At 38.1% G+C, this 108,299-nt stretch overlaps 4 protein-coding genes and 1 long non-coding RNA gene across 9 annotated transcripts; 3 read left to right on the top strand and 2 right to left on the bottom strand.

Moving 5' to 3' along the window:
- The first annotated feature begins 652 nt into the window (after window positions 1-652).
- Window positions 653-3,055, top strand: naa20 (N-alpha-acetyltransferase 20, NatB catalytic subunit). The gene is made up of 6 exons (XM_079376405.1): window positions 653-726; window positions 1,090-1,114; window positions 1,196-1,286; window positions 1,654-1,789; window positions 1,975-2,120; window positions 2,921-3,055. Exons 1-6 carry the CDS (start codon window positions 674-676, stop codon window positions 3,004-3,006), a joined length of 537 nt encoding a protein of 178 aa, XP_079232531.1. The 5' UTR covers window positions 653-673; the 3' UTR covers window positions 3,007-3,055.
- crnkl1 (crooked neck pre-mRNA splicing factor 1) lies at window positions 2,877-12,225 on the bottom strand. Its single transcript, XM_079376404.1, has 14 exons — window positions 12,051-12,225; window positions 11,738-11,890; window positions 9,540-9,631; window positions 9,310-9,468; window positions 9,044-9,210; window positions 8,455-8,633; window positions 8,192-8,362; window positions 7,741-7,932; window positions 6,907-6,966; window positions 6,580-6,660; window positions 5,746-5,985; window positions 5,360-5,461; window positions 5,021-5,269; window positions 2,877-4,073 (listed from the first exon to the last, which is right to left on the bottom strand). Exons 1-14 carry the CDS (start codon window positions 12,096-12,098, stop codon window positions 3,696-3,698), a joined length of 2,271 nt encoding a protein of 756 aa, XP_079232530.1. The 5' UTR covers window positions 12,099-12,225; the 3' UTR covers window positions 2,877-3,695.
- A 32-nt stretch (window positions 12,226-12,257) lies between these two features.
- On the top strand, window positions 12,258-47,183 carry cfap61 (cilia and flagella associated protein 61). Its single transcript, XM_079374977.1, has 26 exons — window positions 12,258-12,368; window positions 12,579-12,728; window positions 13,456-13,606; window positions 13,695-13,771; window positions 14,088-14,155; window positions 14,253-14,370; window positions 15,224-15,356; window positions 16,915-17,112; window positions 17,208-17,261; window positions 17,413-17,534; window positions 18,050-18,089; window positions 18,972-19,111; window positions 19,272-19,398; window positions 19,480-19,557; window positions 19,638-19,844; window positions 21,192-21,320; window positions 31,267-31,394; window positions 34,785-34,877; window positions 36,264-36,432; window positions 39,719-39,893; window positions 41,894-42,186; window positions 42,495-42,822; window positions 43,998-44,077; window positions 44,204-44,409; window positions 45,784-45,880; window positions 46,536-47,183. Exons 2-26 carry the CDS (start codon window positions 12,586-12,588, stop codon window positions 46,731-46,733), a joined length of 3,552 nt encoding a protein of 1,183 aa, XP_079231103.1. The 5' UTR covers window positions 12,258-12,368; window positions 12,579-12,585; the 3' UTR covers window positions 46,734-47,183.
- LOC306843456 lies at window positions 42,723-81,391 on the bottom strand. Of its 5 annotated transcripts, none has more exons than XR_013781845.1 (13): window positions 81,285-81,391; window positions 80,332-80,454; window positions 73,926-77,674; window positions 65,032-65,205; window positions 58,275-58,605; window positions 57,379-57,503; window positions 56,963-57,142; window positions 54,846-54,887; window positions 53,711-53,819; window positions 53,479-53,538; window positions 52,634-52,735; window positions 45,532-45,629; window positions 42,723-42,858 (listed from the first exon to the last, which is right to left on the bottom strand). It is a non-coding gene; the product is annotated as an uncharacterized lncRNA (long non-coding RNA). The 5 variants fall into 5 exon arrangements; XR_013781846.1 differs by having other exon boundaries at window positions 57,379-58,605; window positions 73,926-74,094; window positions 74,899-77,674; XR_013781847.1 differs by having other exon boundaries at window positions 57,379-58,605; window positions 73,926-74,094; window positions 74,990-77,674.
- Window positions 47,714-49,924, top strand: LOC306843892 (insulinoma-associated protein 1a-like). Its single transcript, XM_079375597.1, has one exon. The coding sequence runs from the start codon at window positions 48,672-48,674 to the stop codon at window positions 49,866-49,868; it is 1,197 nt and encodes a 398-aa protein (XP_079231723.1). The 5' UTR covers window positions 47,714-48,671; the 3' UTR covers window positions 49,869-49,924.
- Window positions 81,392-108,299: the final 26,908 nt, after the last annotated feature.

Below are 108,299 nucleotides of genomic sequence, written 5' to 3'. Positions count from 1 at the left end.
TTAATGTTAACAAACACAACTTGTGATTTTAATAATACTGAGATTAACATTAGCTAAGATTAATAAATGCTGTAGAAGTATTGTTCATTTTTAGTTCATGTTTACTAACGTTGTTAACTAATGAGACCCTGGAGCACAAAACCAGTCATTAGTGTCAATTTTTTTTTTTTATTGAGATTTATGCATCATCTGAAAGCTGAATAAATAATATTTCCATTGATGTATGGTTTATTAGGATCAGACAATATTTGGCTGAGATACAACTATTTGAAAATCTGGCATCTGAGGGTGCAAAAAAAATCAAAATATTGAGAAAATCACCTTTAAAGTTGTCCAAATGAAGTTCTTAGCAATGCATATTACCAACTAAAAATTATGTTTTGATATATTTACGGTAAGAAATTTACAAAATATCTTCATGGAACATGATCTTTACTTAATATCCTAATGATTTTTGGCATAAAAGAAAAATCAATCATTTTGACCCATGCAATGTATTTTTGTCTATTGCTACAAACATACCCCAGCGACTTAAGACTGCTTTTGTGTTAAATATTATTGGTTAAATAATTGTAATAAAAGTAAACGCCGGCAGATGTCGCTGTTTAAAAGAACAATGAAACGTCGCACGTGTGACGTAGAGGTCAGAGCGTCGTCCTGCACACACGAGAGAATGACAACATTACGAGCTTTCACGTGCGATGATCTGTTTAAATTCAACAACATGTGAGTAATAGTGATATAATAGCGTTGAGAACAATCATTACATAAAGAAAGTACTGTAACCGCACCATAATGTGCCTGAGTGATGATAATGCCATGGTCTTATTACAGTCAGCCAGCTTCACTGTTAACTCATAAATAATGCAGCATACTAACCATAATAAAGTTCTATGTTTTTGACCATGGTACTTTCTGGAAGTATGCTTATCCTTATTTACATGTTCTGAATCGGAGCTGTACCTGTATACTAAATGTTAATGATCATTCTATTAGTATTGTGTTATTCCACTGTAATGTTTTTATATGCTGCTCATCATTTGAGATTGTGATAATATTTACATTAATTTCTGTATTTTTATCCCACAGTAATCTGGACCCCTTGACAGAAACTGTATCCTTTCAAACACATCTCAAAATGTTAATCAGTCTTTAGTATTCATATACTTTTTTTTAACTTTCATTTGTTGTACAGTATGGAATTCCCTTCTATCTTCAGTATTTGGCTCACTGGCCGGAGTATTTCATAGTAGCAGAAGCTCCAGGCGGTGAACTGATGGGCTACAGTGAGTCAAATCCATCTCTTTCTGATCTTCATCACATTGTAATTGAGAGTAATAATTAATCACCTTTATGTTGCTCCAAATCCATATGACTTACTCTCTTCTGTGGAATATAGAAAGACATTTTACTTGTCAAATCTGACATGTTCCTGTGTTAAAAATGAATGCTACGCACCAGAATGTATCCAAAGGGCTCAATAATAGCAGGGACTGAAGATGTCATCTGAAAAGAAAAGTTGTTACATTTTGATGCAAGTAGAAAAACATGAATCATTAAGATTAGGAACATGTATTAAAACTGTAATTAGGATACATTTTGATTTCATGTACAGCGGTTAGACCAGAGTAATTCTAACCTGTCATCTTGTAGTCATGGGAAAGGCAGAGGGGTCCGTCGCGAGAGAGGAATGGCACGGGCACGTCACCGCTCTCTCTGTGGCCCCGGAGTTCAGACGGCTGGGTCTGGCTGCCAAACTCATGGAGATGTTAGAGGAGATCTCAGAAAGGTAGCTCTTTTTGTAATTTCCTTTAGACAAAAGCATTTGGTAAATAAATGCATGTGAAAATAAAAACAGTATAAACTGAAATCAGATTGGTTATAAGTAATAGCATGACATTAAATATTGGTATTTGCACAGTATCTGTGTATCCAGACTCGAAATGAGTTGTTCTGTGTTTCTCTTTCATTTAGGAAGGGCGGATTCTTTGTGGATCTCTTTGTGCGAGTTTCTAATCAAGTGGCTGTGAATATGTACAAACAGCTCGGCTACAGCGTGTACAGAACCGTTATAGAGTATTACTCGGCCAGTAACGGTGAACCTGACGAAGATGCTTATGGTGGGTTATTCACTTGTTTGATTATTACACTACTGTTCCAAAAAATTTGGGGTCGGTACAATTTTAATTTGAAAGAAACTGATTAGATTTCAAAGTTCAATTTCAAATAAAATGGTGTTATTTTGAACTTTCTATCCATCAAAGAATCCTGAAAATAAATGCATTATGGTTTACACAAAAATATTTTGAAGCAACTTTTTTCAACATTGATCATAATCACCATAAATGTTTCTTGAGCAGCGAATCAGCATATTATACTGATTTCTGAAGGATCATGTGATGCTGAAGCCTGGAGTAATGAAGCTGAAAATTCAGCTTTGATCACAAATAAATTACATTTTAAAATAGTCAATTAGAAAACAGTTGTTTTAAATTGCAATATTTCACAATATTACTGTATTATCTGATCAAATAAATGTAGCCTTGGTGAGCAAGAGACTTCTTACTGACCCCAAATGTTTGTACATCATATTCAGGTTATTATTGGTGTTTCTAAGGTGAGCATCAATAATATTGGTGCTCATATTTAAGGATAGGGCTTTTAAGATAACTTAATCTTAAATATTGAAATTATCGATAATGCATAACATGTCTTGAAACATTTGTGCCACTTGTTAACTTAACCCTGCAATCAGACTTACATTTTTCACCCGCAAACAATAAAATGGACAACAAAAATAGAGACTTTCAACATTACCAGTGCAGTAAAATCATCAGCATCACAGAAGACTTTTGCCAGCTAAACACACATTTCTTCAGAAAATGTACAAATTTTATTTTACTGTTCTTTCATTTGACAGATATGAGGAAAGCTTTATCCAGAGACACAGAGAAGAAATCCATAATCCCGCTTCCGCATCCAGTCCGGCCAGAAGATATCGAATAACACTAATATGTGGCTCTCTGAAATCCTCAACATTCACCTGGGAAAACAGACATTTGCTTTTTTTGATCACAATATTGATTTGAAATATCAGAGAGCCACTGATTTGAATGAATTGTTTTCTTTTGGGTTAATAAAGCTGAAAATAAAGGACTTTGAGACTGTAGTTACATGAAGTAAAAAGGTTAAAGCAAACACTGGGTGTATTTGTCTTTTTAAATAAAACACTCTTGTGAGAGTTGATAATTAATTAGCGTACTGGAGACAGTAATGGTCGGGGTCATCCTCTGACAGTTCTCTTATTTTCCCTGTAATATTGAAACCGCTGTCAAAATAAGACAGGGAACACTGTATGGACAAACAATTATAATAAACTTCTTCCTTAAATATGTCAAAACAGATCTCCATGCACAGCTTCGGTAAATGAATTCAAACACAGACTACTCTGCATTCTTACTCTATCAGAAAACATTGTTTTTGCTCAATCATCATTAATAACATGACAACGGTGCAAAGGTTTGAAATATGATTCCCTCAGATTCTTCAACTACAGTGTATGGGACGATCGGTTTGGGGATGCCATATTGAATAACAGTAAGTGATTTGGTTCACACCTTTATTTTGTTACAAAAGAAAAGAGACAGACAGAAAGAAAGAGAGACAGACGACGTGTTAAGTTGCACCACACCAGGTCAGTGATTTTCTGTGTCCGCTTTTGTTTCTTCAGTCTTGTCTTTGTCATCACCGTGGTCGCCACCATCACTCTCGTGGTCACTGCTGCTGCTGCTGCTGCCGCTCTCATCGTCATTGTCACGATCATCATACTCATTTTCAGGCTGTTCTCTTTGGGCTGCAGCTCCCTGCTCCTCTGGTTCTGGGCTCTCCTGTGTTTCCTTCCCTTGAGGAACCTGCTGTCCATCTTCTTCTTCCTGCTCTCTCTCATCCTCATCATCCTCATCCTGCTGCTGTTTCTTCCACATCTTGGCCATGGCCAGCAGTTTGAGGTTGGGCTGGTTTGCAGCGTCCTCAGGGAAGATGTAGTCATAATATTCTTCCCAACCTGCATCCGACTGATAAAGACAATGTGTTAGGGGCGACTAGTTGATAGGGGTGTGAATCTTTGAATCGATCCAATTAATGATTCAATCCCAATTAAAAAGTATTCGATTCTCATCGAGACTTGATTAGAGCTCAATTAATGACTCAGTATTTTAAAGTGCGTTAATAGGATTATGTAAATGCTTCTCCTGTCTTTGGTAAGAAAAGGAAGAACTGCTTAAGATTGTTTATTCCAAGCAAATATTACATTTTTAATAAAAAAAAATAAAAAAAATTGAAAATAATTTTAAATGTGTCGGCAGCTTTATAAATAGTTTGTGTGTGCATACAAGTAATATAATTGAATGTTTATGTATTTTAAAATATTGAATGATACGTTACTAAATCTTGATTCATTCTTGACCAAATCAAACGATTCCCATGTTATAAGATAGGATTTGCATGCAAGTAATTTAATATTTAGACATTTTTAAACATTCACTTCAAAATAATGACTGATTTGATTTTTAGCATTTTATGTTGATTCTTGACCGAAACAAACATTTCACAATCGCAAAATCTGTTTCAAGGCTGATGCATATGCATCAGAAGAATTTATAATTGATATAGTGAGAAAACCAGTCAAAATGTCTCCAATAATTTGCACATGCAAGTAATTAAATGGTTGTAATTTTTTTTTTATATACTCAATGATACTTTACAAATCTCGATTCATTTCATTTTTCGAATTGATATAGATTCTTGACTGAAACTATTTACATTTCAAATCTTCACGTCTGAAGATTAAAGCACAGCATCGGCAGGATTTCAAAGTGTCACTATGATGTCAAAAATTTGTGCATGCAAGTACTTTAATTTAATTTTCAATATTTATGATGACCCAATGTAAGAAAAAAACCTACAACCACAATCTCAGAACAATCTAGCCAACAGGACACAAGAAGGCATAAACTCTCACCCCGTCCTCTGCTGTGATCTTCCTCCTCTTCTTCACCTTCTCCGGCAGGAGTTTCTGGACTCTCTCCTTGTTGGCGAACGATCCAAACTCGTCCTCAAAGTCTCTCCAGGACTCCAGGAGCATCAGACGTTCCTCCTTCTCCTCACAGCCCTGCATACTCTTATTGGCCTCCTCGTATGTCTGTCTGCATCGCTGTATGCGGTCGTCACTGTCGATGGACAGCTCAAACTGGCCATAGCTGATCCAGACCTACAATACAACCAGATTGGAAACAAATGCATCATTAGGATCATTCATTTAGGATGAGCATGTTGTGTTGCCTTCATTCTGATGGCTTACTTTGACATGTTGAGTACGCTGTAACAGTCTCTTATAAAGTCCTCGTGTGTTGTCGTATTCTTCTTGCTCGATCTCAAAGTCGATGTATGACTTCCACAGCACCTGATGTAAACAATATAATGGAGAAACAGTTAAGAATTACCTTTAACCTTTTAAAGCCTGGCATGAAACTACAGTCTGACATGTTTGTCGAAATGAAAATTTAAAATTTGAAAATTTAAAAGTTAACAAGTGCTTTTTAAGTATCATATTTTAAACATCAGGCATACACATACATTTACATACAAACTTACGGCTCATATAGTATGACACAGTGAGAATATGGAGGGAAAAAAAACTTGGAAGGAACCAATAACTGTTAAGAGAGAGAAATGTGAAGTTCTGACCTCTGGCATGTCGAGTCGCGGTTGTCCAATGGCCAGTTCAAATATTGCTCTGGCCCGTTCTGTGTCTCCCAGGATGGTCTCCAGCTCGGAAAACTTGATCCAGGTGGTGCAGTTTTCTGGACTGAACTCCAGATACTTCTCATAGAGCTTCCTGCAGCGGTCAAACTCTCTCAGCTGTAGCTCCAGCTCGATGTAGCCTTTGAACAGTTTGTTTTTGGGACACTTTCCGATGGCTGTGCCCTGACAGGGGAGAGGTCAGGTCAAACTCTGCGCTGTATAGGAAGTACACTAAAAGCGTGGGGTCATTTTTTTGTTTGTTTTTGAAAGAAGTCTCCTATGTCCCCAAGGCTGCATTTATTTAATCAAAAATATAGTACAAACAGTAATATTGTAACAATAATTATTAGTATTTCACTGTTTTCTGTAAATATATTTTAAAATGTATTCCTGTGATCAAAGCTGAATTTTCAGTATCATTGCTCCAGTCTTCAGAGTCACATAAACCTTCAGAAAACATTGTAATATGCTGATTTGCTGCCCATGAAACATTTCTGATTATTATCAATGTTGAAAACAGTTGTGCGGTTTCATATTTTTGAGGAAGCCGTGATTTTTTTCCAGGAATATTTTATTGATAGGAAGTTCAAAAGAACAGCATTAATTTGAAATAGAAATCTTTTGCAACATTATGTCTTTACTGTCACTTTTGATCAATTTAATGCATCCTTGTTAAATAAATGTATTAATTTCTTTAAAAGAAAAAATCTTACTAATCCCAAACTTTTGAACAGTAGTCTAAAAGTACATAAATCTGTTTTAGAGTGAAACACTTACCAGGCCTCGTCTGGCATTCTGGAGGTTTTTTTGTCGGATTTCAAATTGTCCGTATAAGAGCCAAATCTTGGCAAATGTAAACTGAGTATACAAAAAGTATAGGCTATAGTTAGAAAACAATTCATAAAAATTAAGCTTAGAATAGAAATGTTACCTTCATAGGATTTCACAGTTAAAATACAGTGCTAAACACAACATTTTCTATTTTCAGCTGTTAAAATTGTTGCAAACTGTACAAAAGGGTACAGAAATAACATTTTAAGGACTGGTTGACAAGAGACAAGTGTAAATAGTGTTTTTAACCACCATTAAGACTGATAGTTTTACCTTTTTGTGTGGTATAAGCTCCAGACACGCTTGATACACCTGCCTCGTTCTCTCAGGGTCCTAAACAAACCAGAAAAAATGCATAACATCAAACTCTGACTCTAAAGGCCTTTCCACACTGATGCGATGCGAAAAAGCGAGGCGAAACACCGACAAACAGTGCTTTCACACTGAGCGCGAAACGAATGTTCGCCTTCTGCTAATTCACGCCTGCACGCTAGGTGGCGCCGACCAACAATGCACTTCATATGGATTTAACATCTAAATTAAGATAAACAAAGTTTGGTTCTACACCAGAAACACAAGCTATCTATAATGCTTACAAGCATAGGCTACATCCTAAAATATAATTAGAAGTACAATTAGCATCGAGCTACACTTGAAAATGTATGTTATGTATTTGCTTACTCACTTTAAACCATCTTCGAGTGCTTGTAATAACTTCTGATTGTGTATATACATATGATAATAACTCTTCTTCTATGTTTTACACTGGTCTTCAAAACAGCGCCACCCTTCTCACCCTTTTGCGCAACAGCAGCTGCTCCGGTCACGTGATCCTAGCTCAAATCTTATTGGACGGCCCGTGTTTTCGCTTTGTGAAACTGAAGAGATTCGTCGGATTGGACAGAAAAAAAAACATTCGCATTTTCGGTGCGCGAATGTTCGCGGTCTATGTGGAAGCATCCATAGGAAGCTGTTGTTTTATTCCGAAATTCGTTTCGCTTTTTCACGCTCAGTGTGGAAAAGCCTTAAATGTGTAAATGTAATTCCAGTTTTACTGAGAGATGCAAATGAATGCTGAATACATCAGCTCACTGCCATCTATCATACCTTGACCTCCAGCTCCTCATAGAGAGCGTAGTTAATCCACAGGTAGATGTAGCGTCTCCAGTGTCTCTTCTCTTGGATGGGGGGTATGTTAGCTATGGCTCTCTCGTACACTTCTCTAACCGTGTCCGCATTGGCGTCACTCTCCACCAGCCGCAGGTAATCAAACCAGGCATCGTAGTTGTGTGGGTTTGCCTATACAGCAGAAAATTATGTAAATAAGTGTGTAAATATGTGATATATATATAAATTAGTAATGTAGATATTTTAATATAAAATATTAATATATTTAAAAAATGTAATGTATATAAACACAATATGAATATAAAAATGATAATAGTAACAAAACATTTTGTTGAATAATAATAAACATGAAATTTCAGGGTATTTGGACATTCACTTAAAATTTGAATCTTGAAGTTTATATTAATACTTATAAGCATGCTTTACTCACCTTGACTTCCTCTTCATACTGAAACCTCCTTTTGTTGACGATCACATCCTCGATTCCTCTCCTGTCTCCAAACCGCTTCTCAAACACAGTGTAGTTCTTAAAAAGCTCCTGGGCCTGTTGCTTGGGGATTCGGTCCAAAGCATATTTATAGATGATGCGAACTCTCTCAAACTAAAAGACACAAAGCGAACGGTCAGGTCTGAACAGGAAAACACCAGAAGGCTCTCGGGTTTACTGGATGAGATGAACACAGGACATCATACCTCTTTCTGCTTCTCCTCGAATCTGGCAAAAGCCACATAGAGGCTCTCACTGATATGCTCCTCACCAAAAAACTCCACGGCTCTCTCGAACACCTTCCTCGACCGAGCGATATAACCGTGCTTCTCTTCGAAGTGAGCGTACTTGATCCAGTTCTTCACTTCAGGATGGACCATCACGAGTGCTTTACTGTTAAGGATAACAACTCAATTTTTTACGCAAGTCATCCATTCTAAAATGAAACGTCCAAGTCCAATTCATTTGTAGGGCACGTTTCACAATACACATTATTTCAAAATAAGCTTTATAGAAATTCATGTTAATGTTTATAATATCTTCATGCTTTATGCATTTAGCAATGTCTCAGTGTATATCGCCCTGTGCAAGTACACCGTATATACACAGATGAAGTTGGACATACATACTGTATCTATCCAACTTTATATTAAGAGTTAGGTGATAATATAGTTTCATTTTGCAATGAAATCAATAAGGCAGCTGAGATTAGCTATACAGTATACATCGCTTTATATGAGTGTACTGTATGTATCCGGATACTGCTGATGAAACAGGCTATTTACGAAAGGATATAGTTCTCATAGATGCTGCGGGACTTGTCCACTTCCTTATAGCGCAGCTCAAAGTTGATGTACGAATGCCAGGCCTGTTCCTCCGGCTCCCACTCCATCCAGCGCTCAAACACCTGCCTGCAGCCGGCAACGTTTCCCAGCATCTCCTCCATATAGGTGTACTTGTACCTGGTGCACAAACATATGAATAAGAAAATTAATCAGGAAAAAAATATATATATAGTATCTTTGTCTGAATGTCTGTATGATCACGAGGAGGAAGCATACCAGAACTGATTGACACGGGGCAGGATGGTGATGGCTCGGTCCCAGATGTTGCGAGCGTGATTCACCTGCCGGTTCTTCATCTCCATCTCTGCATACTTCAGCCACAGTGCGATGTTGCGGTGATCCACGTCGAGCGCTCGCTCGTAGATAGAGCGAGCTCTGAAGGCAATAAAAAGAGTTACAGAAATCACCTCCAGTCTACGATTCAGTCATTGGACACTGAAACTCACCTCTGGACCTCCTTCAGGCTCTCCTCCCATTGTGCGTACTTGATCCAGTTACTGATGACAGTTCTGTTCTTCCTGATGTTGTCTTCAAACCCCTGTATTGAGAGAAAAACGTTGGATGTGTTTAGATATGTACCATAGCAATGCAATTTTAGAGCACGGACCATGGCAAATTCATGTTTTTCTATATGATAATACCATGTTTTCTGGAGTTGCACCACGGTAGCGTCATGTTTTAAAGCAGGAACACTGTTAATACTATACCTTTGGGTCAGATACCATGAAAATGCAATGTTTTCTGGACAAGCACTATGGTAATTCCATATATATTATATTGCCAAGTACCATGGCAATATAATATATTTAAAGCATGTACTATGGCAATGCAATATTTTATGATGTGCCTTGGTAATACTACTATGATTTTGTGGAACATAACATGACAATAGTAATACCATGTTTACTGGACATGTGTTATGGTAATACCATGTTTTACCTATGGTAACAAAATGTTTTTATAGCATATGGTAATGCCATGTTTCATGGCACTGTAATAATATATTTTTTGGGGAACATACAACAACACTATGTTTTCTGGACATGCACTATGGTAATGTCATGTTTTCTGGAGATGGAGATTATTCACAACTATTTGAAAATCTGAAATCTGAGGATGCAAAAAAATCAAAATGTTGAGAAAATTGCCTTGAAAAGTTGTCCAAATGAAGTTCTTAGCAATGCATATTACTAATCAAAAAGTAAGTTTTGATATATTTACAGTAAGAAATTTACAAGATATCTTCATGGAACACTTTACTTAATATGCTAATGATTTTTGGCATAAAAGAAAAATCAATAATTTTGAGCCATACAATATATTTGGGCTATTGCTACAAATATACTCCAGCGACTTAAGACTGGTTTTGTGGTCCAGGGTCACATATTACCATGGTAACATAATATTTTTAAGCCTGTACCAGGGCAATACCATGTTTTATCCTGGCCAAATTGCCACCACAGGCCCTTGTCAATCATGGCCTCCTAATAATCCCCATCCACTTGATTGGCTCTATGACTCTCTCTCCTCTCCACCTGTAGCTGGTGTGTGGTGAGCACACTGTACTGTGGCTGCACACTGGTGGTGGTTAAGAAGAGACCCCCCACATGATTGTAAAGCACTTTGGGTGTACAGCAATACACAATAAAACGCCATATAAATGCATCATTCCTTCATTTATGGCATGTCTATTTGTAATACTATGCTTTTGGGGGCACATACCATGACAATATCGTACTCTCTCGTCTTTTACTATAGTAATACCATGTCTTTTGGGGCATATACCATGACAATACCAACTTTAATGGACATATGCTATGGTAGTGCATATTCAAAAAACATGGAGATGCATGTTTTTAAAGCATGAACTATGTACATATACACTACATTTTTATGGCACGTACCATGATAATATTGAATTTGTTCCATAACTCATGACCTTTTGCTACACTGACACCGATATTAATTCGAATTAAATTAACACTGAACTAAGCTGAATTGAATATCGGCACTATTGTCTTTAGAATTTGTTTCATAACTGATTGCATTGCATTCTATTCTTTAAAAAACTTGCCCCTTTTAGACTTGCACTCTATTCATTTACTAACTTAAAAAACCCTAACACTAGCTTCTCCATTCTTTTTGTATTCTATCAATTTGTTTTCTTTTATTTATTATACAATTAACAAAAAGCAAAAAAGACCTCTAACCCTAGCTTGCTCTATTCTTTTTCTCTTCTATCAGTTTTCTTTTTATTTAGTACATTAAAAAAAACCTTGCTGCTGTACTGCATTAGGCTAACTGAGACTTGCATATGATTGCGTCCATTGTCCTCATTTGTAAGTCACTTTAGATAAAAGCTTCTGCTAAATGACTAAATGTAAATGTAATGATTGACATTTTCCAGTTTATTAATGTGAAGCTGCTTTAAAACAATCTGTGTTGTATAAAGCACTATATAAATAAATGTGCAACTTGACAATACCATGTTTTCTGTACATGTACTGTGGTAATACAGTGTTTTCTAGACATTATGGAAACACCATGGTAAGTAACCACGGCATGCATCAAAGTAGCATGGTGCTACCATTATGCATTTTGCCAAATATGTCGTGGTCATGTACAGAACATATAGCACTCATACCTTCCTCTTCTTGAGTTTATAGTCGTTGAGCTCTTCTGCATCAGTGATCTTCTGTTTGGGTGGAGGAGGCAGCAGCTCTAGCTCTCTCTCCTTCGCCTCTCTGAGCAGCTGCTCTGCGGTGATCTGCACCTCCGCTGGGGCTTTATTCTTCACCTGAACACATAACACAATATAAATACAAGCAAAAACAACTCAATTAACTACATCCATAACTATTGTATAATAGCTGTTTGCAGTAAAACACAACCGCTTCACGTTGTTTACATGCTAATGCTAATGCTAACTCACTAAACATTATTTTTTTTTTTTTTACCTTCGCCACTTTCGGGATTCTCTGTTTACCCGCCGCGGTGGACGCCATGATTACTGCGCTCCTGTCACTTTATTATAAGGCAACTTGGCGTATTTCTTTAGGGTTTTTAACTCTGATAAGCCGCCAAAACTTTAGCGACGTTTCGATGCCGTGCGTCGCGCGTCGCGTTTGACGTGACGCGCGGTAACCTTTGACTCAAGTTACGTCACGGAGCCCCGTCACCATGGTTACAGAACGCTCGCTAACGGTTAGCGGTAACTTCAGATGAACGTTTAAGTGAAATATACTTCTTTAAAAACAAGTATTCTCAAACGAAAGGTCTGTTTTATAGTACTTTTATATTGTATTTTTCTTAAATGTAAATGAACGAACATTGTTCGAAGCTGAAATTAAAGATATGTTATTGTTTAGCAATTCTATGTGTGCGTCTAAAACGTGAAAAATTAAAACACATGGCAAATCTTTACAGCTATAGCACAATTTATGTCTGTATCTAATCATATTTGTATATTTTCTTAATTGTGTTAGATTTGCAATGAGCAGCATCACCTCCTCCGCTGGTAAAGCTGAAAGTGTGACTGTGAGGAGAACTGAATGGTCCGATGCTGAAGAGATCAATAATCTGATCAGTCCTGCAGCTGTTGCTGTGTTTGGGAGAATCAATGTCATTCATCTACTGTAAGTTATGAAAATTATTATGCCAAAAATTCATTAAATAAATTATGCACATTTTATAATTACATTTTAATTACTGTAATGCCAAAATAAATACAGGTATATTTAACTGTATATTTTATTTTTAATTAGATAAATATACATATTAATACAATTTTAATTACTTTAATATAGAAGTCATTTTAAATATTTCAATTAAAATATTTATTTACATTTTTAATATTTAAATGTATTTATATATATATATATATATATATATATATGCTTTCATTTGAAAATGTGAAAATTCTCATGAACATAATGTCACAATACATGTTACACTGATTGGCTTCATCACTCTGTCTCCTCTCCACCAGTAAGCTGGTGTGTGGTGGGCGTTCTGGCGCACTATGGCTGCCGTCGCATCATCCAGGTGGATGCTGCACATTGGTGGTGGACGAGGAGACACCACCCCTCATAATGTAGAGCGCTTTGAGTGCTTAGAGAAGCAGAAAAGCGCTATATAAATGTAATGAATTATTATGTAAATTATTTATATATTTTGTTTGTTTGTTTGTTTTTTTGTAAGACTAACTAAGGGAAAAGCTGTCAAAAGCCTAGATGGTACAAAAGTGTATCTTTTGAAAAGTGACAGCTTTTTTTACCTTTGTTTTCGGGGAGAAATAGCTTTTTGCTTAGTCTAGTTTGATTGACAGTTATAAAAGGATTTTTTTTCTATTTCTCATTGCAGTGAGAAAGCAAATTTAGCCGTGACCCTGAGCGCCGCTACGAATGAAGTTTTGGCCCATGCATCCTTCTCAGATCACCCCATTGAAGAGCTGGTGGATCAGGCATGCTGGAAGAATTTACTTCAGAATCACATCAATGGCGAGAAATTCACTGTAGGCAAAGCAAATAAACCACGATGTCCATTAATATTTAACATATCCATTTTACAGCCCCTTGACAGACTGTTTGTCTTTCCTCCAGCCCATGAACACTCTCTTCCTGCGTTTATTTGTGGCTCAGCCTGGCTTCTCCATAGGGGGCACTAAAGAGATAATGAGGTAAAGGAGACTGCTTTGTATTTTCTTTTATCAGTGTGAACATGAAAAGGTGAATCTAAAAAAAAAAACATTTTTTCTTTGGTTTTGAGGTGAAATGTGACCTGGATGTGTTCTTGGCAGGTTTTGTGAGGCCAAAGAATGCAGAGTCTGTTCACTGGTTTATATATAATTTAATAAAACAAGATTTGTCTGTTGTTATTTGGTTAGGGTGGATATGAATCTTGTTTTGTATCGACTGTATAGCAATGCCTTCCTGTATCCATTCAATCAAATTTAATGATCAAAGGTTTTTATTTCCTTCCGATGCAAATTCTAGAGCAGTTTTCAATGCCGTTGTGGAGCTGGAATACATCTGCCTTCTGACTCCCTACAGAGGCTCACTTGGTAGGAAATAAATGAGTATAATATTACTTTGATCTTTTTTGTGTGCTGGCATTGACAGTAACATTAAAACATTATTCTGTCATTCTCTTCATATCAGAAGCAGCACTGGAGACGATCTTTGAACCCGTGATGCCTGTTAAGGAGGAGTTTCAGCATTCGGCCTACGTTTGTCATCGACACAATTACTGCCCTCGACTTCACATCCGCAGAGCCAGGTTTGTAAACCTCTCATTTGCTTATGGACGGGTGAATCGCATGAAAACTGACAAGTGCATGGCTGGGGCATATTTGACTGTATTGTGACATTATGTTCATGAGAATTAAGCACATTTTCTAAATATACATTTGCAATACATTACTGTAAAGCAAAAATATATTTTGTTATATATTGTTCAAATAGTACTATACATATTAATTAGATTAATTTGACTGTAATTATTTTAATATAGAAGCCATTTATTCAGATTCGACATTGAAACGATTAAAATGCTTCAAAGCCTTAAAGTCATTCAAATACTGTATGAGTAATAGGAAATATATGTACTGTATATATATATATATATATTTCAATTGCAAAGTATTCGCATATTATGGTAGTATTAGTTGTACTACCTTTAATTTATGCTGATTTTAATGTAAAATTGTTCATTTTTACTGTTTATACTTGTCTTGCAATAATGATAACGTTAATGAGAATCATCAATGAGAAAGATAAATTACTGTAATGGGCATAAAATATGCTTAATTTTAATAAAAAAAAAAGAATTAAAAGAATTTAAACTGAAGAAATCTAAAATAGGTTTCCTTTTCTCTATGCAAAATATAATTTCTTATTTTTCTCTTGTATTTTGGGTGAAATGTGTCATAGCCATGTTTCTGTGAAATTCACTCATTTGTTTCAATCAAATTGACTCCTTCAGACAGTCGTGCAGTTTCATCTAGTGTAAAGCCGATCATAATCCATGTCTAGACTGTTTTTGTCCTGCTGTACACAATTTATATCAATACAGGGCATGTGCAGCACAATGATGTATTAAAATCCTGGTGCAATAACTTTATATTCCCCAGAGTGGAAGATCACGATGACCTCATACACATATTTGCAGAGCAGATCACGCCACTGGTGGAGTCCCACGGGCCGTACTTCCTGTCTGAGCTCATCGAGGCTCAAGATGAGGAGAACCATGCAGCTGTCTGTGAAGTTAGTCAGGTTTTGTTTACAATTGAGAGATTAAAAATGAATGTGGATAATAAAGCTCAGAACATTGTGGGGCACCTCTTTAAATACACTGCCCTGCATCATATTTGAGAAATGATATTCTATACTTGTTTCTTGCTAATTTTATGGGTGCTGATTTCAAAAATAGTGCCTGTTTTGCACGAGCATGTCACACTTTCTCACAAAATGATGCATTTGTTTTCTTATTTTGTGAAAAAACTGTACGTAATGGAAAGTTTTAGCATTATCAGCATGATCAAATTACCTAATATTAGGCCCTTTTTTGTAAATCAGCATATTTTTTTTTTCAAGATGCAAAGTTGTTTTTCTCTTCAACAACAAAATGGAAAGCAAGTTTTTTAAGCTTTTTTGCTTCTCAGATTTATCTCTTGAGAAAAAGAGCCCAGTAACCTCTCAAGTTCACAGACGCTTTATGCAAAGTGGGGCAGAAATTGTGTTAGTTTGTGTTTTCGCAGGAATGACAGGACGGCAGATCGCCCCACTCTCTCCCCTGCGGCGCATGCTGACATGTGTTCATGCGACATATGGCAGATGAGAGCTCATGCCCTGCCAAGACATACTCACACTGAACATATTGTGTCCAGACATCTGTAGCGGTTTTGCCTTTTGTCTGAATGTCCCGTCCATTCAGCGGGACAACTGTACTACACTGCCAGGAGGATTACAAAAAATACAAAAAAAATTCCAGAGAAAATTCATAAATTATTACAGAGGTGTTGTTTTTCTAGGTCTCTAACTCAGTTTTTATGAGAGTTTTAAATTATATATGGGCGACTCTCATGAAATCTGTCAAGAGCATGTCCAGGACATATTTCACCCTAAAATCAAAGAGAAATAGGAATGAATTATATTCATTTGAAGAAAAAGAAGCTTATTTTTAGCACCATTAACATTTAAAAAAAATTTATCATCACAATTTTACACAAATTATGGTTGGACAGCCCTGCATCTTGGGGAAAAAAACTTAAAAATACCTAATTTGATGATGCTAAGTTCAAAAATACCATTAAAACCTTCCATCACGTACAGTTTTTTACAAAATAAGAATTCAGAATTTTTCAATTTTTGTATCAAAAAATGTATCCGCTTTAATGCACTTAAAGTAGCAAAAGTAGTCAAATGTCAAAAGTTTCCATTTTAATGACAAAAACAAGTATTCATAAACTTACTCATTAACTTTGGATTGGAAAAAGTGGAAATCAGAATTAGGCTTATACTGAAATTTTGAGATTCATTCATACATGTCTTTTTGGCACGTTTCTCATTAAGGTATAATACAAGACAACTTCATTTTACAAATGTTTGTGCAATGCAAAAATGCTACGAAATGTATCATATTTTGTGAGGAAATGTAATGAAGCAGACACTATTTTTGGAATCAGCACCCCAAAATGAGTAATAAAGAAGTAGTGGATTTCATTCAACAAATATGATGCAGGGTGGTGTTACCATATGATTGTAAATATCTCAATAAAAATGTGTCAGTTAAACTGTTAGTAAAGTGTCTGTACTTACACAGAGTGAAGGAGCTGTCGTTGGTTTTGTCAGTGTGAGCGGTCACATGAATTTGAAGCTATTCAGTAAGTGCTTTGAACTTGAAGAATTTGAAGGATTGAGAAAGACAAATCCAGCACATCATGAGGAACCACAATCACTGGGGGAGGAAAACAATGGCACTGATGCCCAGCAATCTGATGAAGCCAAAGAACCTGTGGAAGTGAGCTTCAAAAGACACATTCAGAATATTTAATGCTACTCATTAGCGTAATTTATGCATTTCTAATAACTAACTAACACAAATGACCTTCACAGGGTGAACTGACAACAGAGCAGGAGAGTGGAGATGAGCCTACTGACATATCTCAGGTCAGTGCTAAACATCATCTTTGAGATGTTTCTTCCTTCTTTTGCATTTTAATACCAGTGACTATATTTGCGAATCCTTCCAAATGTGATTCATGCCAAGTATCTTATGTGAATAGCTTATTTTTGTTTCTCTATTTACTTCTCTTACTAGCCAGAGTATATTAAGTCATGCATCAAAGACACTGTGGACTCTGGTGAGGACTCTGAACCAGACGGGCCATCTAATGCATTCTGCATCCAGCTCTTCACTATGGAAAAGAAGTTCGAAATGAGGTAAGGACCTCTTGGACCAGTAAGTAACCATCTAGCAACCATCAGAACAGCCTGTTTAGTTCAAAGGGTCAGAGACTGGGTGGATAATTATCATGAAAATCTAAATTTTTTGGTGCAAGAAACCATGACTTTAGTGGGATAGTGCTATGAAAGTGTAAAATATTTATGTAAAATATAGTAGAACTTGGTTAAAGGAAAACCATCTGTCCTCATCTGGCCGAGCTCCAGTGGCTTTCAGTGAGGAGCTGTTGTAAAAATCAGTCTGAGTGTTATTTGGCTCCTGCTGAGCTGGTCTGTGTGCCACCTTATTGGCCAGCTGTTGTGGAATATGGAGGCCTGTCGCTCCCCACAGAGCATGAACATGTAATTAATGAGTAGAATGCTTAAAGTGACAGCGAGACCAACTAGACCACACTCTCTTTCTACTGCCCAACATGGCAGCCTTTCTCATTGCTCCTACAGGACAGATGATGCTCATAAGTTTTCATTTCTGTTGTCATCTTCTTTCCTCAAAGATCAGCAGATTTCCTGCAGTACCTGTTTAAACTGTTCCCGGTAAGTACATCAACTGGCTTGTTAAAGGTTTCACCCAAAGTATTAGTTCACCCAAAAATGATCATTATGATAATTCACCCTCATGTTGCTCTGTGGCTCTCTCTCTCTGTCTCACTCTTTTTTTTTTTTTACAAAAATTACAATTAAAAATCCTAACAGTAGTCCATTTGTGTGCTATTTTTAAAGTCTTATGATGGCTGTGTATCAGAAGCAAGCAAACATTATTATTATGAATATTTTTGTCACATTTTGAAAACAGCAGATTCTTCAAAATATATCCTTTTGTGTACTGTAAACGAAAAAAGTCATATACATGTTTAAGACAAGAGTTCAGTACCATTGAAAAGTTTGGGGTCAGTCAGTTTTTTTTGGGGATTTTTTAAGGAAAGAGAAATTAATACTTTTTCCCCTGAAAATCAGATTTAAATTGATCAAAAGTGACATTTTTTTTTTTCTTTCTAAGCATCAAATAAAAAATAAACAAAATCACAGTTTCCACAAAAATATAAAGCAGCACAACTGTTTTCAACATTGCTAATGTTAAGAAATGTTTCTTGAGCAGCAAATCAGCATATTAAATTATTTCTGATCATGTGACACTTAAGACTGGAGTAATGATGTTGAAAATTCTGCTTTAACTCACAGGGATGAATTACATCTTAAAATATATTCAAATAGAAAAACAATTATTATAAATTGTAATAATATTTGTACTGTACATTTGATCAAATACATTCAGCCTTGTTAAGCATAAGAGAAAACATACCGCCACTAAATCTTTAAACGGTAATGTAATGTAAATGACCAGCATTTTGTGTCCTGTTTTACATGTAACATAATAAATCTGATAAATGTGACATAAACTGTTATGACGTTCCACAGGATCGGGATTTCTGTGTGATCTCTGTACCTAAACTGACTCCAGAGTTCCCGCTGCTGCAGTCCTTCATCAGAGTCGCTCCTCGTGACATCAGCACCTGCTCGCAGGAACTCTACCTGTGTCACCGGTGGGGATTGACCAGGTACACACACACTCTGAATCATCTAAATGAGCCGATAAAGAAATCTCTAAATCAGTAATTCCTTAGAAGATGAATTGTACAATATTTTTACATTTATTACAAAATATATTCATTAATTGCAAATGAAAAATTCAGTCTTAGATATTTGTTTGTCCATCAGGACATTGGAGGTGCGAGTGGCGGTGTCGTCTGATATCCCAGCAGTCCAGAGTTTGGCTGAGAGTCTCAGCCAGCGGGAGTCAATCGGTGAAGATCTGGATCTGTTCCTACAGGCCCGAAAAGACCAGGTCTGTCACAAACCACTCACTAGATCGTCTCAGACCGTCGACAGAGCAGTGTGATGTCTGAACATTGTCTCTCCTTCTCAGGATGGAACTGCTCTTCAGGCATTTGTGGCTCAGGTCGAGGGGCGAGTTGTTGGTTTGATAATCATTAGAGATGAAGAGGTACATTTTTAATGACGTGTCATGGTGTGTCATTACTGTTTCTTACCATAAATCATTTGCAAGGCATGTCGTGCTTCCAGGACATCGAGTTCATCAGAGCCAACTTTGACGTCGAGAGGTTCATGTACTTCAGCCATCACCAGCGAGAGGAACACGGTCGACTGTGTCACGTTTTTCTCAATCCCGTTTTCCAGCATCACACCAAATATATCTTTAGGGAGGTGCTGCGCTTGGCACACAAGTCCTGCATCTATTACCTCCTCCATCCACCTCATTACAGTCAGAAGGTGGGCAAAAGTCCATTTTCTCCTGTAAAAAAAAAAGAACACAGTAATCTCAGACTGCAAAAAATTATTATCTTGTCTTGTTTTCCAGTATAAATATCCAAACATTTTTAAATCAAGACACGTCTACTTGAGATGTAAAACATCATTAGATTTAGTCTTGTTTTTAAAAAAAAATAAAAATATCAAAATTAAGTGAGTTTTTTGCTTAAAGCAAGAATAAGCATCTGCCAATGGGGTAACAAAAATAATCATGTTTTTCTTTTGAATTAAATGTATTTTTCTGACCCCATTGGCAGATATTTGTTTTTGTTTTAAGCATAAACTCACTTAACTTTAAGAAAACAAGAATTGTGGCATTTTGTGGCAAGAAAATGTCTCTTGATTTAAGAATGTTTAGATATTTTTACTGGAAATCAAGACAAAAATACTGAGTAAGAAAATCCTTTTCTGCTGTGGACACACGTGTCAGTTGATGAAAATGTTATTTTATATACTACCGTTCAAAGGTTTGGAATAATTAAGGTTTTTTAATGTTTTAGAAAGACGTCTCTTATGCTCGGCAAGGCTGCATCTAATTTTACGAAAATAGTCAAAATAGTAATATTGTGAAATATTATTACAAATATTATTAAAGTAGTTTGACAAATATTAATGGCTGCTTAAAATTAAACTTTGTCATCACATGAATAAATTACATTAAAAATAAATCCTTGTTATTTTAAATTGTAATAATATTTAACAATATTAATGATTTGACCGTATTTTTTTTTAAATACATGCATAATTAGTAAGCAACTTCTTTCAAAACCACAATTATTCTTTTATTAATTGTTCTATTAAACTTTAGTCTGGTGTTATTTGCAACATTTTTAGTGGACAGACGTTTTCCAGTATTTCGCCAAAATAAAAGTCTGAGGATTTGAATGTTTGAAAGTGAAGAATTTAAGATAAAAAATATTAGTATTGTAACTAGAAGTGTAAAATCAAATTATTATAAATATTTTGAAATTTCCTTTTTTTCCCAAGGCAACTGTAATTTACAACAATTATATATTTATATCTTAATTTTTATAATTACAATTTAATAATAATAATAAGTCCTATATATGGACAGCCCTGTATATAAATCATTTTAAAATAAAACACTTACTGAAAAGTTAAATATTTTATCTGTCATGTGACTATTAAGCAACATCAGACAACAATTAATGCAAATGTCTCATAATATTACTAAAATATTAACTTAACATCTCAGGGGTTCTTCAAGCAAATGTTTTACATAAGAAGTATTGATTTCTGGTTCAGGGCTTGACAAACATTTCTTCCTTTGTCCTTCTTTGCTCTCAGAATGTCAGTCTTCACTCTCTGGCAGCGGTGTTGAACTTTATGGTGCCGGTGAGCCCGAGACGACAGATCATCTACCCTCTGGAGGAGCTGGGCATCAACGCACCGTCCCAGCAGATCACCAAACAACAGGTCAGACCAAAGCCAGCTTCCTGAAATATGAGCATAAGCCAGCATTTAAATCAGTATGACAAACAAAAACTGAAACAATGAAAGCAATCGTAACGTTATTTAAAGCCACAACACTACTTGAGACTATTCTATAGGGGTTTGTTTAAATCGTTAACTAAGTATGAGCACCGAGGAGGAAATTACATGCCACAAGAGGGTGCTGTGCAGTAAATGAATGAATCACACTAGTAATGACACACTTGCAACTCTCCATCCCTAAACTGTCAATGGACAACATGACATCTTTGTTTCTCCCACTTGCGTTTATCAATAATTAACGCTGTAACTGTCTGCATTATTCTACTCGTAATGCGTTCTGAAGCAGAATCGTTAGCCGTACGTGGTGCAGATCACAGGGCTGTTATTGCCTGAGGTTATGGATGGATGGTGGCAGATGGCGGAGAATGTTTACGCTGGTTTCTAACAGGTAAAGCAGCAGTGTTCTTATCCAGCCATCATCAGAACAACCAACATCTGCTGTAGACGTGTGTGTGTGTGTGTGTGTGTGTTTACTCCTGAGTGAGATACCACACACACCCACTAGCCAGAGGGTGGATTTCACGTCACACAATGTTTCTTCATCAATACAATCTAAACGAGCTAAATTAAAAGCACATTCAGCCCACATGATTTCTGTTTTCTTCAATAAACCCAATAGAGTTTATTATAAAAGCTTATCTATAAAAGCTTGAAGGTGGTTACAAACCCTAAGTAGGTAGCATTTTAAGGTGCATTCACAAAATAATTGGCTCCTCTAGACTGTACAATAATTTGTACTGTACAATAATTTGGACTGTAATTTAAAAAGTTTTTAAAAAGTAATATAAAATTATATGTACTTTTATAGAAAAAAAATACTGTCAAATATGTTTTTTGCAAGAAGGAACTAAGAATTACAATATATATAGGTGGGTAAATTAATGGTGAATTTCTGATAACCACAGCTGCCAGTTTTCAACAGGATATTTTTACAGTGGATATATGACAATTCATTCTCCACTTGAAATCCTGTGTAAAGTCTGGTTCCTGAAGCAAAATCAGTTAAAGCCACAGCCCAAGTTAGGCAGTAGGGTGCTCATTAGGTTTTGGAAAAGAGCTGCTGTGTCATATGCAGCTTTGAGTGAGTGTGTGTGTGTGTGTGTGTGTGTGTGTGTGTGGTGCATTAGCAAGAAACACAAGCTGTCACCCTTCAGTCCACATTAGAAAGCTCCATTTGGTAGCGCAGCAACGCCGGTGTCCAGGCAGCGCTGCAGATAAGAGCGCAATGACTGTGCTAATCCTCCGTCCGGTTCAGATGAATTAATCACAGTTAAAGCACCTGCCCAGTCTTTGTCAATAGAGTGTTGTGTTACGAAGGGCATTATGTCTGACAGAAGTCCTGCATGTTTGAGACGGAGCAGAGAGGACAGGGTCAGCTCCCGTTTGACATCCCGTCACCGTCATATCATTTCAGGAGCAGATGAACAACATCCGAGAACTTTTTGTAGTTTAGAAGAAATCACAAAAAAAAAGGTTTCCTTAACACTTTCACAGTCTGCCATTGGTAGCCACACATCTTTTTGCAAACTTCACAGCAGCTATAGGGTAAATAAATCTAAGATCAATCACCATCCAGTATGCAAACTATTATAATAACATAATATTTTACATTTTAAATATGATGAAGCATAATTATTTAAATTTTGAATGCACCATATCAGTGTCAAAGGGAGATTTTAAAATATTAGTCTTTCATTTCTTTAAAAAAATACAAAAACAAAAATAGATTGCAAGATCAATACATATTCAAAAGTTTGGGTAAAAGATTTCCGTTTCAATTAAACGTTGTTCTTTTGAACTTTTTATTAATTAAAAGTAAATCAGTATATTAGAATGATTTCCAAAGAATCATGTGACACTAAAGACTATAGTAACGATGCTGAAAATTCAGCTTACATCACAAGAATAAATTACATTTTACACTATATTCAAATACAAAACAGTTATTTTAAATTATAATAATATTTCACAATTTTTCAATTTTTACTGTATTTTTGATTAAATAAATGCAGCTTTGGTGAGCAGAAGTCCAAACTTTGTTAAAAATATTAATAGAATTATGCAGTTGTTTATATCATTTTTGTGCTTTTCTCTATATGACCTTCAAAACTTTTGAGGGCACTAGAAAATGATGTCTGTGTGATTTTGTGAACATGATTCCTGTTGTGCCTTATCTGATTTGTGTCTTCTAGTGGCCCCACATGTCCAGAATTAAACCTCCTTCAATCTCTGACATTGATTACAGCATTTAATGAATGACTTTGAAGAGCCAGTCATTGATGGTCATGTAATCAGCTACGTTTCCTTATATTACAGTAACAAATGGCATAGTTTTGGGCTTCTCCCTTCCCAAAATCCACTGCAACTCTGTTCTTCCAGCTTAAATCAGATAAGGTGTACCACAGAACAAATCCTTCAAATTATTCATGCTCAAGGGCCAATTAGAGAACGTCTCGGTTACGTATGTAACCCTCGTTCCCTGAAGAAGGGAACGGAGACGTCACGTCGGTGACCGACGAATTGGGATCTCGCTTAGAGAGACCAATCCCCTACGAGAGTATCTAAACAAGCCAATGGATATTGGCATGCGATTATTGCATCCAGCTGCCGCTAATCACAGCGTGAGTATAATTAGGCAGCGGGTGCAGCGCATATTCAGGTTTTCGCTGAGGAGCCGAGCCGGTGACCCGGCCGCTCAGCGGTGGTACAGCAGCCGTGGCGACGGGACGTGACGTCTCCGTTCCCTTCTTCAGGGAACGAGGGTTACATACGTAACCGAGACGTTCCCTATCAGTCGGTCACTCCGAGTCACGTCGGTGACCGACGAATTGGGATCCCTACCAAAAGGCCACGGGTACTGCCCCTTCCAGTGTCCTGTGGAAGCCTCCTGAGCCCCTATTTTTTGGCGCAGGTCAGGGCTACCGCAGAAGACCAGCTACTGCTGCCATGGCACTACCCACTCAGTAAGACTGGATAACACTGGGAAAACGTACCCGTTCTAGTTGGAACCGGACGCTACGGAAGCTCGCCCTTCCCGTAGGAGGTTCGGAGCAATTACGCATATGATCAACCTTAGGCGCATATGGAGAATTAGAGGAAATTGTACCTCATGGAGATTGGCAGAAGACCTGCCGGGGAAACACGGGCTCTCAGGCTATACCGTGGACTATACACATATGGGGTCCAAAAGGCCTTTCATATGGAACCCAGCCCTCTACCGGTTCTCATGGATTCAGCGAGTGAGGGCCTGGCGTCAGATGCTCCGCCACATCTGACTGCCGAGGGGACGGAGGAACTCGACAGGGTCTACAGTACGGACTCTCTGGAGCAGTTTTAGCAAGCCGACCCGAAAACGGAACCTCTCAGTGCTTCTACCCGTTTGAGGTGAGAACACAGGAGGAAACCGGTTCCACACGAAGGCTATAGAACCTAGCGAACGTGTTAGGGGTCGCCCAGCCCGCAGCTCTACAAATATCTGCCAGCGAGGCGCCACGAGCCAACGCCCAGGAGGATGCAACAGCTCTAGTAGAGTGAGCTCTCAACCTGAACGGGCAGGGCACACCCTGTACCTGATAAGCCAGGGTGATGGCGTCCACTATCCAGTGGGCCATCCTCTGCTTGGAGACGGCCTTCCCCTTCTGCCGGCCTCCGTGACAGACAAAGAGCTGGTCTGAGGTCCTGAAGCTTTGTGTCCTGTCAACGTAGCATCTTAGCGCTCGGATGGGACAAAGCAAAGCAAGGGCTGGGTCTGCCTCCTCCGAGGGCAGCGCCTGCAGGCTCACCACCTGGTCCCTGAAGGGAGTAGTGGGAACCTTGGGCACGTAGCCAGGCCGGGGCCTCAGGATTACCTGGGAGTCAGCCGGCCCGAACTCTAGGCACGAATCGTCGACCGAAAATGCGTGCAGGTCCCCTACCCTCTTGATGGAGGCCAATGCAAGCAGGAGCAGAGTCTTCATTGAAAGAAACTGCAGCTCAACTGACTGCAAAGGCTCAAATGGGGCCTGCTGTAGTGCTTTGAGCACCAGAGACAGGTCCCAAGAGGGTATAGAGGGGGGCCGTGGAGGATTTAACCTTCTCGCCCCCCTAAGGAACCTGATGACCAAGTCATGCTTACCCACCGACTTCCCTTCCACGGGGTCATGGTTGGCAGCAATCGCAGCCACATAGACTTTAAGGGTGGAGGGAGACAGCCTTCGCTCCAACCCCTGCTGCAAAAAGGAAAGCACGACTCTGATCGGGCAGTTTCGGGGGTCTTCTCGGTGAGAAGAACACCACTCGACGAACAGGTTCCATTTCAAGGCGTAGGCCTGTCTCGTGGACGGCGCTCTAGCCGAAGTGATGGTGTCAACTACCCCTTGGGGTAGGTCACCTAGAACCTCCGCGTCCCGTCCAGGGACCAGACATGTAGCTTCCAGAGGTCTGGACGCGGGTGCCATAAGGTGCCCCGTCTCTGAGTCAGTAGATCCTTCCTCAGAGGAATCTGCCAAGGAGGGGCTGTCACGAGGAGCATTAGTTCTGAGAACCAAGTCCGAGTGGGCCAGTACGGCGCCACGAGCAGGACCTGCTCCTCGTCCTCCCTGATCTTGCATATTGTTTGTGCGAGAAGGCTCACTGGGGGAAATGCATACTTGCGAAGGCCCCGCGGCCAGCTGTGTGCCAGTGCATCCGTGCCGAGTGTTCCCTCGGTCAGGGAGTAAAACATCTGGCAATGAGAGGTTTCTAGAGAAGCAAACAGGTCTACCTGAGCGGGTCCGAAACGTCTCCAAATCAGCTGGACCGTCTGGGGATGGAGTCTCCACTCTCCGGGGAGCGCAGCTCGTGACAGCTCGTCGGCTGCCCGGTTGAGCAAGCCCGGAATATGAATGGCACGAAGCGACCTCAGATGCTTCTGACTCCAGAGGAGGAGGTGGCGGGCGAGTTGCGACATGCGACGGGAGCGCAGACCACCTTGTCGGTTGATGTACGCAACGGTCGCAGTGTTGTCCGTGCGGACCAGTACGTGTTTGCCTCGTAAGCGCCTTCTGAGACGGATCAAGGCCAGACGTACCGCTAGCAACTCTAGGCAATTGATGTGCCAGTGCAGTTGGGGGCCCGTCCAAACCCCCGACACTGCAAGCCCGTCGAACGTGGCACCCCAGCCGGTGGTGGAGGCATCCGTGAAAACCACAGCATGCCTGGAGACCTGTTCCAGGGGCACTCCTGCCCGCAGAAACGAAAGGTCTGACCACGGGGTGAGGGTTTGGCGACAGGCCGGTGTGACTTGGACCCGGTGAGTGCCGCGTTGCCACGCCCACCTCGGGACTCGGCCATGGAGCCAGTGTTGAAGCGGCCTCATATGAAGCAGCCCCAGCGGCGTGACTGCCGCTGCAGCTGCCATATGCCCCAGGAGCCTCTGAAATTGTTTCAGTGGGGCCGCTGTCCTGCTCTTGAACGCATTCAAGCAGTTCAACACCGACTGAGCACGTTCCTGCGTGAGGCGTGCTGTCTGACTGACCGAATCCAACTCCATACCGAGAAAAGAGATCCTCTGCGTCGGGGAGAGTTTGCTCTTTTCCCAGTTGACCCGAAGGCCCAACTGGCTGAGGTGTGAGAGCACCAAATCCCTGTGTTCGCACAACTGGTCCTGAGACTGAGCCAGTATGAGCCAGTCGTCCAGGTAGTTGAGAATACGAACGCCCTGTTCTCTCATGGGAACTAGGGCTGCCTCCGCAACTTTCGTGAAGACACGGGGCGACAGGGACAGCCCGAAGGGCAGGACCTTGTACTGATATGCCCGTCCTTCGAACGCAAACCGCAGGAATGGCCTGTGGCGCGGAAGGATCGACACATGGAAGTACGCGTCCTTCAGGTCGATCGCTGCAAACCAATCTCGGGGACGGACGCACCCGAAGATGCGTTTCTGCGTGAGCATCTTGAACGGAAGCTTGTGAAGAGCCCGGTTCAAGAGACGCAGATCCAAGATCGGTCTCAACCCACCGCCTTTCTTGGGTACAATGAAGTAGGGGCTGTAAAACCCCGACCTCATATCGGCTGGAGGGACCGGCTCTATCGCATCCTTCGCCAGTAGGACTGCGATCTCCGCGCGCAAGACAGGAGCATCTAACGCTTTCACTGACGTGAAGTGGACGCCCCTGAACTTGGGAGGACGCCGGGCGAACTGAATCGCATAGCCGAGTCTGATGGTCTGGCGGAGCCAACGAGACAGACTGGGAAGCCCTAACCAGGCCCCCAGAAACCGTACAAGTGGCACCAGCGGGACCACTGACGTACCCGCGGCGGGGCAGCGAGGAGAAACGCAGGGACCGTGCTCGGGCGTCTCTTTGCCGGTCCGAAGCAGGGTCAGCGTGTGTGGAACACCAACCTGCGTTTTGGCAGAGGGTGCGTGGGTAGTACGGTTGACCGCACTCCCGAACCGCCCACAGCTGCTCACTGGCGAGAGAGGCGGGATAGTGTGGATCAAGACTGACTCGTCCACAACTTCCCGTCCCCTCGGGGGACCCAGAGATAGAGGAAACTGCTCTTTTGTCGAGTTTTTGGGTGCCACTGACCGAGAGGTCAGTGGCGGGGAAAAAAGAAACAAAAGATTCTCCGCCCGGCCCTCCTCCGGGGGAGGGAGTGGTGCGTTCACCATCTCCCGAAGAGCATCCCCCCCCATCTCCGGGTCGCCCGTCTCAGGGCCGCTTGCTCTTACGCTTACCACCAGGTTTGGCGGGGGCCTGGACGGGCGGGGCGGCTGCCCTGCGGCCGGCTCCACGGCGCTGCTTTGCTGGAGGCTGCTGCGTTTGCAGCGCGGGAGCGGGGGCGGCGGCAGGCGGCCGCCCTCGGCGACGAGCAGGCTGAGGCGCTGCCACCGGCGGCCGGGTGGAGGCAGCAGCTGCACGCCGGGGCAGGATGTGCCTGATGGCCTCAGTCTGTCTCTGTGCAGCGGAGAACTGCTGGGCAAAGTTCTCCACTGTGTCGCCGAAAAGGCCGGCCTGGGACAGAGGGGCGTTCAAGAACTGTCTCTTTTCTGCCTCCCTCATGTCCGCCAGACACAGCCAGAGATGGCGCTCCTGGACCACCATAGTGGACATCGCACGGCCCAGAGACCGCGCCGTAACCTTCGTCGCCCGTAGCGCGAGGTCCGTGGCGGTACGAAGTTCTCTGAGAACTTCCGGGTCGTGACCACCCTCGTGCAGGTCTCTCAGTGCCTTAGCCTGATGGACCTGCAACAACGCCATAGCGTGTAAGGCGGAAGCAGCTTCGCCACAAGCCGTATACGCACTGCCGGTCAGGGCCGACGAGTGCCTACAGGCCTGGGAGGGGAGCAACGGAACCCCACGCCAAGTGGTAGCAGTAGTTGGACACAGTTGCATCGCAACTGACCGCTCCACCGGCGGGATGCCCGCATACCCCCGCGCTACCCCACCATCAAGGGTGGTGAGGGAGGACGAACCACCAGACCGGTTTCGGGCAGTAAAAGGTGCCTTCCATGATCTAGTGAGCTCATCATGCACCTCCGGGAAGAAAGGCACCGGGGTGGGGCCCTGAGAACCAGCGCGAGCCACCCCGAGAAACCAATCGTCCAACCTAGAGGGTTCGGGACGCGGTGGAGGATTCCACTCGAGCCCGACCCTTTCGGCGGCCCGGGCAAGCATAGCCACCATCTCTGGATCCGAATCCGGAACCGCTGACCACCCAGAGGGTGGCAACGGTGCCGAATCATCATCTCCAGAGAGGGCAGACTCACCCTCCGATGCAGCGATTGACATCTGGTCACTGAGGGGAGCACCAAAGGATACAGCTGGTACTCCATGAGAGGGTCCAGCATGCTCCCTTGGCAGCTCCACAGGCTGCGAAGTGCCGGTGGCAGGAAGGACCCCCCCCTGAGGGGAATTCCTCACTGTCACCGTAAGACCAGTCCGGCCACTGTCAGAGGTAGTGGTCCCTCGGCTGCCGCCAGGGGGAGCCCTAGATCTAGGCAGGGGCACGGGCACTCCGCCCCTTTGCAGGAAACGGAGCCTGGTCCGCAACTCCGCGATGTTCATACTCCCGCAGTGAGAGCATGACTCATCCACGAAAGCTGCCTCAGCGTGATCAAAGCCCAGACACGAGAGGCAACGATCGTGACCATCACCCGGCGCCAGGTAACGACCGCATCCAGAAACGCACGGGTGGAAAGGCATCTTGAAAAAGACGCGTCTTTAAAAAGACGTTCCACCCGTGAATGCTCTTTCAGAGAAAAGCACTCTTTTAGTGTGCTGAAGCGCACAGGGGAGATGGCCGCTTGCAGCACGATCAGAGGGTAGTGCAATCCGATGTGTGCAACCCACTCGACAAAGGGAGACCACCACCGCTGACGCGCCGTCACACCAACACACTGACTTGCAGACACTTTGAAGATTTGGTCAGGAGCAGAACGAAGAACGCTCGGCTCCGAAGCGAAAAGCTGAATATGCGCTGCACCCGCTGCCTAATTATACTCACGCTGTGATTAGCGGCAGCTGGATGCAATAATCGCATGCCAATATCCATTGGCTTGTTTAGATACTCTCGTAGGGGATTGGTCTCTCTAAGCGAGATCCCAATTCGTCGGTCACCGACGTGACTCGGAGTGACCGACTGATAGGGAACCAGAGAGAGAATGATTAGGAGAACACGGCAGCTGTTTGCTTTCAGTTGATTCAAAGACGACCAAACATGTCCTTCTCAGTAAACCTGCTTTAAGAATTGACCATTTCAGTGTTTCATATTAGGTGCAGGGAGGTGTTCTGCACGTTTTGTTTTTTATGTATATAAAGTGCATTTTCATTCGCTCAGTGGAACTCTTTAACATTAGCACATTTCAGTATTTTAGATGAGTTATAGTGCTCGCTAATGCAAAAGCTTTTTTCCTGTTCGCTGTGCTGGTATCTTTTTTAGCCCAATAAGTGCTCAGTGAAACATACTGTCGCTCTGGCTCTGATTAAACTATTGTCATGCAGGGGAACCCTTCCGTGTGTAGGACATCAGCAGTGGTTTTAGGGAAACTGCAATTACTGTTAGCAGAGCTTAGCTGTTAGCTGTTAACTCTCTGGTTAAAGGACAAACACACACCTGAAACACAACACACGACCACTTCGTTGCATCGACAAGCAGAGGCTTATGAGATTAGCCAGTGTTCAACAATAAGGTCTGCCGGTACTTTAAATGACCACATAAATGATAAGCATCTCTTTTAGTAACAAATAAATGTTTTTTCCCATTAAACTGACATTTTGATGCTTATAAATTCATAACCCACATTATTGCTAGAACAATAATGATTTTGAACCCATTCTAACTGATACATCCATCCGTTATCAAAGTTTTAATAAATCATCATACCTAACATTATTTTGGTTACATATTTAAATCAGTGTTGTCTATACATAACTTCATTAGTAAGACATAAAAACACAATCACAATGCTTTCCAATAATTATATAAGTACATTAATGTTCAAAATGTTGGGGTCGGTAAGATTTTTTTTAATGTTTTGCTCACCAAGGCAACCAAAAATACAGTAAAAACAGCAATATTCTAAAATATTATTGCCATTTAAAATTACTTTTTCTATCTGAATATATTGTAAAATGCCATTTATTTCTGTGATCAAAGCTGAATTTTCAGCATCATTCCTCCAGTCTTCAGTGTCACATGATCCTTCAGAAATCATTCTAATATGCTGCTCAAGAAACATTCCTTATTATCAATGTTGCCTAATATTTTTGTGGATATCATGATTTTTTTTTCTATGGTGAATATAAAGTTCAAAGGATCAGCATTTATTTGAAAATTTATTTGAAACTTCACCGCTGAGCATTTTTATGGGTTAAAGAACACTAAAGATCTCATTTTGTCTTGTTAGGGATCTTTTGCCCTGTACCACACTAACAGAAAACTCACCATGGAGCCGAAGGTCACCGTCAATGCCAGAATCGTGGTAGTGGGAGCATCTGACACGGGTTTAGCTTTTCTTGAAGCACTGACATTCTGGTAAGCATGCCATTTTTAGAAATCAAACGGTCAGCACTGATAATTAAGCCCTAAATAGCATTTATGATTTCTTTTTGAAGAAACAGCAAGATATTTGTGTCTAAAAGAGTTTTCTTTTTGTCTGGGGGTGGAGGGACATCATCTCAAGTGTGATATAGTATAATTAGCTTTATATAATAACACTCAGCCCAGCACACGCCAATTAATACCTGCATTCTGGATTCTTCTGCCTCAGGACAGAGATCTCTTTGTGTTTTAAGCCACTGAATTTGAAAAACCGATTCTTCAAATAAAATATTTGATTGCCTTTATTAAAATATTTTTAAGCAGTGATTCTCAACCAGACATTGGTTCGTAAGAGTAATTGGAAAGATTTCAAATTAAAAATCATGGCCACATTCTGGTGAGAAAAACTATTATATTGTAGAAAATGCAGATGATTTTGAACCAAGACTATTTAAATTTCACTTTCTAAGGACTGTAAATGACATTTCCTTTCTAGATTTAATTTACAAACAAATGTACCATTAGGTCAAAAATGCGAGGTTCACCACCACTGAAAGGTTTGTGGTCAGTAAGTCTCTTATGCTCAGCAAAAATTCAGCTTTGATCACAGCAATAAATTACATTTTTGATTACAATTTCAAATAGTAATCAAAAATGTCATTTATTGCTGTGATCAAAGCTGAATTTTCATCATTATTACTCCAGTCTTCAGTGTCACATGATCCAACATTATAATAAAAGTATTAATTTCTTTCCTAAAGACAATAGTGTACATAAAAAGCTTGAGAAGCACTGTTTTTAGACAATGATTTCCACACACTTTAGGTCTTTAGTCTCTGAAGGATTTCACTTTTCAGAATGTCATTTCTTGAGAGGATATCACGAGATGTCAGGGGTTTGGTTTGACCAAACAAAGCTGCGATTTAAGGCCGTTCTTGTTTCCTGAAAGCTGATAACTGCCTGGCAACCAGGGGTTGCTCTGCGGTTGTGTGTGTGTGTGTGTGTGTGTTAACTCCTGCTGCTTTGGCAGGCACCGCGGGCACGCAGCTGTCTAGAACTGGCAGTGTGTGGAGGTCACGCGCTGGCCCTTTAATTAGCCCTGCCACTGTTCTCTAGGCCGCAATTGGTGTTTGCTGTCGCTAATGACTTGACTAATGAGGCAGTTAGTGTCCACTAAACTTATGGCCGGTCAGCCCCTGTAGAGGCCGCCTGTCTAATGGAGAAGGTGGAGGCCATGGCCGACAGCACTTATCTGTCAAGCCAAAACCATTGGCCCCCCTCACGCTCGCTCTCTTGTCCTTTATCACCCCTGAGGGTGGGGTGAAATGCAGGACCATAGAGGACCGATAAAGATGCTTGGCCCCTAAACTTAGCAGTCAGACACTGGCCACAATAGAGGCCTGTCAGCTGCTGATAAGGCCAGAACGCTGTGAGCTGGTGGTCAAGAACAGCCTGCAGAGAGAAAACACACACACACAAGATTAACATTTCACATTGACACAGATTCCAGATTTTTTTCTTATATAAAAGATTGACAAATAATTCTGTTCTTTAATTAATTCTATAAATTCTTACTGAAACAACAACAAAAATATTCACTGCCATCTAGTAAATACTCTTAATCACATTTGCTCAATTTTACACAAATAATATACTGCATAAAAAAAAATCCAAATGTAAGAAAAATTATATATTTTCAAACAAATGTTATTCTTTAAATCATGTTTATCAATAACTACAACATATGGTCCCAAACTAGCTAACTCCTACTGAGTGGTTAATTAAGGCTAAATGTGCAGCCCTATTTTTATTTATAATAATGTCTCTTTTTTTTATTAGTAATAATTTTTTGTGTTTGTTTATTTGTTAAATATTCTATTTTGATGTCATGTTATTTTAGCAAACATAGTAAACATTAATTAAACAATAATGTATTTCAATTGATTTATTTGGTGTACTCGGGTTTGTCCCCAATTTTGTTTAAATATTTTATAAATATGTTAATGTTATTTTAGGAATAAAAATTAAGTAAACAATATATTGCTAAAATACAATCACACTAATCAATTTGTTTTTAATTAAATTTATTTTTAAATGTTTTTACATTAAATTTGAATATTATTTTAGGAATAAGCATTAATTACACAATTTAATTAATGAAAATAAAATTGTACAAATCAATACTTTTTTTATCATTTTATTTATTTAGTGAATTTAGGCATGCCCCACATTTTGAATGTTTTAATGTATACATGTTTTTAAATGTAATTTTAATGGTATTTTTAGCTATAAACGTTAATTAATGTTTATGGCTAAAATAAAAATAAACAATAAATCACACTAATCTATTTATTTTTCATTAAATTTACTTTTAATTATTTAGACAGGTCCCAAATTGTGGTAACAGGGTTATTATATTTAAATACATATTAATTTTATGAGGGGGGGAAATAAAATTAAATGGATAATATAATATTTAATTCATTTTATGGACTCTTCATTAAAAATAATCTGACTGCTCAAGAGCTGTTAAAAAATGGCAATCTCTCTTATACTTTTGCATGTGAATATTTGTGCAAATCAAACATGTGCAGGAAGGAGTTAAAGGAAAAAACAGGCTGAAATAAAAGACAGATAGCTGAAGATGACAGTTGCAGCTCTGTCTGTCTGCATCGCTTAGAGCGCTAGAACGCAGAGCTGCGGCTGTGTGTCCAGCGTCCTCCGTCTGATCAATCATGACGGTCCACAGGCCTCACACGCTCCTCTTTCAACACACGCTAGCCTGATTTCCTCTCCTGCCACAGATACAGATCATGTCTTTCCAGCACATATAAAACAGGTAATTTACATGACAAGAGACCTTTTTACACTCCTGAGGGGACGGGGGGAGTGTGACGGGGGGAGACCACTACACACAGGAAACAAAACAAGAGGGGAAAAAAGACAAAACAAAAGGAAAGGCTTTTACTGCGATGGTTGGAGAAGAAAGCGCTTTAATGCAGGCCAGCGCTGTGCTGGAAATGAAGGGATTTCAGCGTCTGTCCGTCGAGTGTTTGCAGAATAACCTCACACACCCCGCATGCTTTTGTTCAGGCGTCGTTACTGTCCTCTCTTCATTCAATGGCATTCATTTCTGGACAGAAAAAAAGGAACAAAAAATTTGACAAAAATACCCTCATTATCTAAAATGGACAAGATCTGTCCTACACAGAGTCTGTTCTTCAGAAAAGCTTTTCTGTACCTGAAATCAATTCAGAGACGTGTTCGCTCAACATCATGAACATCATCGATTCTTGGTATATTGTCAAGATGCATAAACTTGAGTGAAAAAAAAGGGTCAATGGCATTATTTGATACGGACTCTACATCTCTCTTTCCCGCCAGTCCTCATCTCAGATTCAACAATCTCACTCTCATCTCCACTCACGGCCTTCCAGATCGCTGCTCTGATGACAACATGAGATTTCTGGCTACAAGGTGAGAGATGCATTACAAACGAGAGGCATTCAGACTCCAATGCAGCATATTTCCACTCCATGAAAGAGGGAGAGACTGCTTTATTTCCATTCTATCATACAGATTTGAAGTGCTAAAGCACTGAAGCTGTCCTGGTCTCTCAGTGGCGTTCGATTCATTATAAACATTACTTATAATTTCTTAGGAGTCAAGTTTTCTACTAAAAGAACAAAAAAGTGCAACAAAACCTTGTAAATGCACTGAATTTTTGGAGTTCATTTTTCACGTTTCTGTCAAATCCACTGTGCTTTAGGTTTGATGTTGCTGATTGATCAAAATGCTGAAAACTTCAAAAATATGACTGTAAATGAGATTTGAGTTATAATTTCTGCTTTTATACAGAGCAAACATGATTTTCTAACTTATTATTTTTTTATTATTATTTTTATTATAATAATTTTCTATTAAAGATTTATAAACTATTATTTTTGTCATCTTTTCCATGTCCGATATATAAAAATTATTAAATCATGGTAGCATTTTTCATTCATTTCATTTTTCAAGCATTAACTCATTCAATTCTGATGAGATATTAAGTCTTGTTTTCTGGAAAAAATCTAAATTGAGTTTATACTTTAAACATATTTCTTGTTTTAAACATTAACTCCTTAATTCTGATAATTCCTTTGAGAAAATCTAATCAAAAATTAAGTTAAGTTTATGCTTAAAACAAGAAAAATGTTCCTCTGTTTTCTCAATTTTGTTCATTTTTTTTTTATATCTTAGCAAAATGAAATTCTTCAAATATCTGTCAGTTTTAATCACAAACTAAATTTTTAGAAAACAAGACTTAATATCTCAAGTCATTTGCTTCTCAAGTAAATGTATCTTGATTTAAGAAGGTTTAGATATTTGTACTGGAAAACAAAAAATAATGAGTAAGAAAATCAGTGTAGTGCATTTCTTCATTTTTGACAGTATAACGCAAGACAAACAAAAGGGATGGAATGAATAAATCAAGATTAAATGTTGATTTGTTTTGGGTGACATATTCCTTTAACACTGCTTTGATCTCTCGAGAGATTCTGACCTCTTCCCTCATAGAGTGGCAGCTTTAGTGCGGCTTCACCGAAAGCATCACTTCCTGGCACTCGTGATGAAAAGCAGGAACGTCTGTTTTATCGTGTCTGTTAGTGGGTTCTGCATGACTGGCACATCTAATCCAATCCACCGACACACCGTATCAGAGCTTCCACACGAAACCTTGATTCTGAGCATCTCAGTGAATGAGTCAGTTAACCTTGAACAGTGAAAATCTAAAACCGCTTACAGTGAAAGACACCGATGTCATTCTGGCTGCTCTTTTCATAGCGGCGCAAGACTGATGCAGGATCTGTTCCTCCACAGTCACAGCTACAGCGATCAGGATCAAGCCCGGCTGTCTCTGCGCTCCTGGATCAGCGTGGTGATGGGTAAGATGAGGGCCATCGACCGTGAGGCCAAACACGTGGAGCTGATGGAGAATGGTAAAGTGAAGTATGACTATCTGATCCTCTGCACCGGCCTGCAGTACCAGGTCAGAGACGCACAAACACAAACACAACATCAACACATTTCACTGAACATTTCCATTTATGCAAAGATGTCACTGTGAATTATGAGATGAGTATTTGCAAATTAATGCAATGCTAATACGGTTTTCATGCAGAGCACAATAATTAGTACATGAGAATTCAGCTTGTGTGGATGCTGCTGTATTTGGCAGAGTCTGACAATACATTAATGGTAGGACATTGCCGATACTGTGTATATAGAAGCTGGACAGAAATATATATAATAAATGATTTATATTTAAATGAATTAAAATATATTTTCCATCATTTGAATAATTTAATTTACATTTCAATTCAATTACATTATGTACATATATTTATATTATATATATATATATATATATATATATATATATATATATATATAAGCTACAGTAAAGACTTTTACGTTGTTACAAAAAAATTTGATTTTAAATAAACACAGTTCTTTTGAACTTTCAATTCAAAGGCTCTTGAAAAAATAATAACCCCCCATTCCTTCCATTTTTACATTCATCATAAAAAAGTAAAAACAAAAATCCTAAAAACAAATTGTGTATATATCAAGGGTTAACAGAAACTAAAATTAGAACCATAAAAAAACAACATTTTTGTTACTTTAAATAAAAGTAAAATAAACATTAACAGAAATATTAAAAACCTTATTTCTGCTTTTTTGCTGTACGAAAATAAAACCATATACAAATATTTATTCCATGGTCCTTCTGAATACTTGATTCTGATTGGTTAGCAGGTGTTGATTAAATTCGTTTAACTGCACATGTAGTTCCAGGTCAGTTTAATCACCGTTCCATATTAATGCGCTGCTTTAATTGATGCACACTAACCAACACACATCACTCACTCGCACACACACACACACACACACAGAGAGAGAGAGAGAGAGAGATCGCAGATTGTGCTGCACACACACATAAACTTGTTGTCAACGCTTCCCCGCGATTTTTATTACTAAAATAAAAGATAGATACTAGGGATGTGAGGAGATCTCGTGGCACGAGATCTCGCGAGATCTGTCTGGTCTCGCGAGAAGTGAAAATATCCTCGCAAAACATTTTGCAGTGTTTACATAAGAGCTGCACCATTAGTCATTAAAAAATTGCGATCTTGCTTCAAACACCCACGCAATCTTATTCCTGAATGACAACAATTCAGCTATGTCTATAACGTTTAACATCGCAACACTTTTGTCGCTGCCCATGTTAATGAATCAGAGGGTCGGCCATCATCACGCTTCCGATGTGAATACTATCATTCACTGATATGGGTGGCGACAAAACATGCGCTGCTCACACTAAAAACTCCACTAACACCTGTTTCACATCGTAAGCATCTTAAAGACATTCAAATCTGCATTCATGCTGCTTCTGATCCAGAAAGGATCAGAAGCATCCTGGGGATTGCTGGGGAAGTCGTGGCCTAATGGTTAGAGAGTCGGACTCGTAATCCAAAGGTTGCGGGTTCGAGTCTCGGGCCGGCAGGGATTGTAGGTGGGGGGAGTGAATGTCCAGCGCTCTCTCCACCCTCAATACCACGACTGAGGTGCCCTTGAGCAAGGCACCGAACCCCCAACTGCTCCCCGGGCGCCGCAGCATAAATGGCTGCCCACTGCTCCGGGTGTGTGTTCACGGTGTGTGTGTGTTCACTGCTGTGTGTGTGCACGTTGGATGGGTTAAATGCAGAGCACGAATTCCGAGTATGGGTCACCATACTTGGCAGTATGTCACTTCACTCACTAAAAGAGCAACACAACCACACATCATTATTTCTGTGTTACAGACATTTAAATAACAGAAGTAGGCCTACTGGGATAAAAGTTTATAGTTTGGATATGAACACTTATTGTCTACAGTAGCGATCAAAACGAAAGTATTTTTAAGCACACTCATCTTCCGCCAGGAGCTGGCGACAACCCGTTTAAAAAATGTATTTGACTTTGAATCATTCATTCAGGAGATTTCAATAGTGAAACAAGTCTTTATGAACAGAGACACTGACTCCTTCATTGATTTTTTTTTTATTATTTTGTTCAAATGAATGTATATTTTTAAAAGACTTAAGCAATGAACATTTTGTCAGAAACACGTTATTTTGTTTAGTTTTCTAATATTTTTTTTTCTGAATCGTGGTCTGCAGTTTATTTTAAAAAGTTGCGATTCTCAATTCATCCAGAATCGTGCAGCTCTAGTTTACATGTTGTTTATTACTGCATATAGTTCATTAAAATAGAAGTTTAATTTCATAAAGTACAAATTGATTTCAAAATGCACCTACATCTGCATTTTGTGTTTTTCAGTTGAATAAAAGACTATTTTCCCCTATATATTTCATTATTGAGAATTTTTTTTAAAAAAATCTAAAAATCTTGTCTCGTCTTGTTCTCGTGGGATAAGTGTCTCGTCATACCCCTAATAGATACTAGATCACTACATTATATTCCCCAGCAACGATGTGATAAAATCACTGTTTTTGAAGTAGGCCTAATTGTGTTTGTAGAGAGAGTTTGCAGACGCAGCAAGGTACACACAACTTTCATCTCTCTCCCTCTCTCAATCGACAATTGATTGAAATACATGCTTTAATTCATTCAAATAAATGTGGTCTTACCGCACTATTTCATCTCTGTGTTTGATTTGAAGCAGGCAGAATGCTAGCGCTAAGGAGCCGTAACTGACGAAAATAACCATCATTTTTACCCTTCCGATCAAATATTGCGCTGCAAAGAGCAATACAAGTTTTAACTTGTCTATAACTTGGCAAATGACCATGGAATAAGCTGGATAATCAACGGCTAGCTGTGCATTAAAGGATTTTAATGCACTTCGCGTCGGGCGGTTCTTTGCTTCCACATCGGGCATTAAAATCCTTTAATGCACAGCTAGCCATTGATTATCCCTTACATAGACATACATTTAAAAAAAACTATTTAAAATGAAAACAAAATGACAAAAACTAAATAAAATTCAAATGAAAGCCTAAAATATAAAAATAAAAACTGATTCAAAATATTAGAAGAACTACTTCAATAACATTGATAAATATATATACAACATGTACAAACACAAATATATTTACCAGCTTCTAAAAAGTATCTGCAATTTGTGATGACAAAGTTAATTAATATTAATTAGATTAAACAGTTTGGTTGGAGAATATATATATATATACTGTATATTACTGTGAATTATTCATTTACATGAATATATATAGAGAGAAGGAATGTGATTTTCTATTTTAACTACACTTCAGATGCCCAGTCTCACCAGTAACGATGCCATAACCCAAAAAACCAACAGGCTGAATGCAAATCAGCCCAGATACCGACACACATGGCCCGTCCCATCCAACCTCTTCACCCTCAACGACCAGCACGACTGCTCACGCGTCCATCAGTGGCTCATGGACAACTTTGTGGAACAGACAGGTGCATTTACTGCAAATTTACAAAGATTTTATTAGTCTATGGAAGCCCTCTCTCCTGCATAATCTCATTTACCAAGCTAATGTTATTTTAAAGCCACGTCCAACTGTCAGAGCATTACAAGTAGCTAATTAGCGTGAATGAAATCTCATCTCCTTCCATCCATTTACAGGGGAATATTAATATTGCAGGGTGAGCTAAGAATTAATCTGCACGGGCAGGGATGAGCCACCGTTATCTGTCTTATTAAGCCTATTATATTTACTAATTACAGCCTCCTTTAATAATCCGGGAAGTAGCGCAATTATCAGTGAATGCTAATTATACCGTCTGCATATGAAAGATATCAATTTAGTGGCATGAGAATTTGTATTTGGGTCAACCAGAGAGGCATCGCTGGGTCTGGCTCCGAGTAAGTTGTCAACACAAATTACCTGATAATAGTTTTGGCAGAAATCCTGTTGTGGTTGAAAGCATCCGAGTTGTGCGGCGCTGGCTGTGCTTCAGCACCATGGACAGGGCTTTAGCGAGACAAGACCTTCTCTAGCTATTCAGCCCTGCATGAGGAAAGACAGATGATATGTAAATCAATGCTGTTTAACATAAACTGCCGTAAATATGGCATTGAAGACAGGAGCTACGGGACTGAATGCGTGAGATGTATAGAAGACAAAGCCGCATTTATAAAACGGACAGGTCTGGCTCTCTAATCTGATTGGATGATTCACGTTCAAAGACAATTTACACACACCTGTGACCGCGCATCAGTTAATACTAATGAAAGGAATACTTTTATTCAGCAGGATGCATTAAATTCACAAAATGTGACAGTAAAGACTTTTATGATGCCACAAAAGATTTCTGTTTCAACTTTCTATTCATCAAAGAATCCTGAAAAAAAATCCCCCAAGATTCTTAGATTTTTATTTTAAACAAAAATATGAAGCAGCACAACTGGTTTCAAAAATAATAAATGTTTCTTGAGCAGCAAATCAGTATATTAGAATGATTTCTGAAGGATCATGTGACATTAAAGATTGGAGTAAAATTCAGAAGAATAGATTACATCTTAAAATATATTCATATGGGGAAATCAAATAAATGAATAAAATCGTACAGTTATAGTTATGTTATAGTACAGTTACAATTATAACCTTGACTTTTGATCAATAGTGTGTATTATGCTAGTATAATAATGCTAATCATTTAATTAATAATTAAAATCAGATGGAATAAAATGAATAATGTTCTAATGTTCATTTAAACTATTATAAAAGAGTTTATACATTTTGTAAAGTTTTTAAATTATAAGTACTTTCAAAATTTAGCTTGCATTATTGACCCACATTCAATATTATTTTGTATACATTAATCCTACAATGTTTTATTCTGATATATTATATAAAGTAAACATGGCAAAAGTAATGCTCATCTATGCAATGGTTTTTCAAACTAATCATCTGTCATTATACAGAATCGTGCATGTGTGCCTTATATTGTCAGCGTGTCTTTCTGAGCTCCGTCTGATTAGTTTTCATCCTTGAGGACTCTAATGTTAACATCAAAGACCTTCCTTCACAAAAGATCTCAATTAAATCAATCCAGCACTGATGGTGTGAGAGCGTTTCTGACACTGTTTGGGTGCAGCAGTGAAAGGACATCACTTCCTTCATCTTCTCTTCCGTATTCCTTTCTTTCCCCTTATCTAACCTAATGGGACCTTCTCCGGGTTGCTAAGTGACCCTTCTCTGTTTCACAGCCACTGATATTATCTCTCCAAACGGCCGTAATAAATTGCTTCCCTTCCCCCTTGTGGAGGCTAAATGGCCTTAAGTTTATTTTACAGTTAAGTAAACCAGCTTTTTATTGGAAGGAATGTAACTTGATGAATTCTCATTGGTACGGATGTAATACAGTCCAGTGTTTCATCCATTTCACATGAGGTCAATCTTTTAAATGTGAAGTGTGTACCAAACACAAAATGATGTTTGACTGGTTGGCAGGTGATGCTGTGCTATATGGAAACACCATAGACGTGTTCACCTGCGTGGAGACGCTCATGCATCTCGGTGTGAGCGGCCGCCGGATTCATGTGGTCCATCCTCCCGAAGACAACCCAACTTCCTGTTTCCCCAACGGTTCAGTGGAACACGCAGTGAAACAGGCTCTAGAAAAAGAGGAGGTTCATGTGCATCACGACTGCCTGCTGACTCACATCAATGATGGACGACACACAGATCCCGTGACTTCAGTGACCTTCACCACTGATGCTCAGACTCTTCGACTGGAGTGTGCGGTGAGTGAAACTGTTCCTCTGGAGTGAAAGACTAAATTATTTTTTATTAAACATTCCCTTTATCTTGCTGCTGTGCATTAAAACTTTTTATTTTTTTTTTATGACGTTTTGAATTCTGAAAGTGACATAACAAAGTGTTTTATTTCATAAGATCAAGGACATTTTGACTCTTTAACAAGCATCCATCAGCTCTTCATTTAATGGCTGTGGGATGTTTAGTCCATCGTTATTTTGGAAAACACCAGCATCTATGTCCATTTTAACACAAATATCTCACATGGTCTCCAACTTGCATTCAATTTTCATAGGTGTTCTTCAGCTTCTCTCATAAAACCATCGACTACGACGCCTTCAAGGCCATCAATGATGCCTGTTTGGTGTTGGATGGGCGTTTGGTCATAGATTCCAGCTTCCACACCAACGACCCCTCCATATACGCCGCAGGCCCCTTGACCAAATACTCCCGCCGTTACCATGCCGACCAGTGGAGCGACTCCTGCTTTAATTGTAAGGAGGTGGGGCAGAGTTTGGCATCTGTTGTCCTGCCCTTATGTGACCCGACCCTGGAGCATCCCGCCGGCCCACCGTCTGACCACGACCACCTCATTCCTGCGTATAATCAGGCCAAGATCCAAGGTCACCATTTCTCCTTCTGAATTTCTTAAGCAGTACCTAGAACAAAACATCACAGTCACTTCAGTGTAGGCTCTTTTAAACAACATCCTAGCAACCCCCAGCAACAAGAAAATTCACTTAAAACACCTTAGCAACAGCCTAGAACACCCTAGCAACCCCAAACAAGAACATTCTAGAACATTCACTCAAAACACCATAGCAACCAGCTAGAACACCCTAGCAACGAGAACACTTTTGAAAATCCCCTCAAAACAACTTAGCAACTGCTTAGAACACCCTAGCAACCCCCAGCAACAAGAACATTCTAGAATGTTCACTTAAAACACTTTAGCAACTGCCTAAAACACCCTAGCAACCAAAATACTGTGGAAAAATGCTCTAAAATGCACTCAAACACCTTGGCAACTGCTAAGAACACCCTGGCAACCCCCAGCAACAAGAACATTCTAGAACATTCGCTCAAAACACGTTAGCAACTGCCTAGAACATCCTAGCAACCCCCTAGCAACCAAAATACTCTGGAAAAATTCTCTAAAATGAACTCAAAACACCTTAGCAACTACCTAAAACACCTAAATCCACTCAGAACACCTTAGCAACTGACTAGAACACCCGAGGCCATGAGAACACTCTAGAAAATCCACTCAAAACACCCTAGCAACTACTTAGAACACCCTAACAACCCCTAGCAACAATAACATTCTATAACATTATAGCATATACTTAAAAAATATACTTGGTGTAAAAACCTCCTTTTAGTCCTTACATTTTTACATAAATTGTCCCTATTTCATTTGCTCCTGCAATAATCAGTCAAGTGCTCATTGTGAGTTTATTAGAGGATCCACTGATCGTTTTTATAAGGATTTTAATACTTTTCTCCCATTTTATAGCCGTGCAGGAGTTTAAAATGTTTAACATGTGTTGCGTCACCCAGTTTTCCCCCTCATCTAATTCTGACTGACACCAAACTATTGACAGTTCATTTGCATAATCTAATCAAGGGCTAAGTGATTATAGCAGAATGGACCATCTGTTACACAGAACACAGTGTCTGATATGAGATAAACAGCTTTCTAATCATATCTGTGGTATTTCGGGTGAAAATACTATTAATTGTGTTTGTAAAAACAAGAGTTATGAGGAATAATTTATAATAAATCTCACATTCACAGGGGGAAGATTACCAGGTGGCTACAATTACCTCCATGTCACAAAACCAACTGCCATCGGCAACAAAATAGCAGCTCAGAAGGTATTATGGTCTAAACAAAGATGAGTTTGCATTCTATCACAGTACAGTCCTAGATTACTTTAACCAAGAGTTTAAGTGTTGCATTAAGAGCTTAAAAGGTTCATCTTTATTATTCGCATCCTGCAGGGTCGTGACATCGTGACGGGCCGCACTGAAACAGGGAACTACTTCCATCTGCATCTCAGCTCGCACGATGTGGTGGAGAGCATCACGTGCCTCTCTAAGAACACACTTCCCGTCTCCGACCTCCTGTGTCTCTACAGGAAACACCAGCTGCTGCTGAATCATCTCTGCTCACGCTACGACGAGGGTTTGGTCCATGACATGTACAGGTTCAACCGCGTTACGTCAATCTTACAGTCAGAAATTCATTTTACTGTCACAGTCGGATGATGCATTTATACTCTAAACAGACTAAAATCAGGCCTGATTCTAAATGACAAGATACAGATTTCATCTTCAAGACTAAATCTGAGTTTCGGATCTACAAATGAAGAAAACTTTCGATACTACAACCTAATAAACATTCTTGGAAACTCATAAAAACACCCATTTAACATGATACCTTATTCACTGTGATAAAATGGAACAACCCTAAAAGCAAAAGGGGGAGAAAAAAAAATATGGAACATGAACAAAACATTTTAGCATCAAATTTGTAACCGGGGATGTTTTAATGTTGAGAATTTCCATTCTTGTCATTGCCGATTCTCATTAGATTTCCATTACTGTACAAAATTTTACTTTAATTTTAATAAGCATTAATGGCAGAACAATAAATAATAACATATATATATATATATATTAAATGTATTTACCATTATCAAACATTTTTATTTTAAATTTTCATTTATTTTTTACATTAAAGGCAGAACAGAAGTTTTGCCCCTTGGTTTTATGGTGAAATATCTAGATCTAGATGTTCTTGAGAGGTTTTGTGAAATTTACACTACAGCCCATTTTGATTGTTCAGTTCAATACCTAAACACCAAATCAAACAACTAATTCTCTTGAATTACGCACAGGATTATTTATGACACTCCAAAACTTAATCGTATCTTTCTTCATCTGGTCACACTTTATATGATGATCTCTTTCCGACGGAGTGACCTCTGCTCCTAAATTTTAACACCACTGACCCTCCACCATCAGAGTCATTGTCCTGCATTACTAATCTGTTTATGCAGGTGTGCAATCCGCTTTCCACAGCGCCACGAGACAATAGTTAAGCCACCCAGCAGCGCTGATCACACTTATTAAAATGGGATTCTTCACCGCTCTTTTGTTGTGACTCTGAATGACAAAACAGCCGATCATCAAGACCTGTGAACATAATTGATCGACTGTGCTGCTGTATGGAGCATATTAGATGAGCATGCTAAGTGGAATGTGTGTGTGTGTGTGTGTGTGTGTTCGTTCTGTCATTGTTTACTCAACCTCGCATCGTTTCACACCTGTATGCTGTTATGTTTTCCATGGAATGCAAAAGAAACAGTTCTGATGAATCTTCATGCAGACCATCACAATTCATAGTGGCCACATCTGTCAAGCTCTAAAAAAAGACAAAAAAGACATAAAACATTGCATGTCTAGCAAGTAGTAGAAATAAGGACAACAGTAATGACACAAAATTTGACAGTTTTGTTTTTTCAAGTGAACTATGTCTTTAAATCCAAATGTGACTTCTTAAATTTCCCTTTTTCCAGTTATTTTAGAGAGAATTGGTGCTTGGCTCTTTATCACGACCGCTTCGCTGACTTTGAACAGGAAGTCCGGCAAATCATGGACTCGGCTAAACTAGAGGTCAGTTTCCTTTACTTTTACATCTCTTTTAGAAGCATTTGTTCTGTAAAAGGTCTTTCCAGAACATATTTTGATGTCAGATTCACACTTTAATGCAATTATTAAACATTTTGAACCTGTACATTTCACGCACCAGTCATTTTAATGCAATGTATTATATGCATTTAGCTCTGGTGGGGCTGAATTACAACCAGATCAGATTTTAAAAATAAAATAAAATCTTTCACATCAGATTTCAGATGAAACAAATGTGTTTGTCCAAGTTTGGCAAGTAAACGATTTTATATACTGTATGTGGAAATAAATAATAAACGTAAATTAAAAAAAAAAAAAAAAAAAATCCACAGTGCAAATGGTTCAGGTTAGATAAGAAAACCATCTTGCCCGTTAAATGAAAAATTGTATATTGTATGTGGAAATAAACATAAAAACGCAGCAAAAAAAGAAAATTAAAATCACAAGTTCCTCCTAAATGCACACTGAAAATTTATTAATTATGTGGAAATGAATATAATAAAAATGCAGCAAAATAAAAAAAATTAAATTGCAAGTTCAAGCACACTGACAAATAATAAATAAATAAATAAATAAATAGCAATAAAATAAGATTTTCATACTACAATACAAAAAAAACAAGACTTTTGTGTCTTCACAGGGTGAGAATGGTTCATTGTCGATTCAAGAGGCTCTTCAGAAGATAGTGGACGATAAAGCAGAGTCTGATCAGTCCATGAGTCTCAGCGAGGTGTTTCAGAAAAGCGAGCCTTATTCTGCTCTGAGGAAGAGTGTTCTGGATTATCTGAAGTACAACAGATACCATCTGACTATGTACGCCCGGCCGGGACTGCTGTAATCAATATCCATTTGATATTTACAAGTATTTATTCAGTACTTTGTCTTTGATTTCTTTATTTGCTACATTCGCTGCACCATATGTTTGGGGGGAAACACATTGTGGGGGTTGGGGCTCAAAGAACTAAAGCAAATAAATAATGCTTGTTTTTGTCAAATACAAATGTTTGGTGTGTATTGGGTGACAATTCATTAAAATATCTGACTTTGCTCTTTTGAAAGTCCAGTATTATTTAATGTGGAGCTGTGAACGCAGCGGTGCGGTGGGGCAGATAAGAGCAGCAGAATGAGGGGAATCTGACCGGTTGTAAAGATGGAGCGCAGCAGCAGCTGTATGATAATGAATGTGTGGCAGAAAATCACAGATGCATGATCCAACAGTCCCACGTCACAGAGCTCATGTATTTTAGTACATTTAGCTCTGATGAGTAATGTGAGCAGAACAGATATGAAAAATCAAATAAAAAAATGTAATCATAAAAATGAGATTTGTATGAAACATATGCAACAAATGGGTTTATAGGCAAGTAAACCATCTTGCCTCTTAAACTCAAAGTTAAATGTGGAAATTAAATAAAAAATAAAATTTAACATAAACATAGGTTCCACCAAAATGCACATTGATTATAATCATAAAATAAGTTTTAAAAAAAAGATTCTTCTAAAATGCACATCAATAATAAAAAATAACATTATAAAATGTAATAAAAAAATGAAAATGCAATACAAAACTACACAGCAAGTGTAATAAAATAAAATACAAATGCAATAAAAAAAATCTTCTAAAATGCACATCAAATGTAATAAAATAAAATAAAACTTACACATGATGTGTTTGGCAAGTAAACCATCTTGCACATTAAGCTAAAAGTTGGGTAATGTATGTGGAAATAAATGTTATTCCTCTAAGCTGCACATCAAGTTTAATCAAATAAAATATAAAAAAAAACATCAGATTCAACAAATGTGTTGTTCAAATTATGCATGTAGCCCATCTGGTCCCCAAAAACGCGTCTTGTGTGTGTAAATAACATAAAATGCATGCATTCACAAAAATGCTCATGAAGAGTTATGAAATCACGTGCAACAAATGTGCTCGTCTGCAATTACATTAACGCAATTTTTGCGACGTTCTCCGATCGAAACGAGGGAGATTACGATAAATTCCGCTATGACGAGACCGTTGCATTGGAATGACATCACACACGAGCACAATTCCTGAGTTTGCAGACATGAACGAGTCCGTTTGAACAGAAGGATGGTGTGCGTCTGTCCCTGCCGTTGCGCAAGCGTGTCTTTTGTGATGCAAACGAGAGGAGCCTCTTTTATGAATTATGTATGCGCGCAATGAGTGATTAATACGTCCCACATTCAACTGTCGCACATGTCCTGAGCCCACGGGCGTCTGATTTATACATTTAATTAGTCGCGAGACAAATGACGCATGCAACTTGCGAGCCTTTTTGCAGCACGAAGCGATTTAGGGACGTTCAGGTTAAAACTGCGCCGCTCTGCGCGCTTGAGCATTAAAAACGGAACTTCTTTGTTGCCATTTCCCCCCTTTTAATTTGAAATTCTGATGCTCTAAGAGTGAAGGAGCCCCTAAAGGATGCTGACAAAGGCAGGGCACGTGTGCATTGACGGGAAGCATCAAAGCGTGAAAAGAGGAGGAACCAGCGTGTGCCTAAAGCATCCTAATATAATAAACCTCAGGTACATCTGCCCGAGCAATCTGCGGACCCTCCCATCTCCGAATCCATAGGGATTCCAGCTCCATCTGATTGGACGAGGCAGCGAGGGGCGAGAACAATGTCATCATTCTTGCTTAAAAAGAATGCTGCTATGCCTCCGTGATGGAAAGATCGCCGCACGCGTCCAACTATAGTACCAGGTGTGCCTCTGATTCCAACCCGTCTGAAGTGCCTTTCAGCTGGCGAAGATGCCGAGGGGATTTTTAGTCAAGAGAAATAAGAAAGCGACACCTGTTTCGTACCGCGTCCGCTCGGAGGAGGATGAGCAGTGCGCGTTTCCAAGCGCGCAGCAGGACGCGGCGAGCGCGCACCGCCCGGCGTCGCCGCGCACGGACTCGGCGCAGCCGGTGCAGTTTGGGAACCCGGAGATCGTCTACCGACCCATGTACAGCCCGACCCGACCCGTGAGCAGGGAGCACGAGAGGGCGTGTTTGGAAAGGCGCTTCAATCTCGGATCGCCCATTTCGGCGGAGTCCTTCCCGGCGGCGCCCAGCGGCTCCGACCATGCGCCGTTCGCGCCCGTGGATCTTAAAATTGGCACCAGCAACAGCACGCGAACCGGCACCACATTAACCACCAAACGGCCCGCGCCAGACGCGGAGCGCAAAGGCAAACCAGCATCCAAGAAAGCCAAAGCCATGCGGAAATTGCAGTTCGAGGACGAAGTCACCACTTCCCCGGTGCTGGGACTGAAGATCAAAGAAGGTCCGGTGGAGCAAAAACCCAGATCTCAGTGCGCAGGCGGCGACAAGCCGCTAGGCGAGTTCGTGTGTCAGCTGTGCAGAGAAGCCTACGCCGATCCCTTCTCTCTAGCCCAACACAAATGCTCGAGAATCGTCCGGATCGAGTACAGATGCCCAGAGTGCGACAAGCTCTTCAGCTGCCCGGCGAACCTGGCCTCGCACCGGCGGTGGCACAAACCCAAAACGGCGCCGCAGAACCCGGAGAGCACTAAAACCCCCACGCTCGAGAAAGAAGAGACCTCCAGCGACAGAGACACTCCGAGTCCCGGTCTCTCCGAATCCGGCTCCGAAGACGGGCTTTACGACTGCCAGCATTGCGGGAAGAGGTTCAAGCGTCAGGCGTACCTGAAGAAGCATGTGATGGCGCACCACGACGCGTGCGACAAAACCCAAAGCCAGGCGCCGCTGAACCTGAGCGCGTCTGAGTGCCACCTGTGCCCGGTGTGCGGAGAAAACTTCCCCAGCAGAGTGAGCCAGGAGCGGCACATCCGTCTGCAGCACTCGGCGCAGATCTACCCCTGCAAATACTGCCCCGCCATGTTCTACAGCTCGCCGGGACTCACGAGACACATCAACAAATGCCACCCGTCGGAAAACAGGCAGGTGATCCTGCTTCAGATGCCGGTGCGTCCAGCCTGCTGAGGCAAAGCTGTGCCTTAAACCGGGTCGGGAAGCAAGCGCTGCATTAACCCACAGAAGCGACCTGGATGAGCACCAGACGAGACTGTTTTCAAATCTAAGGTAGTTGATCTACAACAGGTTAGACTGTTCGCTTATTTTTCTAGGATCTCCGCACAAGTGCTTTTAGCTTTTAGACCTAAGAAATCCTAGAACATGCCTTGAATTCACAGGCTGTACATACGTTTCCATCGTCTCTAGCTTTAATAGAGCTTGTGAATCTGTGGACTTTGACTGTAGCTTTCCAAACGACCTACTGACAAGGGTTTCTCCCTTTAGCGTAGCCAGAAATGCCTTGAATTAGATCTTGACATGCTGTAAAACTGCCTTAATCATGTAAATGTTGGAGTGATTGCGGTTGCTGATAATACTTTTTATATTATTATTCTTGTGTGTGTGTGTGTGTGTGTGTGTGTGTGTTTGTGATTATTTATCGATTATTATTTATTTCAAATGTTTTATTTAAATTATTTGTTTGCCTAATTCATTTGTGATTGATTTGAATTTTGTCTTGACAGCCAAATGTTTCATTTATTGATCTAAAGATCGATCTTTGTCAATGCTGAAAGTCTGAAATTCACTTTGCATTAGATACAATCGTTTATTAATTTATTTTTATTTTCTACATGTTCAGCGCTTGTGTGTTTCTGCAGTCCTGCTATTTGTCCAAAAATACTTAATAATAATATTAATAATAATAATAACAATAATAAACAGTCCAAAAAGTCAAATTGGGATCCACTCGTGATGTGACATTCCAGCAATCTGCTGTCATGTGGAAACCCAGACACTGTGAAGAGAGAAAATCATCATCATCTTCATCTTCAATGTAATCTGTCCAACTGGATTCTGTACCAAGATACGTCTGCACTTAATAAAACACATCAACCTAAAACAATCTGTTTGTCTGTGACTAATTGCATCCTGAGGCTTCCTCCATATCAACAGCAAGCTCAAACTCATGAACGGTCCAGTTATTTCACAAGCTCTCAGCACAAGACACAACACAGTATAGTGATTTAAAACAGCAACCAATCAAATTATAAGAGCAACTCTTGATGCCATTCTTATACATTCATCAAACTCGTTTAAACTATTTTAAACATTTTTCTATTTTTTGTATAACTCATCAAAAAGACAAGATAAAATATGCACTTTTTAAACAAGCAGTTAAAATGCAAAATGCACCTAAAAAGTATAATGTACATGTAAAAAAAAAAAAATCCAAATAAAATCTGCAGATATTTTAATAATGAAATCATTATATTAAATTCATAATTTAATAATTAACATTCAATTGTATTTATTTTTATTGCCATTTTTCTTAAAATCATGACATTTCTTGAATGAATAAGTTAATATAAATCTAATTTATACCGGGAGTCTCTGGGTTGGTTGCGATCAGGAGTGATCCCAAATTTGAACCAAAGTTTTGGGGAATTTTTGGTTGATTTTTTTAAATACTGTGATGAAAACAGAAAATAGTCTTGCTTGGTGTCGGTATGCAGGGGACTTTCTCCAGCAGCGCTGAGACGCACATGCTGAAGAGAGAATTCACCATAGACACCAAATCCCACAATGCAGCACCTCAGACACACTGCTGTTATGCAGACAGCCTCCCAAAGGCCATGAGTGCTTCACACACACACACACACACACACACACACACGTCCACAAACAGCCTCACCTCATGGCTGAGAAAGAGAGCCTTAGATCTGAAAGAAATTCACACGAAAATAATACTGTAAGGGACTGTGTGGCTAGTTTCTGTGGGGCTTTTCCACTGTTATTGCCCAGGAAACACATTGACCCTGATGCTGGGGCAAGTTGTCACAATGAGAACCTGATGTTTATTGCCACTGATTGGAGAAAAATATTTTGTTTGGAATATGAAATACTATCTAGAGGGGAAATTTTTTTTTAAATGTTACTTGTTATTCATTGGCATTTTAACTAACAGTAAAGCATTGAAGCACAAAACACATAATTCATGAAGCTAAAAAGAGAAATGTTTAAAACATTTAAAAAATCTAATTACTGTTTTGGAAGAAATAAATTGTAATTAATAAACTGGATGCAATTTGTACACAACATATATGTGACAACCTGCCCCATTCTAACATTTACTGTATGATAAAAGTCCTTATTTGAAAACAATACCATATACATATAGTGCTTGTTATAAATTAGCATTTAACCCTGTAGTGAAAAAAAAATTCAAATATTTTTAACGAGTACAAATGGTCTCTCTAGTAGCATGAGCTCAAAAACTGCAAATATATAACATCATTACTTGAAATTTCACATGCAATACTCGTCTTGAGTATTAATTATTTTTTGCGTACATTCCATCAGTGTATTTTATTACAGAATGCAACCCTCTGCGACCTCGTAATCACTAACTAATGCACACGCGTGCCTGTATGCACATGCACACGCGCGCAGCCCCAGACTATGTGCACCACTCCCTGTGTGAGTGACAGGTGGAGAGCAGCTGCAAAGCGGGCCGGCGAAGATAACAGCAGATAAAGCCTTTTCACACACACACACACACACACACAGGCCAACATTTACAAACCAGAACAAAACAAGGTAATGGCATCTGAAGGTACAGCCAACAACAAGCCGATATAATTTACAGATGAAACCGATCACACACAGGCATCAGCGGTGTGATCAATCAGCATTAGTTCAGCATCATTGAGAGGCTGGATGTTGACTTTACTTGCCTCTCTGAATGACTGGCCTGTAGCGTGTGTCCTAATGATTTAACTGGACACATTTCAGCTGGTATCCATCATCTGAGGTCTGATCCATGGAGCTGGTGCATGCTGGGAGAGAGAATGAGACTGATTAATAGCACTTCCTTCACTAACAATAAAGTACCAGTAATTACCCAGCTAACAGAGACCGTTCTCAAAACATTCTAAGTTATAAACAGATGTTCTTACAGTCGCTTTGATAAAATGTTTGTTTAAAGTTTTAAAAAATTCTCAAAACACTAGCACAAAAATTTGATATATCATTCATTAAACATTATTTCCTGAAACGCTATAGTTTTTAAATTTCTGAATGTTCAGAGAAAAAAGTAATATTTTCATTAACACAAAAAACATTGTTCATATACAGTTTTTTTATGTTTTTTAAATGTTGCTACTTGTTTCGGAATGTTCAGAGAGCATTCAAAAGTAAACATTCCTGTAATCTTTTCAAAATAATAAAATGGAATGTTTCAGCAACATTCGCATAACCAAGAAAAAAACATTAAAACAACCAGACGTTTTGAACGTTCAGAGAACATTTAGAAGTAAAATTTAATGGGAACATTAATAAAACATTCTTAGAACATTTAAAAAAAACTAATAAATATGCATAAATCCTGCTCAATCAATATCCTAGCTAGCAACGTTTAATAAGTCCTCTCAAAGTTATGAACAAATGCTCTTCCAGTAGCATTAATATAACTATGGTATTAACAAAATCCCTTTAATATTAGCCCTAATACAAACTTAAACATTTATCCAAGAGCAAATGATATGAGCTGCTTTCAACCTTCATTTTATAGCCTTCTTACCGTACTGTACATGAACAAATGTCTCATTTGTGTCTATTTTGATTCTCCTGAGGATTTTTTCTGAAACAAAAGTAATATATGAATTAAACCGAGATCTCTATTTAGCATCCTCAGCTATGAAAGAGCATTAAAATGCATGTTTGTGTTTGGTGTGTCACAACAATGTGGCATTATGAAAACAAATCTCTCTCTTCATACGAGCGTGTGTCAGGCGTGTAAAGAGAGGTCACACCTGCCTGCTGCAGGTCGCACTCGTCTGTTTGTCATCTCTCTCTTCGCCTGCTGTCTTTCTTCAGAAGCAAACACTGGTTGAGCGGACGACGAACGGAGGCAGCTCTTATCTGGCCAGCGCTCAGACAAAGAGACGGAGAGGAAAGTAAACACTTGCACTTTCAGGCTCACAGCAAAGCACACAAACCTCAAGGCATTTTCCAGTATGGCAGGTGTTGCTGTCGTGGACTAACACACACACACACAACCAAAATTACAGTAGAGTGAAAACACACAGCCTGATGGCGGCTGTGAATGAGAATGAAGGCTTGTTTAGGCATGGCACACACTTTACCAAAACTTTCCATCTAATCCAACGTGCAGATAAAGGTTTAATTCACACAGCTGCAGCTCAGAGATCCTTAACAATGTCACCTTTAGTGTTCAATGAAAGATAAAAGTCTATATATGAAAAGTCCATTTGCAAAAACAGATTTTTAACAGTTCTCAGAAATCATGTTTTTTCATTGTGCATTCCAATTAATCTCAATCAAACTGCAGTTGGGTTATTTTGACTAGGTTACAAAAAATAACTAAAAAAACTAACACAATAAAAATATGATAGAATAAAAACCATGAGTTATCTGTTTTTGCAAATAAACTCTTCATATAGACACACACTACCATTCAGTTTGGGGTCAGTGAGATTTTTTGGGTCCTAAAGTGCTCATCAAGGCTACATTTATTTGATTAAAAGTACAGTAAAAACATTAATATTCTGAAATATTATTACAATTTAAAACAACTATTTTTTATTTGAATTTATTGTAAAACGTAATTTATTCCTATCGCGTAAATCTGAATTTTCATCATCATTACTCCACATGATCCTTCAGAAATCATTCTAATATGCTGATATGCTTCTCAAGAAACATTTCTGATTATTATCAATGTTGAAAACAGTTGTGCTGCTTCATATTTTTGTGGAAACCATAATATATTTATCAGGATTCTTTGATAAAGAGAAATGTCTTTTGTAGCATTATAAATGTCTTAACTGTCTCTTTTGATCAATTTAATGCATCCATGCTTAATAAAAGTTTTGCTCAGAAGATGCTCTTTCACACGTCAAGAGATTTGAAGGAGATCCCACTTACTGTATGTTTCACTGAAATATCAACTCATCTCAGATGTTTCTCCTAGAAGTAAAATAAAAAAGACACAAACTAGTCAACAGTTGTCCTACAGTAAGAGTATACACTGTAAAAAAAAATCCGTAAAATTTACATTAAAAAACTGGCAGCTGTGGTTGCCAGAATTCTACCGTAAAAAATACGATAGCAACGTTTTAGGTTTTACGGTTTTAACTTAAATTTACAGTTAAATACCGTAATTTCTTTAACTGATATAATCTTAATATACCAACCTATTAAAGTACTGAAATCTGTTTTGTTCCTTTGAAATACACTGATGCAGGTGATGATGAGAAAGTCACATGATGAGCCAAAGCCCATCACAAGCAACTTTTAAACAATAGCATATACAGAAGGTGCACAGTGTCATTCACACAAGCTTTAAACACCATCATGGTGAGACTCATTAAACTGAAATATGCTATAAACATTAATTTAACAACATAACTGATAAGAAAAAACTAAGAAACAACAGTTATTTCAAAGAAAAAACGTCAAATTCAAACAGAACTTTCCGTCAACCATGTAACAGGTTTTTACCGTAGCATTTTCACAGTTTTTTACCGTTAAAATCACGATCATTTTTTACAGTGTAGAGATAAAAAGTGTAGATCAACTCAGATCATTTGGTTCTGGAAGACTGATAAAGAAATTTTGAGACTTATTGCAGATTTATTGGAAAATCTTTGTTTAGATACTATTGATCTTTTGTTTCAGAAAACAAGACTATTTCTTAAGTCATTTTGCTTCTCAAGTAAACTTATCTTGATTTAAGAATGTTTAGATTTTTGTACAAGAAAACATTTTTTTGCAGTAGAAACAAGAAATTAATTTCTCTATAGAAAGACTAAAATTCTTGAACATGCATATCAGTACAAATCACGTTCTCTCTCTCTGTCTGTGTGTGTGTGTGTGTGTGTGTGTGTGTGTTAAGTGTCGGCCGGTTTGGAGTGTCAGTTAAACGTGGCACGTCTATTGTGTTTTGGGACCCCGGACCCTCGGCACAATTCAGCAGGAGGTTTGCAGACGGCTTTCTGTGGTGGGGGGAACACAGCTGATCCACACAAAAGACTCGGACCTCCTGTTCACAAGCAGCACACAATACTTGTAAATCTATTCACTGATCAGAGCACATGGCAGCACGCCGGTCCCAATGCATTTACAAAACCAAAAACTGTGACAAAGATGCTAAAACATCTGAGAGCTTTAACAGCACAGATATTTCTGCAGGAAAACATTTAGTTTCAGAAAATTACAAACTACCAAACAAAATGGTTTACTTGGTTTGTAAAATACTGTTCATTTCTTGCATCTAATTTACTGTAGTTTTCACTCAAAACCTGCTAGTAAATTTCACTTGTAATTACATAAAAATTTGCAAGTTACATTGATTTAACCATAAAATTCTTAAGCAGAAAGACTGAAATAGCATTTTCTTGTCAACTTTTCTTTTTTTTTTTTTTTTTTTTTTACAGTGCATGTACTTTGCAATTTTGCCCATTTTTACACATTATAAAATTATATTTTATACATTATAAAGTTTGACCATAGTTTCCATTTTACGTGCACTTTGCAGGATTATAATAGTTAACTAAAACCATAAAACATTTCCAGTACTTTTCTCATTTTCATTTAGTTTACTTGATCTAGTAAAATAACTCAAACTAAACCTGAAAGAAAAGTTAATACAAAAGTATATATGCATATTTAGAATAAAATAAAAATTTAATAAAATTAAATAAGTAAAACTAAAATTTTAGCTAAAATTAGAATTAAAATATAAATGTTTCGGTACTGAAATAAGTTTAAGCTGTTGGAGTAACTTTAAATTACTGAAGTAAAAATAAATAAAAGCAAAACATATATAAAAAAATAAAAGACTAATAAAAATGGAAAAAGCACATAAATTACTAAAGCTTTAAATAAAATAAAAATAAAAACTGAAAATATATATTTTTTTAAACTTATTCAAAATAAAAAAAAAACATAATATCTTAACGATACTGAAATAGCACTGGCACTAACAAACACTAGAACTGAGAACACCCTCAGAAGAATCTACAAACATCAAACACACTCACTCTCGGCTGTGTGTCTCTGAGCTCTTCAGTATTCGGGTTGCTGAAAGGTCGGCGGTGGGAGGGGCTGTGTTTCAGGAAGCACGACCATAATTATGCAAATGAAGCTGGCTCCCCCGCCTTCTCTCATCACTGTCAGACTGCTGATCGGGCCAGACCGCTTCGGGCACAACCTGCACATGTCTGCACACACACACACACAGATGATGTCTCTCCCAAAAGTGCTTAGATAGATTACATCAGACTATGTGATCTATGACATCAACCTGTGTGTGTTTCATGTGTTCATTTTGGATGAACATGCAACAAAGGCGTGCATTAAGGTGTGCCAGGTTTTTTAAATTATATACTTCTAAATTTATAAACTAAGGTTTTGTTTTCTTGTCTGAGAAGTCTTTGGTATGTCCTCATTTACATACCTCTGTAAGTGTGTGTGTGTGTGTGTCCGTTTCTCCAATTCAGTTTCAGCTGCTGTTTAATGAATGCATGGAAACAAACACTCCCCCTCCTCTTCAAGAGCAACAAAGAATTCATTACTCATTTACTGTAAAAGAAAGAAAGAGACGGAGGAAGCAAGAAATATTTTTTACATTTTTTAAAAACAATTTAGTATTACGTTAGTATTATTTAAGTTAAAATAATAATGTTTTGAACAGCTTTTAATATTATTTATATTTTTATTAATAATATTTTGAATGCTTTTTTTTATGTTTTATTTTTACGTTTTAGTAATTTTGTTGTGCTTTTGCCATTTTATTAATTTCTTCTATTTCTATTTATATATTATAATTGCTTTTATTCATCTTTTTAATTATTATATTATTATAGTATTTATTTATATTTAGAATTCACTTTTATTTTATATATTTTAAGTTTTCATTGTATTTTTAGTTTAGGTGCTTTGGCCATTTTTATTAGTTTTATATTTATATTTCACATTCATTTGTTTTTTATTTTATTATTTATATTTCATTTTATTTCAACTTTATTTCAGTTACAGAGATGATTTTTTATTGCTTTAGACACAACACTTACAATTCTGGTTTGTAGGCACAATGCTCTCAGAAAACGGCACCAAAAGAAATAAGATTAATCAATCCATAAAGTTACATTTACTGTTTAAAAAAATAATCAGAATAAACCACTGTCCTGACAATAAGTGTAGACTATTTCAAGTTGCAAAGCAACATGGTGCGTTAATAGGCCAGCAGAATTAAACTGTTGTATATCAATATTTTACAGTGGCTTTAAGAGCGTCTCATCCAGTCAGAATTTAGAGTCAAAATTGAAATCATAAAGTCAGTCTGAATCTGACCTTGTCTCATCCCGGCTTGAGTAAATGAACAGTCTGCACAGTGTGTGTGTGTGTGTGTCCTGTGGGGGTTTCTGTCTGGCCCCTGTGCCTGCATCTATTCTGGGTAGGGGTTGTGGTTGCGCTCGTGTTGCCAGGGCCGGGAGCCGGTGCCCGGGCACAGGGCGGGTGACAGCAGTGGTGGGCTGTCAGGACGACGAGAGGCCGTCTGGCACACAGGGAGCAGAGCCGCGGTGGTGATCTGGCACGTGCCGTCGCAGCAGGGCCCAACAGAACCGTGACAAATCGCTGAAAGAGCCCGATTCAAGAGCGCAACACCATGCACCTGAGGACGCTGTCAGAGAACAAACACACACAGATGCACACGTCAGAATTCCAGCATGCATCCTGCTCAGAAACACAAATACAAATCAGTACAGCCTAAAACAAGCAATGCATTTTCCTTTAAGTCAAACTAAATAATCTTTCAACCACTTTATATTTTGTTGCTCAGAAGCTGCTCTTTGATAGCTCAGAAGATTTAACTTTGTATTAGACCTTTCTCCTAAAAAATAAATAATCGACAAACGTGTCGAAAACTGTGTATAGCTATATGACTATAACAGTATTTTAGATTTGATAAGAAATATTCCCATTTAATCCCTTTTACATTTTTCAGTTTTATATATTTTTCTAGATGGTTCATTATATTTATTACATATTCTATTTGTGCATCGGTGTTATTTTAGTACCACTGGGATACTGTTATAGTTTTATTAATACTTTAATTCATTTAATAATTTATTAATCATTTAATTTTATTTTTATGTTTAACATTTTGATTTTAATTAATGTTTTAGTCATTTTTACTAGTTATTGTTTATTGTGTGTGTGTGTTAGTTTTTATTCATTTTTATTTCAGTTTTAGTTATCAAATTAAACTAAATTATGCTGCCTTGGCAACTAACTGAAAATAATAAATAATTTTTCATAACTTATATTTATTTTATTTCAGTTAAAGCTGCAGTCCGTAACTTTTGTGTGTTCAAAATGTACAAAATTTATATAATAAGCGAGTACACCAAGAATCGATTTTCCAAACCGTGTTTATTGGCTTGTCCCGAATCACTACAGTACACCTATAATAAGTGTTTATATTCGGACTATTTAGACTGGTTCGGGTAGGTACTGTTGCAGAGTAGCCCGGTACCTGCGTGATTCGTCATAGACATAAACAGAGAGAAGTAGCTCCGGCTACAATGTTCTTCCGCAACACGCACACAGTTCTGTTTATTAACCGCTAGAGCGCCAAAAGTTACAGACTGCAGCTTTAATGTCTTTCATATGGTAGTACAAAGGTTGCCAAAGCCTGTTACCATTATGGCAATTAGTGTTCCCAGTAGTTGGGCATTTGGTCATTGACTTTATTTCAATGAACTCTGTTTCAGTAATTGTTGAAAGTGCACACTATCACTATTTTCAACAATATTTAATGGTCTAGACTGCACATAGTAAAATCATCCTCTTTTACGGAGACAGACTAAATCCAGAAGAACTGTGGCAACGTCTCCAAGATGCTTCAAGAAACCTCCCTGCAAAGCTACAGTACTGTTAAAAGGTTTAGGCAGTTGTGTAATAATGCTGTAAAATGAGGAAGCTGTCAAAAATAATGTCATAAATAGATTTTCTTTATCAATTAACTTCTATTAACTAAATTAAATCAACATTTGGAGTGAGCATCCTTTGCGTTTAAAGCAGCTTTTGCCCTCGGTGCACTTGCGCATAGTTTCTCAGGGAGATTTGCAGGGAGGTTTCTTGAAGCGTCTTGGAGACGTTGCCACAGTTCCTCTGGATTTACATTTGGAAATGTAAACTGATATTTCCTGCTGACACACTGCAGCAAAATATAGACATAACTGACTTAAAACCATATTTCAGCTGGTGAAAATACTAGTGTTCTAATAATTTTGGTCACCACTGTAAATCAATAAATCATGTTTTAATCTTATATTGTTTTTCCTTTGCATCATTCGGTAAACTAGAGAAATATTCAAGCAAAAAATGTTTGTCCCCAAAACACTGCTTGCATACAGACAGCTGGCCTACTGATACTACACCCTTCAAGACCATGCTGATTGCTGTTTAATCAGCATCACCGACTCCATTCTGCTTGAAATGCTTCCACCAGCTAGACCAGCACTATACTATCATAAACCAGCCGAGACAGCACTATACTAGTACTAATAACTAGCATAAAACAGCCTGGACCAGTACTATACCAGCACTAACCAGAAAAAAATAGCCTGGACCAGTACTATACCAGCACTAACCAGAAAAAAAATAGCCTGGACCAGTACTATACAAGCACTAACCAAATAAAACAGCCTGGACCAACACTAACCGGCATAAACCACCCTGGACCAGCACTATACTAACATTAACTAGGGCTGGGTGGTATATCCGCATGCGATATGCATGCGCATCTCGTCAGTAAAGCCGGTTCCTTGATTAGCAGTAAATCGCCATGACCTGTTTTCCAATGGAGCGGCATTTAATACACAGAGTTCACTGACAAGCTAGGCAATATCGCGTTCATTATCGAAGGCGATTCATCTGCGATAATGAAAGCGATATTGCATAGTTTGTCAGTGATCTACGGCTCTGTGTATTAAATGCCGCTCCATTTGAAAGCAGGTGATGGAGTTTTACCGCTAATCAAGGAACCGGCTTTACTGACGAGATGTGCATGCATATCACATGAGATAACACCCAACCCTAACACTAACCGGCATAAACCACCCTGGACCAGCACTATACCAACACTAAGCAACATAAACCACCCTGGACCAACACTATACCAGCTCTATACCAACACTAAGCAACATAAACCACCCTGGACCAGCACTATACCAGCTCTATACCAACACTAAGCAACATAAACAACCCTGGACCAGCACTATACCAACACTAACCGGAATAAACCACCCTGGACCAGCACTATACCAGCTCTATACAACACTAAGCAACATAAACCACCCTGGACCAGCACTATACCAGCTCTATACCAACACTAAGCAACATAAACCACCCTGGACCAGCACTATACCAACACTAACCGGCATAAACCACCCTGGACCAGTACTATACCAACACTAACCAGCATAAACCACCCTGGACCAGTACTATACCAACACTAAGCAGCATAAACCACCCTGGACCAGCACTATACCAGCTCTATACCAACACTAAGCAACATAAACCACCCTGGACCAGCACTATACCAGCTCTGTACCAACACTAAGCAACATAAACCACCCTGGACCAGCACTATACCAACACTAACCGGCATAAACCACCCTGGACCAGTACTATACCAACACTAACCAGCATAAACCACCCTGGACCAGTACTATACCAACACTAACCAGCATAAACCACCCTGGACCAGTACTATACCAGCACTAACCAGCATAAACCACCCTGGACCAGCACTATACCGGCTCTATACCAACACTTAGCAACATAAACCCCCCTGGACCAGCACTATACCAACACTAACCAGCATAAACTGCCCTGGACCAGTACTATACCAGCACTAATCAGCATAAACCACCCTGGACCAGCACTATACCAGCTCTATACCAACACTAAGCAACATAAACCACCCTGGACCAGCACTATACCAGCTCTATACCAACACTAAGCAACATAAACCACCCTGGACCAGCACTATACCAACACTAACTGGAATAAACCACCCTGGACCAGCACTATACCAGCTCTATACCAACACTAAGCAATATAAACCACCCTGGACCAGCACTATACCAACACTAACCAGCATAAACCACCCTGGACCAGTACTATACCAACACTAACCAGAATAAACCACCCTGGACCAGTACTATACCAGCACTAACCAGCATAAACCACCCTGGACCAGCTCTATACCAACACTTAGCAACATAAACCCCCCTGGACCAGTACTATACCAACACTAACCAGCATAAACCACCCTGGACCAGCTCTATACCAACACTTAGCAACATAAACCCCCCTGGACCAGTACTATACCAACACTAACCAGCATAAACCACCCTGGACCAGTGCTATACCAGCATAAACCAGCCTGGACCAGTACTATACCAGCATAAACCAGCCTGGACCAGCTTGGAATCCTTGCTGGTTTATGTTGGATTTTTCATCAGGGTTTTTCACTAAAACACATTTCACTACATTACATCGCATTTATGTAATATGTATGTGTCAAATAAAGAACCTTAAACTTTAACAGATTTGTCTTTCCTGTGGGCATGCACAAACAGCCACGGCCGTGTCCTGAACAGATTTCCACACAAACCTTTCTTCTTTATTAGATCTAGGAGAACGAAATATCTGCAATCCATCGAGGACAACAGACCAAAGGTTCACAACGGACCTCCCACCTAAAGCAATTTCATTAAAAATATGTTGAGTTCTGTTGGGATTGGGAAGTGTATCACTATCCACGCTGCCATAGCAACAAGGACTATGTCATAAGGGGGTCATTTCCTGAGTACTGTGGTATTCAGCACAGAATACAATGTGGGCACAGCGGAAAGGGCTCTCACACTCACAAAAAAAGCAATGCTCATTTGCTGATTGTGTCTTTGTTTTGAGTATTATATATTTATTTATGCATTTAGTCACCATTTGATTGACTTGTGGTGCAACAGATTGAAAACAACATCAGAGCTATGCGTGGACAAAGTTTATTGTTGATAAAGTGCTTTGCTTTTAGTGCATTGTGATTCAATTCTACTGTGGCAAATAAAGAAAAAAAACCTTTTCTGTTGCAGAATCATTCAAATGCATTAGTTTATGAATATGCTTAGTATTCCATAGCATGGTATTTATTAAAGTACCATGTGATACTACCACTGCACTATGGTACCACCATTCACAGGGAAACAATAAAGCATGACAAATGCATTATGTAATTCACAACATGGCCACAGTCCACTATATTAGTCCGTTTTTACCTTTATGTCAGCTATTTTCATGGCAGAGCAACAGTTTGTTAAATTGTTGACATTTTTATCCTTGAAAAACAACAAATCCTGTGTATTTGAGTACTGACCACAGTAATTAATTAGAAGCAATCTTTGTATAAGTAATTTTGCTTGCTCAGACCAAACAACCAGAACAAATACTTCATTGCTTTTTTTGAGAAAGATTCATTTGGAATTTAAAAAAAATGCTTAAGTCAAAACAAAATTGAACTGTTAAAAATTAACTCAGCAATGCATCCATTAACGTATACAGACCAGTACCAATATCCAAACATCTGTTCATCATTAGTTCTTCAAATCAAATTTACTAAGCACGCATGCAACATTTCAAAGTACCATGGACAGCGCAAATCAATGCATCCATTTAAAGCTACTATTGAACATATTTCAGTGAAGGAAAGCCCTTTGAATTTATTGTTCACTTCATTGTTTGTCCTTTTGGAGATGGATGACACCGTTTGTAAGGGTCATGAGGGGTCAGCAACGGTCTACTCTGACATTCACTGTGGTCTAGAGTGGGTGTGTTGACCAGACACAAGACACACGCATAAGACAGAAGAACCTACAAATCTATTATAGATGCATGGTAGTTTAAGAATGGCGGCATTCAGAAGACAAAGACGCAGCTATGGAGAAAAAAAAACGAATACAATTTCAGCAAGAAGAAGATCAGGGCTCAGAGAAAACTGGCTATGAAAAAGGACTGCAACAATACTCCCAACTCCAACAGTGTGCTAAGCCCAGAACATGGAAAAGCGGTGGCTATCTTTATAAGTTATCCTCCTTTAGATGAGGTCAGCTAATTAACCTCCATGGATCAAGATGACCTTCCCTGGCGCTCCTCAACTGGGCCGACCTGAATCCCTGCAGATAATTGCCTCGTTGACATTCAGCCAATCACAAATCCAAGCCTATGAGAATTCGGTCCATGCGGACGTGCCACACGTTCTGCCAATTGCTAGATTTGCCCCTTCAAGTCATTAAAGCCACATTGAAAGACTCAAATTAACCTCATCAGCTCCCGCGTCTTAACAAGGTTCTAAAAGCGGACAAGAAAATGTGTCCACTGCCGTGATGAGGACGGAATCAGAGCCTGCTAATCCAATCTCATCTCCATTACTCAAAATAAGCGCACTAATTACATTTTCATATGCGTTTCAGGGCCAGTATAGATCAGTTTACCGCTAGCACCAAGAGGCAGCTTGATTATGCAGTGAACGTTTTATTTTTTTCTGGAAGTATTCCATGTTGCGTCAGTACAAGGGTGAGTGTGTCGAGGAAAATGAATGCTGTTAAAGTAATTATGCTCGTGAGTAATCACATTTGGGCTAAATAAATCTGACATGGACACCGCATTAGTCAGGGAAAGATGCTTCGTGCACGTATCTTAAAACATGAAACCTCAAAACTGTATGACTCATCTTCTCTCTCTTGAGTGACAAGGAGAAAGTGTTACCATGTCTGTCAGAGGAAGTTGCAGAAGTCTCCCAGGAATTCCAGTGCATTCCCAGAAAAAAGGCTGTCAGTGGGTTGGTACCCTTTCAAAAGACTCACCTTTGTACCTTATTTTCCCTAAAGGGTGCATATTAGTACCTAGATGTACATATTAATACCTGAAGTGTACATATTAGCACCTTTTAAAAGGTTACAGCCCCAATGAGAGCTTTCATATATTTTCTCTGAGAGTGTAGGGTCCACATTCTAGGAAGGCTTTGTATTGGTCTCATTACCTTGAAATGGGGTGCATCCGGAATTCTGCTGGAACTGGAAGTTGGTCACTATTATTTCTTTAGAGATGACATCAGTGGGCAGCTGTGGGTGGGGAGTGTCCCGCGCCCCCGGCGGCAGTTCTTGTACAGTGCACGGCGACGTCTCAGCGCTGTGCTGGCAGGCACCGAAGCCATCTAATTAACACAGGGAGAAGAGAGCGCTGTGCTGGCAGGTTAATTGAGCCTATGGGCATTCTCTTACAGTAAGGGCTGATTCCATTTCCCAGAACATTGACTCTGGGCTTTCAGAGGCGCATTAGGAGCTGCATTTGAGGGAAAGGAAGTGGTTATTCTGGAGATGCGTGGTCTGAATCTCAAGTCGAATTCAACCCTCTCTGGCCACTACAGGTGTTTTTCCCACTACATTATTTGGTTATCACTGTATACTTTTGTCATCGACGCAAGTGCCACTGTTGAGCACCAGCAGCAGCTGTTTATCATTGTAGCTAGGTAACAACTCAAAAGGGGAAGACAACAGCATCCCATGGTTTTGTCCCTTTGCTTTTATTACCAAAACATGCACAGAACACAATTTGCATCCACCATGGATGCACTGAAAGAGATAAAACAAATGCTTTGTACTAAAATAGGCAAATTATGTGTCATTAAATTGCTTGCATATCAATTCAAAAGTCCAAATAAATCATACCTTTGACTAATATTCCCAACTAGGACATACTTAAGCAGGTGAGCAGAGTAAGTCTACGGGGTCCTTGGAAAGATTTTGGCTTTCCTTTGTTAAACCTATATAACCAAGTTCTCCCGAAATTAACATTCTGTCATCATTTAGGTCTAGGAAGTCCAAAGCTGCTCCTGGAGGGTCAAAATCCTACAGAGTTTAGCTCCAACTTGCCCCAATACACCTGACCGTAAGTTTTTAGTATGCCTGAAGACATTGATTTGCTACTTGTTGAGGTGCTGGGAGTGTTGGGAAGGTTACTTTATAAATGCAATAGGTGCAACTATTTCAATTACTTTGTTAAAGTAATTTAAACGATTACATTTGGTTACTTTTTGATTGCTTTTCTAAATTTCAAACAACTGTTTTTAACTGTTAATCATTTTGAAACATTTAAAGCAGGCAGGGTTAACCTTACAGTAGTAATCGACACTCATTACTGTCAGACTTTCAAAATCCTTCTTGACTCGGACTAAGATTATAAAAATTTAATTTTAAAAGTACAGCCACCACGAAATCAGACTTTCGCACCTCTTTTACTTTGAGATCATTCTGAAGTTAAATACATATTTAAAATCATTAGGTATAGTTTAATAGTTATGATAGTTTTTGAAATCAAATCCGCGCATAGCTATGACAGGAAACTATGGAAGCCCGTTTCCACCACTGAATAAAAAAATAAAAAGGGTAATTACGACATTTTATCTCACAATTCTGACTTTTTTCTCATAATTGCGTGATACTAACTCGAAATTCTGACTTTTTTCTCACAATTGTGAGATAAACTTGCAATTGCGAGTTATAAAGTCAGAATTGTGAGATATAAATTCTGAGAACATATCAGTCCTCCCCCCTCAAAATTTGACTTTAACTCACAATTGTGAGTCTATATCACGCATATAAACTCGCAATTGTGAGAATAAAAGTCAGAATTGTGAGATAAAAAGTTAAGCAATAACCTATTTTTTTTTTTTCAGTGGCGGAAACTAGTCCGCATACTAAACTCCTGAAACATTGACGCTTCATATTTTAAAACAGTCAATGCAATTTGGAAAAGAAATCAATTCTGTCTGTATGTGTGTAAAATATTAAGATGTAACCCCTTTGTAATCGTTAACATTTTCAGAAGTAACTAATTACAGATTTTTTTTCTCAGTAACTGTAACAGATTAGAGTTACATTTATTTTGTAATTAAATTACTTAATTCCGTTACATATAACTAGTTACACCCCAACACTGCTCAGGTGTGTATAATTGCGGTCGAAACTGAACTTCGCAGGATAATGACCCACCAGGAGCAGGATTGGACACCCCTAATTTATGTCAATCCAAACTTGCATTACTTTTTTTTTCAGAAAGGACACAAAATATCAATGGATACCATTTACTTTCATAGTATAGACAAAAAAAAAAAAATAATAATAAAAAACATTTTTAAGAAAATCATCTTTGTATTCTGCAAAAAAAAAGTATAGGTTTGGAACATCATGAGCAAATGATGAGAGAATTAAAATTTTGGGGTGAACTATCCCTTTATTTGTATTTAAATTCTTAATAGTCACTTTTAGGTTTAGTTTCTCCCTAGCTCCCCCTAAAACTACAGAAATGTGTGATAGACAAGCCTAAAAAGGTTGAAAAACCCTGTCCCAGACACTGCTTAAAGAGTGCTGTGTTTGTAAAACAGCTTTCACACCAACCAAACCAACTGAACGCTGACTTCAAAATCTCTAGTGTGAAATCGCCCTGAAGCTAACATGTCACCTTTATTTCTAGTTGAGTGCCTAGCCATGATGTCAGTTCATGTAGAGGTGTGTCTGTGATGTCAGTAGTCCAGACCTGTCACTGAAAGCTCAGGGGACCGTCTCAGCCAACGCACCACATGGTCCCACGACGGCCCAACGCCCAACGGACCACAGTGATTCAGCAGATGTGCACATACCGTCTTGCAGATGGTAAACGCACACACACAGGCCGATTGACATGAAGTCTGCTCGTTAGATGGTCCTAACGATGCCAGATTATCGCCCCTTCGGCCCTGGCACTGCAAACCAGGCTCAATTTTCTCATTCCTAGGGCCTTTCGTAAATAAATAACAACAACAAACAGCAACAAGAGTGCTATACCCAGCGGGGCTTCGTGTGACATATGGGATCTCCCTGCTTTGGCCACACCGAGCGACACGGACACAGATGGCGGCTCTCAATATGGCCTCCCTCTCTGTCTCGCTCTGAAAGCCCCCTGTTCGCTGCATATTCAAATTAGCACGCTCGCGTTGACAACTGCTACCCTGCGATTGCATTTCCAATTGTTGAGTGCTGTCAGAGGCTCAGATGGGTTAAACACAATGGCGCACAATTAGACGAATGGTTCTAAGAGCAGCGTTGCATTAAACACAAGTTGTAACGAGCTTGAAAGGACGGAGGCGAGGCTGACTCACGTCTCTCCATGGGCTTTGACGGCGTCTCCTGTGGCGGGGGGGAAAGGGTGGGTTAACTAGTAAAAGCGCTGTGTGTTTGCTAAAAAAGGGGTTGTCACTCTCACATTAAGCTTTGGATGGGGATCTCCAGAGGACCGCAAAGGAGATACTGGAACATTACAGCACTTACACACATGAGCGCAGATGGCCTTAAAGTGCACTCGAAATACAATGCAAGAAATGCGTCACAAACACTCACAGGTACATGAGTTTCAAAGATTCTTCTAAAATTTTCCAGGACAAATATTGTTGAGGTACTGTAATAAGTATATAAAGCTTTTCAATTTGTGTGCATAGCATTGCTCACATCATTAGGTTTTGGAAGACCTTGATGAGAAAGTTTTGATCCTAAATATTGGGAGTGAGTGTCTCCACTTCAGTATCTCCACTTAAGCATTTCTCATTATTTCTCTCGAGCTTCCGAGATTTACAGTTGACTGTATTTTAATGAGGTGAAGGAGTGATGAGTTTCAGAGTAATCAAGTTCGTAAACAGATGGAGCCAATATCTTCTCAAAATCCACTCCAGATCTCCACCTCCAGTGTATTAAAGAATACGACCGGCTTCTCTCCCTCTGTCTATCCGCCCTCATCCCTCAGTCTTTCTTGGGAGGAGTGCCGGGATTGTGGAGGATAGGGGGGTGGGGATCTGGAAAGAAAGAAAGAAAATGGACTTCTGTGTCAGCAACAGCGTCTTTCTTTGCTCTAATCCTCTCGCCCCAAGCCGTACGGTGCAGTCAAGCGCGCTGTTACATGGCAACAATTAGGAGAGCCGAATCTCAGCACCTGGTGCTCCCCAATCTACTGCAGCTGACTGTACACACACAGCCAGGTGGCACCTCTTCAGTCACATTAGCTGGCCACTCTAGGGTTAATAAAGACTGCAGCCCCCTCCCTGATCTGCCTGCCGTCCAGCCTTTTCACCCCAGGGCAGACACTATGTATTCTTTACAGGCCCAGAAACAATGTCGTTTAAACCCATTTAAGGGGCTGGATCCCTGCACTGAGGGCCAGGCAGAATGTCTAAGACGCCTCTGTGATTTCTTCAGGTCTATTTATGCCAAGTGTACTGTATCTCAATGGGGCCTTTACAGAAACAACAAAACCTAAACACTAGATTTTTACATATTCAGAAAACAGGGAAGGGGTGCTTGCCAGTGCAAAGCCCAATGCAACAATGGTTAAATTTGCCTAATAATTTCCCCTGCATTTGACAATGCATTGCTTGAGCTGTTTCTTGGTAGTGGTGATACCTGCCAAGGTATGTTGTCAAGTGGTTTTTAGGGTGTTCTGAAGTTTTCCTGGCTGTTTGGTGAGTTTAACCCCTCCGGTTCTACAGGACTTGAAGCAGCATTTATGGCATGGGAGGTAGGGGCACTAACAAGGATGCTAAAGACTGCAGCCCTTAGCATCAGCTGCTAGAGCACCTCTTGAGATCAGAGGGGTGAGGTTTACCTGCACAGCTCTTGCTAGCTGACCTCCATTTATTTTATTTTATTTCTTTTTTTAATTCTTATTATTATTATCTGTGTTTTTTATTCTGTCACTGTCATTCTGTTGCACCGTGGAAGCTTATATCATGAAAACAAATTCCTTGTATGTGTAAACATACCTGGCAATAAAGCTCATTTTGATCCTGATTACACTCGCCTCCCTAAACCTCTCTCCTATCCAGGTCACGACACCAGTGTAACCCCTTCAGTTCTACTCGATTTGAACCAGCATTTCCGACATGGTCCGGGTGCCCCCTTATGATTTGGTAAAATTTTTGGGGTGGTAGTTGTGGCCTAATGGTTAGAGAGTCAGACTTGTAACCTGAAGGTTGCAGGTTCAAGTCTCAGGTCCGGCAGGAATTGTAGATGGGGGGGAGTGAATAACTTGACTTGACTGACATGGGAGGCAGGCACATTAACAATGACGCTAAAGACCACAGCCCCTAACACAGTTGCTACTGAGACTCTTGAGATCAGGGAAGTGAGGTTTTCCTGCCAACACGTTCTCACTCCCAACTCGTCACATACTGAAGCTTGGTCAGGACCCCTTGGCATCTCTTTTTGACTCTCAAGGTACACCTTTACCATCATTTTTCAACTTGCAGGGTCCTCATTGCTTTAAATAAGAAATCCTTGGCATCAATATGCTGACGTGAAAGGTACTGGGAATTTAATTGTCATGATTAAATTATATATTGAGTAATGATATTGCCATTATTACATATATTTCAATGTAAACAGTCACAACAGTTTTATTTATATTACATTATTTACACATGAGCACGTAACCCAACCCCTGCCCCTAAACCTACCATTTGTCAATAAAACACAAGATATAACAGGCAGATATAACTATCATCATAATGTATTGAAAAGGTATTAATATTCCAAGTCTTGCGATGCAAAACTATTGATTTGTGAGAGGAATAGACATGATCGCTGTCTCCGTCCGCTGTAAAGCTCATCCTGTGTGCAGTCTCTGTGCGCAAATTCAAAAAATGCCACCAGAAGAAGCCTTATGTCAGCCTTGGTTGTGAAATGCTATTGGCTCTTGTGTGTCTCGTTTATGGTCAGTTTTTGCAATAAATACCTGTGACTGCACTTATATTTGCCTGTTACGTGTTTTATATTGTTCAGAAGTGAGTAGGTTTATAGGGGCGGGGTTAAGCGCTCCAATGAATGTATACATAAAATAATTTCTATTTTTTAGAAATTCATGCAAACCATTAAATTAAGACAAACAACTGAAAACAACGGAGGACCCTGCAAGTCAAAAAATTACGCTAAAGGGGTACCTTGAGCATCAAAAAGTGACGCCAAGTGGTCCTGACCATGCTTCAATATGTGAAGTTGGGAGTGAGAACGTGTTGTTCCTGAACAGCTCTTAATAGCTTGCCTCTATTACATAGGGTGTTGCTAGGCAGTTGCTAAGATGGTTGTTAAAGTGTTCTACATGCTTTCTAGGACATTCCTAAGGTTGTCTGGCTGGTTGCTATAGTGTAACTGCTAGACAGTTGCCAACGCAGTCTCAGTGGTTTCTAGGCCATTCCTCAGGTTTTATGGTTGGTTGCTAGGCAGTTGCAAAGGTGTTCCTGTGTAGTTGCTATACAGGTGTTCTGAGTGGTTTCTAGGGCATTCCTAGAGTTTACTGGGTGGTTACTAAGGGGCTCTCAGTGGCTAAAAGACTAAAAGCAGTAGCTAAGGCATTCTGAGTGGTTGCTAGGGTGTATCTAGGCAGCCGTTAAGGTGTTCTGAGTGGTGTCCAGACCATTCCTGGGGTTTGCTGGGCAGTTGCTAAAGGTTTCTGAAAGGCTGCTAGGGTGTTCTGGGTGATTGCTGAGGTGTTCTGACTGGTTTCTAGGGCAGTCTTGTGATTTTCTGTAAGGTATCTAAGGTGTTGATAGGCAGTTGCTAAAGGGTTTTTGGTGGTTATCAGGCCGTTTATGCATGATTTCTAGGGTTTTCTGGACAGTTGCAAGGCAATTGCTAAGATGTTTGGAGTGGCTGTTTGGGTGTTACTAGAGTGTTCTGGCTAGAGACCTGAATGCTACTAGATGGCTGCTAAGGTGTTCTGAGTGTTTTCTAGGCTAGGTTGCCAGGGTGATATGGGTAGTTGCCAGGTGGATACTTGCTGTTTTCTGTCTGATATTCTGGCTCGGGCCCCTTAATCAATCTATGTGATGATCTGTCAGGCAAAAATGATTAGCCTGACCATTTAGTATTAGCACACCTCTTCTTAACAATCCATATCATTTGAAATATTTTTCACATCTGTACCATAAACATTGGGGGTGAATTACAAACTACTAATGACATGCTGCTTTTTACAAAAAAAAGTGATGCCATCAGACGATAACTTCATTATACTGCACAATACACACAAAACCATACTTGAGATACCATGCTACTGACTTCATGTCACATGGTATTTACATGGTATTCCAAGTATGCTTTGGTATGCGTCCAAAAAAGAAATAATTAAGATCATACCGTAACAAAATCCATTGTAATTCCACGATACTGTTTTGTTAGTGAAATGGTCGTTACATGGAAATTTGAAGAAAAAAAAATCCCACAACACTGATCTTTTGTTTTCCTTCGTTTTTTGTTTGTTTTCTTTTGTTTCTTGTCATTATAATGAGAGTCGAGCGAAATAACGCTCATTTTAATAACAATACCTGTAGATTTGTATGCTAGGGTCATGATCAACGGCAATTTGTGAACACAAATTACAAGCTGGAATTAAGCAGCTTCAGCTTGAGCTGAATGCTATCAGTGATCAGAACGCCTGTTGCTTTGTGTTGCTGTAAGACGCCACAGAGCCAATGAATGAGTAAACAGACACACAGAAAGATTAATTGAGCAAACGAACCTCTCCTGAATGCTGATTAATTCAGATGGAAACACAAATGAACAAAAAAGCACGGCTAATCTTTCTATCTGCCAGGCTGATGATATTCTGTATTTGTCAAGCGCTGAGGGAACTTTAATGGTTTACACAGGCTGTGCGCTCCATTAGACCCATGATTCATTTCTTCACATGCATTTCTACATCCTCTCTGCGCTCTTCTGATTTTCAGGTTGACACACACACAGATACACAGACACACACACACGCAAACACACACTGAAGATGCCCCATTTAACACATCAAAGCTTGGGGACTGAAAGCTGCGAGCTGGAGGACAGACAGATGCAGTCCTGCATCACTTTAATCCTCTTTACCCACCCACGTGTGGAGAGAGAGACAGAGAGAGAGACAGAGACTAACAAATTCCACTCAGAGTAAACATGCTAAGGTGCAAGAGGTGAGGAGTGCATGCACACACACACACACACACACACAGTCCTTTCACAAGCCTTTGAACTATGTAAAGAGGCATAATGCACATCCTATTAATGATTAATCAGTTCTGGTTCAAAATAAACGTTTTCAGGCTTGTCAAGATACAGAGAGACCATGCATGAGGGAAGAAAGAAAGAAAGAAAGAAAGAAAGAAAGAAAGAAAGAAAGAAAGAAAGAAAGAAAGAAAGAAAGAAAGAAAGAAAAAGGGGAAAATATTTGTTAAAAAGGTTATTAGATGCCGAGACAAAGCAACAAATATTGAAAATTATAGATCACTACAGAACATTACAATAAATAAATGTTAAAATACAATAAATAATAATGTTAAAACAAATAAAATGCTGTTATAATGTTCAAATAAATAAAATGCAATGCTAAAAATTAAACAAATAAATAAATACAATTTGCTTAGCTGTTAATGTTATTAGATGCAGAGACAAAGCACCAACAATTGAACATTATAGATCATTAAAAACATTATAATGAATAAATAAACGAAACAAATAAATAGTTAAATTCATAAAATTCAATATTAATTTAAATTAAAATAATAAAAGAAAAAAGTAAAAGTAAAAAATTATTAAGAAATGCTTTTAAATAAAATTAAATATAAAATTAAAAGAATGAAAAAAGTAAAAATAAACAAATAAAAGTTATCAGATGCAAAGACAAATCATAAAAACTGAACATTATAAGTAATTACACAACACTACTATAAACAAATCTTACATTGTTAAATTAAAATAAATAAATAAACATTCAATGGTGTGAGTTTGGAGCAGGTTTTGTTTTTTGATTGTGGATAAAGTCTTCAGAAAACCTGTATTTTTTAAGTCATTACTTTTGAAAAATACACTTTACCTTTAAAAAGACAAACAAAAGTCTCATATGTCAGTCCTCTTGCAACTAGATGAAGAAAGACATTCAGCTGACCACCGTCTCATCCCCATACTCCTCTAACTTTTACCCAGAACACGGATCAGAGGCTGTTCAGATTTCTGTGCTGGGATCCGCTGTGCTGAAGGTCTCGCTAGAGGAAAAACAAAGACAATTCCATCAAATGAGAAGAAAAAAACACTCAGGGTATCTGTGATAGTAACACAAAAGCGCAACGGCGTGAGAAAAGAAGAGACAGAGTGTTATTGAGACAACAGTAGACAGATAAGGTGACAAGAACAAGGCTGGAAACACAGTTATTGGTTTCTACCACAACAGAGCACACATCAGAAGCATTCACCAGAGATTCCACGACTAAAAGCATATGCACAGGCCAAAAACATGTTAGTTGATGCATGCTGAAATATGATCATTGACAAAATCTGAGAATCCTTGATTTAACGGTAACATTAATATATTACAATTAGTTAAAGGATTAGTTCACTTTCAAATTAATCGCCTGGTATCGTTTATAGCCCTTCGAAGCTGCTCTGAAACTGTCATTTTGACCTTCAACCGTTTGGAGTCCATTGATATATGAATAAAAATCCTGGAATGTTTTCATCAAAAACCTTCATTTCTTTTCGACTGAAGAAAGAAATACATAAACATCTTGGATGACATGGGGGTGAGTAAATTATAAGGAAATTTTAATTTGAAAGAGAACTAATCCTTTAATGGATTAGGTATAATGAACTAGCAATTAAGATTCTTTTTTGCTTGTTTATTTTCTCAGAATTTAATAACTAATGATAATTTATACAACTTAATGCACATAGAAATGAACATTAACCAAAATTATTAAATGCAGTAAAAGTATTGATGATGATTATTATTATAATTTGTGGTAGTTTGCCTGTGGTAGTAGTAGTAGCTACAAATCTGCGGTTCGATTCACCAAAAATGAAGAACCAGAAGAAATACAAAGCATTTGCGGAGCAGCCATCTGAATATAACTCTCGCAGGCTTTTGTGCTGATTAAAAATTACTGGAGTACGAGCATCTCCTTCAGTGAACCAGGAACAGCGATTCCATTTCACATGGCAGTGATTTTCATTTCCTAGAGAGGGGGAGAGAGAGAGAGAATCCCCGAGGAATAACAGCGCTCCTCTGGCAATGACAAGTTTGACAGCTTCAGCCACAGAGACAAAGACAGGACAAAAGTGAATAATGAGTTCTTCGCATCGGGGGATTCCTGCGGCTGAAGGTGCCAGTGAGTCAGAGCCACACAGGCGGACGGCAGGTTCCTCCTCCAGCACCTGATGGTGGCAGCTGCCTTCTGCACCGACATGTCCTCACATGCCATTCCAACATGCTCTACGGACACGCTGCCATGCTGTTCCTGACAGCAAACACAAAAACCAGACAAGTCAACACACACACAAACACACACTGAAATGAGCTGGGTTAACTCCAGTATGCAGGGGAGAGAGTGAGGAACTCAAATTAGCTACGCTACTTAATCCAACTTCTTATTTTAGCAGTGGTATAGTAGCTCAGGTGGTTTAAACAGAGTCGAGCGGTCCAGGAATAAATGACTGAAGTAACAGCCAAATGCACTTCTCTCAAAAGAAGCCCTGAAAGGTTCAATTCATTTTAGAGATTTGCTGCTTAATGAAGCGATCCAAAAACGATTCAATGATTTATTTGTGTCTCTGTGCTGCACTTGTGCATTTCATTTCAGAGCTGGGTAGATTACTTACAAATTGTAATCCATTACTGATTACAAATTACATTAATAAAATTGCAATTAGTAATGTAATCCATTACATCACACATTTCAGGTAATATAATCAGACTACTTTTAGATTACTTTTGACCCATCACATTGATTTAAACAGGATAATATTGTACCATATTGACATAAAAATACAAAGAGTAAGAAAATATTCCATTTGTTGTTATTAACTAAATGAAGTGAATTAAACATTATATTTTGTCAAGGTGTCCCAAACTGGTGTTTGTGAAGGAACTGCAGGGGGTTATGAGTTTGTGATGATTACAACTAATGATTAATTAAATCATAAAAATGTTTAATTAATATAAATCATTTTAAAATCAATGAAAATGCATGTTGTGTGAGAGTGTACGGACCTTCTTCAAGCTACGCACCTCGTTTGGATTATTTTGAATGTGTGGTCTCTGTGTGGCAATAACCAACATCAGAGAACCAATGAAAAAGCAAATATGATACCTAATTATTAAAACATTTATTTTAAAATCATTTCTCAATGTCAAATCTACTTCAACTACATATATTAGGTGAAAGAGGATCAGATGACAAAAAAAAAATCCATATTTTTGTAGAAACCTATGTTTTTGACAGTTATAAAAATTGGGGTTTAGTAGTGTTTAGTGTCAAAATCAAGATTCTCATCGTTTATTCAAAGAAATGCTAAATAAATAATGAATGATATTACCCAAAATGTAATGAATTTTTATTATTTATTAATTTGTATTTTTTTTAAAACACTGCTTTCATTAATTGAAATAAAACTTATATAAATAATAGATAAAAAAAAATTGATTATAAAAAATTTGCTGCCTTGGCAACTAACGCTGAAGTACTAACATTTTTAAATCTAAAACTGAAATAAATATAAATCTGAATAAAATATAGAGCTAAATAAAAATATTTAAAAAAATAAAGACTAAAGCACATAAGAAAAATTACTAAAACCTCAATTAAAATGTAAACTGAAAATATAAAAAAAAAACAATAATAATATAAAACAGCTAATTAAAAATTAATACATATGATAATAGTATATAAATATTTATACTTGATTTTTAGGTTGATTCCACCAAAAAGTGTTTGTTTGAACTTCTCAACCTGCATCCAAACATAATGGTATTTTTACTAATGGCATGCAATTTGGTCTGTTGGACTGAACAATGGAAGACAAGGAGAGAGTTTGGGAATATATGATCATTATTTTAAATGATTGGTGATGCTAACGTGCAGAAATGACACACCTAACCTTTAACAAAGATGTCCCTTATTACTATTAAACCACATAAAATACGAGTAACTTGGGAAGCTAAACTTTCAAAGCATCTTAGCAAGTAAACTTAGTAAGCTAAAATGCTGGCTGTTGTCCATAGAGAAATCAGTGCTAATTTGAAAATTGGCTCCGGTTCAGATGGACTGACACGTATCTCGGCTGATCCGTCCTTCCTTATGGACTGTGTGTCACTTCATACGGGGGATTTTCCACTCAGCCGGGTGGATTTTGCATCATTTCTTGTCAGTTTGCTTTGTTTGTGTGAGGTGAGCGGCGAGAGAGGACGTGCATCTACGATACACGCTAATCTCCGTCTCATCAGAACGACGGGTGCAAGGCATTTATGGCAGATGTCCATTAGCAGCCGATCAGCAGGGTCTGTCTCCACAGGGGCCGTGACAGGTCTGAGTGTGTGCTTGTGTGTAAGAGAGAGAGTGTATTACGGATCTGGTCCTGTGGATTTCTCCCTCGCCCCACGCGGGCGTCTCGGACACAAGCTGCTGTCCTCCCCCCCGCCTCTGAGATCAGGAACCCACTTATCCAGCCACGCCATTGTCTAGTGTGTCCACACACATCTGTTATGCTTGGGCAACACCGCCGCTGACAGACAGTCCATTGTTCCCGCAGCCAGTAGGAAGACGCAGTCACAGTTTGGGGTAATTGCCGCTCCTAATTAGTTCAAGACACACACACGCAATTGCTTTTTAATTAAACACCATCCAGCCTCTAATGAGCAATCAGTATCAACCAATAAAAAGACAAAACGCATGCACAATCACAGTTTTGAAAGCATATAAAGTAGATTTTCTGAAGAAAATGCGAATGCAGAAGTCACTAGGGCGTACTAGCTGGTTGCAAGGGTGTTGTTATGGAGGGATTTTGGAATGTTTTAGTGTGTTACTATGTGGTTGCTATGGTCTTCTAGATGGCTGTTAGGGCGTTTCTAACAAACACCAGGTGTTTGTAAAGTTATGTGGTTGCTATGTGTTGCAAGGGTTTTCTACAATGTGTCTCTTCAAACATTTCACAAACATCTTAACAAGAGCAGATTCGAAAACATAAATCTAAAACTTCTCAGCATGAATTAAATATAAATTAGGCCGCATGTCCACCAACGTGTTTTTTTTTGGGGGGGGGGGTTGCCCGAGGCTAACAAATTTTTCAAATAGTTTTAAATGGGAGCGTCTTTTTCATGCTGAGCACTCGAGCTTTCTTTTCTCGGCGCAGAGAGTTGAAGAATGTTTGGGTAAAAACTTAGTGCTCATCACTGTCACTTTTTAGTTATCTAACCAATCACAGTGGAGGAGAGGCGGGACTAATACCGTCACACCCTCCAGAGTACCATAATATTGTTATGAAAAATAATGCTTGGAGAAACATTTAATTCGCGATGCGTCTGCCATTCCCAAACGGACCAGGCTTTTATACTAGTCATGTTCGCCATTCAAGCGCTCAGAGCTGGGCGTTTTCAGCTGGCTTTTGAGGCCTGATTGTCGTTACTTGCAGCTACACATACAGCCTGTGTTAACTTTTTCTTTTTAATCAAGTACTTTTTTATTTAAAAGTTAAATAAAAACTGTAAACTATAAAAACTGTTACTGCACTTAAATGTTAAGTACGGTACATTTTCATTTAATCTAAGTACAGTTTTTTTTAACATTTAAGCACAGTACAGTTTTTATTTCACTTTTAGGTACAATGTATTTTAATTTAATTAAGTTTTTTTTATTTACTTGGAAGTAAGCACAGTGCAGTGTTAATGTTCAAACTGTGTATTTATATTATTTAAGTGGCTGACAATAATAAATATTCTCATTAGGAATAAAACGGATTCTTTTTGTTGTTGTTTTTAACTGTGCAACTGCATTTTAATGTTGGTCATAATGGTGGTACTTGGAAAGCCAAATATTTTCTGAGGTGGTACTTGGTGTAAAAAGTTTGAGAACCACTGTGCTAAAGCATCTGTTGAATGTTATTTTAAAGGGTTAGTTCACCCAAAAATGAAAATTAGCCCATGTTTTACTAACCCTAAAAGCATCTTAGGTGTATATGACTTCTTTCAGATGAATCCAATCAGAGTTATATTAAATATTTTGCAAATGCATCGATTCGCTACAGGAGGACTTTGTTCACCCCCTGGAGCTGTGTGGCGCATGTTTTATTATGGATGAGCGCACTTTATTAGACTACTTTTGGACTGTTGAACAAAAACACTTGCCTTCTCCCATTCAAACGCTTGGACGAGCAAAAAAACTCAGTTTGGATTCGTCTGAAAGAAGAAAGTTATATACAACTAGGATGCTTTGAGAGTGAGTAAAACATGGGCTAATTTTCATTCTTGGGTAAACTAACCCTTTAAGTGAAATTTTAGAGAAGTATTGCAAATGACGTAAATTCTGTGCCAGTTGAGTAAAAAAATAACATATAATTTGGTGCATAGATTCAATCAATGGAAAAAAATACTAAAAGAAAAAAGGAATCCGCACACCAAACAAATGCTAAGTTCAAGGTCCACTGAACAAAAATGTATTACTTATTATTACAACAAAAACTAAAGTGCACTAACACGTTTCAGTCAGTACTGGACTATCTTCAGTGCTAAAGATTACAACAACGGTTAACACACATTTAAGAAAGTCAAGGCACAAATGGCGTAAAATAACATCTCTCAGAATAAAAAGCATCAAAGTGCACCCAAGTGTGAGCAATACTAATAGTGATGCTCTACTCACCAAAAAATACTAAAAGATTAATCATTTTATTCAGCACAGATGCATTAAACTGATCAAAAGTGACAGTAAAGACATTTACAATGTTATAAAAGATTTCTATTTCAAATAAATGCTATTCTTTTGAACTTTCAATTCAAAGAATCCTAAAAAAAATGAGCAGTTTTCACAAAAATATGAAGTAGAAACAACTGTTTTCAACACTGATAAAAAAAAAAAACATAAGAAATGTTTCTTGAGCAGCAAATCAGGATATCAGAATGATTTCTGAAGGATCATGTGACGCTGAAGACTGGAGTAATGATGATTAAATTCAGCTTTGATCACAGGAATAGATTACATTTATAGTTTCAGTTATTTTAAATTCTAATTATATTTCATAATTTTACGCTTTTTTACTATATTTTTGATCAAATAAATGCATGGTGAGCATAAAATATATATTTTTTAATTACAAATCTTTTGAACAGTTGTGTATGTAAGACAAAGAGAAAGAAATAAAAAGGGTGAGTGAGGCCGGTCCTACTTAATCCCAAAATGCCGAGATGTCCCATGTTGCCATGGATTCTGTAACCTGATAATGTGAACAGACTGTACCGTCACTGTGGGAATATGGGCGGCTTTCACCTCATCTCACAACTCAGGTCCTCTCTGAACTCCCTCTGGGCCGCTGGCTGACACAGACCTGCTAATGATGACGGGAAGCGTAACCTGTAGATGCTAGAGGGGGGGAAAAATCAGAACTCCATCTGTACCCAAAATCACAGCTGAAGCATACAGAGCTTTACAAGCTACTTAACAGTTAAGCTACATGTTACTAACCAAAAGTAGTTAGAGAATCATTTCTTTTTAAATGTATCAGATGATGACATTTATTTTTAGAATTAAAAAAAAAAGGAAAAAAAAACTCAGGATCTCAACTGGAACAGCAGCATGAAACTTGAAAAACTAACTAATAACTAACAAGAAACACTTATATAACAGAATCAAAAACAAAGGTATAAACAACAGCATTTATCTAAATGAATCACTGAATCATTCATATGTACCATTCAAATGAACCAATTCACCAAAATCAACACGACATTCAAAAATAATTTGGCAAAACTGCAACATCCAATGTGATTAACTGGCTTTATGCAATTCCCAAGAGTCAGGTTTTACAGATATATCAGGCATGTTGACAAGGTAACAGGCTGAACAAGCACTTCTCGGACTAGTCACCAGATTTGCCTCAGTTCATGTCAGCGAATCTTTGAAACATATTGAAAAGTTTTGTTTGAGATAGTTACAGTAATTTGCCAAGAAGACCAGTCTGCCTATGCGTAACTATGAGCTCTTTTTCCAATGGTCAGCCACATCAGAAAGCTCTCAGTGCCAGTTCAATTTTAAGAGGGTCACTAGATGCTTTGCTGCACGGATTCAGTTTGTGAAATCTAGTGTAACTGCAGTCAGAGGACTGTTTTGACTTTCATTTGAGCGTTATGTGCATGGCAAAGTTTTGAAATAAAAAGATTCAGTGTGCTGTCCAAGACATTTTGAGCACATACCTGGCAGCTGTTCACAGAATCAGCGACGCACTTCCCCGGAGTCGGCCAGCAGAAATAATTCTTCACCAGTACAGTTGTATTTGGAAAGCCTGGTTGACCAGCGCTCAGCCAGGAGGGAATTTGTTGGATTAAAGGTCATTTAACTAGTTCCCGTTCTGTAGTTCCCTTCAACAAAGAGCAAACAAAGTGGAACTAAATCCGAATGGAACGTTGATAAAATTGCAAATCCTTGAAAATTCTACAATTTTGGTTGCTTGTTGTCATTCTGGTTTCCTGGATCTATGAGACCTGTTTGAAAACAGCATGAAAAACGACATTTTACAGCCTTTACAAACACTTTCAAGTACCTTCTTTTGGATTTATGAATGATATAATGTTATGCGAGTAAATAAAATTACCTTTTAAGCATTTTATTGTGAAAAATTAATCAATTAATAAATATCTTAAACAGTTTTCCCAATTTTTCTCAACTGGGTACATCGAAAATATATTTCACATAGAAATTGCTAATAAACTTGACAAATAATTACAGAGAAACAACTAACAACACATTGAATTAAACATGCAATTTCAAAGTAGAAAGAGCAAAAAAGAAAAAGTTTCATTTACATCATTGTTTGTTTTAGCTGACAATCCTGTAATGTACTAAAGTACAAAGTGATACAGTTCTTGAAATCTGTTTTTAAAACCTAAAACAATTTAGCTTTTACAGTTTATATCGTCTTCAGAATGAACGTACTTACATAAAAGTTCAATAAAGGGGTAAAATATTCATAATATAAATCAAGTGACTGACTGACTGCAATACCTCAAACCTTACTCTCAGGAGTTCTTCTAAAAAAAAAAAAGAAAAAAAGGATTCTCACAACAAATTGCACAGGTGAGGCGATGCTACAGGTGTTGAGGTCAGCGAAAGGTCCAGGTGACCATCTGTGTGTGTGACGGCTCGCAGAGATCAGAGAGGATGTGAGAGAGGAGTGTGTTCAACCTGAAATCAGCCGAGATTAAAGCCAAAGCGGCAGCAGCGTGCCAACACTGAGAAGAAAGAAAAATAGACACTGGAGGAGGCTGACAAAATGATGTAAAATGACAGAGAATTGACAGAAAGATAGATAGAATGCCAGAATGATACAATGATAGAACGATAGAACGACAGAACAGAACGTTGGATGGATGGATGGATGGATGGATGGATGGATGGATGGATGGATGGATGGATGGATGGATGGATGGATGGATGGATGGATGGATGGATGGATGGATGGATGGATGGATGGATGGATGGATGGATGGATGGATAGATAGATAGATAGATAGATAGATAGATAGATAGATAGATAGATAGATAGATAGATAGATAGATAGATAGCTAACTGATCTTCACATCTCTGATCAAAGGTTTTTGTGTGTGTTTCTCTTCTAATCATTCACTTGTGTTTTATCCTCGTTCATGTTACTCATGTCTGTTCAGTGTCTGGATGTGTTTGTTCTGGACATGAATCTGCCAGCAGAACCGTCCAGATGCCACAAATAAATGTTCATAACATTAAGAGCATGAGCTGTAGAGCATTAAAGTACAGAGAGACGGGAGGGAGGAGAGACGGCTGTGCTTGTACATTAACGTCCTCTGGGTTTTGTCAATACAAACCCAAACTTACATCACTCACCTACTCACATCACTGTATTTTCTTCTTTATAAGAGGCAGACAAAGTGTGTGGAATGAATAGATATTTCGGTGGAAGACCAAACCATTTGCACTACATTCTTGGACAATGTAAATAAATATCACTCGTTATAAACAGGGTGCATGGAGCCAATCTAGATCAATAATTCATAGATGCACACAAACTCATATTAGTGCACTGATGGGTTTTCATTCACGATGCGAATACAGTAAGTGAATGCAAGTAGTCCCATTAAAACAGTTGACAAATTACATGTTCACAACCAATATTTCAGGTTACATTACAGATGGAAGAAGTAATATTGTTTAGTTTTTTCTAAGCTGTCAGCTACTCGTTGTTTTGGTGGGTTTGGTAAAAGCCAAAGCCAATTAGAGTTGAAGCTCCTGGATGTTTTCTGGCCGTGGGGAGGATTGCATTTAATCCAGTCTTTGGAGAGAGGCCTATCTGAACATAATCTCCAGATTAAAAACACAAGTCTTAAATCCAGGCCTCTCTTTCATAGCCCATCGATATCATTCAGTAAATTTTCATTAATGCATTTACACTACAAGATTATGCATTTATACCTACAAATGTAATAAAATGTTTATACCTTAGTCATGTAAACTGGACGCAAGCTCTCAAATAGCCCTAATTTACACAAATGTGACCCTGGACCACAAAACCAGTCATAAGTGTCAATTTTTCAAAATTGAGATTTACACATAATCTGAAAGATGAATAAATAATCTTTCCATTGATGTATTGTCAGGATCAGACAATATTTGGCCGAGATACAACTATATGAAAATCTGGAATCTGAGGGGGCAAAAAAATCTCTATATTCAGAAAATCACCTTTAAAGTTGTCCAAATGAAGTTCTTAGCAATGAATATTACTAATAAAAAATGAAGTTTTGATATATTTATGGTAAGAAATTTATAAAATATATTCATGGAACATGATCTTTACTTGATATTCTAATGATTTTTGGCATAAAAAAAATCTGATATTTTTTACCCATACAATGTATTTTTGGCTATTGCTACAAATATACCCCTTAAGACTGGTTTTGTGCTCCAGGGTCATATATGAACTGCCTGTCTTCTCCATTATTGCTTGTGTGCACTCAGACTGTGTGCAATCGCGATCTCTCTGTGCTAGAAATGATTTGTTTTTGCTTCTGGATTAAACTTTGTCAAAACGTAAATTAGAAAAATTAAATTAGATACAGTGTAGTTTTTCCAATGGTATTGAAAATTATTCAAGTCGTCATGAAATCAAAAATGATCCTACTTACTTTTTTAGTGCACATTACTAGTCTTTTGGTGAACAATTAAAGCATGCAAGTCAATACACCGGGGAAAAAAAATAGGCTGTCATCATCTTTAATCAAAAACCGAAAATTTGCGTCCGCTCTGGAATGGCGTTCTCGTGCTGATGACGTCAGTTTGACAGCTTGGGGAGAATCCTCTTGTTAAGTCAGGACGTAAGGACTGCTGTTTCTGGGTCCAGGCCTACTCATTTCACTTGAGAATACTATCTCAACAGCCATTTATGAGCACTATTTAATTAACATTACATATTTAAGATAAGCATTTAAAAATGTGCTGTGCACAGTACAGTCTCCATGCTCACCTTGTCCCAGACACTAATATTTTAGCTGAATCACTGTCAGGCCATGTGGGATTTCAGAATGGAGATAAAGGTTAGGGTCATAATTTTTCAGTATTACATGACATCGTGGGTGTATATTAGCACAGTGTTTTCTTGGGGTGTCTGGCAGAGCGATGTAACAGATTTCATCAATGTAACAGTACTTGTACTTAAGTACAAATTTGCAGTACGCTTTCCACCACTGTGGGCGACTAATTGGAAAATAAATATTTAATGTTTTCAAACTGTTCCATGTATGTTAAAACATTTATCAGATGTTTTAAAGTCATGCAACAGTGGATTATTTTTCTGTTTTTCCTATTCCTATAAGTATATATATTATTGTGAATATATATATATATATAATATACACACACACACACACATATATACCAAAACCTCGTTACCCTAGGATGTCCTGCTTTTACCTCGCTTTGTGAAACACAGGGGAGAGTGAATGTCTTATCTGAGGTCATTCATTGTTTGTCCTTCCTTCAGCATCTGTGCGCACACACACACACACACACACCACAAATCAGGGTAGTTAAACACAGTGTACTTTTACTGCAGCTTCTGTAAATGCCTGCTGTGCACCTGTATTTGGCAAGTTAATTTAAAATATAATTAAAAGAAAAAGATCTACAAATTGTAGAGATGCCTACACTACAAAAATATATAAGTAAATGGATGATGATGATGATGATGGTGATGACAAGAGAAAAACAAAAAAATGGGAAACGTACTGGTAATTGTTTGCCAGAACATTTTCTATTAATTTTACAGATGCTTCCATAACCCTAAAACACAACAGAACGAAGTGAAAAATTGAAAATACAGGTAAAACATCAATATGGAAAATTCCCTCATATTAATACAGCACATCGTGCCCTGTTTTTACACATTTTTTTACAGTGTACATCAAAGGTCACAATTTTTTTTTTTATTATTTGCTAGTTGTTTACATACATTTCATATACAGATATAAGAATCTTGCATAATTTGTCTTATCAGTATCCCTTTTGAACAGATGGGTGATCTTTAGATAATCGAAAAATGTAGCGAATGGACAATGACTAGCTACAATACACTGGCAGGAAGTGACATCACCCCTCAAATGTGTTTCATGTTTTAAAAAAAATGCCTTTTAAAAAAAGTATCTTATAATATGACTCTTTAATGTGACTATGAACCAACTCAAACTAAGCAAAATAAAGGAAGACTCTGGGAATAAGACCTGTTTGCAGGTTTAAGACGCTCGTCGAGTCGGTCTGGCTGCAGCTTTGAGTGCTAATGGTTAATGAATAGGCAGCACCTGCTTCCTCCATGCAGCAGCACCGCAGGTTCACAGGAGGAGCTGCTGATGATGATGCCAGAGATCTGATCTCTGCCAAAGCCTGATACTATCAGACCGCCTGTGTTCTCCACACCCACACGCAGCCCTGCGGACCCCACTGCCTTCAATTAAATCCATGAGCTGAGGAATCAACAGGAACTCACCAAGCATCTCTTAAACGTTCAGAATTCTTCAAGAACAACATCAAAATCACTTGATAAAACCATAAACGTAATCTAAAGGTGAACTAAACTCACAACTAGCATTTACAGGGTACTTGGCACGCAAGTGGACAAAATGACCAAAACTGGCAAAAGTACCCGAATTAAAACTGTTTTTATGGAATCGGTCATGTGTTTCATGTGTTAAGCATTTTTCCAGATTTTCTCAGTTAGAGCGTCCTCTAGCATGGATTAAATTTAAAAATTTATGAAATTTATTACAGATTTGTGTTCACATACATATGAGATTTGCTTTTATTGATCAACATAAAATCCTCCTTTTTATACAAATTATACAACATCCCAAACAAATCTGCTGATGTCTTTATGATTTTGCATAACTGTTTTTTATACTTGTAAAAATGATAGTTATTTGTCTTTTAATTGAATTTTAATTAATGTGCTAATAGTGATATTTAAGAGGAATCAAGTATAACGCATCAGGAATCTTATAAGGGTGTATCCCTCTTAACCTCTCATCTATAACACACATTTCCACAGGGAACGGGTGCAGAAACACACCCTTAAACCAGCGTTTCCACTGCATTATGCAGCCCATGAGCTTCAATCCATGCTGGAGAAGAACAGCAGTCTGCCAGCTAAGAGATCAGATCCAGAACTTCCCTTTTCTGAGGGGCATTTCACATGGGATCATAGTACTGTTTGACAAAAGGAGCGGTTTGGGATGGCACACGGCCAGACACTTTGAACAGGAGCCAGGTGCATGTTGGGATGCTTTAGACAGGGTGAGAATGACACTTGCTGTGAAAGCAGGTTGAAACAACCACCAAGGCTATGTATTCGAAACCAGTGAGACTCCACAGTCTGTGTTCGTCTCTTGTGGCATTACAACTATTAACACGTTAAAACAATAGCAACACTCTCGAAACCACACTCGGGTTCAGAAATTATGGCTCGGATCTCTAAGGAGGTAAAGTGAGATGTAACTGTAAACGACAGGCCGGTTTGATAAAATCCAGACATATGAAAACATGTGCTAGAACATTTTTACTAGCAGCCTGATTCAGATATAAAATGATGGTAGAGGGAGAGGAAGTAGAAATTGAACAATAACCCCACCTGGTGTATACTGAAGGGTATGAATAAAAGCTCAATTACACATTAACCATTTTTTGCACAAATAAATTAATCTTTTATTTTTATTCTATAGGACACTAAATATTCTTCATTCATATCTGAATGACTAGCTGATACGAATTTTTTTTAAATATAATTTAAATTTTCTACTTTTTACAAACTGACCAATTTAAATTACATTTTTAAAATAAATAAATGTATTATTACAGTTTACAGTTTATTACTGTTATTGCACTATATATTATATTTATTATTACATAGTTTTTAAAAAGAAGTTTCTTTTGCTCACTATTGGTGCATTTATTTGATCAAATTCCGCAAAAACTGTAATATTGTGAAATATTACTACAATTTGAAATAGCAGCTTCCTATTTAAATAGATTTTAAAATGTAATTTATTCCTGTGATGCAAAGCTGTATTTTCAGCATCATTTCTCCAGTTTTCAGTGTCACATGATCCTTCAGAAATCATTCTAATTTGCTGATTTGCTGCTCAAGAAACATTTCTGCTCATTATCAATGCTGAAAACAGTTGCCCTGCTTCATATTTTTGTAGAATCCGTATAATTAATCTTTTCAGGATTCTTTGATGAATAGAAAGTTCAAAAGAACAGCATTTATCTGCATTATAAATCGTTTGAAATACACTTTTGTTCAATTTCATGCATCCTTGCTATATAAAATCACAAATATGTCACAGTATTCTAGCATACTTTGTGACACATTTTGTAATGGTAGATATATTTCATTTCACCAGTTTCACTACTGCGGCATCAATTTAATTCACCTAAATTACAATAATGTAAAATGATCTAAAAAATGATGTTGCAAATAATGACACTGACTGAACTAATAGTCTTCAGAAAACAGAAATTATATCTTGCAAAAAGAAAGTCTATCTTTGCAACAAAATTCAATAGTTGCTTAAATCTCATCAAACCAAGGAGAAACAGCGTTTGAGAAAGCACACTATCCTTCAGCCCCGGCTGCTCAGGGTTACACTTAGAGGTCACTGAAAATAACATACTGAAGGATGACAATGTATTACTAAAGGTTTTCCCTCACTGTGTGTGAAAGTGGCATTTGTAGAGGAAGGTTTTGATTAACACTGAAGGGCAGAAGGTCACAGAGGTCAGGAATAAATGCCTCTGCCATCAGCTTTGCAGTTCAGGAGCATCTGAAGGTCAAGCTCTTTCTAAAAGAATCTCAAATGGAGGCAGAAAGACATTTCAGCTTAGTTCAAGAAGTATTCTGAAACTGGTGGACCCTTATTTGCACGATCATTCCATTTTTATTTTTGGATGCATCGAACAAATAAATATAAAAGAAAGAAAACAGATCCCACAGCACTTTTGGTTACATTATTCATCCGATTTTTTGGACGAGTGCTTACATTTCTTTTAAAAGTGACCAGTATCCGATGTGTGCATTTTACACTGCACTTGGTGAAACAAGCCAAAAATAGCATATGACATCACAAATCAATTTGAATAGTACATTGAGTTTAATTTATTGACATGGAATTAGAAACGTTTTTAATGCAAACGTTACATCTATAGGCTACATCAAAATAATATAGCTAGTGCAAATTCTTCAGGACAGTGATGATCTTCAGCTTTGCTGAAAGCTTGCGAATGGAATAATACTCAGGTCAGGTGGTAGATATTGTTAAGCATGTCACAGGTGAATATCCGATCCGATTTCATATCTGATTTATTTCCACATATGAATGAGGCCTGAAACTGATACCGGAATCCATGTGATTTTTTCCTGCTTACAGGGTCATGGGCCATATCCTATCTGTGCCACATGGGAGGAAATGTGGTCTAGGTGCTATAAATTGTAACTTGCGGCCTCACATTTGGCTTTCATACTGTAAATTACTTCTACAAGTAGATATTTTCAAAAGAGCTAAATTAATTGTGACCACTAGGAGGCAATAAACTTCCACCAAAAAATGTATTCTGTAAACCTGAATAAACAAATTACATAACATAATTTAATAAATATAAATATCATTATTTCAATAATTTATTCAACTATTTAAAGGTATGCAATAAATGTTTAAAATAATATTAAAGGATAAAACAAAAACAGTTAAAAATTGCTTAAAAAAACAATTACATTTTTTATAAATAATTTATTTAACGTAAATATAATCATAATTATTATTATTTATTTTAAAAAGTGACGTGACATGACATGTAATTATGAAATAATGTCATTATGATATACATTTTGATTTATGATTTGTATATAATAAAAAGCAATACCTTTCATGGCTGAACATCTTGATTTATAAACAATCCAAAATATATATATTTAATGCATCATTTAAGTCATCCCATATTCACCAGATCACATCATTATGATGTTTAAAATACTAAATGCCAAAAAGCTGTCAATAATTAAATTACATTCCTAAATCAAAGAGAGTAGTGTAAGTATTTGTGTGCGAGTGTATTACGTGCGAGATAGACAGAGAGGCAGACAGAGAGACAGACAGACAGGAGCACAGCACCAGCTACGCTTACCTGGGCATCCAGATCTCTGCATCAGGAGGCTTCAGTCTGGCTGTGAAGGCCTTGAATGAGAAGGCCCGGAGGGCATTTGAAGTGAAGTGACATACTGCCAAGTATGGTGACCCATACTCGGAATTCGTGCTCTGCATTTAACCCATCCAACGTGCACACACACAGCAGTGAACACACACACACCGTGAACATACACACACAGCAGTGAACACACACACACGGTGAACACACACCCGGAGCAGTGGGCAGCCATTTATGCTGCGGCGCCCGGGGAGCAGTTGGGGGTTCGGTGCCTTGCTCAAGGGCACCTCAGTCGTGGTATTGAGGGTGGAGAGAGCGCTGGACATTCACTCCCCCCACCTACAATCCCTGCCGGCCCGAGACTCGAGCCCGCAACCATTGGGTTACGAGTGCGACTCTCTAACCATTAGGCCACGACTTCCCCCATTTTATGCCATCAAATCACGGTTTGGCCAATTAAAATGACCAATTAAAACATGGATTAAATTATATCACGCAATCATTAAACAAATTCTACTGTACGGGAGTGAAATTTGGGGACCAATAATACATTTTAAAAATTGGGATAAAACTTCAATAGAAAAACTACAACTAGAAATTATCAAAAACATTTTAGGGGTCCACAGAGCATTTTAGTACATCCAATGATGCCTGCAGAGCTGAATTAGTCTTATACCCACTGAAGATTGAGATCCAGAAGAGATGTGTTCAGTTCTGGCATCACCTCCATCAACCTGATCCTGATTCAATCCAATATAAAGCCCTACTCGCCAATGAAACCTCAGCAGAATCTCATCCTCTAAACACACTCGCTCTTCAGCTAGTCCATAAAACCCAACTCCTCACTGACTACAGCTTCAACCTCAAAACCATTATTAAAGATATTGACAAAAATCTAAAAGACACTCATGATGAATCTCTAAAAATACACTTTGACCTTCAAAATAAACTCCAATGCTACTCAACCCTAAACAGAACCACTAAATTTGCCAATTATTTATTGATTAAACCATTTCAAGAAAGACAAATCCTCTCCAAATACAGATTCAGTAACCATGATCTGTAGACACTAATCTACAACAAATAGAGGACGAGAAACACTTTCTGCTGATTTGTCCTAAATATCACAATGTGAGGGAAACATTTCTCCCCAGATTTGAAGCCATGATCCCATCATTTACTGAACTTAGTGATACTGAGAAAATGCCCTTCTTACTTGGAGAAGATGATAACACAGCTGTAAAATATGTATTAACCATTAACAATGTTTGATGTTAAACATGATTAACTTGAAACTGACTTACTTTATCTTTTCATTTATTTAGATGGATTTTATTTATTATTATTTATGTTGTTGTTGTTATATATATGTTAATGCTTTGGCAACATTGTGTTACACAGTCATGCTAATAAAGCTGAATTGAATTGAATTGAATTGAATTGAATTTAATTGAATTGAATTTAATTGAATTTAATTTAATTTAATTTAATTTAATTTAATTTAATTTAATTTAATTTAATTTAATTTAATTTAATTTAATTTAATTTAATTTAATTTAATTTAGGCAGACAGAAAGAGACAGACAGACAGATAGATAGACAGAGACAGACAGAGAGACAGACAGAGAGACAGACAGACAGACAGACAGACAGACAGAGAGGGAGAGAGAGACAGACAGACAGACAGATAGATAGACAGACAGACAGACAGAGAGGGAGAGAGAGACAGACAGACAGATAGATAGACAGAGAGACAGACAGAGAGACAGACAGAGAGACAGACAGAGAGACAGACAGACAGACAGACAGACAGACAGAGAGACAGACAGACAGAAATAGAAAGACAGACAGAGAGATAGACAGACAGAGAGACAGACAGAAAGACAGACAGAGAGACAGACAGAGAGACAGACAGAGAGACAGAGAGACAGACAGACAGACAGAGAGACAGACAGACAGACAGAAATAGAAAGACAGACAGACAGAGAGATAGACAGATAGAAAGACAGACAGACAGTTAGACAGACAGACAGAGAGACAGACAGACAGACAGACAGACAGACAGACAGACAGAGAGACAGACAGAGAGACAGACAGACAGAAATAGAAACACAGACAGAGAGACAGACAGAGAGACAGACAGAGAGACAGAGAGACAGACAGACAGACAGAGAGACAGACAGACAGAAATAGAAAGACAGACAGACAGAGAGATAGACAGACAGAGAGACAGACAGACAGACAGAAAGACAGACAGACAGTTAGACAGACAGACAGAGAGACAGACAGACAGACAGACAGACAGAGAGACAGACAGAGAGACAGACAGAGAGACAGACAGACAGAAATAGAAAGACAGACAGACAGAGAGATAGACAGACAGAGAGACAGACAGAAAGACAGACAGACAGACAGACAGAGAGACAGACAGACAGACAGAGAGACAGACAGAGAGACAGAGAGACAGAGAGACCGACAGAGAGACAGACAGACAGAAAGACAGACAGAGAGACAGACAGACAGACAGACAGAAATAGAAAGACAGACAGACAGACAGACGGACAGAAATAGAAAGACAGACTGACAGAGAGACCGACAGAGAGACAGACAGACAGACAGACAGGGTGGATTGTTATGCTGTGAGCAGAAAGTTTTGCTTTATTTTCTGTGTGGGTTTGCCTTTCGATGTGAAGGTGGACACAGTTAATGAGTAAAATACTTTACTGCCACTTTCAGTAGCGTCTCGATGACTGATTCTCCAACTCTGAGCCTCATCTTCAATCTCAACAAATCATGTCTGCATCTAATGCAATCAAAAGTGTGGCCACATCTTGGCAAATCCAGCAGAAATCCACGTTCTCTACGCATATGTCATCCGAACGTTTGAATAATTGACACCTTAATGAGGCTAAATTAATTTGCCCCTAATGACCCTGTGCCTAACCACAAGCACACTTGACATGCTCCTCAAATTTACAGCACAGGAAATCTGTCAGCTTCGGCCGGTTTCGCCGGAATACAAGTGTTTGTGGGTTTTAGAGGGATTTCAGGTTTGATGAGATGGAAACAATGAAGGAGAGGCTCTTCAGCAAATGATGATGAATTCTGTGTTTTTAAAGCAGGCAGAGATCAGCGCGTCAGGAGCCGAACTCTGTGGAAACATTTCACTGCCGGGTTAAGATCTTTTGTATTATCAGTGTAAAATAAATAAATAAAAAATCCATCGCATAAAGGATCATTCAGCCTAATCCTGTGTGTTTTATTCAAGTAGTGTTATGCTGATCTGAAACCACGCATATCCATTCAAGCACTCGGTATACAGCCTGTTTATTATTCAAATTAGTATCAGTATTATTGTTGTTCTTATTTTAATCGTATGAGGTTAACTGACTGAAACGCTGCTTTACCAGTTTTTAGAGATTCCCTCTTTAAAGCTTAGCTAAATTAACTTTTCAATGAATTTACATTTATTTAGCAGACACGTTTATTCATAGTGACTTACATTGGATTATCAGAGATTTGGATAGACTTTAAATATTTGCTTTCCTTCTTTGCCCTCCATGTTCAAATTTATTTCATTGTTCTGAAGTTACTACAGCCATTAGATGCATTATACTTTTAAAGTGTTCGTTATTTTGATGTGAACATCTTGCCAAAACAGTGAAGTCTTGAAATGCAGCCCAAAAATGTATTTAGGCAGCATAAATATAGAGTGCAAATAGCTATAGCCACTGTTTACAAATCGTGCAAATAGTAATAAAATTCAAACTGTAAATAGATTTGACATTTATAGTAAAATACTCTACCATTTGTTTGTTTTTTAAAAGAAACGATGCATTAAACTGATCAACAGTGACAGTAAAGACCTTCAAAATGTTAAAAAATATTTCTATTTCAAATAAATGCTGTTCTTTTGAACTTTGTATTAATCAAAGAATCCTGTTTGTCGAAAAACATTAATCAGCACAAATGTTTTCAACATTGATAATCAGAAAGAATATAGCAGCAAATCAGATTTCTGAAGGATCACTGAAGACTCGAGTAATGATGCTGAGTAAATTACATTTTAAAATGCATTCATATAGAAAACGTGTTTTGAATTGTAATAATTTCAAAATATTACTGTTTTTAAATGCAGCCTTAAAGGTTGAATTGAAGGTTGACCATTTTGCATTCAGAATAATTATAGTAATATACATTTTTTCATTGTAGACCATGACAGCTCCAGTGCCAAATGCATGTTCATTATATAGAAAACAGTGTCCAGCATACGTAAAAATTAAAATTAAAATTACAAATAGAAGAAAGAAGGGCATACAGGTTTGGAATGACACAAAGTTAAATAAATTCATAAACAATAGCATTGTTAGTGAATAAATATATCCAGTTAGGAATAGCTCATCCAAAAATTTAAATTCTGTCATCATTTACTTACCCTGAATTTGTTCCAAACCTGTACGAGTTTCTTTCTTCTGTTGAACACACAAGAAGAAATTTGAAAGAATTTTGTTAACTAAACATTTGCCGGTAGCCATTGACTTCCATGGTATGTTAGTTAATATCTACAGTGAACTGTTTGGTTACCAGCATTCTTCAAAATATCATCATTCGGCAGAAGAAAGAAACTTAAACAGGTTTGAAACAACTGAGGGTGAGTATATAGTGACAATTTGTATTTTTGGGTGAACTATTCCTTTAATTCATGTAAAAGCAGATAAACAGTAAGAGTGAGTAAAAGGAGGAGAGCAAGAGACACTCCTCCAGGTTTAAGGTGAGCTAAAGCCTCTCATAAAGACGCAGCTGTCCCTCATTTGAGATTCCCAGGCCTAAAAAGACACGGGTGCTGTAAGCTCCAGGTGTCCGGGGCTCTTTCAGCTCTCAGAGCGCTCTGTGAAACCCGCTGCCACAGACCGAGACAAGATAAGAAACACACTCATTGAGGGGGAGGGCTCATAAAGGGAGAGAGAGAATGAGTGGCACATGAAAAAGACGAGTGACGTGATGAATCAATGCAATGAGCCGCTGCACACAAAACAAAACACCAGACCCTGCCTGCCACATTTACGTTCAACGAGATATTCACACGCTCGTACACACACACACGGCTCCTGTGAGCGCTTAAACGCAGAGCACTTTAATGAATGAAGGCCTTTGAAAACAACTGCCAGTCTTGTTCAATAGTCGTATAAATATATCTGCCTAACTAGACAAATCTGAAACTACCACAATGCTAAGGTGTTCTGGGTGGCTACTAGAATCTTGCATTCTGGGTAGTTGCTAAAGCATAGCTAGAACGTTGCTAGGTAGTTACTATGGCCTAGGGCATAGGTTTAATTTTGACATTTTGACACAGCAGACAACAACTCCCTCCCCATCCAACCATAGATATATATATATGTAGATGCCTCATTAGTGAATGTTTCTATAGGCCGTGATATGCTAGTAATCCGCCATTTTTGGAACAGTCTGTGAACCTTTGAGCACGTTGAGTGTGTGAGTCTACAATTATACGCTTGTATATCTTTGACTATTTATTGATTATTATGGTGAATGACATCAAGGCGACCGTTCCAAGATGGCGGACGTGTCAACGTATCCGGAGCAGTCGAATAGGGCATCTATACATATCTATGCATCCTACTACCCCAACATTTTTTCATTTATGATACAGTTTCGCGTCATCTAAAGTTTATAGCTATAGTAGCCAACATGTTCATCATTAATAAAGAGAGATTTTTGTGTTAGCATAAACATCAGACAATAGTTACACAATTTTTGATTAAGTAAAAACAAAAACATGTTTAATTTCTGATAAGAGGACAAACTAGATCAGAGCATAAATGAATATGCCTAATCATTTTGGCTATAAAATAGAGGATATATCCTCTATGCGGTGATTCATGTTGGACAGACACCTCCAAACACTGTCCATCATCATATGTGTGGGCATCATCACCATGGCAACGCTTCAGCTGGCAAACGGCATAAATGAAGTACAGTCACACTGGCACAGCGGTATGGAGTTACGAAGCAGTTTAAAGCCAATGGGAGTTGCACAGTGGCCAACATTTCATGTACAATCAGTGATTTAGTGTTTGCTATTACACTACAAATATCTTTAAGAGACATCAGCTATGTTCAACGTTGTCTATAAGATGAGATGTTTGTGTGTGTGATTTTAATTGATAACTGACTCAGTGTCTATAAGCAAAGATGCTCATCAAGCCAACTGAGAAGTATAGAAAGCCAATGGAAAACTTTCCACATTATAAACCTGCTTGTTCAAGTTAGCTATGAATGTAACATCATTATAAAATTGTAATGAATTGTTAAATTGTTAAAGTGCTGTTAAAGTGAGAGCAAATATTAAAATCATAAGGACGTTCCAAGAACATTGTTCTAAGAACGTTTCCTCACAAAATTTATATCAAATATTAATTATAAGAACATTCCATAAACACTATTTTTAGAACGTTTTTTCCTTATATGTACATAACCTTTAAATATGTTAGGAAAAGTTATGGGAATGTTCCCTGTTAGCTGGGTTTCTGTGAACATGCTGCACACTACTGGACAAACACACACACACACATACAGACATAGCACTAGAGATGCATTTACGGTTGTGTGGAAAAGAGCAAACCCTATAAGTGGCCATTAAAATAAGCTGTAGCATCACTTACACCTGAACACTTACAGGACACAACAGTGAAGCTCTCTCTCTCTCTCTGACACACACACACACACACACTTTCAATCGTTGTCCATATCCATCCATCTCACATACACACATTTCTCTCATTCTGTGTGTATCTCTCTCTTCACATGTGTCTATTTTAGGATTTCTGCTGTTACAGTTGCTGTTGTCACTTATTATGTGAGGATTGTGGCACCAGCTTTTCTGTTTCATATTTGCTAGCTGGGCATCACTATTGTGTACTCACTGTAAACATGTCTTTTTACATAGTTACTGGGGATCTGAATATCAGAGACTTGAGGGAATCTCGGGCTAAATAAGTAAGTAAAGAACTGAATAGACAAGTAAATAAATAATTATATTATATTATAAGATCAAACTCGAGTATGACTGATCAGAAAATGTTTAATATACGATATATTCAAATCTTAACTATATGTTAAAACTTGTACAAATAAGGAATTACATCACATAATGTCACATCATATAAGAACAAACATTTGGCGGTCAAAGTTGAAAACCGAGAACATAAATTATCCACTCATTCACAAATTATACCCTATGGAAGGAAACATAATTCTTATTTTCAAAACAATATATAAGATGTCTAAAATACACAGAAAGTCATTATGTATGTTCAATTTACCATGAAAAACACCTGCTGGAAAAATACCAGTTGTACCTAAAGAACTACTTCCCTAAATAGTAAAGCACGCATCTTGCAGTATTGATTTTCAAAAAGATAGATTTGCAAGCCGTCTGTTAATGGTGCAGCAGCCCACAGCCTTGTGAGAGTATACACTCAACCCCATTATAGGAGGAATGGGAAACATGTTCTACTTTTACTAGTTTCAGTAACGATCTACTAAAGGGAATGAAAAGCTTCGGCCACGAGGAACTATACTGGGCTGAGCGCTGCCGACATCGTGACCAGAAACAAACACAACTGCAAGAAAATGCACCATAGAAAACAAATGCAAGACTGAAGATGAATTCTGAAAACACAAGATCAATACCGGATGTCATTTCAGACGCCCATAAAAGAAGTATTCTGTATTTGATGGATGGAAGGAAGGAAGGAATTAAAGAAGGAATTAAATAAATATCTATTTTTAATAATTAATGTTTTGCTTAACAACATACATTTTCTAAAAGTAATTTAGGTTTTAATTTACATCTGTACTTTGGACAGAAACAAGTTTTAGCATTTATTGCCTTTTTGAGCCTGCATGATTCAAGATTTTCATTTTTTTAGTTTTTGTTTTTAAAGATTGTTTCACTTAAATTGTAATACATAAAGGTTGTTTGAAGTAATTTGACATATGTTGACAAAAGCCAGAGAAAAATATAGATTACATTTTTTCAAGTTTTTATAATTTTTTTTATTTTTTATTTTATTGTCTTTTTTTTTCAAAAAATTTAATTATATTACATGGTGGCATTTTCTCACAAATTCATCCAAAGTTATTTGCACTTATTATTTTTAGAAAAATTTAAACATATAGAACTATAGACTTTATTTTTATCATTTGTTTTCAATTGAATTTTAGTTAAAGTTTTCATTTCATGTGTTTTCGTCATTTTTATTAGTTTTTGTTTTTTGTAATATATTTATAGTTTTTATTTATTCAAGTTTATTTGTATAATTTTAGCAATTCAAACTAAACAAAAATGAGAAATGTTGGCTTGGCAACTATCTGAAATAAAAAGAAACTTATTTTATTTTATTTCAGTTATATATTTTATTTCAAGTAATGTTTTTCAAGGTTTTCATTTTAATTAACTATAATAACCCTGACACTAAATATAAGGATTAGCAACTTCAGTGTTATTAAATTGGTTTTAAAACCAGATTAAATTTTAAATTAAATTTAATAAGACCAGATGTAAAGCAGAGCAATGCATCATTAAACAGAAAAGTGTCCTTTAACGCCGGTCTCTCCCACAGCTGGTTCCTTTCAGTGTTCTTACGGATGACCCCCTCAGCACCTGCCCTCCATTACTGTCCATCTTCAAACATGTGTTTTCACATGCAGGCCTGCGACACACAATAACCCCAGCACACGGGGGCTCCGGGGTGAGGGTATCTATCTCTAATGAGCCCAGTGTCTTGTTAAAGGGGCAGCTCTGGGTTTGTGGAAGAAGGCCAACAGGAAACAGACTAATGCTGCTGGGCTAAATGGAAATCCCTCGAGTCGAAGGGTACAAAGACTCCTCTTCGGGTGCCTTTGCGCTTTTGTTTGGGTTTGTTTACCCTGTCTGCCAGCCGGGATTGTTGGTGGTCTGGCCCGTCATGGCCCCCCAGGGACAGTTTTACACTTGCACACACGGTTTAGAGAGATCTATTGTGATGAATGAGAGGACACACACTCTGGGCTGGGGTGAGATGCGCAGTGCACCAGCATTCGCAGGTATTTGGGTTTGATTTTAGGACAGAGAGCTGTGTGTTAATGACAAGTGATAGAGTGCCGTGTTTGCAATAATGTACAATTTCAGCCATTCATGGATCTTCCCCTTTATCAAAACGTCTAAAACTAACCTTACTTAAAGCGATAGCTCACATATAAAATGAAAAAAAAAAAACAGTCATTGTTACAAATCTCTATGCATTTCTTTCTTTTGAAGAACACAAATATATTTTGAAGAACATTTGAACTTATACAACATTGCAATAAATGTAAAACTTTAGCAATTTACTGATAAACTTCACTGAAGTTAACACTTGAGTCTAACCTTCTTTAGCAGATTGTATAAAATGTACAAATGACACTGTAAATTAATTGGCACCATGTAAAATTCACCAGAATGTAAAATACTTATGAATTACCATGAGAATGTAGGGAAGGAAAAAACAAACCCCATGCAAATTTGAGCTGAGCACGGCAATTATAGTGTTCTCGCTCTCTGCAAACCATAGCAATACTGGCAATGACGTCAGTCTCTTCTATGCAACAAAACACAATCATCACCTTGGTGCTATAATCTTTCAACCAACAAAATGTTCATATGTGCCATTTTCAGACAGATTACATCTATATGTGGCTATTTTCTCAATGAGCCGGTTTGATAGATTGCAACAGTGATTTGTGTTTACTCTTGTCTTATAATTCCACCAATTTGACTTTCATGCCTCTTTTCCATTTTCACTGTCATTATTTTTGATGATATATATATCTATAACAGTGGCCTCAAAATATATATGGACACTTAAACGTGTCTGAATGTCGCAGCATTAGATGACAATAAATGAAAGAAAATAGCACCTGCTCTCAAATTCTGCAATATCTTTTCTCTTCACTAACTTAAAGTCATTTTTAGTCTCAATGTCTTTGAATCAGCTGGTGTTTGGTGATTTTTATTGGATGTATGAAGTCAGGTGTCAACATTGTTTCATGCATTGTATATCCTTAAACATTTGTATTTATGCATTTGTCTGATGCTTTTATCTAAAGTGACTTTTCTTGCATTGAAAGGACTTGACAAACTTATTATACTTCAAGAGTTCATTAAATAACCGATAAACCGATAAACCGATAAACGCCACTTTAAAAAAAAAAGAGCTGATTGCCCTGCATTATTCTCCACATATAGCGTGATCTGAACCCTAAACACGTTTTGTCAAAAAAGCCTGTATTGTCCACTTTCAAGGCATCACAAGTTCACGTTTTACTGCAGAAGCCGATAAGCGCCCTTGTTATTTTTGAACAGAAGCCGATAAGTCCATTCTAGCGAATCAGCGCGCTGTATTCAGGTCAGGTGACAAGGCTAGTTTTACTTTGAAAAGACGTGCTAGCTGAGGAGTTTCTTCAAAGCTGACTAAAAGTGATCGAGGATGGATAATTTTGATGAACTTGATGAACCTGTCATCAAAAAGTCAAATAAAAGCTGAAATGTTTTCATGGATCCTTGCGAAAGCAGCATGTTACTTGTCCGATTGGGCAAGTCGAGCCCTGAGTGTGCTTTAAGTATTCAGAAGTTTACAGACAATCATAGTTATGGCCTTTTTTCTTCAGCATTATTGCTGTTTGATTAGTACTGATGAGATCATAGACAGTGGCAGGTTCACAGTAATGCACAGATCTATTTCGATATATCAGATGTTTTGTCCTGCTCTGAAAACATAACTGACTGTATTTGCATCAATTTCGTATCATAAAAAAAACAAGCTCAGATTTAAAAATAGGGGGTGCATTTTTAATATTTGCGTGACAAGCGCATATGCGAATGACGTCAGTAGGTTATAATCAATCTCAGAATCGAGGCAGAATCGTCCACTTTCGCATCACGATGCATCTATTAATTAACACCCCTAGAATTGAGGCAGATTTGTTCCAACTTGTGAAAAAAAAAATAAAGGAAATCATCTGTAATACCATGGTGTAGCCATTAGATGCCAGTATAGCCATATGTATTCCGTGCTGTGTATTTCTTAGTCACTGAGCAGTTTTTTTTGTCACCCCTTCAGTGCCCTGCACTTTTTTCTGCATTGTGTTTCAGTTTCAGTTTAATTTATTTATATAGCACATTGAAAATGACACAGCCGACCAAAGTGCTGCACAGAAAAGTAGAATTAAGCCATAACCATAAAACCAAACTAAAATACACAACACTAAATATGCACACAATAAATATGATAAAAATAAATATTGTAGCTGATTTGTAGATTGTACACACAAAAACATCTCTGTATTTTTGCTATTTCCCATTCATTTCTCATGGCATTCATTTTTGACCATGAACAACAGTGTGTGTGACAATTTTTTTTAAAGACCATTTAACTTTTCTGAATGAAGTCCACAATGTTTTTTTTGCTTGGGGGGGGGGGGGGGGGGCATAGCTATAGAAGTCACAGAGTTCCGTACCATTCCCATGAAGTAGCGATTTTTTTCATTTACAAACATTTCTTTAGAATGACCAAAGATGAATGAACAACACCAGAGGGTTAAGAAAGATAGTCATGCAAGGTTATACAATATAAAACAAAACAGGATGGAAAATCATCCAAAGTATATATTTTATCAGTTCATGCATTCTCTGTTCACATGGGGGCATTCATTTATGAAACATTTGGCTCAAAAAATGCTCAGTATCTTATGCAGTCCAAAGAAATGCATGCGTTATTGTAACAATAATTGCAGACACAAAAATGTTTTCCTTGCATAAATATGGTCCAAATATACTAGAAACACAAATACAACAAATTCAGTAGTTAAGTTCAATTCACCGTTTTTTTTTACTGCACCTATTTTGCCACTATATTTTTATTCTTTGTTGAACAGAGCCCACTGTTGGTCCTTACCAAGAGAACAGACAGACAGAACTTGACCCGTACGATAGAGAGCATGCAGGCAAGAGTGCTAAACACTTTAGAGGATTTCTGAACAGCTCCATTAGCCCCAGCCTGATGGATCGGGCTCCATCTCACATGCATACCGTTCTAATGAGGTCTACCTGCGCTATTGTGTCCCATAAATGTGTCATTTGCGTGTTGAATACATTTCATGCCAATCCGAGAATTAAGAACGTGTACAAGACAAAGACAGAAAAGACACAGAATGATCAGATCTATTATTCATGTATTATTCATAGAAATGAGGCTGTAATTGAGTTACTTTGCCTCATTTTGTAGAAGAATATGCTATTTAGAGCTATGTAAAGTATATAACATGGTCTGAATTGTCATAGTGCATTAACAGCACTTTTGTTAGAATTACCCTGCACTGATTTTGTTATTCTGAGCGGTAGGGAACAGAACTAATATGCAAGACTGGTGGATACAGTCAGTGTCCCCTAAATGTATTTACATATTGAAGTCACTCTGTAATTCTGTCTAGTCTTGTTAAAACAAGGTTTGTTCCTTTGACTGCCGCTCAGAAAATCTTGGATACTGACACGAGTGGATGCAGCTTAATGCAAGAGCAAAGGTTTTTAGTTATCGATGCCAATATGGAAATCCATCATCCACTATCAGTCATGATTGATAAATTGTGAGAGAAAATGTGACAAATAAAAGATTTTTTGAAAGACGTTATTACTTTTATTCAGCAAAGACACATTAAACGTATCAAAACAGACAGTAAAGCCATTTATAATACTACAAAAGACTTCTATTTTTAAATAAATACTTTTTTTTTACTTTTTAGTCTTAATTATGGTTTCCACAGAAATATGAAGCAACCCAACAGTTTTCAACACTGATAATAAGCAATGTTTCTTGAGCAGCAAAGCAGCATATTAGAATGATTTCTGAAGGATCATGTGACGCTGAAGAGTTAAGACTGAAGTAATGATGCTGAAAATTCAGCTTTGATCACGGGAATAAATTACATTTCACAATACATTCAAATAGAAATCTGTTATTTTAAATTAACTTTTGGGGGGAAAAAACTGTTTTTGATCTAATAAATGAAGCCATAGTAAGCATATAGACACCCAAAAATTTAAATTCTGTCATCATTTAGAAGATATTTTGAAAGATGTTTCTATTCTAACATTGAACACCATTGACTTTCACAAAAAAAGAGAGAAGAACGCATACAGGTTTGGAATGAGGGTGAGAAAATGAAGACAAAATATTGGGGTTAACAATTAATTTCTTGTGTGAAATCATGGACTTATTTTTATCAGCTGTTTGGACTCTCATTCTGACGGCACCCATTCACTACAGAGGATCCATTGGTGAGCAAGTGAGGTTATGTTACATTTCTCCAAATCTGATGAAGAAACAAACCCATCTAAATCTTGGATTACCTGAGGGTGAGTACATTTTCAGCACATTTTCATTTTTGAATGAATTTTCCTTTAAAGGACCTTGAGACTTCCAAAAACGATTATTAAAAGTGAAGTTACTGAAGAGAAACGATCATGCAGCATTTGAGACATGCAGATACAGACACTCGGCATTAGACATTAATAAGTGTGGCTTCAGTTTTTTTTTTTTTAAGGTAACAGCATGTTCTTTCCAGCTGTCCATCAAAACTGCAATCATCCAAAGATCACAGAGACAATTATGACCATGAAGAGAAACACACAGATTCGCCCACCTCTGACAGCATTTAGATGCACTTATCTTCCTCTCAAGAATACTTCTCAAACATATTATGAGTGCATTAATTTTCAAGACAAAACAATGTGACGGCACTTGAGATCAAACCAGCAACATGACAAAAAACAGTCTATGTAACAAAAAAGCTTGTTTTATAATCAAAGATCTGTATGATTTTGGCCAGTTTTGACCTTCAATTCTGCATAAATTGAAACATATACAACTCATTGTAACACAACATTTAGCTGTGCCATTCGTTTTGCACACAACCTTTGAAGCATGATTTCCCCCCTGCATTCATCGAGCTCAAATGTTCTTAATAATATAATATTACAAACCAGAATTTTACCCCAATATAGGCAGCCACTAATGACTGATTGACTGAAGAGCTTTTTCTATACAGCATTATGTTCGTATAAACCTATTTTACCAAGAAAGCCAAATATGGTAAGCAATAATGAATGAGAAATGCTAACCACACAAGGTCAACACTTTTGCTCGGGTTGAAGAGGTAAGAATGCTTCGGATGTAACCTATGTTCATGAAGGTCAGCAGGTAGAGACACAAGACACCAGGACGACTGAAGGCCAGAGGCATTGCTACAGCACTAGAGCTCAGCTGGACGAGATCACAGCCATCTATTCCTTTCAATAATGTAAAACGACATAATGGTTAGAAACGCAAAGAGGACAAACTCCTTTAAAATATTACATTGAAATGACAGCCGTTGAGTGGCTCAGAATCTCATTAACATGAGTAGGGACGGTATCCTGGATCCTTGAAAAATATCTCATAGTTTGTAACAGCCTTCAGACTCTAGGAATAAAGGCAGACTTCTTTTTAACAGCCCATAAACATTTTAACAGTTAACAACAACTACCTAACAATGTTATATTAGCGAGTTCTGGGTGATCATTTGAGTCTCCATCTAGTAAAAAATCTTACACAACCAACATACACTCAATTTTTATGCATTTCCCAAAATATGCTGCAGCCATAATGACTAAAACTATGTTTTAGTTCTGTATTACAGTTGAAATGAGCTGAAGTAGTCTATAGATGCATGGCAAACGGCCTCTAAAAATGTTTGACTCCCTCTTGTGCTGGAGGCTAATGGGAAAATGTGTTTATTATTAAAATCGTGTACGGCAGATCCTCACCCTTGGCATCTCTATGCTAATGTACAGGTAACAGCCCTTGTGCTTTTGTGTTACTGGGCACAACAGGCCACCTGCCAGTGTGGTGTCTTGCTTTTAACTGAGTGCTTTCAATTCTCATCAATTTAGCCCAATTAAAACGCTCTGCCTGCACGAAGAGCATTTTAGAGCCACGTTACAAACCCACTCTTTTCAATTAAACCCAAAGATAAAGATCCAGGTTTCACTGATGCATCGAAATGCACTGCGCCTACTTTCTGTTCAATACCATACTGCGAGGTCGGCACACTAAAAATGAAGCAGAATTCAACGCTTTAGCCTTAACTATGAATGCTACTAAGTAGTACTACTGTGCACTTGAAAACATGACTACATTATGCACCACTGGCTAAAGACAATGAACATAATCATAACATAAATAACCAATTTTAGGAACTCTGATGAAAGTTTTGAACATCACATCTATGAAATCATCATCTATAGTGTACTACTAATTGTTGACTGTCAGTAGGAAAAATAACAAATTTACACTCTTTCTTGATATCAAAAATATTGATGACTCATCCTGTACCTCACACAGTTTTGTCCAATCAAATGCTATCTAGCTGTCAAGCTGCAAAAAAGAGGGGAATTAAGAAAAAGCAGTATGAAATGAGACACCTGTTCTCATTAACTGAATTCACTGGGACATCTGATTACAAAATCATTTGAACAAATAAGAATATATTATGTTACAGGAGTTGTTGTGCACAGTATATGCAAATTCCCAACACAGCTTTAAATATAAATAACCTCAGAGACAAATATTCTAAAATAACACATTTAAAATATGTTAATGTATTGTGATATTGCTTTTATACAACAATTTTATACCTAAATTAACCAATTAATATCAGTGACCTTACATTTCTGTCAAAAATTGCCCACTTCGTTTGTATTCTCCGCCCACGACGCTTTGTCCGTACAGATGGAAAATTACAAAATTATCCCTTTCTTAATTTGTTATTTTTATTTGTAAATATTTGATATTTTTACATATTAATATAATGCTGATTCGTAGTTGGAATATGCCTAATAGTTGGTGATAAAGTTTGCATAGTCAGTTTTGGGAGTTTACTGCATTAACATTTAGAAAAGTTTACAAATGCATATTGAGCAATTCAGTAAAACATTATAAGGGTCTACTGTCTTGCCAAATTCACAGAAGCCAAAATTTGCGCTTATTTGGCCCATATTAGCCTATGCCCAAAGGTCCTCTTGGCTTTAATTAACACATCCTGATTGACTTTAATAATGTTTCATTTTTGATCTCAACAGATCAGAACAGAGGTCATTTTCTGATCTGAATCTACCTCGTCTAAGAGTATGCATAATACTGAGGTTTGGAGTCCAGAGCAAATTAGTACAGTTGTGACATCTTTGGCTTTTTGGCAAGTGGGTGATCATCTCCACAAGTCCTTGTTGCAAGTTCTTATTTCAGTCAAAAAGTCTACTTGTATTATACTAATGCAGAATCCTGCTAGAAGATGCGAATTGTGATGGTATATGAATGAATGTCAGTTGTGTTGGGCAGGATTGCTTTTCGTTATGGTTTTTTAAACAAAACCATCTTGAGTGGTTTCTTTTCTAAGGCATTCAGAACCAGGCCCATGGTTCAAGGCCTGCTCTCAGCCTCGGGTGCATAAAATGATCCTTTGTAGCATGCGAATTGAGACGGAGCTTTTCATGTGTTCACATTCCAACTTGAAAATGCACAAAAGAGAAAGAAGAGGACATTTGAGAAATAACAAGTAATTCTCACTCACTCAATCTCTGTGTTTTGAGTGTGTGTTTCATGCAGTTTTTACCAAGTGGCTGTAACATCTCACAGAACATGTCCAAGCCATATTTCACACCAAAATCAAATTGAAATTACATTTTGCATGATAATTCAGCACCATTTTTTTTTGCATATTAAAATATGATGCCTGTTGAATTGCCTTATTTTATAATGTAATAACCCTCTATTTCTGAAGAAGAGATGTTCTTTAGTGCAACTGCTTCTGCCTAAATGCACGTATGCTCGTTATGTGTTCGCCCAGTTCATTAAGTAATTGGTCTGTGGTTGTTTATGTGAGGGTTAAGGTTGTCCTTTCAGGAGCCTTTGAGAGATGTATTGTTGTCAGGTTTCATGCTATGAATCCAGAATTAGATGTGCGGGTGAATCCTCATTGGTCAAACCCGCTACTCCAATGAAAGGCCAAAACACTTTGTCCTGCCCTGAATAATAATAATGCCAATAAACCATGAGGAATAATTTACTGGGTCCTCCACAAAAGAGCAACTGTTTGCACATTTGCCATTGACATCTTTTATTTCATTGCATTTAGTAATTTGATGCTTCACCATAATTTTAATATTTGTAAAGGATGCAATGGAAAATTGGAAAATGGGTTGTGAAATTGAAAAATGCACTGTTAAACAAGTTGTAAATCAAAATGTGGCACATTCATTTAATTGAATTCAGAAAATATTCTGTTCACAGGTTCTTCTATACATTATAAATGTGTTTTATTTACTTTTGCTGCTTTAAATGGACTTGGTCAAATATATATCAGAACAAATGTTGTGATCTATTACAGGGTGCAAAGATAATTTAGCAAACATGCATTATGCTTTATTATCCACTCCGTTTGTTATAGGAGAGGTTTTGTCTTTGACAATGGGAAAAGAACATACATTTGACATAAGCAGACATAAATATTAAACAAGCAAGAACGTGTATAGTTCGATAATGAGTTATTAGCATTAGTTAAGAACATTTAAAAAGGACATCGAGAAACGTGAAAACAAAGGTGTTGTCCAGCAGAGGACGCTGTTCTTCAAGGTGTAATATTTTTGGCTCTCTAAAATGACATATTAACCTGCACACCTACATCTTGAGTCACACCTGTGAACATGCAATTGTAGTGATCTGATGATTTATTTTAAAGTGTTTTATGTATGTTGTGTGTATTTCTTCAGGTAGTTACATAGTCGTTTTATTTTGTACACCTTTACAATGCTTATTTCCTATAAAAATGCTTACAGTTTGATTACAGAAACATAGATTCATGTCCAAATCCCTGCAGGAGATAAAAACAAAATAAACCCTAAAACAAAGTAGGCACCAATGTTTGATTTTCTGGTTTTACGGGGGTTTGAAGCTAAACTAGTTTAACACAAATAACAGCAAGTTGAAGCTGCTTTTCCCCTTTTCATGTTTTCTTGCATATGAATTTTATTTTATCTTAGAAGAGGACCATTTTTCATGCAATGCATTTTGTTTGCATCCAAATGTTTGATATTTTAATTAAGTACTTTCATTGATGGCATAGTTCACTAAAAAATGAAAATTTGCATGAAAAAATACTTACCAGCAGGTAAGATGTACATTAGATAAGTGTGTTGCTTCATTGGAGCAGATTTGGATAAATGTAGCACTTGCTCACCAATGGATCCTCTGCAGTGAATGGGTGCCGTCAGAATGAGAGTCCAAACAGCTGATAAAAACATCACAATAATCCACAAGCAATCCACACCACTCCAGTCCATTAATTAACGTCTTGT

Source organism: Barbus barbus, assembly GCF_936440315.1.
Source record: "Barbus barbus genome assembly, chromosome: 24".
Lineage (NCBI taxonomy): Eukaryota > Metazoa > Chordata > Actinopteri > Cypriniformes > Cyprinidae > Barbus > Barbus barbus.
Note: the sequence above shows the minus strand (reverse complement) of the source record. Positions and strands in the feature narration are given on the sequence as shown.

What these genes read in the sequence shown, in the direction of transcription:
- naa20 (XM_079376405.1), top strand. Translation starts at nt 674, where the DNA reads ATGACAACATTACGAGCTTTCACGTGCGATGATCTGTTTAAATTCAAC. An exon ending in CGGTGAACTGATGGGCTACA is followed by an intron (nt 1,287 to 1,653) that starts GTGAGTCAAATC and finishes GTCATCTTGTAG; the next exon opens with TCATGGGAAAGGCAGAGGGG. An exon ending in ACCTGACGAAGATGCTTATG is followed by an intron (nt 2,121 to 2,920) that starts GTGGGTTATTCA and finishes TTCATTTGACAG; the next exon opens with ATATGAGGAAAGCTTTATCC.
- crnkl1 (XM_079376404.1), bottom strand. Translation starts at nt 12,098, where the DNA reads ATGGCGTCCACCGCGGCGGGTAAACAGAGAATCCCGAAAGTGGCGAAG. An exon ending in GAATCCCGAAAGTGGCGAAG is followed by an intron (nt 11,891 to 12,050) that starts GTAAAAAAAAAA and finishes TTATGTGTTCAG; the next exon opens with GTGAAGAATAAAGCCCCAGC. An exon ending in ATGAGGAGCTGGAGGTCAAG is followed by an intron (nt 6,967 to 7,740) that starts GTATGATAGATG and finishes TGGTTTGTTTAG; the next exon opens with GACCCTGAGAGAACGAGGCA.
- cfap61 (XM_079374977.1), top strand. Translation starts at nt 12,586, where the DNA reads ATGAGCAGCATCACCTCCTCCGCTGGTAAAGCTGAAAGTGTGACTGTG. An exon ending in ACCTGTTTAAACTGTTCCCG is followed by an intron (nt 18,090 to 18,971) that starts GTAAGTACATCA and finishes GACGTTCCACAG; the next exon opens with GATCGGGATTTCTGTGTGAT. An exon ending in TACAGGCCCGAAAAGACCAG is followed by an intron (nt 19,399 to 19,479) that starts GTCTGTCACAAA and finishes TCTCCTTCTCAG; the next exon opens with GATGGAACTGCTCTTCAGGC.
- LOC306843892 (XM_079375597.1), top strand. Translation starts at nt 48,672, where the DNA reads ATGCCGAGGGGATTTTTAGTCAAGAGAAATAAGAAAGCGACACCTGTT.